We start from the raw sequence: 141,411 nt of genomic DNA, 5'->3' as shown, positions 1-141,411 counted from the left end.
ACAGCCGTAACTTGTGGAAATCACTATTCACATCTCCACATTGCGCGGTGAAACGAGCCACGTGCTCCAACGAAGACAGGGACGATTCACCAGCAAAAAGACTAAAATCTGGGATCTTGAAGCCCTTCGGGTATCCAAACGTCTCAACGTAAGCTGGGTATGGATGAATAAACTTGGGAAACTTCGGCCCTTTCTTCATAGCGGAGTCGATCATCCGCTGAACTTCGGTCATATCAACAGATGCTGCCTCGACCCTTTGGTCGGTCCCGTCTGACCTACTGTTCGACCCTCCTCCCTTCTCTAAGTTAATTGTTTTGAGCGGGGCAAGAATAGGCCCGGCCGGTACAATCGGTGCCGGATTGTTTTCTGGTAAGCAAGTTTGGCGAAGATCGAAAGGCCTGCTGCCACCAACTTGGCTAACCAGCATTTCGAGCAGTTTGGTTTGCCGATCATTGGCACTGAGTATCGCGTCCTGCAGCTTGTCAATGCCTCGACTGAACGTCTGCTCGACTGACCGAGACTGCTCGTCCAGTCGCTTTCTGAGGAATGACCTCGTTGGTGGGTCTGTTCCTTCACCACCATCCTCATCACATTCCTCTATTATCCCTTCATTGAGAACGCATGTGTTTCTGTTTGGGATCTCTAAACCACGGAGTTGACCGCCGAGATTAAGTTCTCTCTCTCGGCGAGTTGCGCTCGTGGACTCAGGTGTCCCAACGCTAAGGGGATTCTGCGCCTGTGGCACACTCTGTCCTATGTTCTGACTCGGTAAATCGGCTGTCGACTTTCCCATAGCTGTTTTTTTTTTTACCGATCGTGTTTCAATTGGCATGAACTTCGTAGTTTAGCACTGGGTCCCACTGGGCGTGCCAAAATGTTGACCCTAGAAATTACAAAGCCTACGTGGCGCGCAGGCCGAATATATTCTAAGCTAACTACGTCCTTCGGTGATTGCGGGGCGTGCCAACTCGTCGGCCGAGGCTCGGCCGAGGAGTAAATTTGATGATGCTGCGTTGGGTCGCGCTACTGACTTCTGCGTCTTGCGATTGCGGCCGAGAAAGGAACGCGTCTCGGCCTCTTGGGTTCTCGAGCCTGAAGACAAGGCTGCTATTTCTTACAAAGTTCACGAACCGAATTCGGCTTACAATGTGCCGAATGTAATAACTGTAACACCTCACCTCGCCGAGAAGGCTAATGAGATGACCTCGACCAACAAGGATTCGAAAACCCTTCTCGACCGAGACTTGGATAGGCAATCGACCGTTCTCGCCGCAGTGCTGTTGATGCCAACGGAAGATACTGCGAGACCGACCGACTCTACGGTGACAGAGCTATCTATGCCGACTTAAGATATCACCGGTTGCTTCCACAGTGCTGTTGATGCCAACGGAAGATGTGTCAGCGAAAAAAGAAAAGAAAAAGATCTCAAGTTGTGAGAGTTTGCGCAGGGCAATTTTGTATTGATGTTTGTGGGGCCTCTTCCATTGCTGAATGTCTTGTATTTATAGGAGCAGAACACCGAGCCCGAGTTCTAATCCTATTCGAACTAGGTTTCCTTCTCCGGATTAATGTTACCTCAATCAGTCCTACCTCTGCTAGGACTACGAATCTAGTCCTTAACTGAGCCGGATTCGCCTTCTAGTTTTACCGATCTCGTCGAGGGTCCCTATTGTATTAGGACTCGACTTGCACTCTGATTTAACCGATCTAGGCCTAGAAGCCCATGAGCTGAAGCCCCCATGACTTTCTCGCCGTAGTCTTCCCGGGCCGAAAGTGATACCTCCCTCGGCCCAAACTGCTATTTTGGGCCCAAACAGAATAGTAACCTTGTCTTCAGGTTCGAGAGCCCAAGAGGCCGAGACGTGTTCCTTTCTTGGCCGCAATCGCAAGACGCAAAAGTCAGCCGCGCACCCAACGCAACATCAACAAAATTTACTCCTCGGCCGAGCCCGGCCGACGAGTTGGCACGCCCCGCATTCACCGAAGGACGTAGTTAGCTTATTAATTACTCGGCCTGTGCGCCACATAGGCTTGGTAGTTTTTAGGGTCAACAGATGCGTTTCCAAAAATCTCATCTTTGTTTTTTCATCAATGCAGGTACATTAGCCCCGAATCCTTTGGATACCTGGATCTACTACATATGTATTAAAATTTGCATCGATTTTCTTCTTTTCTTATTCTCTGTATCTCTCAATTTTTCTTCCCCTTTTGTCAACCAACTTGTATGTTTTCTTTCTATATTCGTTTTTTTTCTCTCTCGTCCTTCATTATGAAAGACGGTTGCGAGAAGATAACTGATGACTCCTGTATGTTCTCCCCGTAGAAAACACATCATCGCAACCGTTGTCGACCGCCTCTAACTGCTTGGAACAATGCGAGACAATCCCCTCCCCTGTGCACTACACCGGCGAACCAAAATTTGCAACCGGAAATGTACATATCACTTGTCATACATCAATATAGTATAAAAATATAATCTTCTTAGCATTTTTGGCTGCTTTGTCTCCTCAGCTTCCTCTTTCGTGTACGGGTTATATAGTGTGGAGGATGGACGGGATTGGCTACTTTTTTTAGCTGACTTTACGGAGAGTGATTCTCCAAGAAGCAGTTGGATTATAATAAATACTTTAACAGGTTTTCGACACAATTGTGTAAAACCGCTTCTTACAAACAAAAACATTCTCAAACAAGCCCACACTTATGGTATAATAGTATTGATATGCAACCGCAACCGCAACCACAACCACAACCACAGTTGAATTCGTTAAGCGCTAAGCAGCATGCCACAAAAACTGTAAACATGATGAATAGAAGTGTTAGAAAACCCCTTTTTATTTTTAAAATTTTACTTCTTTATTTATTTATATATATATATATTTTTTTTTTTTGCGGAAGATAGAGAGTTCGAAGCTATTACAATAATTTATAGGAGGGGAAGTTTCGTACCTGAGACGCATGGGTAGAAACCCAACCCTTTCTACAAGTATATTAGACCATATGCAAACAGAAAACAAAATAATATGCATATCCAGAATTTTGTGGTGCGAAAGTGCTTTCAGATTAAACAAACCAATATATATTTTCATGCCAAATTATTTAGTAGACAGGATTTGTTCGTTGCGGTCTCTGCTTCTGTGCTCCTCCATGTCTAAGTTCGGATCTTAAAATGAGATAAGGCAGAGGTTCCATCTAGGCCTTTGTCATAGAAATGGGTGTCGTAGTCCCTCACAGTAGTCTCCCTGTACTTTGGAGGGTTGTCTTCTGATACCAACTCCTTAATAGGTCCATAGAGATTTGTAAATGGTAGCAAACCTGTGCTAAAGAAGCTGGCAATGGATATCCTTGGACCTTCACGGACGGTTCGCCATTACCCTGTGTTCTACGCTTTTGAATCTATCATTTGATATGAGCTGATAATCGAAGAATTCTAAGACATATTCTAAGAGAACGCTAACATGCGACCAAAGCTTGTCTCGAGTATTAGTCATTAACAAACTAGCTTAGTTTACGATACTATTCTCTTAATTTAATAGTAGTTTTTAGGGAGAAAAAAAAAGGGCAATTGTATACGTGTGCTTACTTGTAAAAGATCTCCAATGTTCACCACTAAAGCCCCAGGCACAGGGGGTACATCAATCCACTTATTTTGACGACCAACAACTTGCAGACCACCAATATGATCTTGCAGAAGGACCGTAAGGAAGGAATCATCAGCGTGCTTGCTTGTGCCCAAAGTTAACTCTGGCTGTGGACAAGCAGGATAGTAATGGCCTAAAACCTGTAGCCCCTTACTACAATCTATGTTATTCAAGTGGCTTGGCTTTAGCCCAAGGGCCTCCGACAACAACTCAAACAACAATTTCCCCAACTCCATTACTCGCTTTGAATACTCGATCAGTACGTCTCTGCAAGTTGAAAACCAGGAAAGCACATTAAACTTGTCAAAAGTATGGAGTTTAATGATCTAATCCATCAAGGAAGGAATCTGCACCAGGTTACTGTCACCAATTAAACCAGAGAATTGGGTTGTCAAATACCTGCATACTTCTGGCAAGTCTTCTGGCTTAGGAGGATTTGGAGCCATGTAACACTTAAAAGTATCCCTCCAATTCGTTGCCGGTGAACTATAAAGATCAAAGTTGCTATTGTAAAACAAAGGTTTAGAGTGATCACGAGTGTAAAACTCTTTCTTGACTCGAGTGTCCTGCTCATAAAACCCACGTACCCCATCCTTTATCCCCTCCAGAAGACTTACAGGTATCCCATGATTCGCTATTTGAAAGAAGCCCAAGTCTCTGATGCCTCTCCAACTTTTGCAACAATCTCATTGCGCTTAGTTGGATTACCATGGTCTTCAAGGTCTATTAGCGGAATGCTAAACTGGGTGGCTTCTGAGTCAGTGCTTGTATTGTTGATGGAGTACTGATCGTCCAATTGTGGTGGTTGATGAAAAATTCTAGGAACCTCGGCTACCCCGGCATCAACAAGACCCTTAACGCCTTCCCTTGTCTCATCAAAAGCTTTCACTTCGCTTTTTCGATCGTAATTGTTTGGAACCTCATTGGTGTTGGGAGCTACCATCTTCGCTTGTGACAAATTGGTAAAGCTTGAAGTTTTAGTGGATATGAGGGTAATACTAGGTGTGGTTCAGACAATAATGAGTGGGCAGGAGTTGGAAGAAAAGAACCCAATCAACATTAGAAGAAGAAAAAAAACCCCACACGAAACTATAACAAGGCAAAAAAGACAACTTATGGTGATATGTCAAAGTAGCACAAGGAAATCAAGAATCTCACCAATGAACCCCAGCCAGATCAACATCATAGTTAGCAAAGCAATCCGCAACTTGTAAACCCATATCTATCTATCTACTTGTAAACCCAGAGTTTTTTTGTTTCATTCTCACGATACAAAATAAATTAGTTTTTTCTTGTTTCTAAATCATTAAGTTTTAAGTGTTTGTGTAAGTATAATTTTATCGATGTCTTACATGTGAAAACAAATAATTTTCTTATATAAAGTGAGGGCATATTTTTTTACGTTGCTCCGGGCCTCAAAAATCTATAGATCGGCCCTGCCGGAAACACCAAGCTCGAGAAACAGGACGTGAAATAAGAACAAAACAGCAGGAGCCATGTCAAGAGACTCGCTACGTTGTAAGAAATCAATAGTTGTCTTTTTATTTCCTTCTCTACAGTGCTAATTAGTGTTGCAGCTGTGATGGAACCCAACCCATATTCTATGCCCGGAACCGTGCCGTGCCGTTAGGGTAAATGTGATTGTTTCGTCAAGAAATTGAACAAATGTTGGAACTTGTCATGTCAGGGTCCTCGGACGCCAGAATATCAAACCATGAACGAAAGGCATAAGAGAAAAGCATATTGGGTTTAGTGATTTGTGAGGCCCAAATTTTTTACTGAAGTTTGGTGAAAATTGCCTCTTCACTCTTTGCATAATTAAAGTCATACATAATCTTTCAACTTATTCACTTATTGTCAATTAATTTTGGATAAAATTCTCACAATGTAACACAATAGTAGAGTATGCTATTCACGTGTCGGGCTTGACAGCCACGTATAAGCTTCGTGGCCATAACAATGGCCTTTGGTATTGGCCTATCGGGCCAAGGTCAGTACCGGATCATTACGAAGGTACTATTGCGAGAGAGACAATTGTCAATGTTGTCAATTACAACTGTGGCGAAATTCAGCAGCAACCCAGATTCGAAGCGCAGCTCAGGAGTTTTTTACCTCAAATAACTTCAGCATTTGGTGCAAATAAGTCGGTTCTTGTGACAATTGATGAACTTAAAAAGCAGCAGCAGAGTTCAGATGCTACTGGTAAGTTTGTCAATGCCATTTGTTTATCGATGATGAAATGAAATCTGTCTTACTCTTCTATTGAGAGGCTTGTACGTGGCTGTCAAGTATTTTCTATCAAATTGTTTCTGTTGTATTGGTGGAGTGGGCAAATGAAGCTCTTCAAGGTTGCATCCTTTTGATAGATTTTGTGTTGTAGTATTTCACATTTTCTGAGTGAGTTGTCATGTGCTTTACTTGATCCATACCAGCTAACTGGTAGTGATGAAAACTGAATATCGCGTTGCTAGAAGATCGTCTTTGCAGAATGATTTTGCTGAAGGTATGCGGGCAGTTTTGGTGGACAAGGATCAGGTTCGTTAATTATGCTCAAGATTCCTTACTTGAAAATCACTTGCTGACGGAGTTGCTGCAACATAAATCATTACAGCCTGTACTAGACCTACAATTATATAATCATCTTACTTTCCTTGTATCAGAACAGATCGTTATCTTTGATGAAATTGAGGTTCCATCATAAAACCAATTGGCAATATAGGAAGTAGCCCAAGATCATATAAGCACATAACAAACCTTGTCCCTCACCAATGTGGGACAACTCTCAACAATCTTTTGCTTCTGTTTTTTGTCAATGCAGAATCCGAAGTGGAACCCGTCAAAGTAAGAGGGAGGTGAATCAGAGTGAAGTGGAAGCTCTCTTCGAGCCATTGAGCCCGAACTTTGAGGAGTTGAGCATGTGACTGACTGGCATGTGAAAACCAAGCCATTGAAATATATTCACCGTTGTGAAAAATAAGTTAGATGAAACTACATGAGATTTGTGTAAGTTCTAAATGAGAGCAAACACTTGGTGATGTGGAATGATAAGGAGATAAGGATTGACACTTGTGGTAGGCTTACCAGGAGTTGTATTTCTTTACAATTTCAAGTCAGATACATTTTCGATAAAACTAGAACTCTTTTAGTTGATATAATGCATTAGTGTTTCACAGTGATAAGGCTACTCTTTGATAAGGATCAATTAATGAGAGGGATCCTTATTAAATTCCATGTATAAAATTGAGGTCCCTGATCTCTCCCCTAAATACGCAAGTTTACAGAAAACTCAAACCCCATTGAGCGAGCTTTCAATTGTGTAGAGTTGCAGGAGAACTTCAGTTCTTAATCTTAGTTTTCAAAGACGATGTCTTCCACAAGTACATGGTTAAATTGATAATTGTGAATAAGTTTTTACGTTGCACATTTAACTTACAACTTGGACCATTGAAATTTATTATAATGGATCGATAGGGTCTGCAGTTTCGTACTAGTTTCTTTCCTCTTCCCCCATACCCGCAAGAAAGTCATTTCATCCTTTGAAAAAATTGTTTATATTGCATATATGGCATCCATTTGGGTGTATTATATGGTTCATTTGACTAATTAATTACGACCTGACTACTAAACTAAACAAAAATAGTTAACCACTTGCTAAGGAATCCAACTGTCTAATAAATACATTAGTTAATTAGCTCCAATAAGATTTATGGTTGTTGCTTACATTATATAAAAAGACAGTGTTAGGTACCTTGTCCTTTCAAAACATTGTTTATATATGGCATGATGGCATCCATTTGGGTGTATCATATGGTTCATTTGACTAGGAAAGCTAGCTAATACAAGTTTATGTTAGACGGAGTCAAGTTTCCTCTTCAAACAGAAACTCTTCAGTTGGTTTACTCAGTCAACAACACTTATCAAGTAGAGCTTCTGTTAAAATCATTTGAATTTTTAAATATTTGTTTTGTCAGAATTAGTTATAGTATTTGAATTTCAAAATGTAAGCTTGTAAATAGGGTTTTTGAAACCCTGATGTAATCTGAAAAGTGATTATAAAAAGGTTGCTCCCTACAACGTTGAGGGTATTTAATCACAGTGAAAACCATGTGTAGTCTTGTAGCTTTCCTGCGTGTTTTGTCTTCCCTGCAATCCTAGTTCTTATAGTTTAATCCTAATGCCCGTTTTGCATTAGTTTTTAGCAGTGGAGCCTAAAAATGGTCCATTTGGGTGTATTATATGGTTCGTCTCCATTTGGATATATTATATTAGAGCACCACTTAATAGTTAATACAACGATCCAATAGATTGTTGTTCTAAGTTCATATCTTGTAAATGGTTGAACCATTTATCGCTTATCTTGAATAATTTTTTTTAATTATTCCTTCACATTTGGGTTTTTTTCTAATCACTTTTGTTTATTAAGTGGTTGATGTCATGTTACTTCTCAAATGCTTCCAAATTCCAAACTAAAATAATGCATTATTGATGGTTGAATAGCTGTAATCACCCCAAGAAGTCATTGTTTGAAATCTATTGGATAGTCTTTGTCCTTTCATGCATGTTTGTTTCTTTCTTCCTTTCCTCTCTTTCACTGCACATTCCTGGCCAGCCGGCAGTATGTCGTTTCTCAAGTTCATATGCGAACGTTATTATATTATAAACTTTTCAATTCTAGCAATGTGAGACAATGAGATAACCAAAAAAATTCTGCTCAAACGCTAACGTGTATAACATCCATCTTGGTGTATTATATGGTTCATTTGCCTAGTAAGGAAAGGCGCTTCTAATAGAAGTATAATCCTAATGCGCATTTTGCAATAGCTTTAGCAGTGGAGGAGCTTAAAACGATCCGTTGGGGTGTATTATATGGTCCACCCCAATTTGGATGTATTATATCAGAGCACCGCCTAAAAGTCTATTGGGACATCAATCATAATCTGAGTACATGTGGGATCTGTTTTGTCTGAGGTCACACAGTATATGGCTCAGACCAGTAATGTTTGGCCAAACTGTTGTTTGTGTTAGTTATGAATAACTATCATACATTTGATACAAGCTTTCTTAGAATTAGCCAGGACAAGTCGTCTTTATGCTGGGATATGTTTATCTTTATTTATCCTATTTGAGAACTTACAGATTTTGCGTAAACAGAACATAATACTTTGTGTTTGCTCAGATTTTATTTGTGATCTGTATTGTAGGTATCCATCATACTGTGGTTCAAATATATGGCCCAATAGTGAATTGCCAGAACTAGAAGTTGGTAGGTTTTCCTTTAATTTATGACTGTATTTTTTCATGATTATGTCATCACTGCATGTAACTTTTGATTTGTAGCCTTCAAAGCTCTTGGAAAGGTGATCCTTGGAGTTGGGCTTATGGTCGCATATCACTGTGACAGATACGGTATAGTCTTTGTTGTTAAGGTTTACACGAAGAAAGCATAGCTATCATGTTTAGTGTTTTTCCGGTCGCATTTTACGCTTAAGTTGTCATGACGATTTCCTGCATGATTTTGTTTCTGTCCTGGCCAGAAAACAAGCGTCATATTAGTGTATTACGAGCACTCATAAGACCTAAGATATAGGTTGAGATGACACAACCTATGATCTTGAGAAAGGGTTAAATCAAGATTTCTGAATGTTTTACATGGTTTCATCACAAGAACTTTAAATTTATTGTCTCTCGTACAGAAAGGATAAAGAATGCTTTGAGCCCAAACGTTGAGGAGTTGAGTGTGTGACGGACTGGCATGTGAAACTAAGTTAAATGAAACTACATGAGGAGAAAGCACTTTCACTTGGACGCTTTTAGTGCTTTTGTACTGAGTTCTATATGACCAGTTATGAACTAACATTTTGATTGTGGTTATTTGCGTGGACTTGTTAGAGGAATATGAATTGTGCTTTTGGTTTTTGATATCCATAGTTTGATGCACTAATCTCTGATTATCCAATTAAACCCAAACTTAAAACCATTCGTAAATATACATAACAGTATTAGCCAAAATGGCGTTAAGACCTCCTTTAGTCTCAATAATTTTGGTAAACAAGAAGGTGCTTGTAGAAGCTTTGTAAAAGCGTTTACCTCTCAATTCAAGGTCTTGTGTTCGAATCTCCTATCTAATGGTGACACAAATTCCTTGTAAAGGGGAGAAGGATAACACTTTGGTAGGGAAGTGCTCCCATCTAGCTCCACTCTTGAGAGCGTGATAACTTCTTATTGAACAACCCTACAAGTCTGATCACTTGTCACCCGTACTGAATATTCATTACATGTAATGTAGCATATGCACTCAACTAATATGGTTACAATTTGCAATTAGATGGATCAGTTTTGACAAAACGCGGCAACTTCTTATTAAAGACAGCCTTATAGGTCTGGCTCATGACATTCGCTAATTCAAGACCTCAAAATTCTAGTTTAGCACGTTCACTCTAGTCAATATAGACCGACAAATAGTCATCAGGTGGGATGGGGCCTAAGTAAGTAATTGGCCCAATCCAATCCAAAAGCCCAAAGCCCAAAGCCCAAGAGAGCAAGTGAAAAAACCGCTTCCTTCTCGCTCTGAAAATTTCCCCCTTTCCATTGGAACCCGAGCTTATCCTCTCATTTTATTAGTTTCAATTATAATTTTCTTTCTCATTTTCTAAATTATATTTTCCATTCTTCTTCATTCAAAACCATCTTCAGTTTCCCCCTGTAGAGAACTTTAACAATGCTGCTTACGAAACATTTAATGACGGAGAGATGAAGAGCTTCTGTTCGTCGCAGGAATCTCCTGGCGGACGAGCACACAGCTCCCCTGGGAGAATGGCGTCGGTTGAGGGTATCTGTCGTACTTCTGCTTTCTTCTCGGGCTCGCTCGGGCAAGCCTTTGTCGGGCAGATCTTGGTCGGGCAAGACACACTTCGGGCAAGGCTCGTCGGGCAGTTCTGAAAGAGAAGGACAGAGTTAATTTGAAAGGGTGCCTTTGTGGGGCCTTAGATGTAGGCCTTAAGGCTCACAATCAAGATTAACTTTGTCGTGCTCAGGCGTGCCACTGCCATCTTCAGTATGGCAGATGTTGAATGGGTGTTAAGCTTTGATTGAATATGTATACGCCCGAGAAACCAAGTTAGATATAACAGGTGCCTTTGTGAGGCCTTAGGTATAGGCCTTGAGGCTTCCTGTCAAACTAAACCAGCGCTTGGATGTATCATATTTGGTCTTTTATGGTTGCCAGAGTCTTATCACTATTATACTTTTGATTATCTGAATCCAAGAGGTAGGACGAACCCAAATGAGTGCCTTTGTAGGGCCTTAGGTATAGGCCTTGAGGCTTCCCATCAGAGTTAATCCTTATACTCGGACCAACTAGACCACAACATGAAATGAAGCTAAATAGATGCCTTCGTGGGGCCTTAGGTGTAGGCCTTGAGGCTTTCTATCAGAATTCACTCCCTGCTTAAGCCTTTTCTATGAATCAAGATATAATAGCAACAAAACGGAGAAATAGGTTGATTACTTGCGCCCCAAGTAACTTCGGACTTCTCGCTTATCAAGGATTGTCGTGGATGGGTTGAGTCCACATAGAGTTCTTTTTTATGCCTTGAGGCCAAGGACTTTTAAACTGATCTTTAAATTACATGCCCGCGGGCTTAAGACTTAGATCTGATTTGAACTCTGACGCGATTCAGATCGGATTCAAGTGCTGAAGACTTACTTTCATTATGACTTTGCTAGAAATAACTTGTATATAACTGGGAATATATAACATGTTATTGTGCTTTTAAAAGAAAGAAAAGACAAAGACAGAGCAAAGATAGTCGGGTAAGTTTGAACCTTATTGGCCAAGGCTGAACTTCTTACAAAATCTATCCTTGTGGCTCTGTCAAAGGTCTGAAAGCTTTTAGAGGGGTTGACGGGGGAGAAGAGGATACAAAATGAATCGATACCACCATGAACAAGGTAGCAGAGCTATTACAGGGGTTTGGGAAGGTTTATCCCGAATGGGATGAAGGCTTGTGCTGACTACAGCTTCGTTGAAGGCAAATCTAGCTTGAGCAGAGTTTTGGCTTTTGTTTGTTTGATTGAGTGTCTTTAATTCTGTCTTCTCTTCCTCCTTTTATAGACGACTTCAGCTTGGGTTCCTGTAGCAATAGCGGTTGCCCGAATGCGGTTTGGTGATGACTCACTAGCTTTTTTACATGAATGCCACCAATAAAGTACTTTATTGGGCTGTGTAGTGACTGAATAACCTACCCCCTGTGGTCTTTGAGCAGGTAAGCAGGTGGCCTTTGTAACTTGTGCCCAGCCGAAAGCCTCTTTCCTGCCTCCTAAGTTTTCCTCTGGGCCTTGGGTTTGGGCCGACTTTCTCTCTGGCCCAAAGTTCAGATTTTATCCCAAACAGCTTCAAGTTGATACTCCGATAACACATGTTGCAAACTTTGTACATTTTTCAAGCCAAACCTCTCTTGTCATCATCGACTTCCTTTCCCGACATTGGTATTTAACTTTCACTATTGATATTCTTACAATAAGTGATCCGATACGAGAGAAACTCACACCTAGGATGCCACTATAGCGGTATCTCAAACCCTTCATTTACGGCCAGGTGTTTTAACTGCTATGTGATGCGTTTCCAAAAATCTGATCTGGATCTACTACATATATATTAAAACTTGTATGTTTTCTTTCTACATTCATTTTTTTTTCTTTCTTGTCCTTCATAATCGAAAACGATTGCAAAAAGATAACTGCTGACTCCTGTATGTTCTCCCTGTAGAAAAACACATCATCGCAACCGTTGTCAACCGCCTCTAACTGCTTGGAACAATGCGAGACAATCCCCTCCCCTGTGCACTACACCGGCGAACCAAAATTTGCAACCAGAAACACCAAGCTCGAGAAACAGGACTGGAAATAAGAACAAAACAGCAAGATGTTAGTGTTTTATAAGGTTTATGTTTTATATGATTGTTTTGAAAGGTTTGTGTTATGGAGAATGGTAATGTTCTTCATAGAAATATGGAAGGGGAATTTCGGCTATATGTAGTCTTTCATTGCAGCAGCACATAGCACTCATATATATATGGTGTCAGTAGGGTTTTGGTGTGTACAGTCAGCCCTTATCTCCATTGGAGCTAGCTGACAAAAACCACAACAACCTGATAGTACAAAGCTAATCTAAGCCCTTCATTGGAGCTTTTAATCTAAGCTTTACACTTGTCAAAAACTATCACTAAAAAACTAACTAGCCGTTACAAATTAAAAAAACTAGCCGTTAGCTTCATTTGATGTTGCTGCTGCATCCCTTCTCGATCCACCTGGAAGTGTTTAGCATCCAACACTCCCCTCTAAACTCTTCCTGGTGTTGACTCCAAGTAGGCTTCTGAGGTAAGTGAACCTTTCTTTTGGTAGTGCTTTTGTAAAGATGTCTGCTACCTGATCTTCAGTTTTGCAGTACATTAGTTCAATGACATTCTCTTGTATTGCATCTCTGATAAAATGATACTTCCTTTTGATGTGTCGTGTTTTCTGATGAAATACTGGATTCCTTGTCATTGCTATTGCTGAGGTATTATCACACATTAGCTTAGTTGGTTCAACCTGCAGTTCCCCAAAATCTTTGAGAACAAATCTTAGCCAGATTGCTTGAAATGTTGCTTCTGCAGCACTCACATATTCAGCTTCGGTTGTTGATAGTGCAACACTTTGTTGCTTAACTGAGGCCCACGAGAATACACTAGAGCCAAATGTAAATGCATACCCCGATGTGCTCCTCATGTCATCTTCATTGCCTCCCCAGTCACTATCACAGAAACCGACTAATATAGTTGTCTGTCCTTTCTCATACTTGATTCCAAAATCGATTGTCCCTTGCACATACCTAAGAACCCTTTTAACGGTTCCCAAATGTGTTTTGGTAGGATTGTGCATGAATCTTGATAGTAGGCTTGCAGCATACATGATGTCCGATCTTGTTGCTGTGAGATATAACAGGCTGCCAACAATTTTCCTGTAGAGATTTGCATCTACTGGTTCACTTCTATCTTCACTTTTGAGTTTTTCATTTGCAATTAAGGGAGTGCTTACTGGTTTGCATCCCTTAAGACCAAATCTATCTAGAAGTGTTTGTGCATATTTCATCTGATGAATGAAAATGCAATCCGACTTTTGAATCACCCCCATTCCAAGAAAGTGATGAAGTAGCCCCAAATCTGTCATCTCATATTTTCCCATCATTTCATTTCTGAATTCATCCATCATTTTCTTACTGTTTCCAGTGAAGACCACATCATCCACATAGATAGATACTATGAGAATTTCTGACTTGTTTTCAACCTTGATGTAAAGTGTTGCTTCACTGAGGCTTTTCTTGAACCCACACTTAGTTAAATGTGCATCAATCTCACTGTACCAGGTTCTTGGTGCCTGTTTCAGGCCATAGAGTGCCTTCTTTAGTCTATACACCTTGCTCTCGGACCTTTTGACTTCAAAACCTTGTGGCTGGTCCACATAGACCTCTTCCTCTAGCACACCATTTAGGAATGCAAACTTAACATCTAACTGATATAGCTGCCAACCTTTCTGTGCAGCTAATGCAATTAGAGTTCTAATTGTATCTAGTCTAGCCACAGGTGCAAATGTCTCATTAAAATCAATTCCAGGCTTTTGGGAGTATCCTTTAGCCACCAATCTAGCCTTGTTCTTTTGCACAAATCCATCCAAGTTCAACTTGGTTTTATAAACCCATCTCACACCAATCACAGGTTTATCACTTGGTCTATCAACTAGAGTCCAAGTTCCATTTTTCTTTATCATTGAGATTTCATCTTCCATTGCTATCTGCCATGCCTTGTCACTTTCAGCTTCTTCAAAAGTTTCTGGTTCAGTAACACAAAAATTGCAAGCAGCATAGATTTCATCCAAGCTTCTCATCTTAATTGGTGTTGATCCCGAGCTAGAGCTTGAGCTTTGTTGCTCTTCCTGTTGAGACATTGAACTTGCACTTGAGTTCTGTGAACTTTGAGAAGTTTGAAATGGTGAAATCTGAGAGCTTTGTATGCTTCCTTCTTCAAATTCATGAGTTGCACCACTTCCATTTTGTGCAATTCTTTGTTCAGTAACACCAATTTGCAGTAATACTTTGTCTTCTTCCACTGCTTTTGTTTCCCAATTCCACAATGTTTCTTCATCAAAAATCACATCTCTTAAGAGATTGATTTTCTGAGTTTTCAAGTTGTACAATCTATAGCCTTTCTCATTTGTACCATATCCAACAAAGATGCACTTGTTGCTGGATTCTTGTAATTTACGTCTGAGTTGTGATGGCACAAGTGCATAACACACAGAGCCAAAAACTTTCAAATGCTTGACTCCAGGCTTTCTTCCACTGAACACTTGAAATGGTGTTCATTTCTCCAAAGCCTTGGTGGGACATCTATTCAAGATATACACAGCAGTGTTCACAACTTCTCCCCAAAATGAATAGGGCATTTTCTTTTCATGCAGCATGGACTTTGCCATCTCCACTATAGTTCTGTTATTTCTCTCTGCAGTGCCATTTTGTTGAGGAGTGTATGCTACTGTGAGTTGCCTTTCTAGACCCAATTCCTCACAGAAAGCATTGAATTCCAGTGAGGTATACTCACATCCCCTATCACTCATTATCTTCTTGATTTGATACCCACTTTGCAGCTCCACCATTGCTTTAAACTTCTTGAAAATATTAAAGACTTCTGATTTGAATCTCATAAAATATACCCAACACATTCTTGAGTAGTCATCTATGAAAGTCAAAAAATACTTGTTCCCACTGATGGATGCATTCTTCATTGGACCACACACATCAGTGTGAATTAGTTCTAGTGGTTTTGCAGCTCTCTAACCCTTTCCAATTTCGAAATTGTCCCTGTGTTGTTTTCCAAATGCACAGCCTTCACAAACTTCATTCATTTCATCCAGTTGGGGCAAACCTTGCACCATTTCATGTTTCTGCAGGTTTTTCAAACTTTGCACATTCAAGTGTCCAAATCTTTTGTGCCATAATCTCTCTGAGTCAATTGTGCTTGCCTTTCTTGCCACTTCTTCCAAGCACTTTAGCAATAATGGGAAGCTTCTGTTTTTCATTTGAACTTTCACAACCAGATTCGACAGAGTTCTATCATCATATATTTCAACCATAGTATCTCCAAACAGTAAGAAATAACCATGTTCCATCATCTGTCCAACACTTAAAAGGTTTTCCTCCAGACCAGGTACCAACATGACTTCCTTAATGTGTCTTCTTCCTCTCTTGGTTTCTATGATGAGAGTGCCCCTGCCAGTTGCTTCCACAATATTGCCATTTCCCATTTTTACTTTTCCAGTATATGTAGTGTCAGTGTCTGTCAATAGAGACTCGTGGGCAGTCATATGATTATTGCACCCACTGTCTATATACCAAACTTCACTATCTTTTACAACACTGGCACTAAAAGCACAAAAAAACATTTGTTTCATCTTGTACTCGATTTGCAATGTTCACTTGCTGAGTAGTATTTGATCTGCAATCTTTCTGTAGGTGACCAAATCTATTGCATTTGTGACATTTTGGTTTTCCCTTGAACCAACATTCACCAAAGTGTGCTTTATCACAGTATTTGCACAATGGTTTAATTTTACCACCACTGTTGTTTCCACTGTTGTGTCTATTCTCCCCACTTGGTCTTCCTTCCCATTTCTTATTTTTTTCCTTTCCAATCTTTCCTCGGTCTATTTTGATGTTGATTAGAATGACTAGAAGCCCCTATGTTAAGTGACTGGAAAGCCTTCTCAGTTGTCCCATCAGCATGTCTTTCGAGCCTTTGGTCAAAAGCTCTCAAGGAAGCCATCACATCTTGCACACTGAGTGTATCAGTATCCTTAGTTTCTTCTATTACACTCACAATAGAGTCATAAGGCTTAGTCAAACTAATTAGAAGCTTTTGCACTATTCTTTCATTAGGCAGTTCTTCTCCATAAGTTTTCATTTGAGTCACAACATCAAACAGCCTAGAAAAATAGTCTTTAAGTGGCTCATCTTCTCTCATGCGTGTATATTCAAAATCACGTCTAAGAGACTGGAGTTTTACTTTCCGTACCTTCACATCTCCTCTGTATTCTTGTTGCAGAGTATCCCAAGCAGCTTTAGCAGTTTCTTCATTTGCTATCCTGGGAAATATGAAGTCTGAGACAGCCCCTTGAATGATTCCCAACGCTCTAGCATCATTCATCCTATTCTCCTTCAGTGTAGCTATCTGCTTCTCTGTAAGATCCTCTTCTAGAGCATCAATCTCCATTTCTGGTAGTTCATATCCATGTTGAACCATTTCCCAGAGATCATACGACTTGAAGATGGTTGTCATCCGGATCCTCCAATAGTCATAGTTTTCTCCATCAAAGATTAGAGCTTTAAGATCGCCACTCACAGATCCTTTCATCTTCGACTTGTATTGACACCTAGGGTTTCAGCCTCTACCTGAACAACCCCAAATACAGATTCCACAACGCCCAGATTTCTGAGATCAGGAACTAAGCTCTGAGGCCATGTTAGTGTTTTATAAGGTTTATATTTTGTATGATTGTTTTGAAAGGTTTGTGTTATGGAGAATGGTAATGTTCTTCACAGAAATATGGAAGGGGAATTTCGGCTATATGCAGTCTTTCATTGCAGCAGCACATAACACTCATATATATATGGTGTCAGTAGGGTTTTGGTGTGTACAGTCAGCCCTTATCTCCATTGGAGCTAGCTGACAAAAACCACAACAACCTGATAGTACAAAGCTAATCTAAGCCCTTCATTGGAGCTTTTAATCTAAGCTTTACACTTGTCAAAAACTATTACTAAAAACTTACTAGCCGTTACAAATTAAAAAAACTAGCCGTTAGCTTCATTTGATGTTGCTGCTGCATCCCTTCTCGATCCACCTGGAAGTGTTTAGCATCCAACACAGGAGCCATGTCGAGAGACTCACTACGTTGTAAGAAATCCAAACTTGTCTTTTTATTTCCCTCTCTACGGTGCTAATTAGTGGAGCTGTAACGGAACCCAACCCATATTCTATGCCCGGAACCGTGCCGTGCCGTAAGGGTAAATGTGATTGTTTCGTCAAGAAATTGAACAAAAGTTGGAACTTTTCATGTCGGGGTCCTAGGACACCAGAATATCGAACCATGAACGGAAGGCATGAGAGAAAAGCATATTGGGTAGTGATTTGTGAGGCCCAAATTCTTGACTGGAGGTTGGTGAAAATTGCCTCTTCACTCTTTGCATAATTAAAGTCGCACATAATCTTTCATGTGTCGGGCTTGACAGCCACTTATAAGCTTCATGGGCATAAAAATTGCCTTTGGTATTGGCCTATCGGGTCACGGTCAGTACCGGATCATTACGAAGGTACTATTGCCTTGTCAGAGAGACAATTGTCAATGTTGTCAATTACAACTGTGGCGAAATTCAGCAGCAACCCAGATTTGAAGCGCAGCTCAGGAGTCTTTTACCTCAAATAACTTCAGCATTTGGTGCAAATAAGTCGGTTCTTGTGACGATTGATGAACTTAAAAAGCAGCAACAGAGTTCAGATGCTACTGGTAAGTTTGTCAATGCCATTTGTTTATCGATGACGAAATGAAGTCTGTCTTACTCTTCTATAGAGAGGCTTGTACGTCGCTGTCAAGTATTTTCTATCAAATTGTTTCTGTTGTAGTGGTGGAGTGGGCTAATGAAGCTCTTCAAGGTCTTGGAAAGGGTGCTCCTCTTTCACTGTATTTGACGCAAAATTACTTCTCCAAAGTTGCATCTGCGCTTGGGAAAAATGACAATCAATTATCCAGTGAGTCTTACTTTCTACCTTTTCGTTTCATTCATCGCGTAGTTGCATCCTTTTTGATGGATTTTGTGTTGTAGTATTTCACATTTTCTGAGTGAGTAACATGTGCTTTACTTAATCCATACCAGCTAACTGGTGTGACGAAAACGGAATATCGCGTTGCCATAAGATCGTCTTTGCGGAATGATTTTGCTGAAGGTGTACGGGCAGTTTTGGTGGACAAGGATCAGGTTCGTTAATTATGCTCAAGATTCCTTACTATAAAATCACTTGCTGACGGAGTTGCTGCAACATAAACCATTACAGCCTCTACTAGACCTACAGTTATACAATCATCTTACTTTCCTTGTATCAGAACAGATCGTTATCTTTTGCTTCTGTTTTTTGTCAATGCAGAATCCGAAGTGGAACCCGTCAAAGTAAGAGGGATGTGAACCAGAGTGAAGTGGAAGCTCTCTTCGAGCCACTAAGCCCGAACGTTGAGGAGTTGAGCGTGTGACTGACTGGCATGTGAAAACCGGAGCCATTAAAATATATTTACCGTTGTAGAAAATAAGTTAGATGAAATTACATGAGACTTGTGTAAGTTCTATATGAGAGCAAACACTTGGTGCTTTGATACATGTGGAATGATAAGGAGATAAGGATTGACACTTGTGGTAGACTTATCAGGGGTTGTATTTCTTTACAGTTTCAAGTCAGATACATTCTCGGTAAAACTAAAACTCTTCTAGCTGATATAATGCATAAGTGTTTTACATTGATAATGCTACTCTTTGATAAGGATCACTTAATGGGAGGGATCCTTATTGAATTCCATGTATAAAAATGAGGTCCCTGCTCTCTCCACTAAATACGCAAGTTCATAGAAAACTCAAGCCCCATTGAGCAAGCCTTGCTTTCAGTTGTGTAGAGTTGCAGGAGAACTTTAGTTCTTAATCCTAGTTTTCTGAGACGATGTCTTCCATAGGTACGTGGTTAAGTTGATAATTGTAAATAAGTTTTTACCTTGCACAATTAACTTACAACTTGGACCATTGAAATTTATTATAATGGATCGATATGGTCTGCAATTTCGTGCTAGTTTCTTTCCTCTTCCCCCATACCGGCAAGAAAGTCATTTCATCCTTTGAAAACATTGTTTATATATGCATATATGGTATCCATTTGGGTGTATTATATGGTTCATTTGACTAATTAATTACGACCTGACTACTAAACTAAACAAAAATAGTTAACTACTTGTTAAGGAATCCAACTGTCTAATAAATACATTAGTTAATTAGTTCCAATAAGATTTAGGGTTGTTGCTTACATATATAAAAAGGCAGCGTTAGCAACCTTGTCCCTTCAAAACATTGTTTATATATGGCATGATGGCATCCATTTGGGTGTATTGTATGGTTCATTTGACTAGTAAGGAAAGATAGCTAATACAAGTTTAATCCTAATGCCTATTTTGCTTTAGTTTTTAGCAGTGGAGCCTAAAAACTAATAGATTGTTGTTCATTTGGGTGTTTTATACGGTCCGTCCCCATTTGGATCTATTATATTAGAGCACCACTTAATAATTAATACAACGATCTAATAGATTGTTGTTCTAAATTCATATCTTGTAAATGGTTGAATCATTTATCACTAATCTTGAATAGTTGTTTTTAATTATTATTTCACATTTTCGGTCTTTTTTCCAATCACTTTTGTTTATTATGTGGTTGTTGTCATGTTACTTCTCAAATGCTTCCAAATTCCAAACTAAAATAATGCATTATTGATAATTAAATAACTGTAATCACCCCAATAAATCATTGTTTATAATCTATTGGATAGTCCTTGTCCTTTCGTGTTCGTTTCTTTCTTCCTTTCCTCTCTTTCACTTCACACTTTCCCACCCAACCGGTAGTATGTCGTTTCTCAAGTTCATACGTGAACATTGTTATATTATAAACTTTTCAATTCTAGCAATGTGAGACAATGAGATAACAAAAAGAATTCTGCTCAAACTCCAACGTGTATAACATCCATCTTGGTGTACTATAAGGTTTTTTTTTTTTTTTGGAAACTATTATATGGTTCATTTGCCTCGTAAGGAAAGGCGCAGCTAATACAAGTATAATCCTAATGCGCAATTTGCAATAGTTTTAGCAGTGGAGTAGCTTAAAACGGTCCATTGGGGTGTATTATGCGGTCCACCCCCATTTGGATGTATTATATTTAGAGCATGGCCTAATAGTTAAGACAACCATTCAGTAGATTGTGATCCTACGTTTTGAATCTTGTAAATGGCTGAATCATTTACCGTCCATCTTGAATAATTGTTTATAGTTGTCTTTTCACATTTGGGTCTTTTCTCCTATTCATATTTGGGTCTTTTCTCCTATGTTTTAATACTTTATAATATATATTATTTTATTTTGTAATTTATATATCCTAATACAATTATTTATCATTTTAAGTTTATATAATATATAATAAATTTACTTAAATCTGCCTAGACACTAGACCTCGCCTATCCGTTAAACCCTAACTCACCGCACGACGAGCGTCTATCATCTATTAGAACATTGTATAATATATGGACCTAGCTCTTGTTATGGAATATTATTGATTAATGGGTAAAAGACTGTTTACTACCCTAATGTTTCGTGGTTTTCAACATTTAGTACATCAAGTTTTTTTCGTCTCAGAGTCATACCTAAAGTGTAAATTTTGGGACAGTCTCATACATCCATTAGTCAAACTGTTAAGTTTTTCGTTAACTGTGACGTGGCGCACTGACTGGGCGCCACGTGTCATCCATGTTTTTTTTTTTTTCTTTTTTTTTTTTCTTTCTTTTCTTTTCTTATTCCTTCTTCTTCTTCTTCTTCCTCCGACTGCAACTTTTTTTTTTTTTTTCTTCTTCCTTCTCCTTCTTCCTTCCTTCCTCCTTCTTTTCCCTTTCTTCCCCTTCTGCTTCTTCCTTCTCATTCTCCTTCTTCTTCCTCCGAAATCTAGGGAAGTTTGTTTTTTTTTTTTTTTTTTTTGTTCTTTCTTCTTCTTCCTTTTTCTTCCTTCCCCTTCTTCCTTCTCCTTCTTCTTCTTCTTCTTCTTCCTCCGAAATCTGGGGAAGTTTGGTTTTTTTTTTTTTTCTTTCTTTCTTCTTCTTCCTCCTTCTTCCTTCTTCTTCCTTCTTCTTCTTCTTCTTCCTCCGACTGCAATTTTTTCTTCCTCCTTCTCCTTCTTCCTTCCCCTTCTTCTTCTTCTTCTTCTTCCTCAAAAAAAAAAAAAAAACACTTTCATCTTCCCCCAAATTCGGAGGAAGAAGAAGAAGAACGAAGAAGGGGAAGGAAGAAGGAGAAGAAGGAGGAAGAAAAAAAAAAAACTGAATCTGGGCAGATTCGGAGGAAGAAGAAGAAGAAGAAGAAGAAGAAGAAGGAAGGAGGAAAGAGAAAGAAGAAGAAGAAGAGAAAAAAAAAAAAAAAAAAAAAAAAGCTTCCCCAGATTCGGGAAGAAGAAGGAGAATGAGAAGGAAGAAGAAGGAAGAAGGGGAAGAAAGGGAAGGAAGTAGGAAGGAAGGAAGAAGGCGAAGGAAGAAGAAAAAAAAAAAAGTTACAGTCGGAGGAGGAAGAAGAAGAAGAAGAGGAAGAAGAAGAAGAAGAAGAAGAAGAAAACGTGGATGACACGTGGCGCCCAGCCAGTGCGCCACGTCACAGTTAACGAAAAACTTAACAGTTTGACTAACGGATGTATGAGACTGTCCCAAAATTTACACTTTAGGTATGACTCTGAGACCCAGATTCGGGAAGAAGAAGGAGAATGAGAAGGAAGAAGAAGGAAGAAGGGGAAGAAAGGGAAGGAAGTAGGAAGGAAGGAAGAAGGCGAAGGAAGAAGAAAAAAAAAAAAGTTACAGTCGGAGGAGGAAGAAGAAGAAGAAGAGGAAGAAGAAGAAGAAAGAAGAAAACGTGGATGACACGTGGCGCCCAGCCAGTGCGCCACGTCACAGTTAACGAAAAACTTAACAGTTTGACTAACGGATGTATGAGACTGTCCCAAAATTTACACTTTAGGTATGACTCTGAGACCCAGATTCGGGAAGAAGAAGGAGAATGAGAAGGAAGAAGAAGGAAGAAGGGGAAGAAAGGGAAGGAAGTAGGAAGGAAGGAAGAAGGCGAAGGAAGAAGAAAAAAAAAAGTTACAGTCGGAGGAGGAAGAAGAAGAAGAAGAAGAGGAAGAAGAAGAAGAAGAAGAAGAAGAAGAAGAAGAAGGAAGAAGAAGAAGAAGGAGGAAGAAGAAGAAGAAGAGGAAGAAGAAGAAGAAGAAGAAGAAGAAGAAGGCGAAGGAAGAAGAAAAAAAAAAAAAGTTACAGTCGGAGGAGGAAGAAGAAGAAGAAGAGGAAGAAGAAGAAGAAGAAGGAGGAAGAAGAGGAAGAAGAAGAAGAAGAGGAAGAAGAAGAAGAAGAAGAAGAAGAAGAAGAAGAAGAAGAAGAAGAAGAAGAAGAAGAAGAAGAAGAAGAAGAAGAAGAAGAAGAAGAAGAAGAAGAAGAAGAAGAAGAAGAAGAAGAAGAAGAAGAAGAAGAAGAAGAAGAAGAAGAAGAAGAAGAAGAAGAAGAGGAAGAAGAAGAAGAAGAGGAAGAAGAAGAAGAAGAAGAAGAAGAAGAAGAGGAAGAAGAAGAAGAAGAGGAAGAAGAAGAAGAAGAAGAAGAAGAAGAAGAAGAAGAAGAAGAAGAAGAAGAAGAAGAAGAAGAAGAAGAAGAAGAAGAAAACGTGGATGACACGTGGCGCCCAGCCAGTGCGCCACGTCACAGTTAACGAAAAACTTAACAGTTTGACTAACGGATGTATGAGACTGTCCCAAAATTTACACTTTAGGTATGACTCTGAGACGAAAAAAACATGATGTACTAAATGTTGAAAACCACGAAGGATGTACTAAATGTTGAAAACCACAAAACATGAGGGTAGTAAACAGTCTTTTACCCTTGATTAATTATATAAACCAAGCCAAGTCTTGACTTTTGGGTTCACAGCAAAATGGCAAATTTGCCCTCAATTCCCACGCGTCCGTCATCGCTTAAAATGGTTCCTCCCCTTCCCGATTCTCTTCATTCCGCTTTCTCTCATATAAAGAATCAGAACGCTGCTTCTCAAATTCTGTCTCCCTCAGCCAGCTCCCCATTCCCCGTTCATATTCGTACTTGGCACACTGGAATAACCTCTGAACTAGTAGAACTTTCCTCCGTTCTTCAATTCGATCGGAATAATTTTGTTACCCAGAAAGGCTAGCGTTTCCTGGTGAGTTATACAGCTTTCTCAGTGTGGGTGTTTCAATTTCGTTTTTGTGATTTTGGATTTTCAAATTTGTTTTCTGTTCAAATTTCCTTTTGTGATTTTGGGGGGTTTTGTTTATCGATTCTCTCACTCATCTCTCACCTCTCTCTCTCACTTTTGAGGTACATCCCGTTGGATTCCGTTTGCTGCTGCTGATCTGCAGGTAAAGCTTCAGTTTCCATATAAAGTTTCCATTTTTCATGATTTCTGGAATTTGGGTTTTAAACAATGGAAATACTGCTAGATTCTTATCATTATGTTCTACTAAATTTTTCAGGCTGAAGAGGATGACGAGAATATTAGTGGTGAATTGTATTTCAGTTTAATTAGGGGAAGAACAGGTAAACTTATTCTACATTTTCTTTCGTTTTTAGTTGAGCATTTATTGGTATTTTCCACAAATGTTTGGATTGTTTGTGTTTGACTTTCATGATTGTGGCCTTTTTGTTTGGTTTTGTCTTCCTTTTTCGCTTCTCTTATTTTGATTTTCCGTTTATATATTCTGCGTTTTCTCATGGCAGTTTTGGACCTTTTCTTTTCTGAATTTTTGTATGCTTTATGGGTCCTCATTTAATCTGCTTAATTATCATCATGATCAACTAAGATATCACTATTTCATACACTATAGACTTTGGGTTACTGGTTGAATTATGAATTGAGAAGTGGATAATGCCATAAAAAATTTGCTAGGAGTAGGAGGATGTTCTTGGCACACTATAAGAAGTTTTCTTTTTCTTTTTGGCAAGTTCTTCATATTCATGATTCTGTTATCAGTGCATTTGCTTTCCCATGATTTCTCATAAATTGGACGTGAATGTATTTATAGAATTTTATTTTTTCTAGCCAGACAAAGGATTTGATTGAGCAACAGGTGCATCAACCATATATTAGTACTACAACTGTACGAGGCCTCAGCGTTACAAGGTCTTGAAATTACCTCTCTCTTTTTTGGTTTTTGATAGATTATATGAGATTTTATTGCTGTTAGTTTGATGAAGTTCTCGATTCATGACCATATATTTTTTCAACTTGTACCATTTGGTTTCTGTTGACTTTAACTCTGAGGTGTAGTGGTGTTTGTGTTTTCCAAATTTCTTCCAATAGCTTAGTTTTAGGTTGATTTTGTTTGTATATATATCTTCGGAGCAATTCTTAGAGTTGCAATCTTACCAGCTACGAAAAGGAAAGTTATTGAGAAAATCTGGAGAGAAGGGCCTCCTAAATTATTATGGCCAGCTAAAGCAGTAAGTCCTGTTTTAGATCATTCAACAGGGAGATGGTATTCTCCATGACAACTGCTCCAACACCAATAACTCCTTTTCCCCAGGATTGACCAAAATATCAACGTGTAATGACATTTGTAGGGCAACAAACATTTAACTAATCAGATTTAATTTAGGTCAATTTTGGATTTGCATTAATTTGTTTCGATTTCTAATTTTATAAGCAATTTTGAGTTTGTGTGAAAAATAATATTGTTTTTTATTCTCTTTCCTCACACACACTCTCTCTCTTTCTCATGTTTTTGAGGAGTTTGAATCCCAAGTGTGTTTCTAGTTTCTGGGTTTTGAGTGTTTTGTTGTTTTCTTCTGGTAAAGTATTGTTCTTACTCTAAAAGTGGCAATCAGTGCTGTGTATTTTGTGCATGATAAAACTTATAAGTGTAGTATTGTGGTGCTTATTTTTTGGTTAAAAGTTAAAAGAGTCTCTTATAGATTTTGGTCGATTTGTATCCAACTTAGACCAAACTTCAGCTATACTATCAAGAAGCATGTTATCACATGACTGAAATCATCTTTTTACATCGATAAACATTCAATTACGACTTGATTGATATGGATATATAGACCCAATAGCTTTAGCTATATGTTATAGTTTTACACATGAAAATTGAATGTATCAATTTTAAATCTTTCAACCATGTTATTCAACAGATGCCATAAACTGCCATATATTTTTGAACTCTGTAGAAAAGGAATTTATATGCAACATGATCAGAATGACTACATAAACTGCTTATAAAATATCTTTTCAAATACATAAGGAGAAAGAGTGATGGTTCTCAACGCATCTTTATTGTTGCCCAAGTTTTTGCTAATTTGGAAAGCTATGAATTGCTAATGGATTTACCTTTTTTTTGTGTGGAATTTTCAGAGTTTTGGGTCGTCGGAGGAAGAACTTAGTTGCTTGACATTTTGAGGTATGTACTTTGCTTACTTTTGTTTTAGTTTCTTCAATTAGATACAGTTAATTCACACCAATGCTTTTGTTTCTGTTGGTGTTTTGAGTTTAAACTTTATCCGGAATCATTTGGTGGGTGTTTGGAACTTTGGAATCAGATTTTCAATTGGTTTTGTGAAGTCCTAACTTTTAATTTCATTTGGGTCTGACCTTGAGTTTAAAACTTTATCTGGAATCATTTGGTGGGTGTTTGTAACTTTGGAATTAGATTTTTAATTGGTTTTGTGAAGTCCAAAGTTTTATTTTCATTTGGATCTGACCTTTTAGCTGTCATTGAAAATAATCATAAAAGTAAAGTTGTGCATTCCTTAATTCAATCTTTGGCAAGCCATCTTGCATGATAACCAAGTAAATGGTTTTTAGTAAATGTTGATTTTAGGACCTAAACCAAGTGAGGTGCATCAAGGATGAGGATGGAAAGGTTCTTGCTACAGAGAACGCGGTTAAAGACAGATGAAAAGGTTATTTTCATAATCTTTTCAATGAAGGACATGAAAGGAGTGCTTCTTTAGGGGAGTTGAGTAACTCAGAAGAGTGTAGAAACTACTCTTTTTATCGTAGAATCCGGAAGGAAGAAGTGGGTGTAGCTTTGAAGAAGATGAAGCATAGAAAAGCAGTAGGCCCAGACGATATACCAATCGAAGTGTGGAAAATTTTGGGAGAGACAGGTATAACATGGCTCACTGACCTTTTCAATAGGATTTTGAAAACGAAGAAGATGCCGAATGAGTGGCGAATGAGCACTTTGGTGCCTATCTACAAGAATAAGGGCGATGTACAAAATTGCATGAACTATAGGGGAATTAAGCTAATGAGTCATACAATGAAGCTCTGGGAGAGAGTCATTGAGCATAGATTGAGGCAAGAGACACGGGTTTCGGACAACCAATTCGGGTTCATGCCAGGGCGCTCAACCATGGAGGCAATCTATCTCTTACGAAGATTGATGGAAAGATATAGAGATGGGAAAAAGGATTTACACATGGTCTTTATAGATTTGGAAAAAGCGTATGATAGGGTCCCAAGAGACATTCTTTGGAGGATTTTAGAGAAGAAAGGAGTACGAGTAGCATATATCCAAGCTATACAGGATATGTATGAAGGAGCAAAGACTGCCGTAAGAACTCATGAAGGACAAACCGAAAGCTTTCCCATAACTGTAGGATTACATCAAGGCTCATCCTTAAGTCCTTACCTTTTTGCGTTGGTAATGGATGAGTTAACAGGACATATTCAAGGTGATATTCCTTGGTGTATGCTTTTCGCAGACGATATAGTGTTGATAGATGAAACTCAGGAAGGGGTAAATGCAAAGCTTAACCTTTGGAGAGAAGTGTTGGAATCTAAAGGTCTTCGCCTAAGCCGATCAAAGACAGAATATATGGAGTGCAAGTTCAGTGCAAATGGAGGCCAAAACGAGTTAGGGGTGAGGATCGGAGATCAAGAAATACCAAAGAGCGACCGTTTTCGTTACCTAGGATCTATCTTGCAAAAGAACGGAGAATTAGATGGAGATCTCAACCATAGAATACAAGCTGGATGGATGAAGTGGAAGAGTGCATCCGGCGTGTTGTGTGACCGCCGTATGCCACTGAAGCTCAAGGGAAAATTTTATAGGACGGCAATAAGGCCGGCGATGCTGTATGGCACAGAATGTTGGGCGGTGAAGCATCAACACGTACACAAAATGGGTGTAGCGGAGATGAGGATGCTTCGTTGGATGTGTGGGCACACGAGAAAGGATAAGATTAGGAATGAGGATATCCGGGGTAAAGTAGGAGTAGACGAAATTGAAGGAAATATGAGAGAAAATCGGTTACGGTGGTTTGGACATGTGCAAAGAAGGCCTACTGACGCTCCGATTAGAAGATGCGACTATGGGACAGAGGTTCAGGGCCGAAGGGGCAGAGGAAGACCTAGGAAAACTTTGGAAGAGACCCTAAGAAAAGACTTAGAGTACTTGGATCTAACGGAGGACATGACACAGGACAGAACACAATGGCGTTCTAAGATTCATATAGCCGATCCCACTCAGTGACTTGGATTTTCCAAGTCTCCAACCGAGAAGTTTTCCTCACTCGGGAAATTAAGGGAACACTACCTCAACCTATATGCTCCACTCACAAAGCTTCAACATACAAGCTTCAACAAAAGAAAATTCAAAGAACTTAGCGAAGAAGGCTTTGGTGTATTTAACACAATACGTTGAAATGAAGGAAAACTTATTTATTGATATCCCCGATAAGTTACAAATATGTACATATACTTGAGTCAAAATAAACAAACAAGAGGGAGCCTTCACAAAGGTTGCTTAGGAGAAGTCTCAGCAGTCGGTAGAGCCCCAGAAAGAGAAGGCACCGGAGGGGGATCATTCGGAGCCTCAGTATTGGACAAAACCCTAGAAGGAGGAGGCATCAGAGATTGATCATTTGGAGCTTCATTACGCGGTACAGCCCCAGAAGACGAAGGCAATAAATGCCTTTGGAACAAACCCACAAATCTCTGATGATCAAGTAAAACCTGACCATCAGATTCCTTCATCTGGTCAAGCTTCCTCTTCATGTTTGTAGCATAGTCATGTGCGAGCCGGTGCAACTGTTTATTCTCATGCTTGAGCCCTCTAATCTCCTGTTTGAGACTCATCACTTCAGCCGCCAATGATTCAACTTGGCGGGTTCGAGCAAATAGGCGTTGGGCCATATTAGACACAGAACCTGCACACTGAACACTGAGAGCCAGAGAATCCTTAACAGACAACTCATCAGACCGTTTGGAAAATAGTCTGTTATCTTTGGGAGTGAGAAGGTTCCTGGCCACTACCGCAGCGGTCATATCATTCTTCATCACGGAATCCCCAACGGTAAGAGGACCAGTAGGGGAGACGAAGGATGGGCGCCATATGTTGTCTGGAGAAGGCGGGGCTGCCTCTTCAACAAGGTTCAAGTCAAAACGACGGTCGGAGGGGCCAGACATTTTCAAAGGTGTTGAAGAGAGAAGAGGTCGGACAAATCAAGATCTTAGAAGTGCAAGAATGGAGCTTCTACTGGTGGATATTCAAGTGTGCTTTGGAACTTAATGTCAGCCCCTATAAAAATCTGCACTCGACGAAGCTTCAGAAATCGAAGAGGCGCCTGCTCAGAAATCGAAGAGGCGTTTGCTTTCTCAAAAGCTGGGCTGCTCAGAGATTCTCAAAAGCTGGGCTGCTCAAAGACCACAAAGGCCGATCTCAGAAATCGAAGAGGCTTGCTTTCTCAAAAGCTGGGCTGCTCAGAGACCACGAGGGCCGATTTCAGAAATCGAAGAGGCACCTACTTTTCCAGCCTTGTCAGCACCTGTCACACGCACACTCAGCTTTGCGGAAATTATGGGCATTCTGTCGAAGATTTCTGGCGAAGTAGAAAGCACATGAATCGTACTGTTCAATCACTCACTTCCCACACGCAACAGTAGCTCATGGGTACCACAGATAACTTTGCCAAAGTTCTCTGACAAAGTTGAGACACGTGAAGCTTGCAGCTCCCACTACATCGCTCTGACCAAGAAGGGTAAAAGAATTGCAAAGAAACAACACTAACAAAGTTTAGACACATAAATTTTGAAGGTCTAGCTACCATATTATTACCCACAAGGGTAAAGGAACAGTACCACTGCTGGATAATTGGAAAGTCCCGGTGTGTCAACCTCTATGCTTCGTGGTAAGGTAGACTAGCAAACATGCCCAACCTTTACTCACATTCGAGAAAACACTCCTAACAAGATTGCTTGCTCCAAAATCGAAGAGGCACCGCCCTCCGAATCTCGAGAGCCAGACTCCCAACATGATTACTTTCTCAAAAATCGAAGAAAGGGTAAAGGAACAGTACCACTGCTGGATAATTGGAAAGTCCCTGTGTGTCAACCTCTGTGCTTCGTGGCAAGGTAGACTAGCAAACATGTCCAACCTTTACTCTCATTCGAGAAAACACTCCCAACAAGATTGCTTGCTCCAAAATCGAAGAGGCACCACCCTCCGAATCTCGAGAGCCAGACTCCCAACATGATTACTTTCTCAAAAATCGAAGAGACACCGCTCTCCGAATCTCGAGAGCCAGACCCCCAGCAGGATTGCTTTCTCAAAAATCGAAGAGGCATCGTTCTCCGAATCTCGAGAGCCAGACCCCCGACAGGTCTGTAATCTTCACACGCAACATCAGCTTTCCAGATACCACAAACCACTTTTTCAAAGTGCTCTGACAGAGTTAAAACATGTGAAGCTGGCAGCTCCCACTACCGTGCTATAACCAAGCAGGGTAAAGGAATAGCATTATTACTTGATGTTAGGGAGACTCCTATATATGTCGACTTCCATCCCTAACGGACAGGCAGACCTGCAAAAATGCTCAACCCTTTCTCTTATCTGAGAGGGCACTCCCAACAAAGCCTTTCGAAATATTTAGCTTTTTTTCCCCCCGATAATACCTCTGTAAACAAGCTATACTAGAGCAAGAATATCTCATATCATCAGGGTTAAAAGCAAGAGTATCCCATATCATGCTTTTTCCCTGTCTTTTCCTTTGGCCTTGTTCTTACCTGCAAGACAAGGAGAAAGAGAGCAATCAGTCAGCACTTGGAATCAAGCTTCCAGCCAGGAACTGACTGCCTGGAACCCCTTACCTGATTACTTACCTGGCATTGCTCTCGAGTACTCATCTTCAACATCTTATGCTTCCAGGGAAGATACCGCATCTGCCTGAGGAACAGATAGGGCAAGTGAGAAGGATACAAGGAAGCATGTGGAGACAAGCGTAACAGCACACGTGCCGATACATCCACTACTCTATCAAAAGCAAAAGTATCCCATATCAGCAGGGTCGAACGTACTCTAGATTTGATGGACTTGTTTTGACCCTCAAATTCTTCAGTCGGCCTTATACTCTGGAGGAAACCAGAAAACCCTCCAGCCCAGTTCAAGAATAAGCCTGTGGAAAGTTACTTCTTCAAAAGCAAAAGTATCCCATATCATCTCTCCTCATTTTTCTTCTCTTTATCCTTCATGCTGCCTGCAAGATAGGGAGAATGTGAACAATCAGCCGGAGCTCTGATTGCTTACCTTGTCTGTCACCTCTTTCAGCAGATCCCCCAGCTCGGCGACTTGGGGGACTCCTACTACATGGTTTGTATCTCGCTTGACCAAGCATGAAACTACAAGTAAGCTTCAAGTGAAATTGATACATTACCTTGTGCATCTCCACCAGTTACAGATACCACCCCTGGATGGAGGAAGAGTACTTCCAGAGAAGATGCCACATCTACCTATGAGACAGATAAGGCAAGTCAAGACGATACCACACTCCGGTACTTAGAAGTTTCGTGGCTACGAGATCATTCTCCCACAATTTTTCCTAATGTCATTTGTACTAAATCATTCACTTGTACTCACTAAAGGAGAGCTTGAACCTATGTACTTGTGTAAACCCTTCACAATTAATGAGAACTCCTCTATTCCGTGGACGTAGCCAATCTGGGTGAACCACGTACATCTTGTGTTTGCTTTCCTATCTCTATCCATTTATATACTTATCCACACTAATGACCGGAGCAATCTAGCGAAGATCACAAAAAATGACCGTTTTCGCTACCTAGGATCTATCTTGCAAGAGAACGGAGAATTAGATGGAGATCTCAACCATAGAATACAAGCTGGATGGATGAAGTGTAAGAGTGCATCCGGCGTGTTGTGTGACCGTCGTAGGCCACTGAAGCTCAAGGGAAAATTTTATAGGACGGCAATAAGGCCAGCGATGTTGTATGGCACAGAATGTTGGGCGGTGAAGCATCAACGTACACAAAATGGGTGTAGCGGAGATGAGGATGCTTCGTGGGATGTATGGGCACACGAGAAAGGATAAGATTGAGAATTAGGATATCCGAGGTAAAGTAGGAGTAGCCAAAATTGAAGGAAATATGAGAGAAAATCGGTCCCGGTGGTTTGGACATGTGCAAAGAAGGCCTACTGACGCTCCGGTTCGAAAATGTGACTACGGGACAGAGGTTCGGGGCCGAAGGAGTAGAGGAAGACCTAGGAAAACTTTGGAAGAGACCCTAAGAAAAGACTTGAGTACTTGGATCTAACGGAGGACATGACACAAATGAGCGCAATGGCGTTCTAGGATTCATATAGCCGACCCCACTTAGTGGGAAAAGGCTTTGTTGTTGTTGTTGTTGTTGTTGATTTTGGAAAATTCTTTGTTTAAATTTCTAGGTTCTGATGAATTCTTCATTTAGAGTTGGTGACCAACAATCGACCCACCACCAATTTTAGATCAAGATTCGGGCATGCCTTAAAAATGTAAGTCATTTTTCCATTCTATTTTGTTGATTTTGTCATCTGGGTTTCTTAGAAAGCTCGCACCTCGGTTCATTTTTTACTAGAGTGTTACCTTGTTATCTGTATTGTTTGGAAGATTAAAGCTTGCATTCAAGTTTTGCTCTTTGAGTAGGACTTCAGGATTGGAGACTGAATTATTGTAAGTCTGTTTTCTTTTTCTTTTGTTTTTGCAACCGAAATTTGAATTATGTTCCACTATGGTTTATAGTTATTTTGTTGATGTTGTTACACTACTCATGATTGCTAATCTTAATACATTTTGCAGAATGACATTTGTGGAATAATTTCTCAAAACTCATTTGTTATTTGTCCTTTATGTTTCCACGACTTCACAACGTTATAGGCGACGCTGCTATCCCACAGTTGAATCTGATTAATTTGTCTAAAGATTTCCAAGTTATGAAGTTACGTATTCTGGCACTTAGTTATATATATATATATATATATATATATATATATATATATATATATATATATCATTCCATAACATAATGCATATAGATAGAAAAAAATTTCCCATCTTTTGTATGTGGATTGTATCGTAAAATCTTTTGTATGTAAAACTTTTCCAACATTTTCAATGTAAATAGTATTAATCTTCAATCACTCAATCTATTATATATTTCAAAGATAATCTTTCATACAATTTCAAATACCGCAGCAACGCGCGGGTAAAAATTTCTAGTACAAACTAAAGTTGTTTCTCCTATTAAAATGTCCATTGAAATGTATTATATATGAAGATGGGCAGGTTGTTTCTCCTATGAAAATATGTCTGTTGTTTCTCATATGAATAGCTGTAATCACAGCCAAGAATCTTTTGGATAGTCTTTGTCCTTTCGTTCCTCTTTTCCTCTCTCTTTCTCTGCACCTTCCGGCAACATTATGTCGTTTCTCAAGTCCATATGCCAACATTATTATATTTTAAACTTTGTTCTTGATGACTGAAGGAGCTTGACTTGGGTTTAGGTAATTCAGGATCATCTGTTCGACAGCACGAACACAACTACTGCCATTTTTGCAGTCGTGATCTGAACCACTGCAGTGCCATAACGGTGGATATCGCCATGATAACCCACGAAGCCTCCTCTTCATCCTCCTCCAAGTCAAAACTTTGGAATTACGACGTGTTCTTGAGCTTCAGCGGTGTAGACACACGCAATGGTTTCACGGGCCACCTCCACGCGGCATTAACAGACAGGGGATACCAGGCTTATATCGATGAGGATGATCTAGAAAGAGGGGAAGAAATAAAAGAGGAACTGTTCCGGGCAATCAAAGAGGCGAGGATCTCTATCATTGTCTTCTCAAAGAGTTATGCGGACTCGAGTTGGTGTCTTGATGAGCTGGTGAAGATCATGGAGTGCAGATACAAACCGGGGCGACATGTTTTACCAATATTCTATCATGTTGATCCTTCACATGTTAGGAAGCAGAATGAAGATTTAGCTCAAGCATTTCAGAAGCACGAAGAGGGCATCCGTGAAGAAAAAGATGACAAGGAACGTGAAACTAGACAAGAAAGGGTAAAGCAGTGGAGAAAGGCTCTTACAGAAGCTGCAAATTTGTCTGGCCAACATCTTCAAATCACTGACAAAGGGTAATCATTCACCTGCTTTTCAAGATTTGAAACATTTTAGTGAATGACTTAATCTCTCATATAATTAACATGCTTAATTAACATTTTACAGAAGCTAATTAAACATTGGCTAACATGCTTAATTAAATTAATACATCTTAACCTCTCATATAAATCCTAAACCGTAATTGGAGTTTAATTAAGTTCTTTCTTTTATCAGGTTGGTCAAAAAATCATATACTAGCTAGTAGCTAGTTAGAATATATATGGGGCCATGGGGGAAAGAAAATTGTCTATATACTGATAGCTCCTAGTGTTCATCGAGTCCCACTAATGCTCACAAATTTAATTTTCAGGCGCGAAGCAAAGCTTATTAGAGAAATTGTTGACAAGATTATCCCGAAATGGCTTCCGATCGCAGAAGAATTACAAATGGCCAAGCACCCAGTTGGAATATATACTCGCATTCAAGATATCATCACTTATCTTTCAAATGCTGGATCAGATGTTGTTTGCATGGTTGGAATTTGGGGGATGGGTGGATTGGGTAAAACAACAGCTGCCAAAGCCATTTATAACAAAATTCATCATGAGTTCCAATTCAAAAGTTTCCTTGACAACGTTAGTGAAAAAGATCTGGTTGTTTCGTAAAAAAAACTTGTTTCTGACATCTTGAAACAGACCAAGCCTGAGATAACCAGTGTTGATGAAGGTATCAGTCCGATAAAAAATCATCTCCATCGTAGAAGTGTACTTGTCATTATTGACAATGTAGACAGAGTGGAACAACTAAATGCAATAGCTGGAAATCGTGATTGGTTTGGCCCAGGAAGTAGAATTATCATAACGACACAAGATGAACGTTTACTAAAGCAAGTGAACATGAAAGTGGACAAGACATATCCACTTAAGGAAATGAATGACGAAGAAGCTCTGAAGCTCTTTAGTTGGCATGCCTTTGGAAATAGTTGGCCTAATGAAGGATATCTTGAACTCTCAAAGGAGGTTGTTTCTTACTGTGGTGGTTTGCCACTAGCCCTTGAAGTTTTAGGTGGTTCTATGATTGAAAGAACCCCAACGGAGTGGAAAAATCAGTTGGAGAAATTGAAAAAATTTCCCGAGGAAGGAATAATGAAACCGCTAAGAGTAAGCTTTGAAAGGCTAGATCCTACACAGAAGGATATATTCCTTGACATATCTTGTTTCTTTATTGGATGGGATAAGGACCGTGTCGCAAAAATATTAGATGGATGTGAGTTTTTTGCAACAGTAGGAATCAGTGACCTTCGTGAACGATGCCTTGTAACTGTTGAACATAACAGGTTGAATATGCATGATTTGCTTCGAGAAATGGCCAAATTAATCATTTCTGAAAAATTCCCTCGTCACCCTGGAAAATGGAGTAGGTTGTGGAACCATCAAGAGGTCACTAAAGTATTAGGAGATAACTCTGTAAGTACATTCCTAATAAAATTTTGAATTTAATGCATCGTACATGAAAAGCACATATAACTCACGGATGTGTATTACACATTAAGTAACATTCATCTCAATTAGCGAACAATAGTACTTGCATGTATTCATACATGTAAACGTATGCAAATAATTCGTTTCTTACACATGAATATCACCTTTTCTTAACAGGGAACTGAAGAAGTTGAAGGACTTGCTCTATATGGCCCTCCTCCTCGGGTACAAAGCTCTAACAAGTCTAGTTCTTTCAGTACAGAAGCATTTGCAAATAATCCGTTTCTTACTCATGAATATAACCTTTTGTTAACAGGAAACTGAAGAAGTTGAACTTGCTCCAGATTCAGTACAGAAGCATTCTTCTAAGTTTAGTTGTTTCAGTACAGAAGGATTTGCCAATATGAAGAAACTGAGACTGCTCCAGCTCTGCAAAGTGCAGCTCAATGGAGAATACAAACATCTTTCCAAAGAGTTAATATGGTTGAGTTGGTCTGGATGCCCTTTAAAGTCCATACCAGATGACTTCTTTGATCAACCAAGACTAGTTAGTTTAGAGATAACGTCTGGCAAACTTGTACAAGTTTGGGAGGGTTCCAAGGTACAGTCGATTACACATGATGATGTTATGATTCTATTTGCTTTTGGATTTCCTTCTCTTTTTTTAATGAGATATTCCTTTTGGATATTAATTTTAATTTTCCTTTGATTTTGTGCAACAGTCGCTTGAAAACTTGAAATTCCTTGATCTCAGAAGTTGCCTTGACTTAAAAAAATCACCAGACTTTTCAAATCTCCCAAATCTTGAAGAGTTGATGTTGGAATGGTGTGTGAGTTTGTCCGAGATTCACCCCTCCATTGGTCATCTTAAAAAACTTTCTTTGGTGAACCTCACAGGCTGCAAGAATCTTATTTCTCTTCCTGGAGATTTCTACAAGTCAAAATCCGTTCAGACTCTTGTTCTTGATGAATGTTGCCAATTCAGTGAACTGCCCGAGGATATAGGGAAGATGCTATCATTGAGAGTACTTAAAGCATCTTTCACAGCCATAAGACAAGTACCACGTTCCACAGTAAGGTTGATGAATCTCACTCATTTATCTCTAGCAGGTGTGGGATCAGAGTTTCCCTTGCGATTTCCTGATTCGTTACACGGCTTAGACTCTTTAAGAAATTTAGATCTCTCAAACAATGATTTTGATACCCTACCCAGCCTTAGTGGTCTTTCAAAGCTTGAAAGTTTGCGGTTAAGTGACTGCCATCACCTTCATACCCTACCCAGCCTCAGTGGTCTTTCAAAGCTTGAAAGTTTGCAGTTAAGTAACTGCCATCACCTTCATACCCTACCCAGCCTTAGTGGTCTTTCAAAGCTCGAAAGTTTGCAGTTAAGTAAATGCTATCACCTTCATACCCTACCCAGCCTCAATGGTCTTTCAAAGCTTGAAAGTTTGCAGTTAAGTGACTGCCATCACCTTCATACCCTACCCAGCCTCAGTGGTCTTTCAAAGCTCGAAAGTTTGCAGTTAAGTAAATGCTATCACCTTCATACACTACCCAGCCTCAGTGGTCTTTCAAAGCTTGAAAGTTTGCAGTTAAGTGACTGCCATCACCTTCATACCCTACCCAGCCTCAGTGGTCTTTCAAAGCTTGAAAGTTTGCAGTTAAGTCAATGTTATCACCTTCATACCCTACCCAGCCTCAGTGGTCTTTCAAAGCTTGAAAGTTTGCAGTTAAGTGACTGCCATCACCTTCATACCCTACCCAGCCTCAGTGGTCTTTCAAAGCTTGAAAGTTTGCAGTTAAGTGACTGCCATCACCTTCATACCCTACCCAGCCTCAGTGGTCTTTCAAAGCTCAAAAGTTTGCAGTTAAGTAAATGCTATCACCTTCATACCCTAGCCAGCCTCAATGGTCTTTCAAAGCTTGAAAGTTTGCAGTTAAGTGACTGCCATCACCTTCATACCCTACCTAGCCTCAGTGGTCTTTCAAAGCTTGAAAGTTTGCAGTTAAGTAAATGCTATCTCCTTCATACCCTACCCAGCCTCAGTGGTCTTTCAAAGCTTGAAAGTTTGCAGTTAAGTGACTGCCATCACCTTGATACCCTACCCAGCCTCAGTGGTCTTTCAAAGCTTGAAAGTTTGCAGTTAAGTCAATGCTATCACCTTCATACCCTACCCAGCCTCAGTGGTCTTTCAAAGCTTGAAAATTTGCAGTTAAGTGACTGCCATCACCTTCATACCCTACCCAGCCTCAGTGGTCTTTCAAAGCTTGAAAGTTTGCAGTTAAGTAAATGCTATCTCCTTCATACCCTACCCAGCCTCAGTGGTCTTTCAAAGCTTGAAAGTTTGCAGTTAAGTGACTGCCATCACCTTGAAACCCTACCCAGCCTCAGTGGTCTTTCAAAGCTTGAAAGTTTGCAGTTAAGTAAATGTTATCACCTTCATATCCTACCCAGCCTCAGTGGTCTTTCAAAGCTTGAAAGTTTGCAGTTAAGTGACTGCCATCACCTTCGTACCCTACCCAGCCTCAGTGATCTTTCAAAGCTTGAAAGTTTGCAGTTAAGTGACTGCCATCACCTTCGTACCCTACCTAGCCTCAGTGGTATTTCAAAGCTTGAAAGTTTGCAATTAAGTAAATGCTATCACCTTCGTACCCTACCCAGCCTCAGTGGTCTTTCAAAGCTTGAAAGTTTGCAGTTAAGTGACTGCCATCACCTTCATACCCTATCCAGCCTCAGTGGTCTTTCAAAGCTTAAAAGTTTGCAGTTAAGTAACTGCTATCACCTTCGTACCCTACCCAGCCTCAGTGATCTTTCAAAGCTTAAAAGTTTGCAGTTAAGTAACTGCCATCACCTTCCTACCCTACCCAGCCTTAGTGGTCTTTCAAAGCTTGAAAGTTTGCAGTTAAGTAACTGCTATCACCTTCATACCCTACCCAGCCTCAGTGGTCTTTCAAAGCTTGAATGTTTGCAGTTAAGTGACTGCCATCACCTTCATACCCTACCCAGCCTCAGTGGTCTTTCAAAGCTTGAAAGTTTGCAGTTAAGTAACTGCCATCACCTTCATACCCTACCCAGCCTCAGTGGTCTTTCAAAGCTTGAAAGTTTGCGGTTAAGGAACTTCCATCACCTTCATACCCTACCCAGCCTAAGTGATCTTTCAAAGCTTGAAAGTCTCTGGTTACATGATTGCTTGGAGCTTCGTACAATTTATGATTTGCCAACGAATTTAAAATTTCTGGGTGCGCCTAATTGCCTTCATTTGGTAACAATGCCCAATTTTTCGAAAATGTCGAATATGAGAGAACTGATTGTATGTAATTCATACGCACTCACTGAGGTTCCAGACTTGGATAAGTCATTATACTCCTTGACATGGATTGACATGAGGGATTGCCCCAAACTCACAGCTGATTTTAGGAGGAACGTCCTAAAGGTATCTCTCTTTAATTGCCTTCCTATTGCGCACATGCACACACACAACGCACATGTATATATATGACATTTGCACTGTATGTATAGGGATGGACTTCTTGTGGATATGGTGGCATTTTTCTCAATGGGAATTATGTTCCTGATTGGTTCGAGTTTGTCAACAATGGTGATAAAGTCAGTTTTGATATCCCCCCGAGTGATGGTCGTAATTTTGAAGGGCTGACTCTGTTATGCTTTTACTCCTCAGATCTTCATCAGTCAAGCTCTCATATCAGATGTAAAGTTGCTCATCCTCATGCCAGTATTGATATAAATAATACCAAGCGTAATGAGTTGCGGACCTGCATTGGCAAGGAAGATTGGGTTATAAAAATGCGCGATGTTGTATATAAAGAATGTTTTCTTTGGCAGGGACAAATATCGAATGATAAGCTCAATTTGCAAAGCGGGGATAAAGTTGATATAACTTTTGAAATGCCAGAGATGGACTATAAAAATTATTATGCGACAATTCAAGGAACAGGGGTTAATCTAGTATGGGACAAACCTATGAAGGAAAATATCCACGATTTTGATCGTGATGGTTGGTTTTTGATCCAGAGGCACAACCAAGGTGGTGATGCATAGTCATCATCACATGTTTTCGATTTCTCAGTTCGTCAAACGCCTCTTTCAGTTTTCGATTTCTCAGTTCAATAAATGAAGGCAAGTCCATACTTACTGCTTTCAAATTCCAACTTTCCCTCCATAGCCACTGCGGCGGTTCCTTTTCCCGGTAATTTGACCGAAACATCAAGGGTAGTCCGGTCCAGAAGCACCAAAAATATCTGTCTCTCTCGACACTGACAGTTACTCTCAAACGGAAGTAATGGGAAGCTTATTGACGAGCGACCCAAATTCTGAGCAAATAGTCGTCCGCTTTCTTCTTCCTCATTCCAAATTTGAAGCTCTCTCTTTACAAACCCTCCAAATCCCCTCGCCTTCTCCGCACATTCGGGATCATGGCCTCCGCCGAGGCGTTCGTCAAGGGCAGCGTCCACCCAAATGGCGTCGCCGACATCACCCTCGGTCGCCCCCCGAGCTCTCAACGCCATGAACCTAGGTATGTAGATAAACACACACACACGTATATGTATATATGTATGTATCTGTAAATGCTTTTGATTTGGAGCTGATTTGAAATTTTGAGCTTGAACTTTATGGCATCTTATTGAGTACAAATCTATGTTCTTGCATTTGTTATAAGACGAAATGTTGGATTCAAATTTCGAAGAAGCTAGCTTCTTTTTTTTTTAAGAATTTTGTGTTTCTGTTTAAGTGCTATCTGGATGAATGGGAATCTGACCCAAATGTGAAGTGTGTTTCTTGGCAATTTTACACTTCCATTTTAGCATGCAGTTAAATAAGCATTTGATTGTGATAGTAGGTTTTTACACTTCCATTTTATAAGGCGAAACGTTGGATTCAAATTTCGAAGAAGCTAGCTTCTTTTTTTTTAAGAAATTTGTGATTCTGTTTAAGTGGGAATTGTTGGAAAATGCAGATATGGATGTGGAATACAAGAGCTATCTGGATGAATGGGAATCTGACCCAAATGTGAAGTGTGTTCTTGTTGATAGCCGCTCCGCTCGTGCCTTTTGTGGCGGTAACGCCCAGAATTCGTATCTGATTAGTTTCTTATCTTTCTTGGCAATTTTACACTTCCATTTTAGCATTCAGTTAAATAAGTTTTTCTAGATATGTATGTTTAGCTCTTTCGGCGGTTATTTTTGTTTTTGGGTCTCTTAGGTAAGGTTTTAAGAGTGACCAATCATGGTAAATGCAGGAAAGGATATTAAAGTGGTTGTTTCAAAAGGACAAAAACACCCCTGTTCTGCCGAAGGTTTCTACATTACGCTTTGCTTTGAACCAAAGTTGTTTCTTGTTTAGGTGCTTATGTGATATATTGTTAGTCTTTGATGTTCGTGCTGTTTCACATCATGTTGTTTATTGTTTCACTTCATTGTTCATTTTTGTGTTGTTTTTTTGCCATATAGAGATAGATGGTGTCCATTAAGTTGGCACGTTGATTCATTGATAAGTAATAACCCAGATTTAGTTTACCTGCAGGCGGTGATGTGAAGCAGATCACGGCCAAAAACCAACCACCGAATATGATTGAGGTCTAATTGTGTCCTTTTAACTATATAGAATAACAGACTTATAACCTTACACCGTTTTCTAAAATCCAGATAATATAAGATGACTTCCTTCACTACCATATAAGATGTATTTTGGTCATTTTCATAGTGAATAGATTTACAACTAGCAAGATGATTGACCCTTGCAAAATCATTGATGATTAAGCCTTAATATAAGCAAGCAAGCCCCCTTTAACAAAATTCATGCATTAGAATCGTAATGATGTATTTGTTGATAAGCCTAAAAGTTCAAAGTGAAAATCACTTATGTGAGTTCTGCTACTTCTTTAATTGCTTTTTCTATTCGATCTCGTATAAATGTCATAAATTGCGGCTAAGATTGTGCTTTCAGCATGTATTTATTAATGTTCAATACATACGATTATTTTTTTTCTTTTGTAATTTCATGTTTGACATTCTCGGGCAACCTACAACATCTGATCATTTGTTTAGTCTTGATTTTGCTTGAACTTGGGTAATATGATTTGTATTGGTTGGATAGGATTCATATCTTTTCTAAGCTACCATTTCTTAAGATTGAGAGGCTACCGGTATGATACTTGTGCTGCACGTTTTTCAGGTATTCACTGCTGAGTATTCTCTAATATGCAAAATCTCAGAGTACAAGAAGCCCTATATAAGCTTCATGGATGGCATAAGAATGGGCTTTGGTGTTGGCCTATCAGGTCACGGTCGCTACTGGATCATTACAGAGGTATTATTGCCTTGTCAGACAGAGATTGTCAATGTTGTGAATTACATTGCCTTTTTGAATTTTTTGTGTCTTAACTTTGTATGGATACATTTCAGAGGACTGTTCTTGCTAATGCCAGAGAATGTAATTTGTTTGTTCCCAGATGTTGGGTTTTCACGTATAGCGGCAAAGAGTCCAGGAGGAGGATCTGTAGGTATGTATTTTCTATACTCGGGCGCAATTTCCCTCCTATGACTGAAGCAAGCTGTTTTTCCAACGTTGATAAGGAGAAACTGTTTAGATTATAAGAATATAAAGAGAATGGCCTGTACCATTACTCTGTTTGCTTCATGCATCAATTCTTAGTTCTGTATTTGTTTTAACACTGTCATGTCTTTCTTGGTGCTTATCTTTGACTTACTGGGAAAAGGATTTCAACACCATCGGATGCACTGTATGTGGGTCTTGGGACCCATTTTGTCCCATCTCAAAACTTAGCTATTTGTGCCAAAGAATCAAGGTGAGACCTTTAGAGCTTAGCTTTTACAAATACTAGTTGTAAACTATGCCTTCAGCATGAATTTTTGCCTTTCTTCATTCAAAACTATCTGCAATATCGCCCCAACCAGAGAGAACTTTAACAATGCTGCTTATGAAACATTTAACAGATGGAGAGGTGGAGAGCTTCAAGTTGATTCGGTGATGCATGTTGCAAGCATCATACGGAGGACACAATTTTTCAATACCGACGCTGGTATTTCACTTTCACTACTGATATTCTTACAATAAGTGATCCGATACGAAAGAAACTCACACCTGGAGGATGCCTCTATGGTGGTATCTCAAACCATTCGCGCATGGCCGAGTATTTTAACTACTATGCGACTCCCTTACACAAATCTGATCTTTGTTTTTTGTTAATGCAGGTACATTAGCCCCGAGTCTTTCGGATACCTGGATCTACTACAAAGTTTGAGAAGTGGTGATTGTTCGTAACTGTACATTTTTCTTCTTTGGTACTGCCTGATTGTGTTTTTTTTACTCCTGTTTCTTCCCCGGATTTACATAAAGCTAATGTTACAAACTAGGCAACTAAAGCGGCTATCTCCAAATGCAGCTGTTTCTTCTTCTCTGTATCGCTCGTTAATGAAAAATAACTAATCTAGCTTAAAATTTGCATCGAGTTTCTTCTTATCTTCCTCTTCTCTGTATCTCTCAACTTTTCGGCCCCCTTTGTCAATCAACTTCGATATTTCTTCTTTTCTACATTCGTTTGTCCTTGATAATTTCTTGAGGTGCCTCCAAATACTGAAGACGGTTGTGAAAAGGTAACTGCTGACTGCTGTATGTTCTCCCAGTAGAAAAACACATTATCGCAATCGTTGTCAACCGCCTCTGTCTGCTTGGAACAATGTGAGACAGTCCCCTCCCCTGAGCACTACACCGGCGAACCAAAATTTGCAACCGGAAACACCAAGCTCGAGAAACAGGACGTGAGATAAGAACAACACAGCAAGAGCCATGAAGAGAGACTCAATACGTTGTAAGAAATCCAAAGTTGTCTTTTTATTTCCTTCTCTACAGTGCTAAGTAGCGTCGGAACTGTAACGGAACCCAACACATACTCTATGCCCGGAATCGTAAGGGTAAATGTGATTGTTTCGTCAAGAAAATGTACAAAAAGTGGAACTTGTCGTGTCAGGGTTGGCGAAAATTGCCTCTTCACTTGTTACATAATGAAAGTCGTGCATAATCTTTCAACTTGTTCACTCATCGTCGATTTTGGATAAAATCCTTAGAGAGTAATTCAAGTTGAGCATGCTATTTGCGTGTCAGACTTGACAGCCACGCATATTCTCATAACGCCTTATATGTATTTTTCATTGTCTAACTTAGTAACGTAATACATGGGGAAATATACATGAATTGATAATTAATAACAATCTTAATTATATTTTTCACTGATTAACTTTGGATCGAGACGGAACCTCACATTAGAGAATTAAAGCGTTTTCATAATCTTCATATGAACCATCCACCTAAAACAATTAATAAAAACCTTAACTAGAATATCCTTATTTCCCATTTTTTTATTTTTTTCCAATTGAATTCTTTCTTTTTTGCCGAAAACAACGTAAATATTATTGAATGAGGAAATACCCAATACATATTACATCCGCCCAATTCAAATTTTTTGAATTTGATACAAATTAGGGCTTGTTTTGAAGTCTTTTAAAAATAACTAAACACATTACTTAGTACTATGATTTAGGGTATTCCTCCTTATTTGTAAGTGAGAAGTCTTAGATTCGATTCTCACCAAAAGCGAATTTGAATCACATTATTTATGTGCTAGGCCATTGTGAGGTTAAGCCTATTTTCTCACCTTAAAGATAGATGATATCGTTTGTTCAAAAAAAAAAAAAAAAAGATTAAACCCACTTTTATTAAATTGATTTTGGGTTCCAAAAACACTTCAAGTGCTCCAGACATGTATTTTTTTGTAGAAAGCACCTCAAGTTCTTTTTTAAGATCCACTTAGTTATACTAAAGATTGATTTAAAAAACATGTTAATCAAAAACACTTTTAATTATTTGAAAAATACTTTCAAACAAATCCTTAAAGTATGTAATTAATTTTAAATTGAACTAATACAGTAATAGTTATATGTATTTAATATATTCGTCTCCACCTTCAAGTTTTGCCACACATCGTGATCGTGCATATATTCTTAAGGAAACTAATGAAAATGGCTTGAAAACTTTGAGTTTTAACGATAAGAACAAAATAAAGAGTAAAGTGAATAGTATCAAGATTGACATTTTAGTGTAAAAATGAACCGTACCGAAAACTTTTCGTTAAAGTTGCGTGTATTCTTTGGTTCGGAGGGAAAGGGAATTGATGCTCAACCTCCCTTCTTTCTTTATTCCTTCAAAAATATTTGAAATTGACAATCACGCCTTTCGCTCTCAACCTCTCTCCCTCCCTTCTATATAAAAGCCGTCCTTCCGCACCAAAATTCCTCTTCGTTCCCACGGATTCTTCCCCACCGTCACAGTCCAACCGCCGTCTTTCCCGCCAAATTTCTTGTCGAACTATGCCTCCGTCCTCCGACCTCGCCGTCCCCACCGTCACACCAGTCACCATATCCTACTCCGAGCTCCAAGTAACTCTGTCTCTCCCTCTAAGTTCTGTTTGTGGTTGCGAGAAAATTGAGCATGAGAGTTTGGTTTGATTGGCTTTAATTTTTTTTCTGTTTGGGTGCTCAGAAACTCAAGAGAATTCGTTGAAATTAGAGCAAAATTCTATTTCAGTTGACTTTTTGGTTGTTATTCTCTTCATTTTCTCAGCAACCAAACAGAATCTAATTGTTTTATTCATAGTTTTGTTTAATTGCTATGTTTTAACTCAGTCAATCATGTCGAGAATTCGATTTTTCTAATTATCGTTTTTTTATTTTGGATTGATTGATACAAGACAAGGACAAAGACTTGTCAGTGAAGATTGAAGAAGGATTTGGACCCAATGGGTTGGGAATCCTATCAATCACTCAAGTATGATTTTGTTATGCGATTACCCTAGTTAATTACTGATTATCTCTTCCATTACCAGTTTTGGTAAGTTAAAATGCTTAATTCTGAATCACATCAGTATCAGTATGGTGATATGTTGTTTTTTTACTTAATTCTGCTATTATGCATATTTGTTTGACTATGGAATTTTAGGTTTCGGGTTGAAACTATACGTGCAGAAAGAATTTGTTAACGAATCGGTTAAAAAGATAAACCACATGCTTACATGTGAACCCATGAACTTGCATATGTAATGCCGGGGTACTTTCTCCGTCATGTAGATCGTAGATTGTGCTGTTTGGGCTACGATATTTTGCTCCATTATTCCATTCATAGCTCATAAATTATGATGTCTCATGTTATTGTTTTGATGCTTCATACCTAATCGATTCTTGTGAGAGCTAGCATTCTGTTGTAAACTGATAAGTATTTTCTTTCTAGCATCTTTGTAATTGTTTCATTGAGTTTCCAATTGCAGGTTCCGGGATATTCTTCCTTGCGCAGGAATCTTCTACGCTTTTAACCTAGGTATATCCCTTCTACATAGGATTTTCATGTTCATTTTAAGTTTTAACTGCAACTCATAATGAATTTAGGAAGATAGTTTGTTATAGCACTGCTCATGGGAGTTTTCTTTTCGTTTATTAGATTAGCCAATCTGCCTGAAGAGGTGAAGAAGGAACTGGAAGATCCTCATAGTAGGTAAGTCATTTTAGTCCCATTGTTATACTTTGATTTCTCTTAAGCCGTTGGCATAATTTTCGTGTAAACACAAACATCAATCTATCTCCTTACAATAGAGAAAATTTCCAAAAATTCCTGCCAGAAAGATAGTCTCATCTCAACTCTTGGATTTGTCACAGACTATGGTCTTGACATTATTAACTAATATTTACGTAGTTTTATTGCTTTTCTTGGGAATCTTTACAAAGTTTTATTGCTTATCTTCTTTTTACCTGCCATCCATGTTTAGGTACAATTTTGGATGGAGTCATGGAAAAGAGAAGCTGGAATTTGGAAAGCCGGGTATCACTTTATGTTCTTTGTTTTAAATTTTGTCTCTTTGGAAACTCTAAGAACTTAGGATCATTCATTTTCCGTTTGTGTTCTGGTTTTGCAGATACGTTAAAAGGCTCGTTTTATGCAAATCCAATATTGGATAGCCCTACAACAGATGAATCTCTAATTCAAAGGTAAAAGTCAATAGGGACATCAATCATAATCCGAGTACATGTGGGATCTGTTTTGTCTCAGGTCACACAGTATATGGCTCATACCAGTAATGTTTGGCCAAACAGTTGTTTGTGTTAGTTATGAATAACTATCATACATTTGATACAAGGTTTCTTAGAATTAACCAGGACAAATCGTCTTTATGCTGGGATATGTTTATCTTTATTTATCCTATTTGAGAACTTACAGATTTTGCGTAAACAGAACATAATACTTTGTGTCTGCTCAGATTTTATTTGTGATCTGTATTGTAGGTATCCATCATACTGTGGTTCAAATATATGGCCCAATAGTGAATTGCCAGAACTAGAAGTCAGTATGTTTTCCTTTAATTTATGATTGTATTTTTTCATGATTATGTCATCACTGCATGTAACTTTTGATCTGTAGCCTTCAAAGCTCTTGGAAAGCTGATCCTTGGAGTTGGGCTTATGGTCGCATATCACTGTGACAGATACGGTATAGTCTTTGTTGTTAAGGTTTACACTGTGAGAGCATAACTATCCTGTTTAGTGCTTTTCCGGTCGCATTTTACACTTAAGTTGTCGTGACAATTTCCTGCATGATTTTGTTTCTGTCCTGGCCAGAAAACAAGTGTCATATTAGTGTATTACGAGCACTCATAAGACCTAAGATATAAGTTGAGATGACACAACCTATGATCTTGAGAAAGGGTTAAATCAAGATTTCTGAATGTTTTGCATGATTTCATCACAAGAACTATAAATTTATTGTCTCTCGTACAGAAAGGATAAAGAATGCTTTGAGCCCGAACGTTGAGGAGTTGAGTGTGTGACGGACTGGCATGTGAAACTAAGTTAAATGAAACTACATGAGGAGAAAGCACTTTCACTTGGATGCTTTTAGTGCTTTTGTATTGCGTTCTATATGGCCAGCTATGAACTAACATTCTGATTGTGGTCATTTGCGTGGACTTGTTAGAGGAATATGAATTATGCTTTCGGTTTCTGAATATCCATAGTTTGATGCACTACTCTCCGATTATCCAATTAAACCCAAACTTAAAACCATTCGTAAATATACAGAATAGTATTAGCCAAAATGGCGGTAACTCAGACCTTTCATTCACGGCCGGGTGTTTTAACTACTATGTGATGCGTTTCCAAAAATCTGATATTTGTTTTTTATCAATGCAGGTACATTAGCCCCGAATCCTTTGGATACCTGGATCTACTACATTTATATTAAAATTTGCATCGATTTTCTTCTTTCTTATTCTCTGTATCTCTCAATTTTTCTTCCCCTTTTGTCAACCAACTTGTATGTTTTCTTTCTACATTCGTTTTTTTTCTTTTCTTTCCTTTCCTTCATAATCAAAGACGGTTGCGAAAAGATAACTGCTGACTCCTGTATGTTCTCCCCGTAGAAAACACATCATCGCAAACGTTGTAAGAAATCCAAACTTGTCTTTTTATTTCCTTCTCTACAGTGCTAATTAGTGATGGAGCTGTAACGGAACCCAACCCATATTCTATGCCCGGAGCCGTGCCGTTCCGTAAGGGTAAATGTGATTGTTCCGTCGAGAAATTGAACAAAAGTTGGAACTTGTCATGTCAGGGTCCTAGGACACCAGAATATCGATCCATGAATGAAGGGCATGAGAGAAAAGCATATTGGGTAGTGATTTGTGAGGTCCAAATTCTTGATTGGAGGTTGGTGAAAATTGTCTCCAGTCTTTGCATAATTAAAGTCAGTACATAATCTTTCAGCTTATTCACTCATTGTCAATTAATTTTGGATAAAATCCTCACAATGTACTACAGCACTAGAGTATGCTATTCACTTGTCGGGCTTGACGGCCACGTATAAGCTTCATGGGCATAACAATGGCCTTCGGTATTGGCCTATCGGGCCACAGTTGGTACCGGGATCATTACGAAGGTACTATTGCCTTGTCAGAGAGGCAATTGTCAATGTTGTCAATTACAACTGTGGCGAAATTCAGCAGCAACCCAGATTCGAAGCGCAGCTCAGGAGTCTTTTACCTCAAATAACTTCAGCATTTGGTGCAAATAAGTCGGTTCTTGTGACAATTGATGAACTTAAAAAGCAGCAGCAGAGTTCAGATGCTACTGGTAAGTTTGTCAATGCCATTTATTTATCTATGATGAAATGAAATCTGTCTTACTCTTCTATTGAGAGGCTTGTACGTGGCTGTCAAGTATTTTCTATCAAATTGTTTCTGTTGCAGCGGTGGAGTGGGCTAAAGAACCTCTTCAAGGTCTTGGAAATGGTGCTCCCCTTTCACTTTATTTGACGCAAAATTACTTCTCCAAAGTTGCATCTGCGCTTGCGAAAAATGACAATCAATTATCCAGTGAGTCTTACTTTCTACCTTTTCGTTTCATTCATCGCATGGTTGCATCCTTTTGATAGATTTTGTGTTGTAGTATTTCACATTTTCTGAGTGAGTAACATGTGCTTTACTTGATCCATACCAGCTAACTGGTGTGATGAGTTGCAGGAGAACTTCAGTTGTGTAGAGTTGCAGGAGAACTTCAGTTCTTAATCCTAGTTTTCTGAGACGATGCCTTCCACAGGTACGTGGTTAAGTTGATAACTGTAAATAAGTTTTTACCTTGCACAATTGACTTACAACTTGGACTATTGAAATTTATTAGAATAGATTGATAGGGTTTGCAGTTTCGTGCTAGTTTCTTTCCGAGAGATTTTTCAGTGTGACCGTCACATGGGGTGGTGTACCACGTATCACTATATAAATGGTGAGATATGTGTGTTAAAAAGTTAATAACTTTAAAAAGAAAATTTCCCCCCACTTACATAAAAACACATGGTGTACCACCCATATTTCCGTTACAACTAAAAATTTCTCCTTCCCCCGGCAAGATAGTCATTTCATCCTTCGGAAACATTGTTTATATATGCATATATGGCATCCATTTGGGTGTATTATATGGTTTATTTGACTAATTAATTACGACCTGACTACTAAACTAAACAAAAATAGTTAACCACTTGCTAAGGAATCCAACCGTCTAATAAATACATTAGTTAATTAGCTCCAATAAGATTTAGGGTTGTTGCTTACATATATAAAAAGACAGCGTTACCTACCTTGTCCTTTCAAAACATTGTTTATATATAGCATGCTGGCATCCATTTGGGTGTATTATATGGTTTATTGACTAATTAATTACGACCTGACTACTAAACTAAACAAAAATAGTTAACCACTTGGTAAGTAATCCAACCGTCTAATAAATACATTAGTTAATTAGCTCCAATAAGATTTAGGGTTGTTGCTTACATATATAAAAAGACCGTGTTAGCTACCTTGTCCTTTCAAAACATTGTTTATATATGGCATGATGGCATCCATTTGGGTTTGTTATATGGTCCGTTACCATTTGGATCTATTACATTAGAGCGCCACTTCATAGTTAATACAACGATCCAATAGGTTATTGTTCTAAGTTCATATCTTGTAAATTGTTGAATCATTTATCGTTTATCTTGAGTAATTGTTTTTAATTATTTTTTCACATTTGGGTCTTTTTTCTAATCACTTTTGTTTATTATGTGGTTGTTGCCATGTTACTTCTCAAATGCTTCCAAATTCCAAACTAAAATAATGCATTATTGATGGTTGAATAGCTGTAATCACCCCAAGAAGTAATTGTTTATAATCTATTGGATAGTCTTTGTCATTTCATGTTCGTTTCTTTCTTCCTCCTCTCTTTCACTGCACCTTCCCGGCCTGCCGGCAGTATGTCGTTTCTCAAGTTCATACGCGAACATTATTATATTATAAACTTTTCAATTCTAGCAATGTGAGACAATGAGATACAACAACAACAACAAAGTCTTTTCCCACTAAGTGTATAACATCCATCTTGGTGTATTATATATGGTTCATTTGCCTAGTAAGGAAAGGCGCAGCTAATAGAAGTATAATCCTAATGCCCATTTTGCAATAGTTTTAGCACCGGAGGAGCTTAAAACGAACCATTAGTGTGTATTATGTGGTCCACCCCCATTTGGGAGAAATTTTTAGTTGTGACGGAAACACAAGTGGTATATCACGTGTTTTAATAGGAGTGGTGGGAAATTTTATGTTTTAAGTTATTAACTTTTTAACACACATATCCCACCATTTGTATAGTGACACGTGGTGTTCCATTCCGTGTACCAGTCACACTGAAAAATCTCTCCCCATTTGGATGTATTATATTAGAGCACCGTCTAATAGTTAATACAACCATCCTGTAGATCGTGGTCCCACGTTTAAATCTTGTAAATGGCTGAATCATTTACCGCCCACCTTGAATAATTGTTTTTAGTTGTCCTTTCACATTTAGGTCTTTTCTCCTATCACTTTTGTTTATTATGGGTTGTTGCCATGCTGCTTCTTAGATGCTTACACATTTCAACCCAAAATAAAACATTATTGATGGTGGAATACCTGTAATCACCGCCAAGAAGTCATTGTTACAATCTATTTGATAGCCTTTGTCCTTTTGTGTTCGTTTCTTTCCTCTTTTTCTCTCTCTTACTCTTCTCTGCATCTTCCCAACCGGTATTTTGTCGTTTCTCAAGTCCATACGCCAACATTATTATATTATTAACTTTTTTCTTGTTGATAGAATGAGCTTGACTTGAGTTTAGGTATTTCAATATCATCCGTTCGGCAACTCAAACACAAACACTGCCATTTTTCAGTCGTGATTTGAACCACTGCAATGCCATAACGGTGGATGCCGCCATGACAGCCCACGAAGCCTCCTCTTCATCCTCCTCCAAGTCAAAACTTTGGAATTACGACTTTTGAGCTTCAGCGGTGTAGACACACGCAATGGCTTCACGGGCCACCTCTACTCGGCATTAACAGACAGGGGATACTAGGCTTATATCGATGAGGACGATCTAAAAAGAGGGGAAGAAATACAAAAAGAACTGTTCCAGGCAATCAAAGAATCGAAGATCTCTATCACTGTCTTCTCAAATAGGTATGCGGATTCGAGTTGGTGTCTTAACGAGCTGGTGAAGATCATGGAGTGCAGAGACAAACTGGGGCAACATGTTTTGCCAATATCCTATCACGTTGATCCTTCACATGTCAGGAAGCAGAACGGAGTTTTAGCCCAAGCATTTCAGAAGCACAAAAATGACATCCATAAAGAAAAACATGACAAGAAACGTGAAGAAAAATGAGAAAGGGTAAAGCAGTGGAGAAAGGCTCTTAGAGAAGCTCAAGATTCCTCTACTAGACCTACAGTTATATAATCATTTTACTTTCTGTATATCAGAACGGATCTTTATCTTTGCCTTCGGTTTCTTGTCAATGCAGAATGTGAAGTGGAATCCCTCAAAGTTAGAGGAGGTGAATCAGAGTGAAATGGAAGCTCTCTTCGAGCCATTGGTCCCTAACATTGAGGTGTTCAGTGTGTGACTGACTGGCATGTGAAAAATAAGTTAAATGAAACTACATGAGAAGAAAACACTTTCACTTGGACGCTTTTAGTGCTTTTGCACCGTGTTTTCCTCAGCATGTGATGTGATCAACTAACATTGTGATTCTCCTTGTATTGAATGGCTCAAGTACTAATTGCATGAGGTCGTTTTTTTCCTACACTTATTAATGGTTCAGTTGAAGACAATATCGATGTTTATTCCTCCTCTTGGATTTTAAATTATATTTTTGCGTAACAGTTGCTTGGGAAGTCGAAAATCAATTATCTCAGTCACTCACACGACCTAACAAAATCACCTGACTTTTCAAAGCTTCAATGGTTTTTCAAGGTTTGAAACGTTGTATTTAGATTAGTGCAAAAATCTTCATGCAATCCCCAATTTACCAACAAATTTGAAAGACAAGACGATTATCTTTGGTAAAGACATATATCAGAACTATAATCGTATCATTTTTTATACGTGACTATTATTTTTAATTATATATTACAATAAATCGAGCATCTGCAGTTTTGTGCTATTTTCTTTTTTCTCCCCTAAACCGCCAAGAAAGTTCACAATGGTCACCAATAATGTGAAAGGGAACCATTTTTTTTAGTGAAGAATGTGAAAGGGAGCTTAACCAAATAGATAGACACGTAATCAACAGCACAATATTTAATTATGGAGTGATCTTTTTCCACCGTTCATATTCATTAGAAAGACGTAAGAAGACTTTCTTAAAGTGAAACTGTCTATAGACAATTTGCCACTTAATGTATTTGGCATAATATTTTATAATATTTACACAAAAATGGGTTAATTACACTAACACACCCATTTAGCGTAATGTCTCAAACGTAAAAGGGTTTTGTGAAAACTCGATAAACCTAAGAGGGTGTTAGTGTAATTAACCCAAAAAATATGAGATACTAAGATCCGACTTTAAGAGTCTTTTTAGCATTTCTCCTTCATATAATAGTTTATTATGGACTCAACAGAAGTTGTGTTGAAAAAGAATGCCAATCTCACCAAACCGAAAAATCTACAAAAGTTGAATAGCTGTAATCGCGGCCTCTTGGATTTTAAATTTAATTTTGTGTAACAGTTGCTTGGGAAGTTGAAAATTATTCATGTCAGTCATACACATAACCTAACAAAATCACTAAACTTTTCAAAGCTTCAGTGGTCTTTCAAAGCTTGAAACACTATATTTATAGCTCGTTTGGATGTGTTTTTAAAATGATTGAAAGAGTTTTTGGTGAAAAAATTTTTATAACCAATTTTTGGTAAAGATGCATGTAAATCATGGAAAAGCACTTCAAGTATTTTCTGGAAGAAGCACATAATTGGTGCTTCTTGTAGAAAACACTTTGAATGCTTTTGGAACCCCAAAAAAATTTCTCTAAAAGCGTTTTCAATCATTTTAAAAGCATATCCAAACGAGCCCTTAGATTAGTGTGAAAATTTTCCCACAATCCCCAATTTACCAACAAATTTGAAAGATAAGGCGATTATCTTTGACAGGAACATATATCGGACGATAAGTTGATCAGTTTGCTAGCCGGGGTTAAACACTTGCCAAGGAATCCAACTGTCTGATAAGCATGCATTTGTTAATTAGCTCCAATAAGATTTGGGTCGTTACTTACATATAATCATATCATATTTTTTATGTAAATATTATTATTTATTTTACATTATAATGGACAGTTTCTGGTTTCTTTCCTCTTCACCCCATATACCGCCAAGAGATTCAATGCATTGCATCCGATTTGCAACCCGTACTCCAAGTCCAAGTCATATAAAAAGACACTGTTAGCTCCCTTGTCATTTCAAAACATGTTTATATATTGGCATTCATTTGGATGTACTATATGTACGAAGATGTGAAGGTAAAAGAGTCATATATTGGTGAAAGGAGAAATCTTACAAGCGTTTACAAGAAGTTGTTTTTTATGGTGGAATTTTAACTTTTTTCAATAGCGTTTAAACCTATTAGCTATTGCACATTTTGCAGTCCCCCATATGCCTCCTTGAAATCCCTAAGAATTATATTATAGCACCTGTTAATAGTTAATACAATGATCCATCATGATTTTAAGTTCGAATCTTGTAAATAGTTGAATCAGTTACCGCCCATCTTGAATAATTGTTTTTAATTATCCTTTCACATTTGGGTCTACTTTTGTTTATTATGTGGTTGTTGTCACTACTTCTCAAATGCTTCCACATTTCAACCTAAAATAATGCATTATTGATGGTTGATATGTAATGACCGCCAATAAATCATTGTTTTGTAATGTATTCGATATACTTTGTTCTTTCATGTTCGTTGCTTTCCTCTTTTCCTCTCTCTTACTCTTTCTCTGCACCTTCCCGGCGCGTACGTCAACATTATCATATTATAAACTTTTGTTTTTATTGACTAAAGGAGCTTGACTTGTGTTTAGGTATTTCAATATCATCTGTTAGGTAACACAAACACAACCATCGCCATATTTTCAGCCATGATCAATTTACTGCATATATTCATATACACGAAAGTTCAAATCTTTTTCGTAATTTTGAAAAATTTAATTTAGATAAATCCCTTTTGTAAAAATATAAATATTGTAATAATCATAACAAAAGGAGTGTTTCACTATCACACACTCTAAGAATTTTTTTGAAAATTTTAATTTAGACAAATCCCTTTTGTAAAAATATAAATATAAAAATTGTAATAATGTGAAAAGGAACCATTTTTTGTAGAGAAGAATGTGAAAATGAACTTAGTTGATTAGAGAGACGCGTAATCAACAATACAATATTTAATTATGGAGTGATCTTTTTCCACTGTCTATATCCATCAGAAGATGTAAGGAAACTCTCTTAAATATAAATATTGTAATAATGTGAAAAGGAACCATTTTTTTAGAGAAGAATGTGAAAAGGAACTTAGTCATATAGAGAGATGTGTAATCAACAGCACAATATTTAAGTGATATTTTTCCACTGTCCATATCCATTAGAAAGATGTAAGAAGACTTTTTTAAAGTGAAACTGTGTATAGATTATCTGCCACTTAATTTATTTGGCATAATATTTTATAATATTGATACCATTTGTTAATTACACTAATACCCCCCGAAGTTAATCGAGTTTTCTCAAAACCCTCTTACGTTTGAGATATTACACTAACATCCCCTTAGGTTTTAATTCACTTTCAAATAACCCCTTAAGTCAAATATTTGCTTATGAATTTACTAAGTTACCCTTATAATTAAAGAAGTTTTTTATAAATATATAGAAATAAAATATCAAATAAATTTTATAAATGAAAAGACGTGTCACTAATAAGAATGAGCACGTTTATTAATGCTTAAGTAATAATCTAATAAATAACTTCCATGTCATTTAGTTTACAAAATTTTATTCTTCAACATTTTCTTATGCCTGATTATGTTTATCCAGGTGATATAGAGTCCTGTTCTTTTAAGATTACATGATCCAAGAAAATTATTATTACTCACTTAATTTAACAGGAAAGGAGAAATTTTAACAAAATAGTTAAACAACCGCTTATCGGTGCATTAAGATCGAATAACGGGTGATCATAATTTTCTTGGACCCGGATATTTAGTAGAACAAGTAATTATTGTTCTAAAAATCCTTGTCTAGCGGTAGGTGGCTGGCCACCGTCCCAATTACTCCCTAAGCGTTTGAACGCGTAAGCACCCACCTAACTCGCCTAACCCACTTAAACCTGCCTAGGCCGCAACTTTCATTTAGACCGAAAACCGATACCACTCATTTTGTATTTTGTTTTTCCAATAAAATAGAGACTTGTTAAAGACTTGGATAAACGCTCATTATATGTTTGTTCATCATGTTTTCATTATGTTCTAATACTTTATAATCTATATATCATTTTATTTTACAATTTATATATCTCAATACAATTATGTATCATTTTAAGTATAAAAATGCATTTATTTATACAATATATAATAAATTTATCAGCAAATTATATACACCTATACTAAATCTCAAACACAAAGCTACTGTTCACAGCAAAATGACAAAATTTGCCCTCATTTCCCACGCGTCGATCATCGTTTAAAATGATTCCTCCTCTTCTCCATTATCTTCATTCCGCTCTCTCTCTCTCTCTCTCTCTCTCAATTAAAAATCAGAACATTCCTTCTCGAATTCTCTCCCTCAGCCAGCTCTCCATTCCCCGTTCATTTTCGTACTTTGGCATAGCGGAATGCTACCCACGCGTCGATAATCGTGACTTCTTCTCCGCTTTTCGTTTCCTTTCCGTTCTTCTCTCTCGCAATTCTCAGCCTCTGTCGGTCTCCAACCTCGCTTTCTTTGGCTCCCAAATCGGCTTCTCTCGCTCTCCAACCTCTCACGAATTACAAACAAGGCGCTTTCTTGCTGGAAAAACAAGGTGCTTTCAACTTGTACCATTTGGTTTCTATTGACTTTAACTCTGAGTTGTAATGGTGTTTGTGTTTTCTAAATTTCTTCCAATAGCTTAGTTTTAGTTTGATTTTGTTTGTATATATCTCTTCAGAGCAATTCTTAGAGTTGCAATCTTACTTAGAGTTTTAGTTTGGTCCAATAGCTACGAAAGGAAAGTCATTGAGAAAATCTGGAGACAAGGGCCTCCTAAATTATTATGGCCACCAGAAGCTGTAAGTCCTTTTTTAGATCATTCCACAGGGAGATGGTATTCCCCATGACATGACAACTGCTCCAAAACCAATAACTCCTTTTCCCCTGGATTGACCAAAATATCAACTTCAAGGCAAGCTTTGTCAGGTGTAACGACATTTGTAGGGCAACAAACATTTAACTAATCAGATTTAATTTAGGGAAATTTGGGATATGCATTCATTTGTTTTGATTTGTAATTTTATAAGCAATTTCGAGTTTGTGTGAAAAAATACTATTGTTTTTTATTCTCTCTCCTCACACACTCTCTCTCTTTCTCATGTTTTTTAGGAGTTTGAGTCCTAAGTGTGTTTCTGTTTCTAGGTTTTGAGTGTTTTGTTGTTTCTTCTGGTAAGTATTGTTCTTGCTCTAAAAGTGTCAAACAGTGCTGTGTATTTTGTGCATGATAAAACTTATAAGTGTAGTATTGTGGTGCTCATTTTTTGGTTAAAAGTTAAAAGAGTCTCTTGTTAAGATTTTGGTCGATTTTTATCCTACTTAGACCAAACTTCGGCGTACACTATCAAGAAACATGTTATCACGACTGAAATCATCTTTTTACATCGATAAACATTCAATTACGACATGATTGATATGGATATATAGACCCAATAGCTTTAGCTATATGTTATAGTTTTACACATAAAAAGTGAATGTATCAATTTTAAATCTTTCAACCATGTTATTCAACAGATGCTAAACTGCCATATATTTTGAACTCTGTAGAAAAGGAATTTATATGCAACATGATCAGAATGACTACATAAACTGCTTATAAAATATCTTTTCAAATACATAAGGAGAAAGAGTGATGGTTCTCAACACATCTCTATTGTTGCCCAAGTTTTTGCTAATTTTGAAAGCTATGAATTGCTAATGGATTTACCTTTTTTTTTGTTTGGAATTTTCAGAGTTTTGGGTCGTCGGAGGAAGAACTTAGTTGCTTGACATTTTGAGGTATATACTTTTCTTACTTTTGTTTTAGTTTCTTCAATTAGATACAGTTAATTCACACCAATGCTTTTGTTTTTGTTGGGTTTTTGAGTTTAAACTTTTTCCGGAATCATTTGGTGGGTGTTTGGAACTTTGGAATCAGATTTTCAATTGGTTTTGTGAAGTCCTAACTTTTAATTTCATTTGGGTCTGACCTTGAGTTTAAAACTTTATCTGGAATCATTTGGTGGGTGTTTGTAACTTTGGAATCAGATTTTTAATTGGTTTTGTGAAGTCCTAAGTTTTATTTTCATTTGGATCTGACCTTTTAGCTGTCATTGAAAGTAATCATAAAAGTAAAGTTGTGCATTCCTTAATTCAGTCTTTGGCAAGCCATCATGCATGATAACCAAGTAACTGGTCTTTAGCAAATGACTAAATGTTGATTTTGAAAAATTATTTGTTTAAATTTCTAGGTTCTGATGAATTCTTCATTTGGAGTTGGTGACCAACAATCGACCCACCACCAATTTTAGATCAAGATTCGAGCATCCCTTAAAAGTGTAAGTCTTTTTCCATTCTATTTTGTTGTTTTTGTCACCTGGGTTTCTTAGAAAGCTCACACCTCGGTTCATTTCTGACTAGGTGTTACCTTTTTATCTGTATTGTTCGAAGATTTAAGAAAGCTTGCATTCAAGTTTGGCTCTTTGAGTAGGACTTCAGGAGGAATTATTGTAAGTTTGTTTTCTTTTTCTTTTGTTTTTGCAAACGAAATTTGAATCATGTTCAACTATGGTTTATAGTTATTTTGTTGATGTTGTTACACTACTCATGATTTTGCTAATCTTATACCAATCGTCTTTAATACATTTTGCAGAATGACATTTGTGGAATAATTTCTCAAAACTCATTTGTTATTTGTCCTTCATGTTTCCACGACTTCACAACTTTATAGGCGACCTTGCTATCCCACTGTTGAATCTGATTAATTTGTCAATAAATTTCCAAGTTATGATTCTTATGAAGTTTACGTATTCTGGAACTTAGTTATATATATATTCTCATTGCATAACATAATGCATGTGGATGGAAAAAATTTTACCATCTTTTATATGTGGATTGTATCGTAAAATCTTTTGTATGTACAACTTTTTCCAACATTTTCAATGTAAATGGTATTAATCTTCAATCACACAATCTATTATATATTTCAAAGATAATCTTTCCTACAATTTCAAAAAATTTCTAGTACAAACTAAAGTTGTTTCTCCTATTAAAATATGTCCGTTGAAATGTATTATAAATGAAGATGGGCAGGTGGTTTCTCCTATGAAAATATGTCCGTTGTTTCTCCTATGAATAGCTGTAATCACAGCCAAGAATCTTTTGGATAGTCTTTGTCCTTTCGTTCCTCTTTTCCTCTCTCTTTCTCTGCACCTTCCGGCCAACATTATGTCGTTTCTCAAGTCCATACGCCAACATTATTATGTTATAAACTTTGTTATTGTTGACTGAAGGAGCTTGACTTGGGTTTAGGTATTTCAGGATCATCCGTTCGACAGCACGAACAAAACTACTGCCCTTTTTCAGTCGTGATCTGAACCACTGCAGTGCGATAACGGTGGATACCGCCATGACAACCCACGAAGCCTCCTCTTCATCCTCCTCCAAGTCAAAACTTTGGAATTACGACGTGTTCTTGAGCTTCAGCGGTATAGACACACGCAATGGCTTCACGGGCCACCTCCACGCGGCATTAACAGACAGGGGATACCAGGCTTATATCGACGAGGACGATCTAGAAAGAGGGGAAGAAATAAAAGAGGAACTGTTCCGGGCAATCGAAGAGGCGAGGATCTCTATCATTGTCTTCTCAAAGAGTTATGCGGACTCGAGTTGGTGTCTTGACGAGCTGGTGAAGATCATGGAGTGCAGATACAAACTGGGGCGACGTGTTTTGCCAATATTCTATCATGTTGATCCTTCACATGTTAGGAAGCAAAACGGAGATTTAGCTCAGGCATTTCAGAAGCACGAAGAGGGCATCCGTGAAGAAAAGGATGACAAGAAACGTGAAGCTAAACAGGAAAGGGTAAAGCAATGGAGAAAGGCTCTTACAGAAGCTGCAAATTTGTCTGGCCAACATCTTCAAATCACTGACAATGGGTAATCATTCACCTGCTTTTCAAGATTTGAAACATTTTAGTGAATGACTTAATCTCTCATATAATTAACATGTTTAATTAACATTTTACAGAAGCTAATTAAACATTAATTAACATGCTTAATTAATACACCTTAACCTCTCATATAAAACCTAAACCGTAATTGGAGTTTAATTAATGAATGAATTTCTTTCTTTTATCAAGTTGGTCAAAAAATCACATACTAGCTAGTAGCTAGTTAGAATATATATGAAGGAAAGAAAATTGTCTATGTACAGGTAGCTCCTACTGTTCGTTGAGTCCCGCTAATGCTTACGAATTCAATTTTCAGGCACGAAGCAAAGCTTATTAGAGAAATTGTTGGGAAGATCATTACGGAATGGCTTCCGAGCGCAAACGAATTAAATGTGGCCAAGTACCCGGTTGGAATCAATTCTCGCGTTCAAGATATTATCAGTTATCTTTCAAGTGGTGGATCAAATGACGTTGTCATGGTTGGAATTTGGGGGATGGGTGGACTGGGTAAAACAACAGCTGCCAAAGCCATTTATAACCAAATTCATCATAAGTTCCAATTCAAAAGTTTCCTTGCCAATGTTAGTGAATATGATCTGGTTGATTTGCAAGGAAAACTTATTTCTGACATCTTGAAACAGACCGAGTCTAAGGTAACCAGTGTTGATGGAGGTATTAATCTGATAAAAAATCATCTCCAACATAGAAGTGTACTTGTCATTATTGACAATGTAGACAAAGTGGAACAACTAAACACAATAGCTGGAAATCGTGATTGGTTTGGTCCAGGAAGTAGAATTATCATAACGACACGAGATGAACGTTTACTAAAGCAAGTGAAAGTGGACAAAATATATCTGCTTAAAGAAATGAATGAAGAAGAAGCGCTGGAGCTCTTTAGTTGGCACGCCTTTGGAAATAGTTGGCCTGATGAAGGATATCTTGAACTCTCAAAGGAGTTTGTTTCATACTCTGGTGGTTTGCCACTAGCCCTTGAAGTTTTAGGTTCTTATATGGCTAAAAGAACCCCATCAGTGTGGGAAAGTGAGTTGGAGAAATTGAAAAAATTTCCTGATGAAGGAATAATGAACCGCTACAAGTAAGCTCAACGGAGAATGCAAACATCTTTCCAAAGAGTTAATAAGGTTGCATTGGGAAAGAGGCCCCTTAAAGTCCATACCAGATGACTTCTTTAATCAACCAAGACTAGTTATTTAGAGATAAAGTTTAGCAGACTGCTCCAGCCCTTGCATGTCTACAATCGATTACACATGGTGATGCTATGTTTGTATTTGTTTTTGGATTTCCTTCTGTTTTTTATGAGATATTCCTTTTGGATATTAATTTTAATTTTCCTTTGATTTTGTGCAATAGTCGCTTGAAAACTTGAATAAACTTTTCAATTCCCGATCGGCCGGCAGTAAAGTATGTTGTTTCTCAAGTTCATATGCGAACGTTATTATATTATAAACTTTTCAATTCTAGCAATGTGAGACAATGAGATAACAAAAAAATTTCTGCTCAAACTCCAACGTGTATAACATCCATCTTGGCGCATTATATGGTTCATTTGCCTAGTAAGGAAAGGCGCATCTAATAGAAGTATAATCCTAATGCGCAATTTGCAATAGTTTTAGCAGTGTAGGACCTTAAAACGATCCATTGGGGTGTATTATGTGGTCCACCCCCATTTGTATGTATTATATTAGAGCACCTCCTAATAGTTAATACAACCGTCCAGTGAATCATGGTTCTACCTTTGAATATTGTAAATGGCTGAATCATTTATCACCCACGTTGAATAATTGTTTTTAGTTGTCATTTCACATTTGGGTCTTTTCTCCTATCACTTTTGTTTATTATGTAGTTGTTGCCATGCTACTTCTTAGATGTTTACACATTTCAACCTAAAATAAAACATTATTGATGGTTGAATACCTGTAATCACCACCAATAAGTCATTGTTACAATCTATTTGATAGTCTTTGTACTTTTGTGTTCGTTTCTTTTTCTGTCTCTTACTCTTCTCTGCACCATCTCGGCCAGCATTTTGTCATTTCTCAAGTCCATACGCCAACATTATTATATTATAAACTTTGTTCTTGTTGATTGAAGAAGCTTGACTTGGGTTTATGTATTTCAATATCATTCGTTCGGCAACACAAACACAAATACTGCCATTTTTCAGTCGTGATTTGAACCACGGCAGTGCCATAACAATGGATAACTGTAACAACACGTTCTAAAAATAGGTGCAAATTACGATTATGCCCTCGTGTTGGGCTTTGTCATTCCGGCCCAAATCTTTGGGCGTGGGACTCTCAAACCCAAAAACCCGGCCCACAGTTTTTGTTTTTCCCTCACCCGTGACAAATCTCTCCCTTCTTTCCCTTGCTTGGTACCTCTCTCACTCACTCTCTCTCTCTAACTCTCAAATTCTCTCATTCTCTCTCTAAGCTCTGAGAGCTTAACCCTTGCTCTCAATTCGATTCTCTCACAAACCCAGCCCCAAAATCACATATTTGGAATCCCTGAGACTCAAGGAACTCGAATACATCCTTGCATGCATCATCGGAGCACCATTTCAGTGATCCACCCTTGGAGCCGAGAGTTTCAAGCTTTGAAACTCAAAACCCAGGTGAGATTTCTCGTTTAACCTTTATATTCATGGGTTAAATCCTGTCCGGTGATGATTTGAGGTCGATTTTTGGACTATTTATTCATGCACGCTTGTTTTCTTCGAAAACCCAGATTTTCCGGCGAAACCCGACGGCTTGCGAGACAATTGTTTTTAGTTGTCGTTTCACATTTGGGTCCTTTTTTCCTATCACTTTTGTTTATTATGTGGTTGTTGCCATGCTACTTCTTAGATGCTTACACATTTCAACCTAAAATAAAACATTATTGATGGTTGAATAACTGTAATCACCGCCAAAGAAGTCATTGTTACAATCTATTTGATAATCTTTGTCCTTTTGTGTTCGTTTCTTTCATCTTTTTCTCTCTCTTACTCTTCTCTGCACCTTCCCGACCGGCATTTTGTGGTTTCTCAAGTCCATACGCCAACATTATTATATTATAAACTTTGTTCTTGTTGATTGAAGGAGCTTGACTTGGGTTTAGCCTTTTAGGTATTTCAGTATCATCCGTTCGATAATCAGATACAGTTAATCCACACCAATGCTTTTGTTTCTGTTGGGTTTTTTAGTTTAAACTTTATCTGGAATCATTTGGTGGGTGTTTGGAACTTTGGAATCAGATTTTCAATTGGTTTTGTGAAGTCCTAACTTTTAATTTCATTTGGTTTGACCTTGAGTTTAAAACTTTATCTAGAATCATTTGGTCTGACCTTCAGTTTCCCCCCTGACGTAGAGAACTTTAACAATGCTGCTTACGAAACATTTAATGACGGAGAGATGGAGAGCTTAAAGTTGATACTCCGGTGATGCATGTTGCAAACATCATACCTTTTTCAAGCCAAATTTCCCTCTTGTCATCATCGACTTCCTTTCCTGACACTGGTATTTAACTTTCACTACGGATATTCTTACAATAAGTGATTCGATACGAGAGAAACTCACACCTGGGATGCCAGTATGGCGGTATCTCAAACCCTTCATTTACGGCCGGGTGTTTTTGTTGGAGTATGTGGCCAAGTGGCCAAATAAGTCATTCACTTTCGGGCTATTATAAAATTATAAAGGAAAGGAAAAAGGTGGACAACATCCTTCCTTGTTTTGGGGAGGAAAAAAGGGAAAAGGCAACTTTCTCTTCTACACCCGTGGGTTTTGGTCCTTTATGTTTTGGTGGTTGCCTTTGCAGCCTAATTATAGAGAAGAGAAAGAGATAGAAAGCTACGGAGGGTGAGTAGAAAGTGTGGAGCTCATTTTATGTTTTGAGCTGAGTCTCAGAGAGAAGTGAGCAGCAGAAAAAGAGAGTTGCAGCTCCTCTTTGAAGAGAAGAAGAAAGTGCTCTCTTTGGTTAGTAATCATCCACCAAAGTAGTTGTTGTTGTAATAGCTTTGAGCTATATGTGTAGAAAAGAAATTATTCATTATATTTCTTTCTCTATTTGTTTCTTTGGTGTGTGAGAGCTATTGAGTGTATTGGGCTTATGGGTTGTGAGATTGTCAACACTTTGTAAACTCCCATTTGGTTGATAGTGGATTATTGGGTGAGCTCCTACTGCTCTGAGGACGTACTCCAGTTACACTGACTGTAGAGGAACCTCGTTAAAATCTTGGTGTCTTTAATATTTTGTTCTTGCATTTCATTTGATAAATTTCCTGTGAGTTAGCTTGAGTTGGTTCCAACGGGTTTGGTGCTATCCTAGCATAACAATTGGTATCAGAGCACTGGTTGCTCTTGGGTACTGTCTAGTTGCCAAAGATGTCAGACGGGCAAGATGAAAATCCTTTTGGAAGCAGCTCCGGGTTTGCAAGAACTACGGTGCAAAATGCAAAGTTCGAAGTGGAAAAGTTTGATGGCACAAACAACTTCGGGATGTTATAATGTGAGGTCAAAAATGTGTTGGCTCAACAAGATCTACTTGCCGCTTTGGGAGAGAAGCCAGAAGCTATGTCGAAGCCGGAATTGGAGAAATTAAATTTGTGGGCTTGCTCTTCAATTCGGTTGTGCCTTTCAAAAACTCAGAAGTATTTTGTGATGCGGGAGACGGTAGCAAGTGTGTTGTGGCAAAAATTGGAAGACAAGTATATGACGAAGAGTGCAGAGAACCGGCTACACTTGAAGAAAAAGCTCTACCGCTTTCAATACAAAGAAGGTACAAAAATGATTAGACACCTTGATGCTTTTAATAAGTTGATTGCCGACTTGTTAAATTTAGATGAGGATATTAAGGATGAAGATAAAGCCTTAATATTGTTGAATTCCTTGCCGGACTCTTATGAGCATTTTGTTACCACTATTATGCATGGTAAAGAAACTGTGAAATTTGAAGATGTGTCAAATGCCTTGATGAATTATGAAATGAGGCATAGAGATAAAAATCATGATAGTACCTTTGAAGCTTTATTTGTTAGAGGTAGATCATCGGAGAGAAAATCATCTTTTAGTAGGAAAAAATCACAATCTCGACCTAGAGGAAACTCTAAAAGTAAAAAACCTTTGGAAATGGATGAATGTGCCTTTTGTCGTAATAAGGGCCATTGGAAGAAAGATTGTCCTAAATTGAAGACCAAAGGCAAAGAAAGTTCTGAAGCTAATGTTGCTGAGGTTGAATTTTTTTTTCTGATTTTGCTTTAACCACTTCCTCATCATTTGATTGTGTTACTAAGTGGGTGTTGGATACGGGTTGTACTCATCATATGACTCCTCACAAGGATTGGTTTTCAAGCTTGAAAAAGTTTGATGGTGGCGTTGTGTTCATGGGAGATGACAATCCTTGCACAACAAAAGGGATTGGTACAGTTCGTTTGAAGTTGCATGATGGCATGGTTAAAGAGTTGACAGGTGTTCGGTATGTACCGAATTTGAAGAAAAATCTTATTTCTTTGGGTACTTTGGAATCCAAGGGCTTCAGGTTTCATTCAGATGGACAGACATTGAAAGTTACTTATGGTGCACTTGTTGTGATGAAAGCTCCTCGATGTGGCCATTTGTATCTATTGCAAGGAAGCATTGTGACAGGTGAAGCATCTGTAGTCTCAGAAAATATGGGCACATCCGATTCTGATGCTACTAGACTGTGGCATATGAGATTAGGCCATGCCGGTGAGAAAGCTCTACAAGGGCTTGTGAAACAAGGTTTTCTAAAAGGTGCCACGACTTGTAAGCTTGATTTCTGCGAGCATTGTGTCTTGGGGAAGCAAATTAGAGTGAAGTTTGGTACTGCAGTACATCAGACGAAGGGCATTCTTGATTATGTGCATTCGGATGTTTGGGGTCCTACAAAGACTCCCTCTTTGAGTGGTAGACATTGGTTCGTGACCTTTGTTGATGATTATTCAAGAAGGTCTTGGGTCTACACTATGAAGCACAAAAGTGAGGTGTTGAGCATTTTCTTGGGTTGGAAGAAAATGGTTGAGAACCAGACTGGGAGAAAGATTAAGATTTTGAGATCGGATAATGGTGGTGAATACACATCCGACCCTTTCTTTAAAGTTTGCAAAGAGGAAGGAATTGTGAGACATTTCAGTGTTCGGGGAACTCCACAACAAAATGGAGTTGCAGAAAGATTGAATCGAACCTTACTTGAGAAGGTTAGATGTATGTTGTCTCAGTCGGGCTTAAGCAAGTCATTTTGGGCAGAGGCAGTTACTTATGCATGTCACATCATCAACCGGTTACCCTCAGCTGCTATTCAGGGTAAGACACCAATGGAGGTATGGACTGGAAAACCTTCTTCTGATTATGATCATATTCGTATTTTTGGTTCACCTGCTTATTTTCATGTAACTGAAAATAAACTTGATCCTAGAGCCAAAAAGGCTATCTTTCTTGGTTTTAGTAGTGGTGTCAAGGGTTACAGGTTGTGGTGCCCAGAATTGAAGAAACTTGTAATTAGCAGAGATGTGACATTTGATGAAGAAAGTATGTACAAAGACTCTGAGAAGAATGTGAAAGATGTCCAACAGGTGGAGCTTGAGAAAGTTACCTCTGATACTTTAAATCCTATTTCCGCTGATGTCGAAGCCACTACAAGTGAAGAAGTTGGAGACCATGAGGATGTTGAAGAAGTTGAACTTGAAGATTCTATTCAAGTTGAAGAGCAAGTTTCACCTCAAGAGTCTATTGCCAAGAACAGAGGAAAAAGACAAATTACCAAGCCAGCTCGGTATTGTGACTATGTTGCTTTTGCTCTTCCTATTATCACTGATGAGATTCCATCCAATTTCGAGGAAGCCATTGAGAATGAGGAGAAGGAGAGGTGGTGTAATGCCATGGGTGATGAGATGAATTCTCTCTTGAAGAACAAGACTTGGGAGTTAGCTAAATTGCCTAAGGGCAAGAAAGCTATCGGTTGCAAATGGGTGTATGCCAAGAAGGAAGATGTTGATGAGAAAAGCAATGTGAGATTCAAAGCAAGATTAGTTGCTAAAGGGTATGCACAAAAGGAGGGCATTGACTACAATGAAATATTTTCTCCGGTTGTGAAGCACTCCTCAATTCGCATTATGTTAGCTCTTGTTGCACAATATGATCTTGAGCTTGTGCAACTTGATGTGAAGACGGCTTTCCTACATGGTGATTTGAATGAAGAGATTTATATGTGTCAACCGGATGGGTATATAGTGAAAGGGAAGGAAAATTTGTTTTGCAAATTGAAGAAATCACTTTATGGGTTGAAGCAATCTCCAAGGCAATGGTATTTGAGGTTTGATAAATTTATGAGAGGCCAAAATTATTCTAGAAGTCAATATGATCATTGTGTGTACTTCAAGAAGTTGCAAGATGGGTCTTTCATTTATTTGTTGATATATGTTGATGATATGTTGATTGCCTCAAAGAATGTCGAAGAGATTGAGAAATTGAAGAAGCAAATGAAGAATGAGTTTGAGATGAAGGATCTTGGTGAAGCGAAGAAGATCCTTGGCATGGAGATCACTAGAGATAGAGCGAAATGTTTGGTTAGTTTGAATCAAAGACAATACCTTGAGAAGTTGATTCGGAAGTTTGGAGTTCATGATTCAACCAAACCGGTTAGTACCCCTTTGGCTCCTCATTTTAAATTGAGTTCTCTACAGTGTCCTAAAACTGATAAAGAGAAGCTGCAAATGAAAGATATACCATATGCAAATTTGGCTGGTAGTTTGATGTATGCAATGGTATGCTCTAGACCAGATATTGCTCATGCAGTTGGCATGGTGAGTCGATATATGCATAATCCAGGTAAAGAGCATTGGCAAGCAGCTAAGTGGATATTGAGATATCTCCATGGTACTCGAGATGTTGGTTTATGCTTTGAGAGAGAAGACTCTGGTATTGGTCATTTTGCAGTTGGTTATGTTGATTCAGATTATGCAGGTGATCTGGATGGAAGGAAGTCTACTACAGGCTATGTGTTTACTATGGCTAAAGGGCCAGTTTGTTGGATGTCCATTTTGCAGTCGTCTGTTGCCTTGTCTACTACAGAGGCTGAATATATGGCAGTTGCTGAAGCTATAAAGGAGGCCATTTGGATACATGGGCTGATTAGAGATTTGGGGGTTGATCAGAAACAGGTAGAGGTACATTGTGATAGTCAGAGTGCCATTTATTTGGCTAAGTATCAGGTTCATCATGCTAGGACCAAGCACATAGATGTGCGTTATCACTTTGTTCGTGAAATTGTTGGTGAAGGGGAAATCATTCTCCAGAAGATTCCAACTAAAGACAACCCTGCTGATATGTTGACTAAGGTTGTTGGTGTAGCCAAGTTTGTTCATTGCTTGAACTTGGCTCACATTTTGCCTATATAAAGAAGGCGTTGAGCAGTAGGAGTTTTGGAGCATTTTGGCTTGTCATGGCGCTTTTGGAACTTGGCCAAGGTGGAGATTGTTGGAGTATGTGGCCAAGTGGCCAAATAAGTCATTCACTTTCGGCTATTATAAAATTATAAAGGAAAGGGAAAAGGTGGACAACATCCTTCCTTGTTTTGGGGAGGAAAAAAGGGAAAAGGCAACTTTCTCTTCTACACCCATGGGTTTTGGTCCTTTATGTTTTGGTGGTTGCCTTTGCAGCCTAATTATAGAGAAGAGAAAGAGATAGAAAGCTACGGAGGGTGAGTAGAAAGTGTGGAGCTCATTTTATGTTTTGAGCTGAGTCTCAGAGAGAAGTGAGCAGCAGAAAAAGAGAGTTGCAGCTTCTCTTTGAAGAGAAGAAGAAAGTGCTCTCTTTGGTTAGTAATCATCCATCAAAGTAGTTGTTGTTGTAATAACTTTGAGCTATATGTGTAGAAAAGAAATTATTCATTATATTTCTTTCTCTATTTGTTTCTTTGGTGTGTGAGAGCTATTGAGTGTATTGGGCTTATGAGTTGTGAGATTGTCAACACTTTGTAAACTCCCATTTGGTTGATAGTGGATTATTGGGTGAGCTCCTACTGCTCCGAGGACGTACTCCAGTTACACTGACTGTAGAGGAACCTCGTTAAAATCTTGGTGTCTTTAATATTTTGTTCTTGCATTTCATTTGATAAATTTCCTGTGAGTTAGCTTGAGTTTGTTCCAACGGATTTGGTGTTATCCTAGCACAACAGTTTTAACTACTATGTGATGTGTTTCCAAAAATCTGATCTGGATCTACTACGTATATATTAAAACTTGTATGTTTTCTTTCTACATTCATTTTTTTTCTTTCTTGTCAACCGCCTCTAACTGCTTGGAACAATGCGAGACAAACCCCTCCCCTGTGCACTACACCGGCGAACCAAAATTTGCAACCGGAAACACCAAGCTCGAGAAACATGACGTGAAATAAGAACAAAACAGCAGGAGCCATGTCGAGAGACTCACTACGTTGTAAGAAATCCAAAGTTGTCTTTTTATTTCCTTCTCTACAGTGCTAATTAGTGTTGGAGCTGTAACGGAACCCAACCCATATTCTAAGCCCGGAACATTGCCGTGCCGTAAGGCTAAATGTCATTGTTTCGTCAAGAAATTGAGCAAAAGTTAGAACTTGTCATGTCAGGGTCCTAGGACACCAAAATATCGAACCATGAACGAAATGCACGAGGGAAAAGCATATTGGGTAGTTATTTGTGAGTCCCAAATTCTTAACTGGAGGTTGGTGAAAATTGCCTCTTCACTCTTAGCATAATTAAAGTCGTACATAATCTTTCAGCTTATTCACTCACGGTAAATTAATTTTGGATAAAATCCTCACAATGTAATACAGTAGTAGAGTATGCTATTTACGTGTTGGGCATGACAGCCACGTATAAGCTTCATGGGCATAACAATGGCCTTTAGTATTGGCCTATCGGGCCACGGTCGGTACCGGATCATTACGAAGGTACTATTGCCTTGTCCCAGAGACAATTGTCGATGTTGTCAATTACAAATGTGGCAAAATTCAGCAGCAACCCAGATTCGAAGCGCAGCTCAGGAGTCTTTTACCTCAAATAACTTCAGCATTTGGTGCAAATAAGTCGGTTCTTGTGACAATTGATGAACTTAAAAAGCAGCAGAGTTTCGATGCTACTGGTAAGTTTGTCACCGCCATTTGTTTATCGATGATGAAGTGAAATCTGTCTTACTCTTCTATTGAGAGGCTTGTACGTGGCTGTCAAGTATTTTCTACCAAATTGTTTCTGTTGCAGCGGTGGAGTGGGCTAATGAAGCTCTTCAAGGTCTTGGAAAGGGTGCTCCTCTTTCACTTTATTTGACGCAAAATTACTTCTCCAAAGTTGCATCTGCGCTTGGGAAAAATGACAATCAATTATCCAGTGAGTCTTACTTTCTACCTTTTCGTTTCATTCATCGCATGGTTGCATCCTTTTGATAAATTTTGAATTGTAGATTTCACTTTTTCTGAGCGAGTAACATGTGCTTTACTTGATCCATACCAGCTAACTGGTGTGATGAAAACTGAATATCGCGGTGCTATAAGATCGTCTTTGCGGAATGATTTTGCTGAAGGTGTGCAGGCAGTTTTGGTGGACAAGGATCAGGTTCGTTAATCATGCTCAAGATTCCTTACTATAAAATCACTTGCTGACGGAGTTGCTGCAACATAAACCATTACAGCCTCTACTAGACCTACAGTTATACAATCATCTTACTTTCCTTGTATCAGAACAGATCGTTATCTTTTGCTTCTGTTTTTTGTCAATGCAGAATCCGAAGTGGAACCCGTCAAAGTAAGAGGGATGTGAATCAGAGTGAAGTGGAAGCTCTCTTCGAGCCACTAAGCCCGAACGTTGAGGAGTTGAGCGTGTGACTGACTGGCATGTGAAAACCGGAGCCATTAAAATATATTTACTGTTGTAGAAAATAAGTTAGATGAAATTACATGAGACTTGTGTAAGTTCTATATGAGAGCAAACACTTGGTGATTTGATTAAAGACATGTGGAATGATAAGGAGATAAGGATTGACACTTGTGGTAGACTTATCAGGAGTTGTATATCTTTACAGTTTCAACTCAGATACATTCCCAATAAAACTAAAACTCTTTTAACTGATATAATGCATAAGTGTTTTACGGTGATAATGCTACTCTTTGATAAGGATCACTTAATGGGAGGGATCCTTATTGAATTCCATGTATAAAAATGAGGTCCCTGCTCTCTCCACTAAATACGCAAGTTTATAGAAAACTCAAGCCCCATTGAGCAAGCCTTGCTTTCAGTTGTGTAGAGTTGCAGGAGAACTTCAGTTCTTAATCCTAGTTTTCCAAGACGATGTCTTCCATAGGTACGTGGTTAAGTTGATAATTGTAAATAAGTTTTTATCTTGCACAATTAACTTACAACTTGGACCATTGAAATTTATTATAATGGATCGATAGGGTCTGCAATTTTGTGCTAGTTGTTGTGCCTTGGCCCGTTCGTTAGTGCGGAATCGATATTCAAATTACAACCTCACCATAATCACACTCAGTTGAACAGAATAAAATACAAAAAATAAAGACACCGAGAAATTTACGAGGTTCGGCAAAAACCTGCCTACATCCCCGGAGAGATATTGCTCTTCACTATGAGAATAACAGTACAAGTACACATGAGTTAAATCGACATAACCCAATCCCAAATCCCTTGTACATCCACTCATAGAATTTTCCCAAGAACCTCACTCTACCCCAAGAGTTCTTTCACTAGAATACTTTTCACTCTAGCTCTCTTGATTTTCTCTCAACTCATATTCAACCTTTCCCATGGGAGAGCCGAATGCTCTTCCCCTTGTATGCTTCTCACTTTACTCTAGCTCTCTTCGGTTCTTAGCAAATAAATAGCAAAAGCAAAAAGGAATCAACTTTCCCTTTTTTCACAAACACAATCATGATGTATCATGCTCCCTGCTTTGCCTTTTAATCAAACCCCATAGCCACTCACGTGGCATTCAAATGGGAAACAGAAAAAGGCCAAAGAAAAGAATCTCAAGCAAACATCATCATTGTCTTCCACTATCTTCCACTATTAGCCGAAGGTAGATTTGGCCACATTTGGCCACTACTCCGAAAGCATGCACACAAAGTCAAGGTTGCTGCCATTTCCTTGTAGCATTCACATGGTCTTCAATTGTTGTCAACACATGACTCATAATTACACACAAATATATGAGTCAAACACAACACTAGTTTCTTTCCTCTTCCCCCATACCGGCAAGAAAGTCATTTCATCCTTTGAAAACATTGTTTATATATGCATATATGGTATCCATTTGGGTGTATTATATGGTTCATTTGACTAATTAATTACGACCTGACTACTAAACTAAACAAAAATAGTTAACCACTTGCTAAGGAATGCAACTGTCTAATAAATACATTAGTTAATTAGCTCCAATAAGATTTAGGGTTGTTGCTTACAAATATAAAATGACGGCGTTAGCTACCTTGTCATTTCAAAACATTGTTTATATATGGCATGATGGCATCCATTTGGGTGTATTGTATGGTTCATTTGACTAGTAAGGAAAGATAGATAATACAAGTTTAATCCTAATGCCTATTTTGCTTTAGTTTTTAGCAGTGGAGCCTAAAAACTAATAGATTGTTGTTCATTTGGGTGTATTATACGGTCCGTCCCCATTTGGATCTATTATATTAGAGCACCACTTAATAATTAATACAACGATCTAATAGATTGTTGTTCTAAATTCATATCTTGTAAATGGTTGAATCATTTATCACTAATCTTGAATAGTTGTTTTTAATTATTATTTCACATTTCGGTCTTTTTTCCAATCACTTTTGTTTATTACGTGGTTGTTGTCATGTTACTTCTCAAATGCTTCCAAATTCCAAACTAAAATAATGCATTATTGATAATTGAATAACTGTAATCACCCCAATAAATCATTGTTTATAATCTATTGGATAGTCCTTGTCCTTTCGTGTTCGTTTCTTTCTTCCTTTCCTCTCTTTCACTTCACACTTTCCCGCCCAACCGGTAGTATGTCGTTTCTCAAGTTCATACGTGAACATTGTTATATTATAAACTTTTCAATTCTAGCAATGTGAGACAATGAAATAACAAAAAGAATTCTGCTCAAACTCCAACGTGTATAACATCCATCTTGGTGTACTATAAGGTTCTTTTTTTTTTTTTTTTTTTTGGAAACTATTATATGGTTCATTTGCCTAGTGAGGAAGGGCGCAGCTAATAGAAGTATAATCCTAATGCGCATTTTGCAATAGTTTTAGCAGTGGAGTAGCTTAAAACGGTCCATTGGGGTGTATTATGCGGTCCACCCCCATTTGGATGTATTATATTTAGAGCATGGCCTAATAGTTAAGACAATCATCCAGTAGATTGTGATCCTACGTTTTGAATATTGTAAATGACTGAATCATTTACCGTCCATCTTGAATAATTGTTTATAGTTGTCTTTTCATATTTGGGTCTTTTCTCCCATTCATATTTGGGTCTTTTCTCCTATGTTTTAATACTTTATAATATATATTATTTTATTTTGTAATTTATATATCCTAATACAATTATTTATCATTTTAAGTTTATATAATATATAATAAATTTACTTAAATTTGCTTAGACACTAGGCCTCGCCTATCCGTTAAACCCTTAGAACATTGTATAATATATGGACCTAGCTCTTGGTATGGAATATTATTGATTAATTATATAAACCAAGCCAAGTCTTGACACACTGGAATAACCACTGAACCAGTAGAACTTTCCTCCGTTCTTCAATTCGATCCGAATAATTTTTTTACCCAGAAAGGCTAGCGTTTCCTGGTGAGTTATACAGCTTTCTCAGTGTGGGTGTTTCAATTTCGTTTTTGTGATTTTGGATTTTCAAATTTGTTTTCCGTTCAAATTTCCTTTCGTGATTTTGGGGGGGGGGGGGGGGTTTGTTTATCGATTCTCTCACTCATCTCTCAGCTCTCTCTCTCATTTTTGAGGTACATGCCGTTGGATTCCGTTTGCTGCTGCTGATCTGCAGGTAAAGCTTCAGTTTCCATATAAAGTTTCCATTTTTCATGATTTCTGGAATTTGGGGTTTAAACAATGGAAATACTGCTAGATTCTTATCATTATGTTCTACTAAATTTTTCAGGCTGAAGAGGATGACGAGAATATTAGTGGTGAATTGTATTTCAGTTTAATTAGGGGAAGAACAGGTAAACTTATTCTACGTTTTCTTTCGTTTTTAGTTGAGCATTTATTGGTATTTTCCACAAATTTTTGGATTGTTTGTGTTTGACTTTGATGATCCCAGACCTAATAATTTTGTTTGGTTCTCTTCTTTTGATTTCCCGTTTATATATTCTGCGTTTTCTTATGGCAGTTTCGAACCTTTTCTTTTCTTAATTTTTGTATGCTTTATGGGTCGTCATTTAATCTGCTTAATTATCATCGCGATCAACTAAGATATCACATTTTTATACACTATAGAGTTTGAGTTACTGGTTGAATTATGAATTGAGAAGTGGATAATGCCATAAAAAAAATTGCTAGGAGTAGGAGGATGTTCTTTGGCACACTATAAAAAGTTTCTTTTTCTTTTTGGCAAGTTCTTCATATTCATGATTCTGTTATCAGTGCATTTGCTTTCCCATGATTTCTCATAAATTGGACGTGAATGTCTTTATAGATTTTTATTTTTTCAGCCAGAAAGGATTTGATTGAGCAACAGGTGCATCAACCATATATTTTTACTACAACTGTACGAGGCCTCAGCGTTACAAGGTCTTGAAATTACCTCTCTCTCTTTTTTGGTTTTTGACAGATTATATGACATTTTATTGCTGTTAGTTTGATGAAGTTCTCAATTCACGACCTTATATTTTTTCAACTTCTACTATTTGCTTTCTGTTGACTTTAGCTCTGAGTTGTAGTGGTGTTTGTGTTTTCTAAATTTCTTCCAATAGCTTAGTTTTAGTTTGATTTTTTTTTGTATATATCTCTTCAGAGCAATTCTTGGAGTTGCAATCTTACCAGCTACGAAAAGGAAAGTTATTGAGAAAATCTGTAGAGATGGGCCTCCTAAATTATTATGGCCACAGAAGCTGTAAGTCCTTTTTTAGATCATTCAACAGGGAGATGGTATTCTCCATGACAACTGCTCCAAAACCAATCTCTCCTTTTCCCCTGGATTGACCAAAATATCAACTTCAAAGCAAGTTTTGTCGTGTGTAATGACATTTGTAGGGCAACAAACATTTAACTAATCAGATTTAATTTAGGGCAATTTTGGATTTGCCTTCATTTGTTTTGATTTGTAATTTTATAAGCAATTTTGAGTTTGTGTGAAAAATAATATTGTTTTTTATTCTCTCTCCTCTCTCTCACACACACACACTCTCTCTCTCTCTCTCTCTCTCTCATGTTTTTGAGGAGTTTTGAGTCCTAATTGTGTTTCTGTTTTTGGGTTTTGAGTGTTTTATTGTTTTGCCAGTCAGTGCTGTGTATTTTGTGCATGATAAAACTTATAAGTGTAGTATTGTGGTGCTCATTTTTTGGATGCGATCATACCAACTCACATGCACCGGATCCCATCAGAACTCCGAAGTTAAGCGAGTTTGGGCGAGAGTAGTACTAGGATGGGTGACCTCCTGGGAAGTCCTCGTGTTGCATCCCCCCCACCTTTGTTCGCCAAAAAAAAAAAAAAGTTAAAAGAGTCTATTGCTAAGATTTTGGTTGATTTTTATCCAACTGAGACCAAACTTCAGCATATACTATCAAGAAACATGTTATCACATGACTGAAATCATCTATTTACATTGATAAGCATACAATTACGACATGATTGATATGGATGTATAGACCCAATAGCTTTAGCTATATGTTATAGTTTTACACATAAAAATTGAATGTATCAATTTTAAATCTTTCAACCATGTTATTCAACAGATGCCGTAAACTGCCATATATTTTTGAACTCCGTAGAAAAGGAATTTATATGCAACATGATTAGAATGACTACATAAACTGCTTATAAAATATCTTTTCAAATACATAAGGAGAAAGAGTGATATTTATCAATGCATCTTTATTGTTGCCCAAGTTTTTGCTAATTTTGAAGGCTATGAATTGCTAATGGATTTACCTTTTTTTTGTGTGGAATTTTCAGAGTTTTGGGTCGTCGGAGGAAGAACTTAGTTGCTTGACATTTTGAGGTATATACTTTGCTTTACTTTTGTTTTAGTTTCTTCAATTAGATACAGTTAATTCACACCAATGCTTTTGTTTCTATTGGGTTTTTTAGTTTAAACTTCATCCGGAATCATTTGGTGGGTGTTTGGAACTTTGGAATCAGATTTTCAATTGGTTTTGCGAAGTCCTAACTTTTAATTTCATTTGGGTCTGACCTTGAGTATAAAACTTTATCTGGAATCATTTGGTGGGTGTTTGTAACTTTGGAATTGGATTTTTAATTGGTTTTGTGAAGTCCTAACTTTTATTTTCATTTGGATCTGACCTTTTAGCTGTCGTTGAAAATAATCATAAAAGTAAAGTTGTGCATTCCTTAATTCAGTCTTTGGCAAGCCATCATGCTTGATAACCAAGTAACTGGTTTTTAGTAAATGTTGATTTTGGAAAATTCTTTGTTTAAATTTCTAGGTTCTGATGAATTCTTTATTTAGATTTGGTGACCAACAATCGACCCACCACCAATTTTAGATCAAGATTGGACATGCCTTAAAAAGTGCAAGTCATTTTTCCTTTCTATTTTGTTGATTTTGTCATCTGGGTTTCTTAGAAAGCTCGCACCTCGGTTCATTTCTGACTAGGATGTTACCTTTTTTTTTGTGTTGCTTGGAAAATTTCAGAAAGCTTGCATTCAAGTTTGGCTCTTTGAGTAGGACTTCAGGATTGAAGACTGAATTATTGTAAGTCTGTTTTCTTTTTCTTTTGTTTTTGCAAACAAAATTTGAATTATGTTCAACTATGGTTTATGGTTATTTTGTTGATGTTGTTACACTACTCATGATTGCTAATCTTATACCAATCTTCTTTAATACATTATGCAGAATGGCATTTGTGGAATAATTTCTCAAAACTCATTTGTTATTTGTCCTTTATGCTTCCACGACTTCAGAACTTTATAGGAGACTATATGGATTGTATCGTAAAATCTTTTGTATGTAAAACTTTTTCCAACGTTTTCAATGTAAATAGTATTAATCTTCAATCACACAATCTATTATATATTTCAAAGATAATCTTTCATACAATTTCAAATCCTGTAGCAACGCCCGGGTAAAAATTTCTAGTACAAACTAAAGTTGTTTCTCCTATTAACATATGTCTGTTGAAATGTATTATATATGAAGACGGGCAGGTTGTTTCTCCTATGAATAGCTGTAATCACAGCCAATAATCTTTTGGATAGTCTTTGTCCTTTCGTTCCTTTCTTTCCTCTTTTCCTCTCTTTCTTTGCACCTTCTGGCCAACATTATGTCGTTTCTCAAGTCCATACACCAACATTATTATATTATAAACTTTGTTCTTGTTGACTGAAGGAGCTTGACTTGGGTTTAGGTATTTCAGGATCATCTGTTCGACAGCATGAACACAACTACTGCCATTTTTTAGTCGTTATCTAAACCACCGCAGTGCCATAACGGTGGATACCGCCATGACAACCCACGAAGCCTCCTCTTCATCCTCCTCCAAGTCAACACTTTGGAATTACGACGTGTTCTTGAGCTTCAGTGGTGTAGACACACGCAATGGTTTCACGGGCCACCTCCACGCGGCATTAACAGACAGGGGATACCAGGCTTATATTGATGAGGACAATCTAGAAAGAGGGGAAGAAATAAAAGAGGAACTGTTCCGGGCAATCGAAGAGGCGAGGATCTCTATCATTGTCTTCTCAAAGAGTTATGCGGACTCTCGTTGGTGTCTTGATGAGCTGGTGAAGATCATGGAGTGCAGATACAAACTGGGGCGACGTGTTTTGCCAATATTCTATCATGTTGATCCTACACATGTTAGGAAGCAGAACGGAGATTTAGCTCAAGCATTTCAGAAGCACGAAGAGGGCATCCGTGAAGAAAAAGATGACAAGGAACGTGAAACTAAACAAGAAAGGGTAAAGCAATGGAGAAAGGCTCTTACAGAAGCAGCAAATTTGTCTGGCCAACATCTCCAAATCACTGACAATGCGTAATCATTCACCTGTTTTTCAAGATTTGAAACATTTTAGTGAATGACTTAGTCTCTCATATAATTAACATTTTACAGAAGCTAATTAAACATTAATTAACATGCTTAATTAATACACCTTAACCACTCATATAAAACCTAAACCGTAATTGGAGTTTAATTAATGAATGAACTTCTTTCTTTTATCAAGTTGGTCAAAAAATCACATACCAGCTAGTAGCTAGTTAGAATATATATGAAGGAAAGAAAATTGTCTATGTACTGATAGCTCCTACTGTTCATTGAGTCCTGCTAATGCTTACGAATTCAATTTTCAGGCCCGAAGCAAAGCTTATTAGAGAAATTGTTGGCAAGATCATTCCGGAATGGCTTCCAAGCGCAAACGAATTAAATGTGGCCAAGCACCCGGTTGGAATCAATTCTCGCATTCAAGATATTATCAATCATCTTTCAAGTGGTGGATCAAATGACGTTGTCATGGTTGGAATTTGGGGGATGGGTGGATTGGGTAAAACAACAGCTGCCAAAGCCATTTATAACCAAATTCATCATAAGTTCCAATTCAAAAGTTTCCTTGCCAACGTTAGTGAATATGATCTGGTTGATTTGCAAGGAAAACTTGTTTCTGACATCTTGAAACAGACTGAGTCTAAGATAACCAGTGTTGATCGAGGTATGAGTCTGATAAAAAATCATCTCCAACGTAGAAGCGTACTTGTCATTATTGACAATGTAGACAAAGTGGAACAACTAAATGCAATAGCTGGAAATCGTGATTGGTTTGGCCCAGGAAGTAGAATTATCATAACGACACGAGATGAACGTTTACTAAAGCAAGTGAACATGACAGTGGACAAGACATATCCGCTTAAGGAAATGATTGAAGAAGAAGCTCTGAAGCTCTTTAGTTGGCATGCCTTTGGAAATAGTTGGCCTAATGAAGGATATCTTGAACTCTCAAAAGAGGTTGTTTCTTACTGTGGTGGTTTGCCACTAGCCCTTGAAGTTTTAGGTTCTTCTATGATTGAAAGAACCCCAACAGAGTGGAAAAGTCAGTTGGAGAAATTGAAAAAAATTCCTGATGAGGGAATAATGAAAGCGCTAAGAGTAAGCTTTGAAAGGCTAGATCCTACACAGAAGGATATATTCCTTGACATATCTTGTTTCTTTATTGGATGGGATAAGGACCATGTCGCAAAAATATTAGATGGGTGTAAATTTTATGCAACAGCAGGAATTTGTGATCTCCGTGAACGATGCCTTATAACTGTTGAAGACAACAAGTTGAATATGCATGATTTGCTTCGAGAAATGGCCAAAGTAATCATATCTGGAAATTCCCGTCGTCCCCCTGGAGAATGGAGCAGGTTGTGGATCCCTGGAGATGTCTATGATGTACTAACAAATAAATCTGTAAGTAGATTCCCAAAAAAAAATTGTATTAATGCATCGTACAAGAAAAACATATATGTAACCCACGTATGCCTATTATACATTAAAAACATTCATGTGTAAATATATGTATTTGCATTAAGAAGCTCAATTAGCAAAATCACGTAAAATAGATGCACATAATCCTTTTCTTACCCAGTATAATGTGTTGTTAACAGGGAACCAAAGAAGTTGAAGGACTTGTTGTAGGTTTCCCTGATCTTCTGTCTCCAAGTATCAGTACAGAAGCATTTGCCGATACGTGGCAACTGATACTGTTCCAGCGCATTAAAGTGCAGCTCCATGGAGAATTCCCTTTAAAGTCTAGTTGTATCAGTACAGAAGCATTTGCTAATATGAAGAAACTGAGACTGCTCATGCTCAAGAACGTGCAGCTCAATGGAGAATACAAACATCTCCCCAAAGAGTTAATATGGTTGTGTTGGGAAGGATGCCCTTTAAAGTCCATACCAGATGACTTCTTTGATCAACCAAGAGCACTAGTTATTTTAGAGATAACGCACAGCAGACTGGTACAAGTTTGGGAGGGCTCCAAGGTACTATCGATTACACATGATGATGTTATGTTTCTATTTGTTTTTATATTTCCTTCTCTCTATATTTATTTATTTATTTTATGAGATATTCCTTTTGGATATTAATTTTAATTTTTCTTGGATTTTGTGCAACAGTTGCTTGAAAACTTGAAAATCCTTAATCTCAGTGTTTGCCTTGACTTAAAAAAATCACCAGACTTATCAAATCTCCCAAGTCTTGAAGAGTTGATATTGGAATGGTGTGAGAGTTTGTCCGAGATTCACCCCTCCATTGGTCATCTTAAAAAACTTTCTTTGGTGAACCTCACAGGCTGCAAGAATCTTATTTCTCTTCCTGGGGATTTCTACAGGTCCAAATCCGTTCAGACTCTTGTTCTTGATTTTTGTGGGCAATTCAGTGAACTGTCCGAGGATTTAGGGAATATAATATCATTGAGAGTACTTAAAGCATCTGAGACAGCCATAATACAAGTACCGCGTTCCACAGTAAGATTGAAGAATCTCACTCATTTATCTCTAATTGGGGGTCTTCCTTCCAGAAGAGCCAAATTTGCATTGCAAATTCGCGATTTGTTACAGGGCTTTGACTCTTTAAGAAATTTAGATCTCTTATTCCAGAGGTTAAGCGATGATCCATTATCAAAGGGTTTTGGGAGTCTAATTTCTTTACAAGATTTAGATCTCTCATCTAATGATTTTCATACCCTACCCAGCCTCAGTGATCTTTCAAAGCTTGAAAGTTTGCGGTTAGATTACTGCCTTAACCTTCATACAATCTATGGTTTACCAACAAATTTGAAATTTCTGTATGCGTCTTGTTGCCATCGTTTGTTAACAATGCCCAATTTTTCGAAAATGTCCAATATGAGGGAACTGAATGTACGTGATTCACGCGCACTCACTGAGATTCCAGACTTGGATAAGTCATTAAACTCCATGACATGGATTGATATGACGGATTGCGCCGAACTCACCGCTGATTTTATGAGGAAAGTCCTAAAGGTATCTCTCTCTTTAATTGTCTTCCTATTGCGCACATGCACACACACACATGTACATTGTGTTTGTGTGTGTATATATATATATGACACTCGCACTGTATATATAGGGATGGACTTCTTGCGGATATGGTGGCATTTTTTTCAAAGGGAATTATGTTCCTGATTGGTTCGAGTTTGTCAACGATGGTAATAAAGTCAGTTTTGATATCCTCCCGAGTGATGGTCGTAATTTTGAAGGGCTGACTCTGTTATGCTTTTACTGCTTTATTCCTAAATATTCAATTCATAGCAAACCTTATTTCACATGCAAAGATGGTCATCCTCGTGCCAGTATTGATATAAATAATACCAAGCGTACTGAGTTGCAGACCTGCATAGGCAAGGAAGATTGGGTTATAAAAATGCACAATGTATCTGGAAAATGTTTTCTTTGGCAGGGACAAATATCGAACGATAAGCTCAATTTGCAAAGCGGGGATAAAGTTGATATAACTTTTGAAACAGTACATCTGATAATGTGACAATTAAGGGAACAGGGGTTAATCTAGTATGGGACAAGCCTATGAAGGAAAATGTGCACGATTTTGATGGTGATGGTAGGTTTTTGATCCAGAGGCACAACCAAGGTGGTGATGCATCGTCATCATCACATGTTTGAGTCAGATCACAATCAATAAATTTCAACTTTTTCGATTTTTGAGTCACTCCCATAAGAGGGACGAGCGACCCAAATTCTGAGCAAATCCCCTCTTTACAAAACCCTCCAAATCCCCTCGCCTTCTCCGCACCTTTGGCGTCGCCGTCATCACCCTCGGTCACCCCCCGAGCTCTCAACGCCATAAACCTAGGTATGTAGATAAACACACAAACGTATATGTATATATGTATATATCTGTAATTGCATTTGATTTGGAGATGATTTGAATTTTTGAGCTTGAACTTTATGGCATCGTATTGATTACAAATCTATGTTATTGCATTTGTTATAAGACGAAACGTTGGATTCAAATTTCGAAGAAGTTAGCTTTTTTTGGAAGAATTTTGTGTTTCTGTTTAAGTGGGAATTGTTGGAAAATGCAGATTTGGATGTGAAATACAAGAGCTATCTGGATGAATGGGAATCTCACCCAAATGTGAAGTGTGTTCTTGTTGATAGCCGCTCGGCTCGTGCCTTTTGTGGCGGTAACGCCCAGAACTCGTATTTGAATAGTTTCTTATCTTTCCTGGCAATTTTACACTTCCATTTTAGCATGTAGTTGAATAAGTTTTTTCTAGATATGTATGTTCAGCTCTTTTGGCAGTTATTTTGGTTTTGGGGTCTCTTAGGTAAGGTTTTGAGAGTGAGCAATCATGGTAAGTGCAGGTAAGGATATTAAAGTTGTTGTTGCCGAAATTCAAAAGGACAAAAACACGCCTCTTGTGCCGAAGGTTTCTACATTACGCTTTGCTTTGAACTAAAGTTGTTTCTTGTTTAGGTGCTTATGTGATAGATTGTTGGTCTTTGATGTTCGTGCTGTTTCATGTCATGTTGTTTATTGTTTCACTTCATTGTTCCTTTTTGTGTTATTTTTTTTGCCATATAGAGATAGATGGTGTCCGATAAGTTGGCACTTTGATTCATTGATAAGTAATAACCCAGATTTAGATTACCTGCGGGCGGTGATGTGAAGCAGATCACGGCCAAAAACCAACCACCAAATATGATTGTTGTCTAATTGTGTCCTTTAAACTATATAGAATAACAGACTTATAACCTTACACCGTTTTCTAAAATCCAGATAATATAAGATGACTTCCTTCTCTACCATATAAGATGTAATTTTGGTAATTTTCATAGTGCATAGATTTACAACTATCAAGACGATTGACCCTTGCAAAATCATTGATGATTAAGCCTTAATACAAGCAAGCAAGCCCCTTTTAACAAAATTCATGCGTTAGAATCGTAATGATGTATTTGCTGATAAGCCTAAAAGTTCAAAGTGAAAATCACTTATATGAGTTCTGCTACTTCTTTAATTGCTTTGGCTATTCAATCTCGTATAAATGTCATAAATGGCAGCTAAGATTGTGCTTTCAGCAAGTATTTATTAATGTTCAATACATACGATTGTTTTTTTTCTTTTGTAATTTCATGTTTGACATTCTCGGGCAACCTACAACATCTGATCATTTGTTTAGTCGTGATTTTGCTTGAACTTGGGTAATATGATTTGTAGTGGTTGGATAGGATTCATATCTTTTCTAAGCTACCATTTCTTAAGATTGAGAGGCTACCGGTATGATACTTGTGCTGCATGTTTTTCAGGTATTCACTGCTGAGTATTCTCTAATATGCAAAATCTCTGAGTACAAGAAGCCCTATCTTCATGGATGGCATAACAATGGGCTTTGGTGTTGGCCTATCAGGTCACGGTCGCTACCGGATCATTACAGAGGTATTATTGCCTTGTCAGACAGAGATTGTCAATGTTGTGAATTACATTGCCTTTTTGAGTTTTTTGTGTCTTAACTTTGTATGGATACATTTCAGAGGACTGTTCTTGCCATGCCAGAGAATGTAATTTGGTTGTTCCCAGATGTTGGGTTTTCACGTATAGCGGCAAAGAGTCCAGGAGGAGGATCTGTAGGTATGTCTTTTCTATACTCTAGGCGCAATTTATTTCCTATGACTGAAGCAAGCTGTTTTTCCAGTGTTGATAAGGAGAAATGTTTAGATTATAAGAATATAAAGAGAATGGCCTGTACCATTTCTCTGTTTGATTCATGCATCAATTCTTAGTTCTGTATTTGTTTTAAGTTTAACACTGTCATGTCTTTCTTGGTGCTTATCTTTGACTTACTGGGAAAAGGATTTCAACACCATCGGATGCGCTGTATGTGGACCCATTTTGTCCCATCTCAAAACTTTAGCTATTTGTGCCAAAGAATCAAGGCTCACTTTAGAGCTTAGCTTTTACAAATACTAGTTGTAAACTATGCCTTCAGCATGAATTTTTGCCTTTCTTCATTCAAAACCATCTGCAATATCCCCCCAAATAAAGAGAACTTTAACAATGCTGCTTATGAAACATTTAACAGATGGAGAGGTGGAGAGCTTCAAGTGGATTCGGTGATGCATGTTGCAAGCATCATACCGAGGACACAATATTTCAAACCAAATTGCTCTTTTGTCATCATTGACTTCCTTTCCCGACACGGGTATTTCACTTTCACTACTGATATTCTTACAATAAGTGATCAGATACGAGAGAAACTCACACCTGGAGGATGCCTCTATGATGGTATCTCAAACCATTCATGCACGGCCAAGTATTTTAACTACTATGCGACTCCCTTCCACAAATCTGATCTTTGTTTCTTGTTAATGCAGGTACATTAGCCCCGAGTCCTTCGGAAACCTGGATCTACTACAAAGTTTGAGAAGTGACGATTGTTCCTAATTGTATATTTTTCTTTTTTGGTACTGCCTGACTCTGTTTTTTTTACTCCTGTTTCTTCCCCGGAATTGCAGAAAGCTAATGTTACAAACAAGGCAACTAAAGCAGCTGTCTCCAAATGCAGCTGTTTCTTCTCTGTATCGCTCGTTAAAATTTGCATCGAGTATCGTCTTATCTTCTTATCTGTATCTCACAATTTTTCGTCCCCTTTTGTCAACTAACTTTGATATTTCTTCTTTTCTACATTCGTTTGTCCTTGATAATTTCTTGAGGTGCCTCCAAATACTGAAGACGGTTGTGAAAAGATAACTGTTGACTGCTGTATGTTCTCCCAGTAGAAAAACACATTGTCGCAATCGTTGTCAACCGCCTCTGTCTGCTTGGAACAACGTGAGACAGTCCCCTCTCCTGAGCACTACACTGCCGAACCAAAATTTGCAACCGGAAACACCAAACTCGAGAAACAGGACGTGAAATAAGAACAACACAGCAAGAGCCATGACGAGAGACTCAATACGTTGTAAGAAATCCAAAGTTGTCTTTGTATTTCCTTCTCTACAGTGCTATGTAGTGTCGGGACTGCAACGGAACCCAATCCATACTCCATGCCCGGAACCGTGCCGTGCCGTAAGGGTAAATGTGATGGTTTCGTCAAGAAAATGAACAAAAAGTGGAACTTGCCGTGTCAGGGTCATAGGACACCAGAACCAGAATATTGAACTATGAACTTGCCGTGTCAGGGTAAATGTGAGAAAAAAGCATATTGGCTAGTGATTGTGAGCCCAAATTCTTGACTGGAGGTTGGTGTAAATTGCCTCTTCACTCGTTGCATAATCAAAGTTGCGCATAATCTTTCAGTTTATTCGCTCATCGTCAATTAATTTTGGATAAAATCTTCACGGTGTAATAAAGCAGTAGAGAGCATGTTATTCACGTGTAGGGCTTGACAGCCACACATGTTCTCATAACATCCGATATATATTTTTCACTGCCTAACTTAATAATGTGGCACATGCGGAAATATACATGAATTGATATTAATAACAACCTTAATTGTTTTTACCAAAAAAAATTAACAACCTTAATTGTATTTGTCACTGTTTAACTTTGGATCGAAATGGAATCGCACATTAGAGAATTAAAGCGTTTCATAATCTTCACATGAACCATCCGCCTTAAATAATTAATAAAAACCTTAATTAGAATATCCTTATTTCATATTTTGTTATTTTTCCCAATTGAATCCCTTATTTTTTGCCGAAAACAACTTAAATATTATTAAAGACCCAATGCATATTACATCCCAATTCAAAGGTTTTAGAATTTAATACAAATTAGTGCTGGTTTTTAAGTCTTTTAAAAATGAATAAACACGTCTCTTAAAAATAAAAAAACATGTCGCTTAGTATTACGATGTAAAGGTATTCCTCTTCAGTTGTGAGTAAGATGTTTTAGATTTGATTTTGGATAAAGGTGGATTTGAACAACATTATTAATATGATAGTCCATTGTGAGGTTAAGCTCATCTCCTCCCTTAAAATAAATAATATTGTTTGTTCAAAAATTAAAAAGACTAGACACACCTTTGTTAAATTAATTTTGGATTCCAAAAGTGCTTCAAGTGCTCAAGATATGTGGTTTTTGTAGAAAGTAATCCAAATGACTTTTTAGAATCCACTTGGTTTTACTAAGGATTGATTTAAAAAACATTTTAATCAAAAATGCTTTCAGTCATTTTAAAAACATTTTCAAACAAATTTTTAATAGTACACAATTAATTTTAAATTTAACTAATACTTATACCTATTTAATATAAGGAAAAATAGTAAAAAATGCTTCAATTGTTTTAGTTTTAACGATAATGACAAAATAAAATGTAAAGTAAATAGTATCAAAATTGACTTTTTAGTATAAAAATATAATTTTTCATTAAAATAAATCGTACCATGAACTTTTCGTGAAAATTCTCTTTAATTTATTTGTCTCCACCTTTAATTTTTGCCACACATCATGATCGTGAATGTATTCTTTGGTTTGGAGGGAAAGGGAATTGATACTCAACCTCTTTCTTTCTTTATTCCTAAAAAAAAAAAATTTGAAATTGACAATCACGCCTTTCGCTCTCAACCTCTCTCCCTCCCTCCCTCCCTCCGATATAAAGACCCTCCTTCCGCACCAAAATTCCTCTTCGTTCCCACGGATTCTTCCCCATCGTCACACTCCAACCGCCGTCTTTCCCGCCAAATTTATTGTCGAACTATGCCTCCGTCCTCCGACCCCGTCGTCCCCACCGTCACACCAGTCACCATATCCTACTCCGAGCTCCAAGTAACTCTCTCTCTCCCCCTCCTCTAAGTTCTTTTTGTGGTTGCCGAGAAAATTGAGCATGAGAGTTTGGTTTGATTGCCTATAATTTTTTTTTTTCTGTTTGGGTGCTCAGAAACTCAAGAGAATTCGTTGAAGTTAGAGCAAAATTTTATTTCAGTTGACTTTGTGGTTGTTATTCTCTTCATTCTCAGCAACCAAACAGAATCTAATTGTTTTATTCATAGTTTTGTTTAATTGCTATGTTTTAACTCGTCGATCATGTCGAGAATTCGATTTTTCTAATTATCGTTTTTTGATTTTGGATTGATACAGGACAGGGACAAAGATTTGTCAGTGAAGATTGAAGAAGGATTTGGACCAAATGGGTTGGGAATCCTATCAATCACTCAAGTATGATTTCGTTATGCGATTACCGTTGTTAATTACTGATTATCTCTTCCATTACCAGTTTTGGTAAGTTAAAACTATATGTGCAGAAAGAATTTGTTAACGAATCGGTTAAAAAGATAAACCACATGAACTTGCATATGTAATGTCGGGGTACTTTCTCCGTCATGTAGATTGTAGATTGTGCTGTTTGGGCAACGATATTTTGCTCCATTATTCCATTCATAGCTCATAAATTATGATGTCTCATGCTGTTGTTTTGATGCTTCATACCTAATCGATTCTTGTGAGAGCTAGCGTTTTGTTGTAAACTGATACGTATTTTCTTTCTAGCATCTTTGTAATTGTTTCTTTGAGTTTTCAATTGCAGGTTCCGGGATATTCTTCCTTGCGCGGGAATCTTCTAGGCTTGTCACCTAGGTATATCCCTTCTACGTAGGATTTTCATGTTCATTTTAAGTTTTAACTGCAATTCATAATGAATTTAGGAAGATAGTTTGTTATAGCACTGCTCATGGGAGTTTTCTTTTTGTTTATTAGATTAGCCAATCTGCCCGAAGAGGTGAAGAAGGAACTTGAAGATCCTCATAGTAGGTAAGTCATTTTAGTCCCATTGTTATACTTTGATTTCTCTTAAGCCGTTGGCATAATTTTCGTGTAAACACAAACATCAATCTATGTTTTACTTACAATAGAGAAAAATTCCAAAAATCCCTGCCGCATCTCAACTCTTGGATTTTCAGAGACTATGGTCTTGACATTATTAACTAATAATTTACGTAGTTTTATTGCTTTTCTTGGGAATCTTTACAAAGTTTTATTGCTTATCTTCTTTTTACCTGCCATCCATGTTTAGGTACAATTTTGGATGGAGTCATGGAAAAGAGAAGCTGGAATCTGGAAAGCCTGGTATCACTTTATGTTCTTTGTTTTAAATTTTGTTTCTTTGGAAACTCTAAGAACTTAGGATCATTCATTTTCCGTTTGTGTTCTGGTTTTGCAGATACGTTAAAAGGCTCGTTTTATGCAAATCCAATATTGGATAGCCCTACAACAGATGAATCTCTAATTCAAAGGTAAAAGTCAATAGGGACATCAATCATAATCTGAGTACATGTGGGATCTATTTTGTCTGAGGTCACACAGTATATGGCTCATACCAGTAATGTCTGGCCAAACAGTTGTTTGTGTTAGTTATGAATAACTATCATACATTTGATAAAGGTTTCCTAGAATTAACCAGGACAAATCGTCTTTATGCTGGGATATGTTTATCTTTATTTATCCTATTTGAGAACTTACAGATTTTGCGTAAACAGAACATAATACTTTGTGTCTGCTCAGATTTTATTTGTGATATGTATTGTAGGTATCCATCATACTGTGGTTCAAATATATGGCCCGATAGTGAATTGCCAGAACTAGAAGTCAGTATGTTTTCCTTTAATTTATGATTGTATTTTTTCATGATTATGTCATCACTGCATGTAACTTTTGATCTGTAGCCTTCAAAGCTCTTGGAAAGGTGTTCCTTGGAGTTGGGCTTATGGTCGCATATCACTGTGACAGATACGGTATGGTCTTTGTTGTTAAGGTTTACACTAAGAGAGCATAGCTATCCTGTTTAGTGTTTTTCCGGTCGCATTTTACACTTAAGTTTTCATGACACTTAAGTTTTCATGACGCATGTTGCAAACATCATACATTTTTCAAGCCAAATTTCTCTCTTGTCAGTTGTCATCATCGACTTCCTTTCCCGACACGGGTATTTAACTTTCACTATTGATATTCTTACAATAAGTGATCCGATACGAGAGAAACTCACACCTGAGGGATGCCACTATGGCGTTATCTCAAACCGTTCATTTACCGCCAGGTATTTTAACTACTATGTGATGCGTTTCAAAAAATCTCATCTTTGTTTTTTCATCAATGCAGGTACATTAGCCCCGAATCCTTTGGATACCTGGATCTACTACATATATATTAAAATTTGCATCGATTTTCTTCTTTTCTTATTCTCTGTATCTCTCAATTTTTCTTCCCCTTTTGTCAACCAACTTGTATGTTTTCTTTCTACATATATATATTTTAACTACTGTGTAAAACCGCTTCTTACAAACAAAAACATTCTCAAACAAGCCCACACTTATGGTATAATAGTATTGATATGCAACCGCAACCGCAACCACAACCACAGTTGAATTCGTTAAGCGCATGCCACAAAAACTGTAAACATGATGAATAGAAGTGTTAGAAAACCCCCCTTTTTTTTTTTTTTTTTTGCGGAAGATAGAGAGTTCGAAGCTATTACAATAATTTATAGGAGGGGAAGTTTCGTACCTGAGACGCAAGGGTAGAAACCCAACCCTTTCTACAAGTATATTAGACCATATGCAAACAGAAAACAAAATAATATGCATATCCAGAATTTTGTGGTGCGAAAGTGCTTTCAGATTAAACAAACCAATATATATTTTCATGCCAAATTATTTAGTAGACAGGATTTGTTCGTTGCGGTCTCTGCTTCTGTGCTCCTCCATGTCTAAGTTGGGATCTTAAAATGAGATAAGGCAGAGGTTCCATCTAGGCCTTTGTCATAGAAATGGGTGTCGTAGTCCCTCACAGTAGTCTCCCTGTACTTTGGAGGGTTGTCTTCTGATACCAACTCCTTAATAGGTCCATAGAGATTTGTAAATGGTAGCAAACCTGTGCTAAAGAAGCTGGCAATGGATATCCTTGGACCTTCACGGTTCGCCAATACCCTGTGTTCTACGCTTTTGAATCTATCATTTGATATGAGCTGAAAATCCCAAAAAGAATTGAACATAAAAGACCTAATTATGATAATCGAAGAATTCTAAGACATATTCTAAGAGAACGCTAACATGCGACCAAAGCTTGTCTCGAGTATTAGTCATTAACAAACTAGCTTAGTTTACGATACTATTCTCTTAATTTAATAGTAGTTTTTAGGGAGAAAAAAAAAGGGCAATTGTATACGTGTGCTTACTTGTAAAAGATCTCCAATGTTCACCACTAAAGCCCCAGGCACAGGGGGTACATCAATCCACTTATTTTGACGATCAACAACTTGCAGACCACCAATATGATCTTGCAGAAGGACCGTAAGGAAGGAATCATCAGCGTGCTTGCTTGTGCCCAAAGTTAACTCTGGCTGTGGACAAGCAGGATAGTAATGGCCTAAAACCTGTAGCCCCTTACTACAATCTATGCTATTCAAGTGGCTTGGCTTTAGCCCAAGGGCCTCCGACAACAACTCAAACAACAATTTCCCCAACTCCATTACTCGCTTTGAATACTCGATCAGTACGTCTCTGCAAGTTGAAAACCAGGAAAGCACATTAAACTTGTCAAAAGTATGGAGTTTAATGATCTAATCCATCAAGGAAGGAATCTGCACCAGGTTACTGTCACCAATTAAACCAGAGAATTGGGTTGTCAAATACCTGCATACTTCTGGCAAGTCTTCTGGCTTAGGAGGATATGGAGCCATGTAACACTTAAAAGTATCCCTCCAATTCGTTGCCAGTGAACTATAAAGATCAAAGTTGCTATTGTAAAACAAAGGTTTAGAGTGATCACGAGTGTAAAACTCTTTCTTGACTCGAGTGTCCTGCTCATAAAACCCACGTACCCCATCCTTTATCGCCTCCAGAACACCTACAGGTATCCCATGATTCACTATTTGAAAGAAGCCCCAAGTCTCTGATGCCTCTCCAACTTTTGCAACAATCTCATTGCGCTTAGTTGGATTACCATGGTCTTCAAGGTCTATTAGCGGAATGCTAAACTGGGTGGCTTCTGAGTCAGTGCTTGTATTGTTGATGGAGTACTGATCGTCCAATTGTGGTGGTTGATGAAAAATTCTAGGAACCTCGGCTACCCCGGCATCAACAAGACCCTTAACGCCTTCCCTTGTCTCATCAAAAGCTTTCACTTCGCGTTTTCGATCGTAATTGTTTGGAACCTCATTGGTGTTGGGAGCTACCATCTTCGCTTGTGACAAATTGGTAAAGCTTGAAGTTTTAGTGGATATGAGGGTAATACTAGGTGTGGTTCAGACAATAATGAGTGGGCAGGAGTTGGAAGAAAAGAACCCAATCAGCATTAGAAGAAGAAAAAAAACCCCACACGAAACTATAACAAGGCAAAAAAGACAACTTATGGTGATATGTCAAAGTAGCACAAGGAAATCAAGAATCTCACCAATGAACCCCAGCCAGATCAACATCATAGTTAGCAAAGCAATCCGCAACTTGTAAACCCATATCTATCTACTTGTAAACCCAGAGTTTTTTTGGATCATTCTCACGATACAAAATAAATTAGTTTTTCCTTGTTTCTAAATTATTAAGTTTTAAGTGTTTTTGTAAGTATAATTTTATCGATGTCTTACATGTGAAAACAAATAATTTTCTTATATAAAGTGAGGGCATATTTTTTTACGTCGCTCCGGGCCTCAAAAATCTTTAGACCGGCCCTGCCGGAAACACCAAGCTCGAGAAACAGGACGTGAAATAAGAACAAAACAGCAGGAGTCATGTCAAGAGACTCGCTACGTTGTAAGAAATCAATAGTTGTCTTTACTTCCTTCTCTACAGTGCTAATTAGTGTTGGATCTGTGGCGGAACCCAACCCATATTCTATGCCCGGAACCGTGCCGTGCCGTAAGGGTAAATGTGATTGTTTCGTCAAGAAATTGAACAAAAAGGTTGGAACTTGTCATGTCAGGGTCCTCGGACGCCAGAATATCAAACCATGAACGAAAGGCATAAGAGAAAAGCATATTGGGTTTAGTGATTTGTGAGGCCCAAATTTTTTACTGGGGTTTGGTGAAAATTGCCTCTTCACTCTTTGCATAATTAAAGTCATACATAATCTTTCAACTTATTCACTTATTGTCAATTAATTTTGGATAAAATTCTCACAATGTAACACAGTAGTAGAGTATGCTATTCACGTGTCGGGCTTGACAGCCACGTATAAGCTTCGTGGCCATAACAATGGCCTTTGGTATTGGCCTATCGGGCCAAGGTCAGTAGCGGATCATTACGAAGGTACTATTGCGAGAGAGACAATTGTCAATGTTGTCAATTACAACTGTGGCAAAATTCAGCAGCAACCCAGATTCGAAGCGCAGCTCAGGAGTCTTTTACCTCAAATAACTTCAGCATTTGGTGCAAATAAGTCGGTTCTTGTGACAATTGATGAACTTAAAAAGCAGCAGCAGAGTTCAGATGCTACTGGTAAGTTTGTCAATGCCATTTGTTTATCGATGATGAAATGAAATCTGTCTTACTCTTCTATTGAGAGGCTTGTACGTGGCTGTCAAGTATTTTCTATCAAATTGTTTCTGTTGTAGTGGTGGAGTGGGCAAATGAAGCTCTTCAAGGTTGCATCCTTTTGATAGATTTTGTGTTGTAGTATTTCACATTTTCTGAGTGAGTAACATGTGCTTTACTTGATCCATACCAGCTAACTGGTGTGATGAAAACTGAATATCGCGTTGCTAGAAGATCGTCTTTGCGGAATGATTTTGCTGAAGGTGTGCGGGCAGTTTTGGTGGACAAGGATCAGGTTCGTTAATTATGCTCAAGATTCCTTACTTGAAAATCACTTGCTGACGGAGTTGCTGCAACATAAACCATTACAGCCTGTACTAGACCTACAGTTATATAATCATCTTACTTTCCTTGTATGAGAACAGGTCGTTATCTTTGATGAAATTGAGGTTCATCATAAAATCAATTGGTAATATGGGAAGTTGCCCAATATCATATAAGCACATAGCTAAACTTTGTCCCTCACCAATGTAGGATAACTCTCAACACGTCCCCGCACGTGTGACGGATTTTCAAGCCTACACGTGGACAACAGCTAGGTGACGTGAAGTGCGTGTGGCCATTGGGCTTCACACGTCAACAACTTGGCTCTGATACCATGATGAAATTGAGGTTCCACCATAAAACCAATTGACAATATTGAAAGTAGCCCAAATTCATATAAGTACATAGCAAGCCTTGTCCCTCACCAACGTGGGACAACTCTCAACAATCTTTTGCTTCTGTTTTTTGTCAATGCAGAATCCGAAGTGGAACCCGTCAAAGTAAGAGGGAGGTGAATCAGAGTGAAGTGGAAGCTCTCTTCGAGCCATTGAGCCCGAACTTTGAGGAGTTGAGCATGTGACTGACTGGCATGTGAAAACCAAGCCATTGAAATATATTCACCGTTGTGAAAAATAAGTTAGATGAAACTAAATGAGATTTTTGTAAGTTCTATACGAGAGCAAACACTTGGTGATGTGGAATGATAAGGAGATAAGGATTGACACTTGTGGTAGACTTACCAGGATTTGTGTAAGATTTATGGTTGTTGCTTACATTATATAAAAAGACAGTGTTAAGGTACCTTGTCCTTTCAAAACATTGGTTATATATGGCATGATGGCATCCATTTGGGTGTATCATATGGTTCATTTGACTAGGAAAGCTAGCTAATACAAGTTTATGTTAGACGGAGTCAAGTTTCCTGTTCAAACAGAAACTCTTCAGTTGGTTTACTCAGTCAACAACACTTATCAAGTAGAGCTTCTGTTAAAATCATTTGAATTTTTAAATATTTGTTTTGTCAGAATTAGTTATAGTATTTGAATTTCAAAATGTAAGCTTGTTAATAGGGTTTTTGAAACCCTGATGTAATCTGAAAAGTGATTATAAAAAGGTTGCTCCCTACAACGTTGAGGGTATGCAATCACAGTGAAAACCTTGTGTAGTCTTATAGCTTTCCTGCGTGTTTTGTCTTCCCTGCAATCCTAGTTCTTATAGTTTAATCCTAATGCCCGTTTTGCATTAGTTTTTAGCAGTGGAGCCTAAAAATGGTCCATTTGGGTGTATTATATGGTTCGTCTCCATTTGGATATATTATATTAGAGCACCACTTAATAGTTAATACAACGATCCAATAGATTGTTGTTCTAAGTTCATATCTTATAAATAGTTGAATCATTTATCGCTTATCTTGAATAATTTTTTTTAATTATTCCTTCACATTTGGGTTTTTTTGTAATCACTTTTGTTTATTATGTGATTGATGTCATGTTACTTCTCAAATGCTTCCAAATTCCAAACTAAAATAGTGCATTATTGATGGTTGAATAGCTGTAATCATCCCAAGAAGTCATTGTTTATAATCTATTGGATAGTCTTTGTCCTTTCATGCATGTTTGTTTCTTTCTTCCTTTTCGCTCTTTCACTGCACCTTTACGGCCAACCGGCAGTATGTCGTTTCTCAAGTTCATATTCGAACGTTATTATATTATAAACTTTTCAATTCTAGTAATGTGAGACAATGAGATAACCAAAAAAATTCTGCCCAAACGCTAACGTGTATAACATCCATCTTGGTGTATTATATGGTTCATTTGCCTAGTAAGGAAAGGCGCTTCTAATAGAAATATAATCCTAATGCGCATTTTGCAATAGCTTTAGCAGTGTAGGAGCTTAAAACGATCCATTGGGGTGTATTATATGGTCCACCCCAATTTGGATGTATTATATCAGAGCACCGCCTAAAAGTCTATTGGGACATCAATCATAATCTGAGTACATGTGGGATCTGTTTTGTCTGAGGTCACACAGTATATGGCTCAGACCAGTAATGTTTGGCCAAACTGTTGTTTGTGTTAGTTATGAATAACTATCATACATTTGATACAAGCTTTCTTAGAATTAGCCAGGACAAGTCGTCTTTATGCTGGGATATGTTTATCTTTATTTATCCTACTTGAGAACTTACAGATTTTGCGTAAACAAAACATAATACTTTGTGTCTGCTCAGATTTTATTTGTGATCTGTATTGTAGGTATCCATCATATTGTGGTTCAAATATATGGGCCAATAGTGAATTGCCAGAACTAGAAGTCGGTATGTTTTCCTTTAATTTATGATTGTATTTTTTCATGATTATGTCATCACTGCATGTAACTTTTGATTTGTAGCCTTCAAAGTTCTTGGAAAGCTGATCCTTGGAGTTGGGCTTATGGTCGCATATCACTGTGACAGACAGGGACGAAGCCAGACATTTGGGTGAATGGGGGCATCCTCGAACATATTTTTTCAAACATATACGAAACGACACCGTTTCGTTTACATTTTTTAAATTTTTTTTTACCAGGACCAAAACGATGTCGTTTTGGCTTGGTTTTGAAAAAAAATAAAATAAGACCCAGCTCTGCTTCTACAGAACCAGATCGGAGAGTAGAACCAGAAAAATCGCAGTGTGGGCTTTGCTGCTGTAGAACCATATCAATTTGAGCAGCACGAGATTATCTTGAAAGTTTTGACTGCTTCAGAAAAATTACACTAAAAGTTCATGATGCTATGGTATATAAATATAACATGTATCTATATATGCATGCTTGATGGGTTTGATCACTGTCGAATTTTTGTATTTGCTGTTCTCAAATTTTTGTTTGTGTGCTTGGTTTAGGATCTCTTCTTTCCAAAGAAATTTAGAAAGATCTGCTCTCCACCATTGCCGAATCTCAAGCATCTGAAGGTCATCATGCCAGCATCAGAAAAATCTCAGTGGGGGCATCCGCCCCCCTAGGCCTATGGTGGCTCCGCCCTTGGTGACAGATACGGTATAGTCTTTGTTGTTAAGGTTTACGCTAAGAGAGCATAGTCATCCTGTTTAGTGTTTTTCCGGTCTCATTTTACACTTACATTGTCATGACAATTTCCTACATGACAATTTCCTTTATTGTCATGCTTAAAGCGGGAGCCTTGTGCACTGGGTACGACCTTTATTGTCATGACAATTTCCTACATGATTTTGTTTCTGTCCTGGCCAGAAAACAAGTGCCGTATTAGTGTATTACGAGCACTCATAAGACCTAAGATATAAGTTGAGATGACACAACCTATGATCTTGAGAAAGGATTAAATCAAGATTTCTGAATGTTTTACATGATTTCATCACAAGAACTTTAAATTTATTGTCTCTCGTACAGAAAGGATAAAGAATGCTTTGAACCCGAACGTTGAGGAGTTGAGTGTGTGACGGACTGGCATGTGAAACTAAGTTAAATGAAACTGCATGAGGAGAAAGCACTTTCACTTGGACGCTTTTAGTGCTTTTGTACTGCGTTCTATATGGCCAGTTATGAACTAACATTCTGATTGTGGTTATTTGCGTGGACTTGTTGGAGGAATATGAATTATGCTTTCGGTTTCTGAATATCCATAGTTTGATGCACTACTCTCTGATTATCCAATTAAACCCAAACTTAAAACCATTCGTAAATATATAGAATAGTATTAGCCAAAATGGCGTTAAGACCTCCTTTAGTCTCAATGAGTTTGGTAAACAAGAAGGTGCTCGTAGAAGCTTTGTAAAAGTGTGCCTCTCAATTCAAGGTCTTGTATTCGAATCTCCTATCTAATAGTGACACAAATCCCTTGTAAAGGGGAGAAGGAAAACACTTTGGTAGGGAAGTGCTCCCCTCTAGCTCCACTCTTGAGAACGTGGTAACTTCTTAATGAACAACCTACAAGTCTGACCATGTGTCACCCGTACTGAATATTCACTAATGTGATGTAGCATATATATACTCAACTAATATGGTTACAATTTGTAATTAGATGGACCGGTTTTGACAAAACGCAACAAAGACAGTCTTACAAGTCTGATCATGACGCTCTTACTTAACATTCATTTGCTAATTCAAAATCTCAAATTTCTAGTTTAGCACGTTCACCTCAGTCAATACCGACCGACAAAAAGTCATAAGTTGGGATGGGGCCCAAGTAAGTAATTGGCCCAATCCAATCCAAAAGCCCAAAGTCCAAGAGAGCAAGTAATTGGCCCAATTCATTCGCTTATCCTCTCTTACTGTCACGGCCAACTCCAAGACCTCATAGAAAATAGTAAATCTCTCTTTTTATTTCTTATTTTTTTAGTTTCAATTATAATTTTCTTTCTCATTTTCTAAATTATATTTTCCATTCTTCTTCATTTAAAACCATCTTCAGTTTCCCCTTGACATAGAGAACTTCAACAACGCTGCTTACGAAACATTTAACGACGGAGAGATGGAAAGCTTCAAGTTGATACTCCGGTGACGCATGTTGCAAGTATCATACATTTTTCAAGCCAAATTTCTCTCTTGTCATCATCGACTTCCTTTCCCAACACGGGTATTTAACTTTCACTACTAATATTCTTACAATAAGTGATTTGATACGTGAGAAACTCACATCTGAGGGATATCACTATGGTGGTATCTCAAACCCTTTATTTACGGCCGGATGTTTTAACTACTATTTGATGCGTTTCCAAAAATACGCAAGTTTACAAAAAACTCAAGCCCCATTGAGCGAGCCTTAAGTTGTGTAGAGTTCCAGGAGAACTTTGGTTCTTAATCCTAGTTTTCTGAGATAATGTCTTTCACAGGTACGTGGTTAAGTTGATAACTGTAAATAAGTTTTTATGTTGCACAATTAACTTACAAATTGGACCATTGAAATTTATTATAATGGATCGATAGGGTCTGCAGTTTCGTGCTAGTTTCTTTCCTCTTCCCCCATACCGGCAAGAAAGTCATTTCATCCTTTGAGAACATTGTTTATATATGCATATATGGCATCCATTTGGGCGTGTTATATGCAGGTTCATTTGACTAATTAATTACGACCTGACTACTAAACTAAACAAAAATAGTATGCATATATGGCATCCATTTGGGTGTGTTATATGCATTTTCATTTGACTAATTAATTACGACCTGACTACTAAACTAAACAAAACTAGTTAACCACTTGCTAAGGAATCCAACTGTCTAATAAATACATTAGTTAATTAGTTCCAGTAAGATTTAGGGTTGTTGCTTACATATATAAAAAGGCAGCTTTAGCTACCTTGTCCTTTCAAAACATTGTTTATATATGGCATGATTGCATCCATTTGGGTGTATTATATGGTCCGTCCCCATTTGGATCTATTATCTTAGAGCATCACTTAATCATTAATACAACAATCTAATAGATTGTTGTTCTAAGTTCATATCTTGTAAATGGTTGAATCATTTATCACTAATCTTGAGTAATTGTTTTTAATTATTCTTTCACATTTGGGTCTTTTTTCTAATCACCTTTGTTTATTATGTAGTTGTTGTCATTTTACTTCTCAAATGCTTCCAAATTCCAAACTAAAATAATGCATTATTGATGATTTAATAGCCGTAATCATCCCCAATAAGTCATTGTTTATAATCTATTGGATAGTCCTTGTCCTTTCGTGTTTGTTTCTTTCTTCCTTTCCTCTCTTTCACTGCACCTTCCAGGCCAACCAGTAGTATGTTGTTTCTCAAGTTCATACGCGAATGTTATTATATTATGAACTTTTCAATTCTAGCAATGTGAGACAAGATAACAAAAAGAATTCTGCTCAAACTCCAATGTGTATAACATCTGATACAGTCCTCTTAGGGATGTAGAGAATTGGAAAAGGTAGAACAAAATGCAAGCTTGGAATAAAGAGAAGCTTGACAGCTAACTCAATAGTAGTAATTTCATTCAAATCAAACTTGTTCTGCAACATCCCAAGTACAAGTTATTTATACAATAAAAGGAACATAAACTAGTACATGAAATAAACAGAGAAACCCAATAGACATAGCAGTTTTAACATTATTATGTGGTCCACCCCCATTTGCCTAGTAAGGAAAGGCGCAGCTAATAGAAGTATAATCCTAACGCGCATTTTGCAATAGTTTTAGCAGTGGAGTAGCTTAAAAACGATCCATTGGGTGTATTATGTGGTCCACCCCCATTTGGATGTATTATATTAGGGCACCGCTTAATAGTTAATGCAATCATTCAGTAGATCGTGATCTCATGTTTTGAATCTTGTAAATGGTTGAATCATTTATCGTTCATCTTGAATAATTGTTTATAGTTGTCGTTTCACATTTAGGTCTTTTCTCTCATGTTCCAATACTTTATAATATATATGTTATTTTATTTTACAATTTATATATCTCAATACAATTATGTGTCATTTTAAGTATAAAAAAACATTTATTTATATAATATAGAATAAATTTACTTAAATCCGTCTAGTCAATAAGCCTCGTCTAGCCACAACATCTATTAGATTTAGAACCTTGTATAAGAACAATACTTGGCGGCTGAAAATTCAACAGCCATTCCTATTTTCACCCAATCATATTTGGACACGTGTTCAATTTGTATTTATAATTTCATTATTTGGACACGTGTCAAAATTTGATTGGTTGAAAGTAGGAATTCAGCAGCTAAGTATTGTTCGTATAATATATGGACCTAGCTCTTGTTAGGAATATTATTGATTAATTATATAAACCAAGCCAAGTCTTGACTTTTGTGTATTCTGATGCTTCATGGGTTCACAGCAAAATGGCAAATTTGCCCTCAAGTCCCACGCGTCGATCATCGCTTAAAAATTGAAATGGTTCATCCTCTTCTCGATTCTCTTCATTCCGCTTTCCCTCTCTCATAAAAAAAAAAAAAAAAAATTAATCAGAACGCTGCTTCTCGAATTCTGTCTCCCTCGGCCAAGCTCCCCATTCCCCGTTCATTTTCGAACTTGGCACAGTGGAATGCAACCCACGCGTCGATAATCGTGACTTCTTCTCCGCTTTTCCTTTCCTTTACGTTTTTCTCTCTCGCTGTCCAACCTCTCACGAATTACAAACAAGGTGCTTTCTTGCTGGAAAAACCACTGAACCAGTAGAATTTTCCTCGGTTCTTCAATTCGATTCGAACAATTTTTTTACCCAGAAAAGCTAGCTTCCTGGTGAGTATTGCAGCTTTCTCAGTGTGGGTGTTTCAATTTCGTTCTTGTGATTTTGGATTTGCAAATTTGTTTTCTGTTCAATTTTCCTTTTGTGATTTTGGGGGGTTTTGTTTATCGATTCTCTCACTCATCTCTCAACTCTCTCTCTCACTTTTGAGGTACATGCCGTTGGATTCCGTTTGCTGCTGCTGATCTGCAGGTAAAGCTTCAATTTCCAAATAAAGTTTCCATTTTTCATGATTTCTTGAATTTGGGTTTTTAAACAATGGAAATACTGCTAGATTCTTATCATTATGTGCAAATTACTGGTGATTTGGATTGGTGCCTGAGATTTAGAGAATGGCTTGCAGCTTTAATTTCTTTTTCCTTCATTATTACTGTTTTCAAATTTTTTATTGCTGGGTATTGATAATTAGTAGTCTGTGAGGGCTTCAATCTGTTGGATTTTGAATGGTTATTGCTTCATTGGAATTTGGGTGGTCCAAATTTTGAATTAGAAGAAACCCATTTGATTAATATTTGGTGGATTGGCTCTCTGTGTTTTCTCTGTTATTTCTTCCCCAGTTGGAAAGTGGAAGCCCCAACTTCGAGCTCAGAACTTGAATTTCTCAATCATTCTTTTCTCTGCACTCTCATCAGTCACTCTTGATCCTCTCTCTGAGGAACTGGGTAATTTTCCAGCTCTATCAAGTAATACTCCATTTAATTACTTAATTGAGGTTTTTTGTTTCTCTGTTTTGCTCTTTCATCAGTTCATTGGCTTTGTTGTTGGCTTAAGTAAATGGGAAATCATTAATTGGCATTGTTCAAGATATAATTATGTGTTTTTGGATTTGTGAAACGATTTGGCTATTGAAGAGAGTGGTTTTTTGTATATAGATTACACACATGTGGGCTGATTTATCTTTCCTAATAAATTTTCCATCTGTTTCAGGAATAAGTTTTTCTCATCTATTTGCAAACAAGTTTCGGTATGTTCTTACTTCTCCTCATGGCAAAATGTTTTGTTTTTAGTAATTGGCAGGCTTAATGTATATGACATTATTTTTTTTTTTGGCAGCCAATCACCGTACAAAGGTAAGGTAATTATTCTCACGGTCTTCGTTTTTATAATTTATTTTCTTAGTGAAGGTGTAATTATTGTGTAATTATCTTTTTTCTTGATTTGATTTCTGTAATTTCTGTGGGAGGCTGTTGCATACCTTGGATGCAACAAGTATAAAATTTGATGTCTTTTTCTGTGCCTTAACAAGGTGGCCACATGAACCATTCTGTATTCATCTTTGCATTCTCTCCTTCTTTTAAGAAATTACATTTCCTTTCACAACTTCAACCCAAACCTTTAAGCTAACAAACATATTCGTGGTTCAAATACCAATTTCAGGCATTGATACTCCAACTATGTATCAACATTTTTTGGATTGCACAGTTTTTTTTTTTTTTTTTTTTGGGAGTTGATAGTAATGAAAAATTTCTTTAGTTTCATATGTGCTTATCTATTATTGTTACTGGGTAATTTCTTTAGTGCCCTACATATTTTGGCTTATTAGATTGGCCTTCATTCGGTGCTTATCTGTGATTGTTAATAATTTCTGGCGGACTTTCTGGGTTGCAAATTCTCGAACAGAATTTCTGACTTGCAAAATCCATTACAAAAATGAAGACATTCCTAATGTTTTTAACTTTTTACCTCTCCATTGTTGGTTGTGTCAAAAGTATCAATTTTGTTGATTTACATGAACTTCACAAGACATGCAACAACAAAAAAAAAAGAAAAAAAAACAAGAACAAGGCACTGCCTAAAGATGAGACATCTAGCAGACGAGTTTCTGTTTTGAACCTAAATAGTCATTTGGTCTTGCAGTTTTGGTTATCAATTCAATTCCTCCATTGCTAATATTACTGTCTACATTAAGCGTCTTCATTGAGTATTTCTACTAAATTTTTCAGGCTGAAGAGGATGACGACGAGAATATTAGTGGTGAATGTTATTCCAGTTTAATTAGGGGGAGAACAGGTAAACTTATTCTACATTTTCTTTCGTTTTTAGTTGAGCATTTACTGGTATTTTCCACAAATTTTTGGATTGTTTATGTTTGACTTTGATGATTGTGGCGTTTCAGATAAAGGTATATCCCAAACCTAATAATTTTGTTTGGTTTTTTTTTTCTTCCTTTTTCGCTTCTCTTCTTTTGATTTCCGGTTTATATATTCTGCGTTTTCTTATGGCAGTTTCGTACCTTTTCTTTTCTGAATTTGTATGCTTTATGGGTCGTCATTTAATCTACTTAATTATCATCGTGATCAACTAAGATATCACCTTTTCATACACTATAGACTTTGAGTTGCTGGTTGAATTATGAATTGAAAAGTGGATAATGCCATAAAAAATTGCTAGGAGTAGGAGGATGTTCTTGGCACACTATAAAAAGTTTTCTTTTTCTTTTTGGCAAGTTCTACATATTCATGATTCCGTTCTCAGTGCATTTGCTTTCCCATGATTTCTCATAAATTGGACGTGAATGTATTTATAGATTTTATTTTTTTAGCCAGACAAAGGATTTGATTGAGCAACAGGTGCATCAACCATATATTATTACTACAACTGTACGAGGCCTCGGCGTTACAAGGTCTTGAAATTACCTCTTTCTCTTTTTTGGTTTTTGACATATTATATGAGATTTTATTGCTATTAGTTTGATGAAGTTCTCGATTCATGACCATATATTTTTTTCAACTTCTACCATTTGGTTTCTGTTTCAATTGGTTTTGTGAAGTCCTAACTTTTAATTTCATTTGGGCCGGACCTTGAGTTTAAAACTTTATCTGGAATCATTTGGTGGGTATTTGTAACTTGGGAATTATATTTTTTTATTGGTTTTGTGAAGTCCTAACTTTTATTTTCATTTGGATCTGACCTTTAGCTGTCATTGAAAATAATCATAAAAGTAAAGTTGTGCATTCCTTAATTCAGTCGTGATCTGAACCACTGCAGTGCCATAACGGTGGATACCCCCATGACAACCCACGAAGCCTCCTCGTCATCCTCCTCCAAGTCAAAACTTTGGAATTACGACGTGTTCTTGAGCTTCAGCGGTGTGGACACACGCAATGGCTTCACGGGCCACCTCCATGCGGCATTAACAGAGAGGGGATACCAGGCTTATATCGATGAGGACGATCTAGAAAGAGGGGAAGAAATAAAAGAGGAACTGTTCCGGGCAATTGAAGAGGCGAGGATCTCTATCATTGTCTTCTCAAAGAGTTATGCGAACTCGAGTTGGTGTCTTGACGAGCTGGTGAAGATCATGAAGTGCAGATACAAACTGGGGCGACGTGTTTTGCCAATATTCTATCATGTTGATCCTTCACATGTTAGGAAGCAGAACGGAGATTTAGCTCAAGCATTTCAGAAGCACGAAGAGGGCATTCGTGAAGAAAAAGATGACAAGGAACGTGAAGCTAAACAAGAAAGGGTAAAGCAATGGAGAAAGGCTCTTACAGAAGCTGCAAATTTGTCTGGCCAACATCTTCAAATCATTGACAATGGGTAATCATTCACCTGCTTTTAAAGATTTGACACATTTTAGTGAATGACTTAATCTCTCATATAATTAACATGCTTAATTAATACACCTTAACCTCTCATATAAAACCTAAACCGTAATTGGAGTTTAATTAATGAATGAATTTCTTTCTTTTATCAAGTTGGTAAAAAAATCACATGCTAGCTAGTAGCTAGTTAGAATATGTATGAAGGAAAGAAAATTGTCTATGTACTAATAGCTCCTACTGTTCATTGAGTCCCGCTAATGCTTACAAATTCAACATCTAGGCGCGAAGCAAAGCTTATTAGAGAAATTGTTGGCAAGATCATTACGGAATGGCTTCCGGGTGCAAACGAATTAAATGTGGCCAAGCACCCGGTTGGAATCAATTCTCGCGTTCAAGATATTATCAATCATCTTTCAGGTGGTGGATCAAATGACGTTGTCATGGTTGGAATTTGGGGGATGGGTGGATTAGGTAAAACAACAGCTGCCAAAGCCATTTATAACCAAATTCATCATAAGTTCCAATTCAAAAGTTTCCTTGCCAACGTTAGTGAATATGATTTGGTTGATTTGCAAGGAAAGCTTGTTTCTGACATCTTGAAACAGACTGAGTCTAAGATAACCAGTGTTGATGGAGGTATCAGTTTGCTAAAAAATCATCTCCAACGTAGAAGCGTACTTGTCATTATTGACAATGTAGACAAAGTGGAACAACTAAATGCCATAGCTGGAAATCGTGATTGGTTTGGTCCAGGAAGTAGAATTATCATAACGACACGAGATGAATGTTTACTAAAGCAAGTGAACATGAAAGTGGACAAGACATATCCGCTTAAGGAAATGAATGAAGAAGAAGCTCTGAAGCTCTTTAGTTGGCATGCCTTTGGAAAGAGTTGGCCTAATGAAGGATATCTTGAACTCTCAAAAGAGGTTGTTTCTTACTGTGGTGGTTTGCCAATAGCCCTTGAAGTTTTAGGTTCTTCTATGATTGAAAGAACCCCAATAGAGTGGAAAAGTCAGTTGGAGAAATTGAAAAAATTTCCTGATAAAGGAATAATGAAACCGCTAAGAGTAAGCTTTGAAAGGCTAGATCCTACACAAAAGGATATATTCCTTGACATTTCTTGTTTCTTTATTGGATGGGATAAGGACTATGTCGCAAAAATATTAGATGGATGTAACTTTTTTGCAACAATAGGAATCAGTGACCTCCGTGAACGATGCCTTATAACTGTTGAAGACAACGTGTTGAATATGCATGATTTGCTTCGAGAAATGGCCAAATTAATCATTTCTGAAAAATCCCCTCGTCAGCCTGGAGAGTGGAGTAGGTTGTGGAACCGGCAAGAGGTCATTAAAGTATTGAGAGATAAATCTGTAAGTACATTCCCAATAAAATTCTGAATTAATGCATTGTACATGAAAAGCACATATAACTCACGGATGTGTATTATACATTAACATTCATCTCAATTAGCCAACAATAGTACTTGCTTGTATTCATACATGTAAACGTATGCAAATAATCCGTTTCTTACACATGAATATAACCTTTTGTTAACAGGGAACTGAAGAAGTTGAAGGACTTGCTCTAGGTATCCCTCCTCCTTGGCCTCCAAGGTCTAACATGCCTGGGTTCAGTACAGAAGCATTTGCCAATATGAAGAAACTGAGACTGCTCAAGCTCTACAACGTGCAGCTCAATGGAGAATACAAACATCTCCCCAAGGAGTTAATATGGTTGTGTTGGGAAAGATGCCCTTTAAAGTCCATACCAGATGACTTCTTTGATCAACCAAGACTAGTTATTTTAGAGATAACATCTAGCGACCTGGTACAAGTTTGGGAGGGCTCCAAGGTACAATCGATTACACATGATGATGTTATGTTTGTATTTGTTTTTTGGATTTCCTTCTTTTTTTCTGAGATAGTCCTTTTGGATATTAATTTTAATTTTTCTTTGATTTTGTGCAACAGTCACTTGAAAACTTGAAGGTCCTTAATCTTGGAAGTTGCTCTGACTTAAAAAAATCACCAGACTTTTCAAATCTCCCAAATCTTGAAGAGTTGATATTGGAAAGGTGTAGGAGTTTGTCCGATATTCACCCCTCCATTGGTCATCTTAAAAAACTTTCTTTGGTGAACCTCACACGCTGCAAGAATCTTATTTCTCTTCCTGGGGATTTCTACAGGTCCAAATCCGTTCAGACTCTTGTTCTTGATTTTTGTTGGCAATTCAGTGAATTGCCCGAGGGTTTAGGGAAGATGATATCATTGAGAGTACTTAAAGCATCTACTACAGCCATAAGACAAGTACCGCGTTCCACAGTAAGATTGAAGAATCTCACTCATTTATCTCTCAATAATTTTGTGGGATCGAAGTTTCCTTTGCAATTTCCCGATTCGTTACACGGCTTAGACTCTTTAAGAAATTTAGATCTCTCAGTCAATTATTTTCATACCCTACCCAGCCTCAGTGGTCTTTCAAAACTTGAAAGTTTGTGGTTAAGTTATTGCTCCCAGCTTCATACAATCTATGATTTACCAACAAATTTGAAATTTCTGGATGCATCTAGTTGCTATCGTTTGGTAACAATGCCCAATTTTTCGAAAATGTCAAATATGAGGGAACTGAATGTATGTGATTCACACGAACTCACTGAGGTTCCAGACTTGGATAAGTCATTAAACTCCATGACATGGATTGATATGAGTAAGTGCACCAAACTCACGGCTGATTTAAGGAGGAACGTCCTAAAGGTATCTCTCTCTCTTTAATTGTCTTCCTATTGCGCACATGCACACACACAACACACATGTACATGTATGTATATAGTTATGACACTTGCAATATATATATAGGGATGGACTTCTTGCGGATATGGTGGCATTTTTCTCAATGGGAATTATGTTCCTGATTGGTTCGAGTTTGTCAATGATGGTAATGAAGTTAGCTTTGATATTCCCCCGGGTGATGGTCGTAGTTTTGAAGGGCTAACTCTGTTATGCTTTTACCGCTCTTATCTTGATCGGCCAAGACCTTATATGAGAGGTAAAGATGGTCATCCTCGTGCTAGTATTGATATAAATAATACCAAGCGTACTGAGTTACAGACTTGCATAGGCAAGGAAGATTGGGTTACAAAAATGCGCGATATTGTATTTGAAAGCTGTTATCTTTGGCAAGGTCAAATATCAAACGATAAGCTCAATTTGCAAAGCGGGGATAAAGTTGATATAACTTTTGAAATACCAATGAAAGGCGGTGCATTTAATTATGCGAAAACTAATGCATTTAATTATGCGAAAGCTAAGGGAATAGGGGTTAATCTAGTATGGGACAAACCTATGAAGGAAAATATGCACGATTTTGATCTTGATGGTAGGTTTTTCATCCAGAGACACAATCAAGGTGGTGATGCATCGTCATCATCACATGTTTGAGTCAGATCACAATCAGTTCGTCAAACGCCTCTTTCAAATTTCCCTGCGGCAGTTGTTTTTCCCGGTTATTTAACCGAAACATCAAGGGTAGTCCGGCCCAGAAGCACCAAAAATATCTTTATCTCTCTACACTGATGCAGTCACTCCCGACCGGAAGTAATGGGAAGCTTATTGGGAGGAGCGACCTAAATTCTGAGCAAATCGTCGTCCGCTTTCTTCTTCCTCAATCCAAATTCGAAGCTTTCTCTTTTCCAACCATCCAAATCCCCTCGCCTCCTCCGCCCCTTCGGGATCATGGCCTCCGCCGACGCGTTCGTCAAGGGCAGCGTCCACCCAAATGGCGTCGCCGTCATCACCCTCGGTCGGCCCCCAAGCTCTCAACGCCATGAACCTAGGTATGTAGATAAACACACACACACACACACACACACATGTATATATGTATATATCTGTAAATGCTTTTGATTTGGAGCTGATTTGAATTTTGGAGCTTGAACTTTATGGCATCGTATTGATTACAAATCTATGTTATTGCATTTGTTATAAGACGAAACGTTGGATTCGCATTTCGAAGAAGTTAGCTTTTTTTCAAAGAATTTTGTATTTCTGTTTAAGTGGGAATTGTTGGAAAATGCAGATATGGATGTGAAATACAAGAGCTATCTGGATGAATGGGAATCTCACCCAAATGTGAAGTGTGTTCTTTTTGGTAGCCGCTAGGCTCGTGCCTTTTGTGCGGTAAGCCCAGAATCTGTATTTGAATAGTTTCTTATCTTTCTTGGCAATATTACACTTCCATTTTAGCATGTAGTTAAATAAATTTTTCGGCGGTTATTTTTGTTTTTGGGTCTCTTAGGTAAGGTTTTGAGAGTGACCAATCATGGTAATTGCAGGAAAGGACATTAAAATGGTTGTTGCCGAAATTCAAAAGGACAAAAACACACCTCTTGTGCCGAAGGTTTCTACATTACGCTTTGCTTTGAACTAAAGTTGTTTCTTGTTTAGGTACTTACGTGATAGATTGTTGGTCTTTGATGTTCGTGTTGTTTCATGTCATTTGTTTATTGTTTCTCTTAGTGTTCATTTTTGTTTGCAGGGGGTGATGTGAAGCAGATCATGGCCAAAAACCAACCACCAAATATGATTGAGGTCTAATTGTGTCCCTTTTAACTATATATAATAACAGACTTATAACCTTACACAGTTTTCTAAAATCCAGATAATATAAGATGACTTCCTTCACTACCGTTTAGATGTAATTTTGGTAATTAGTGAATAGATTTACAACTAGCAAATCGATTGCTTCTTGCAAATTCATTGATGATTAAGCCTTAATACAAGCAAGCAAGCCCCTTTTAACAAAATTCATGCATTAGAATCGTAATGATGTATTTGTTGATAAGCCTAAAAATTCAAAGTGAAAATCACTTATATGAGCTCTGCAATTTCTTCAATTGCTTTAGCGATTCAATCTCGTATAAATGTCATAAATTGCGGCTGAGATTGTGCTTTCAGCATGTATTTATTAATGTTCAATACATACAGTTATTTTTTTCTTTTGTAATTTCATGGTTGACATTCTCGGGCAACCTACAACATCTAATCATTTGTTTAGTCTTGATTTTGCTTGAACTTGGGGTAATATGATTTGTATTTGGTTGGAGAGGATTCATTTCTTTTCTAAGCTACCATTTGTAGTTTTCTTAATATTGAGAGGCTAACGATATGATATTTGTGCTGCGTTCAGGTATCCACTGCTGAGTATTCTCTAATATGCAAAATCTCTGAGTACAAGAAGCCCTTTATAAGCTTCATTGATCGCATAACAATGGTCTTTGGTGTTGACCTATCAGGTCACGGTCACTACCGGATCATTACAAAGGTATTTTGCCCTGTCAGACAGAGATTGTCAATGTTGTCAATTACATTGCAATGGCTTTTCAAATTTTGTGCGTCTAACTTTGTATGGATACATTTCAGAGGACTGTTCTTGCTATGCCAGATGGGTTTTCACATGTAGCGGCAAGGAGTACGGGAGGAGGATCTGCAGGTATGCCTTTTCTATCCTCAGACGCAATTTCTGATGCTCCATTGTCCAATGCGTTTCTTGAGATAAAAGATACTCCATTGTTGATACGGTTCTTAGGATCCCCATGGGGACATTGAAACAACTGCGGCGAAATTCACCAGCAACCCAGATTCTGAAGCGCAACTCAAGTCTTTTACATCAAATAACTTCAGCGTTTGGTGCAAATAAGTCGGTTCTTGAGACAATTGATGAACTTAAAAAGCAGCAGCAGGTTCAGATGCTACTGGTATGTTTGTCAATGTCATTTGTCTATTGAGCGGCTTGTATGGTTGCTGTCAAGTATTTTGTATCAAATTGTTTCTATTGCAGTGGTGAGTGGGCTAATGAAGCTCTTTAATGTCTTGGAAAGGGAGCTCCGTTCTCACTTTCTTTGGGACAAAATTAATTCGCTAAAATTGCATCTGCGCTTGGGAAAAATGACAATCAATTATCCACAGTGAGTCTGGACTTTCTACCTTTTCGTTTCTTGCATCACATGGTTGCATCTTTTTGATAGGTTTTGCGTTGTAGTATTTCAAATTTTCAGAAAGTAACATGTGCTTTACTTGACCAATACTAACTGGTGTGATGAAACTGAATATCGCATTGCTATAAGATTGTATTTGCGGAATGATTTTGCTGAAGGTGTACGGCAGTTTTGGTGGACAAGGATCAGGTTCGTTAATTATGCTCAAGATTCCTTACTATAAAGTGACAGAACAATTACAGCCTCTACTAGACCTACAGTTGATAATCATCTTACTTTCTGTATATCAGAACGGATCTTTATCTTTGGCTTCGGTTTCCTGTCAATGCAGAATCCGAAGTGGAACCCGTCAAAGTCAGAGGAGATGAATCAGAGAAGCTTTTTTAAAGCGTTTGCCTCTAAATTCAAGGTCTTGTGTTTGAATCTCCTATCTAATGGTGACACAAATCCCTTGAAAAGGGGAAAAAGAAAACACTTTGGTAGGAAAGTGCTCACCTTTGGCCCTACGCTTGACAACATGACAACTTCTTATTGGACAACCCTTCAAGTTTGATCATGTGTCACACATAATATGGTTACAATTATAATCAGATAGACCAGTTTTGACAAACGTGACTACTTATTAAGGGTAGCCTTACAAGTCCGACTACATGACATTCTTACTGGACATTCATTCGCTAATTCAAGACCTTAATTCAAGTTCTCAAATTTCTATTTTAGTACGTTCACTTTAGCCAATATAGACCGATAAAAAGTCGTAAGTTGGGATGGGGTAATTGGAATTGTCCCAATCCAATCCAAAAGCCCAAAGACCAAGAGAGCAAGTGAAAAAACCCCTACCTTCTCGCTTTGAAAAATTTCCTCCTTTCCAGTGGAACCCGAGATTCTCCTCTCTTACTGTCATTGCCAACTCCCAAGACAACCTAGAAAATATTAAATCTCTCTTTTTAAGTCTCCTTTTTTAAATTTCAACTAGTATATGTCCACACACAAAGCGTATGAATTTTTTTACTTTGGTTGTTAAATTTGAAGGAGAGGAAGAGAGTGAGAGAGAACGTGGAAGAGAGGTTTTTTTATATTTTTTAAATTAAAGATGATAAACTTACATATATGTGAGATTTAAAAAAAAAGTAAAATTTTATCTTGTAAAATTACGTTACTGTCCTTAACTTTTTTGTTGTGATAGAAGACAAAGATATATTTTCATCTTTTTTTGTTGATAAAGAAATTTCATTAATGAAGTTTTATAATTTTCTTTCTCATTTTCTAAAAATTATATTTTCCATTCTTCTTCATCAAACCCATCTGCAGTTTCCCTGACAGAGAGAACTTAAACAATGCTGCTTACAAAACATTTGACGACGGAGATGTGGAGAGCTTCAAGTTGATACTCTGGCGACACATGTTGCAAACATCATACGGAGGACGCAATATTTTTAAGGAAACTTTAACGAAAAACCATATTTTTACACTAAAAAATCAATCATAGTACTATTCACTTTATCCTTTTATTTTGTCCTTATCATTAAACGCAAAGTTTTCAAACTCTTTTCATTAGTTTTCCTTATTTTTAAAGCTAAATTGCTCTCTTTTCATCATTGACTTCCTTTCCCGACACGGTATTACACTTTTCTACTGGTAAGTGATCCGATATGAGAAAAACTTACACTGAAAGATGCTACTATGATGGTATCTCAAACCATTCATTTACGTCCGGATGTTTTAACTACTATGTGGTGCATTTTTACAAATCTGATCTTTGTTTTTTGTGTAAATTATGTTTTATCTCTCGTATTTGGGGTCAATTGCAACTTCATACAATTTCTTTAAAACATTTTAATTTCATACATTTACTTATATTATTTTTTAATTTCATACATCCGTTAAAAATTCTGTTAAATTAACCGTTACTACATTTCACTATCAACTTCATCATCAACAAGTCAATATTTCATACTTCTTTCAAACTCTTATGAAGAAGAAGGCACAATGTAGGAGGGATAACAACTTGTAAATTGTGTAAATCCTATATTAGATTTGATTCTAGTTATTCTTTCCTATTACAACTTATATTACTTGGAGAAGAAGGAATATCTTCTCTCCTTTTACTACTATAAATAAAGGCACAATGTATGAGAGATAACAACACACATTCCCCTACAATTCTACAAACACACATCTCTCTTTTCTCTCTCCCCCTGCCGCCGGCCCTATTGCTTTATCAGATAAAAATAGACCACAACAACCCCGTTGTCTTATCTTCCCACCCCACTAGTTTATAATTTTTTTACTTCCATTTTTACCCTTTTGTAAAATTACATCAAAGGACCTGGAAAATTCTCCCCACCCACGCTCGCGTCGTCATCATGGCTCTCAAGCACGTCCCCATTGACATCCGATCCCAAGGCGGCTGTCACCCGAATGTCCAACCCCAAGAAAAGGAAAGAGAGAGATTGCAAACCACCACCACCACCACCACCATCGTCAAACCCATATACTCTCGGTCACCAACAACCCCAACCCCTCGTCAGGTCCCTTCGTCAATCTCAAACTGCTCCAAGAAAATCGAGTTCTCGGACCCACCATCTACCTCTACAATATTGACGACGGCGGCTGATGGTCTAGTTATTCCTGGTTGAGTCTCACGCGCAGTGGTCGCGTCTCAAGATCGTTCCATGGTTGTTTATTGGTCCGTTCAGATTTGTCATAAAGTTGGTATTAGGGCTTCGATAAACCTATCATCATTCGATTTGCATGCTGTAGATGTAGAAGGAATTTTGAGGAGAAAGCCTCTCATGTCCAATGGTGACTGCATAACCCATACCAACATCACCTATCACCTCCTTCACCAAGTAATGTTCTCTCTTTCAAATTTGATTCATATCTTCACCATCCTTTTATAATTATAATATGTTTATTGGAAATTCAAACAATTTGGCATTTGGGCCAACGTCAACTAGCTTCAAATCGAGGCCTGATCATGCAATTGGGGTGAAATAAAAATGGATTTAGATATTTGAGGTTATTTTAGAAATAATTGGGGTGGATTAATAGGATTTTAATTTTTTACGATGGGTGATATTATAATATAAAGTTTAGAAATGGAACAATAGGATGGATCTAGTAGCATAAAATTGTAATAAGGAAACACTCTTAAAAGAATGCAATCCTCTCACAGTGGAATCCTACCCACGCGTCGATAATCGTGACTTCTTCTCCGCTTTTCCTTTCCTTTTCGTTTTTCTCTCTCGCAATTCGCAGCCTCTTTCGGTCTCCAACCTCGCTTTCTTTGGTTCCCAAATCGGCTTCTCTCGCTCTCCAACCTCTCACGACTTACAAACAAGGTGCTTTCTTGCTGGAAAAACCACTGAACCTGTAGAATTTTCCTCGGTTCTTCAATTCGATTCGAACAATTTTTTTTACCCAGAAAAGCTAGCGTTTCCTTGTGAGTTTTACAGCTTTCTCAGTGTGGGTGTTTCAATTTCGTTTTTGTGATTTTGGATTTGCAAATTTATTTTCTGTTCAATTTTCCTTTTTGTGATTTTGGGGGTTCAATTTCCATATAAAGTTTCCATTTTTCATGATTTCTGGAATTTGGGTTTTGAACAATGGAAATACTGCTAGATTCTTACCATTATTTTCTACTAAATTTTTCAGGCTGAAGAGGATGACGAGAATATCAGTGGTGAATTGTATTGCAGTTTAATTAGGGGAGGAACAGGTAAACTTATTCTACTTTTTCTTTCGTTTTTAGTTGAGCATTTATTGGTATTTTCCACAAATTTTTGGATTGTTTGTGTTTCACTTTGATGATTGTGGTGTTTCAGATAAAGGTATATCCCAGACCTAATAATTTTGTTTGGTTGTTTCTTCCTTTTTGATTATCATCGTGATCAACTAAGATATCACTTTTTCATACACTATAGACTTTGAGTTACTGGTTGAATTATGAATTGAGAAGTGGATAATGCCATAAAAAATTTGCTAGGAGTAGGAGGATGTTCTTAGCACACTATAAGAAGTTTTCTTTTTCTTTTTGTTAAGTTCTTCATATTCACATTTTCTTTCCCATGATTTCTCATAAATTGGACGTGAATGTATTTATAGATTTTTATTTTTTTAGCCAGACGAAGGATTTGATTGAGCAACAGGTGCATCAACCATAAATTATTACTACAACTGTACGAGGCCTCGACGTTACAAGGTCTTGAATCTCTTTTTTGGTTTTTGACGGATTATATGAGATTTTATTGCTGTTAGTTTGATGAAGTTCTCGATTCATGACCATATATTTTTTCAACTTGTACCATTTGGTTTCTGTTGACTTTTAACTCTGAGTTGTAATGGTGCTTGTGTTTTCTAAATTTCTTCCAATAGCTTAGTTTTGGTATTTTGTTTGTGTATATCTCTTCAAAGCAATTCTCGGAGTTGCAATCTTACCAGCTACGAAAAGGAAAGTTATTGAGAAAATTTGGAGAGAAGGGCCTCCTAAATTATTATGGCCACCATAAGCTGTAAGTCCTTTTTTAGATCATTCTACAGGGAGATGGTATTCTCCATGACAACTGCTCCAAAACCAATAACTCCTTTTCCCCTGGATTGACCAAAATATCAACTTCAAAGCAAGTTTTGTGAGGTGTAACGAAATTTCTGGGGCAACAAACATTTAACTAATCAGATTTAATTTAGGGCAATTTTGGATTTGCATTCATTTGTAATTTTATAAGCAATTTTGAGTTTGTGTGAAAAATAATTTTTTTTTTTATTCTTTCTCCTCACACACTCTCTCTCTTTCTCATGTTTTTGAGGAGTTTGAGTCCTAAGTGTGTTTATGTTTCTGGGTTTTGGGTGTTTTGTTGTTTTCTTTTGGTAAAGTATTGTTCTTGCTCTAAAAGTGGCAATCAGTGCTGTGTATTTTGTGCATGATAAAACTTATAAGTGTAGTATTGTGGTGCTCATTTTTTGGTTAAAAGTTAAAAAAGTCTCTTATTAAGATTTTGGTCGATTTATATCCAACTTAGACCAAACTTCAGCGTATACTATCAAGAAACATGTTATCCCATGACTGAAATCATCTATTTACATCGATAAACATTCAATTACGACATGACTGATATGGACCCAATAGCTTTAGCTATATGTTATAGTTTTACACATAAAAATTGAATGTATCAATTTTAAATCTTTCAACTATGTCATTCAACAGATTCCATAAACTGCCATATTTTTTTGAACCCTGTAGAAAAGGAATTTATATGCAACATGTTCAGAATGACTACATAAACTGCTTATAACATATCTTTTCAAATGCATAAGGAGAAAGATTGATGGTTCTAGACACATCTTTATTGTTGCCCAAGTTTTTGCTAATTTTGAAAGCTATGAATTGCTAATGGATTTGCCTTTTTTTTTGTGTGGAATTTTCAGAGTTTTGGGTCGTCGGAGGAAGAACTTAGTTGCTTGACATTTTGAGGTATATACTTTGCTTTACTTTTGTTTTAGTTTCTTCAATTAGATACAGTTAATTTATACCAGTGCTTTTGTTTCTATTGGGTTTTTGAGTTTAAACTTTATCTGGAATCATTTGGTGGGTGTTTGGAACTTTGGAATCAGATTTTCAATTGGTTTTGTGAAGTCCTAACTTTTAATTTCATTTGGGTTTGACCTTGAGTGTAAAACTTTATCTGGAATCATTTTGTGGGTGCTTATAACTTTAGAATTAGATTTTTAATTGGTTTTGTGAAGTCCTAACTTTTATTTTCATTTGGATCTGACCTTTTAGCTGTCATTAAAAATAATCATGAAAGTAAAGTTTGCATTCCTTAATTCAGTCTTTGTCAAGCCATCATGCATGATAACCAAGCAACTGGTTTTTAGTAAATGTTGATTTTGGAAAATTCTTTGTTTTAAATTTCTAGGTTCTGATGAATTCTTCATTTAGAGTTGGTGACCAACAATCGACCCACCACCAATTTTAGATCAAGGTTCGAGCATGCCTTCAAAGTGTAAGTCATTTTTCCATTCTATTTTGTTGATTTTGTCATCTGGGTTTCTTAGAAAGCTCGCACCTTGGTTCATTTCTGACTAGGGTGTTACCGTTTTATCTGTATTGTTTGGGAAATTTCAGAAAGCTTGCATTTAGGTTTGGCTCTTTGAGCTGGACTTCAAGATTGAAGGTTGAATTATTGTAAGTCTCTTTTCTTTTTCTTTTGTTTTTGCAAACAAAATTTGAATTATGTTATGGTTTATGGTTATTTTGTTGATGTTGTTACACTACTCATGATTGCTAATCTTATACCAATCGTCTTTAATACATTTTGCAGAATGACATTTGTGGAATAATTTCTCAAAACTCATTTGTTATTTGTCCTTTATGCTTCTACGACTTCAAACTTTATAGGCGACCTTGCTAACCCACAGTTGAATCTGATTAATTTGTCAAAAAATTTCCAAGTTATGAAGTTTACATATTCTGGAACTTAGTTATATATATATATATATCATTCCATAACATAATGCATGTAGATAGAACAAAATTTACCATCTTTTATACGTGGATTGTATCATAAAATCTTTTATATGTAAAACTTTTTCCAACGTTTTCAATGTAAATAGTATTAATCTTCAATCACACAATCTATTATATATTTCAAAGATAATCTTTCATACAATTTCAAATGCCGCATCAACGTGCGGGTAAAAATTTCTAGTACAAACTAAAGTTGTTTCTCCTATTAAAATATGTCCGTTGAAATGCATTATATATGAAGATGGGAAGGTTGTTTCTCCTATGAAAATATGTCCGTTGTTTCTCCTATGAATAGCTGTAATCACAGCCAAGAATCTTTTGGATGGTCTTTGTCCTTTCGTTCCTTTCTTTTCTTTTTTCCTCTCTCTTTTTCTGCACCTTCCGGCCAACACTATGTCGTTTCTCAAGTCCATACGCCAAAATTATTATATTATAAACTTTGTTCTTGTTGACTGAAGGAGCTTGACTTGCGTTTAGGTATTTCAGGATCATCCGTTTGAATGCACGAACACAACTACTACCATTCTTCAGTCGTGATCTGAACCACTGCAGTGCCATAACGGTGGATACCGCCATGACAACCCACGAAGCCTCCTCTTCATCCTCCTCCAAGTCAAAACTTTGGAATTACGACGTGTTCTTGAGCTTTAGCGGTGTAGACACACGCAATGGCTTCACGGGCCACCTCCACGCGGCATTAACAGACAGGGGATACCAGGCTTATATTGATGAGGACGATCTCAAAAGAGGGGAAGAAATACCAAAAGAACTGCTCCAGGCAATCGAAGAATCGAAGACCTCTATCATTGTCTTCTCAGAGAGGTATGCGGATTCGAGTTGGTGTCTTAACGAGCTGGTGAAGATCATGGAGTGCAGAGACAAACTGGGGCGACATGTTTTGCCAATATTCTATCACATTGATCCTTCACATGTCAGGAAGCAGAACGGAGTTTTAGCCCAAGCATTTCAGAAGCACAAAAATGACATCAGTGAAGAAAAAGATGACAAGAAACGTGAAGAAAAACGAGAAAGGGTAGAGCAGTGGATAAAGGCTCTTACAGAAGCTGCAAAGTCAGCCGAAGAATTTCAAAAGCACGAAGAAGGCGTCGGTGAAGAAAAGGATGACAAGAAACGTGAAGCTAAACAAGAAGAGGTAAAGCAGTGGGGAGAGGTTCTTACAAAAGCTGCAAATTTGTCTGGCTACCATCTTCAAATCACTGATAATAGGTAATCATTCATGTGCTTTTCAGTATTTAAGTTGTATTACTCTAATTATCATGCTTAATTAATACGCCTTAATCTCTCATATAAAATCTAGAGGAAAATTGTAGCTGTGGTTCCTAAACTAAAAATTCATTACATTTTGCCCTTGAACTTGATAAAATATGGAGCGTTAGTCCTTCGTAACCAATTCCTTTAAATTTTAGTTAAAAGGGTTTACAACTTTACATGTTAGTTTCACCTACCTCATCCCACCAACACTCGCAGCCACCCCTTCACCTTCAATCTTTGATTCACACCCCGTCAACCTCCCACTTCCAACCCCCAATCCCTAATCCCACTCTCCAGCCGACTCCAAACTGTAGCCCACGGACCACAGCCTTCACCCGAACCCCGAACCCGCATCCCACAAATTTCTTGAATCTTACCTGTCGAGACAGCGTGAATGGATGTCATTGTGAATTCGTTTGCAAACGGAGACGTGTTCCAAAATTGGATTAGAAACTTTCTTTTGTTTTGGCTGTTGGGAAAGTGCTACAATGGTGTGGTTGGGGTTTGGAGGAGGTGAGGCGGAAGGGAGGATGGGAGAGAGAGTTAACTTTTATAATTTAAAGTTTTTTTTTCTCTCTCTTTCTTTCTCTATGTTTGTATTTATTTTCTTTTATTTTGACTTTTCAAGCCACGTGCCATCTAGTAAACAATAATATGGAGCCCACAAAGACGACATAATCAAATTAACAGAAAATCATACGGTGTTAACATTTAGGGACCAATGCTTCATATTTTGTTAAGTTCAGGGAGGAGATTTATTGAATTTTTAGTTTTAAGAACCAAGGCCACAATTTGATCATAGTTCAAGGACCATTTCTCTAATTTCCTCTAAAATCTAAACCATAATTGGAGTTTAATTGATGCACCAAACTTTAATATATCAATGAATGAACTTGTTTCTTTTATTGAAGTTGGTCACAAAATCACGTACTAGCTAGTAGCTAGTTTGTGTACATATATGTACACACACACACACACACACGAAGGAAAGAAGGAAAGAAAATTGTTTATATTAGTACTAATAGCTCCTACTGAGCCTACTTACTAAGCTTACCAATTCAATTTTTCAGGCGCGAAGCAAAGCTTATTAGAGAAATTGTTGACAAGATTATCCCAAAATGGCTTCCGAGCGCAGAAAATTTACATTTGGCCAAGCACCCAGTTGGAATATATACTCGCATTCAAGATATCATCACTTATCTTTCAAATGGTGGATCATATGTTGTTCGCATGGTTGGAATTTGGGGGATTGGTGGATTGGGTAAAACAACAGCTGCCAAAGCCATTTATAACCAACTTCATCATAAGTTCCAATTCAAAAGTTTCCTTGCCAACGTTAGTGAATGTGATCTGGTTGATTTGCAAGGAAGACTTGTTTCTGACATCTTGAAACATACCGAGTCTAAGATAACCAGTGTTGATAGAGGTATCAGTCTGATAAAAAATCATCTCCAACGTAGAAGCGTGCTTGTCATTATTGACAATGTAGACAAAGTGGAACAACTAGATGCAATAGCTGGAAATCGTGATTGGTTTGGCCCAGGAAGTAGAATTATCATAACGACACGAGATGAACGTTTTCTAAAGCAAGTGAACATGAAAGTGGACAAGACATATTCACTTAAGGAAATGAATGAAGAAGAAGCTCTGAAGCTCTTTAGTTGGCATGCCTTTGGAAAGAGTTGGCCTAATGAAGGATATCTTGAACTCTCAAAAGAGGTTGTTTCTTACTGTGGTGGTTTGCCACTAGCCCTTGCAGTTTTAGGTTCTTCTTTTATGATTGAAAGAACACCAACAGAGTAGAAAAGTCAGTTGGAGAAATTGAAAAAATTTCCTGATGAAGGAATAATGAAACCACTAAGAGTAAGCTTTGAAAGGCTAGATCCTACACAAAAGGATATATTCCTTGACATATCTTGTTTCTTTATTGGATGGGATAAGGACTATGTCGCAAAAATATTAGATGGATGTAAGTTTTTTGCAACAATAGGAATCAATGTCCTCTGTGAACGATGCCTTATCACTATTGAACACAAGAAGTTGAATATGCATGATTTGCTTCAAGAAATGGCCAAATTAATCATTTCTGAAAAATCCCCTCGTCACCCTGGAGAATGGAGTAGGTTGTGGAACCAGCAAGAGGTCATTGATGTATTGAGAGATAAATTTGTAAGTATAGTCCCAATAAAATTCTGAATTGATGCATCGTACATGAAAAGCACATATAACTCACGGATGTGTATTATACATTAAGTAACATCATCTCAATTAGCCAACAATAGTACTTGCATGTATTCATACATGTAAACATATGCAAATATTCCGTTTCTTACACATGAATATAACCTTTTGTTAACAGGGAACTGAAGAAGTTAAAGGACTTGCTCTTAATTTTTCTGGAGATCATTGGCTGCAAAGGCTTCGAAGCTTCAGTACAGAAGCATTTGCCAATATGAAGAAACTGAGACTGCTGCAGCTCTACAACGTGCAGCTCAATGGAGAATACAAACATCTTTCCAAAGAGTTAATATGGTTGCGTTGGTTTGGATGCCCTTTAAAGTCCATACCAGATCACTTCTTTGATCAACCAAGAGCACTGGTTATTTTAGAGATAGCGTATAGCAGACTTGTACAAGTTTGGGAGGGCTCCAAGGTACAATCGATTACACATGATGATGTTATGTTTCCATTTGTTTTTGGATATTAATTTTAATTTTCCTTTGATTTTGTGCAACAGTCGCTTGGAAACTTGAAAATCCTTAATCTCAGTTATTGCCTTGACTTAAAAAAATCACCAGACTTTTCAAATCTCCTAAATCTTGAAGAGTTGATATTGGAATGGTGTAACAGTTTGTCCGAGATTCACCCCTCCATTTGTCATCTTAAAAAACTTTCTTTGGTGAACCTCACAGGCTGCCAGAATCTTATTTCTCTTCCTGGGGATTTCTACAAGTCCAAATCCGTTCAGACTCTTGTTCTTAATGGATGTCAGCAATTCAGTGAACTGCCCGAGGATTTAGGGAAGATGACATCATTGAGAGTACTTATAGCATCTTCCACAGCCATAAGACAAGTACCCTGTTCCATAGTAAGATTGAAGAATCTCACTCATTTATCTCTAGCGTCTGTGGAATCGAAGTTTACTTTGCAGTTTCCCAATTCGTTAGACGGAAATTTAGATCTCTCAAAACATTATTTTCATACCCTACCCAGCCTATGTGGTCTTTCAAAACTTGAAAATTTGCAGTTAAGTAACTGCTGTAACCTTCATACCCTACCCGGCCTGAGTGGTCTTTCACAACTTAAAACTCTGGAGTTAAATCACTGCAGTAACTTATACACCTTACCCAGCCTCAATGGTCTTTCAAATCTTAAAACTCTGGGGTTAAGTCATTGCAGTAACTTACACACCCTACCCAGCCTCAATGGTCTTTCAAAGCTTAAAACTCTGGGGTTAAGTCGCTGCAGTAACTTACACTCCCTACCCAGCCTCAATGGTCTTTCAAAGCTTAAAACTCTGGAGTTAAGTCACTGCAGTAACTTACACACCCTACCCAGCCTCAATGGTCTTTCAAAGCTTAAAACTTTGGAGTTAAGTCACTGCAGTAACTTACACATCCTACCCAGCCTCAATGGTCTTTCAAATCTTAAAATTCTGGGGTTAAGTCAATGCAGTAACTTACACACCCTACCCAGCCTCAATGGTCTTTCAAATCTTAAAACTCTGTGGTTAAGTCACTGCAGTAACTTACACACCTTACCCAGCCTCAATGGTCTTTCAAAGCTTAAAACCCTGGAGTTAAGTCACTGCAGTAACTTACACACCCTACCCAGCCTTAATGGTCTTTCAAATCTTGAAACTCTGGAGTTAAGTCACTGCAGTAACTTACACACCCTACCCAGCCTCAATGGTCTTTCAAAGCTTGAAGGTATGGAGTTAAGTCACTGCAGTAACTTACACACCCTACCCAGCCTCAATGGTCTTTCAAATCTTAAAACTCTGGGGTTAAGTCAATGCAGTAACTTACACACCCTACCCAGCCTTAATTGTCTTTCAAATCTTAAAACTCTATGGTTAAGTCACTGCAGTAACTTACACACCCTACCTAGCCTCAATGGTCTTTCAAATCTTAAAACCCTGGAGTTAAGTCACTGCAGTAACTTACACATCCTACCCAGCCTCAATGGTCTTTCAAATCTTAAAACTCTAGGGTTAAGTCACTGCAGTAACTTACACATCCTACCCAGCCTCAATGATCTTTCAAATCTTAAAACTCTGTGGTTAAGTCACTGCAGTAACTTACACACCCTACCCAGCCTCAATGGTCTTTCAAATCTTAAAACTATGTGGTTAAATCACTGTGGTAACTTACACACCCTTCCCTGCCTCAATGGTCTTTCAAATCTTGAAACTCTGGAATTAAGTCACAGCAGTAACTTACACACCCTACCCAGCCTCAATGGTCTTTCAAATCTTAAAACTCTGGAGTTAAGTCACTGCAGTATCTTACACACCCTACCCAGCCTCAATGGTCTTTCAAAGCTTGAAGGTATGTGGTTAAGTTATTGTTCCCAGCTTCATACAATCTATGATTTACCAACAAATTTGAAATTTCTGGATGCTTATGGTTGCTGTTGTTTGGTAAAAATGCCCAATTTTTCGAAAATGTCAAATATGAGAGAACTGAATGTAACTGGTTCACACGCACTCACAGAGATTCCGGACTTGGATAAGTCATTAAACTCCATGAAATGGATTGTAATGCAAAAGTGCACCAATCTCACAGCTGATTTTAGGAGGAAGGTCCTAAAGGTATCTCTCTCTTTAATTGTCTTCCTATTGCGCACATGCACACACAATGCACATTTACATATATGTATGTATGTATGTATGTATGTATGTATATGACACTTGCACTGTATATATAGGGATGGACTTCTTACGGATATGCTGGCATTTTTCTCGATGCGAATTATGTTCCTGATTGGTTCGAGTTTGTCAACGATGGTGATAAAGTCAGTTTTGATACCCCCCAAGTGATGGTCGTAATTTTGAAGGGTTGACTCTGTTATGCTTTTATCACTTAACTTGTCCCTCAAGCCCTTCTATGAGCTTTAAATATTGTCATCCTCGTGGCAGTATTGATATAAATAATACCAAGCGTACTGAGTTGCAAACCTGCATAGGCAAGGAAGATTGGGTTATAAAAATGCACGATGGTTTACCTGAAAAATGTTTTCTTTGGCAGGGACAAATGTCCAACGATAAGTTCAATTTGCAAAGCGGGGATAAAGTTGATATAGCCGTTGGAATGCCAGAGACATGCTATAATTCTTATTATGCAATAATTAAGGGAATAGGGGTTAATCTAGTATGGGACAAACCTATGAAGGAAAATATGCACGATTTTGATGGTGATGGTATGTTTTTGATCCAGAGGCACAACCAAGGTGGTGATGCATCGTCATCATCACATGTTTGAGTCAGATCACAATCACTTCGTCAAACGCCTCTTTCAGATTTCGATTTCTCAGTTCAATAAATGAAGGCAAGTCCATACTTCATACTTCTTTCAAATTTCAAGTTTCCCTGCGTAGCCACCGCGGCAGTTCTTTTTCCCGGTAATATAACCGAAACATCAAGTGTAGTCCGGTCCAGAAGCACAAAAAAAAAATCCCTCTCTCTACACTGACAGTCACTCTCAAACGGAAGTAATGGGAAGCTTATTGCGAGGAGCGACCCAATTCGAAGGGCAGCGTCCACCCAATTGGCGTCGCCGTCATCACCCTCCGTCGCCTGCCGAGCTCTCAACGCCATGAACCTGGGTATGTAGATAAACACACACACGCATATGTATATATGTATGTATCTGTAAATGCTTTTGATTTGGAGCTGATTTGAAATTTTGAGCTTGAACTTTATGGCATCGAATTGATTACAAATCTATGTTATTGCATTTGTTATAAGACGAAACGTTGGATTCAAATTTCGAAGAAGTTAGCATTTTTTCGATGAATTTTGTGTTTCTGTTTAAGTGGGAATTGTTGGAAAATGCAGATATGGATGTGAAATACAAGGGCTATCTGGATGAATGGGAAGTGTGTTCTTGTTGATAGCTGTTCGGCTCATGCCTTTTGTGGCGGTAATGCCCAGAATTCGTATTTAAATAGTTTCTTATCTTTCTTGGCAATTTTACACTTCCATTTTAGCATGCAGTTAATTAAGTTTTTCTATATATGTATGTTTAGCTCTTTCGGCGGTTATTTTTGTTTTTGGGTCTCTTAGGTAAGGTTTTAAGAGTGACCACAACAACAACAACAACAACAAAGCCTTTTCCCACTAAGTGGGGTCGGCTATATGAATCCTAGAACGCCATTGCGCTCGGTTTTGTGTCATGTCCTCCGTTAGATCCAAGTACTCAAGTCTTTTCTTAGGGTCTCTTCCAAAGTTTTCCTAGGTCTTCCTCTACCCCTTCGGCCCTGAACCTCTGTCCCGTAGTCACATTTTCGAACCGGAGCGTCAGTAGGCCTTCTTTGCACATGTCCAAACCACTGGAACCGATTTTCTCTCATATTTCCTTCAATTTTGGCTACTCCTACTTTACCTCGGATATCCTCATTCCCAATCTTATCCTTTCTCGTGTGCCCATACATCCCACGAAGCATCCTTATCTCCGCTACACCCATTTTGTGTACGTGTTGATGCTTCACCGCCCAACATTCTGTGCCATACAACATCGCTGGCCTTATTGCCGTCCTATAAAATAAAATTTTCCCTTGAGCTTCAGTGGCCTACGACGATCACACAACACGCCGGATGCACTCTTACACTTCATCCATCCAGCTTGTATTCTATGGTTGAGATCTCCATCTAATTCTCCGTTCTCTTGCAGGATAGATCCTAGGTAGCGAAAACGGTCACTTTTTGTGATCTTCGCTAGATTGCTCCGGTCATTAGTGAGGATAAGTATATAAATGGATAGAGATAGGAAAGCAAACACAAGATGTACGTGGTTCACCCAGATTGGCTACGTCCACGGAATAGAGGAGTTCTCATTAATTGTGAAGGGTTTACACAAGTACATAGGTTCAAGCTCTCCTTTAGTGAGTACAAGTGAATGATTTAGTACAAATGACATTAGGAAATATTGTGGGAGAATGATCTCGTAACCACGAAACTTCTAAGTACCGGAGTGTGGTATCGTCTTGACTTTCCTTATCTGTCTCATAGGTAGATGTGGCATCTTCTCTGGAAGTACTCTTCCTCCATCCAGGGGTGGTATCTGTAACTGGTGGAGATGCACAAGGTAATGTATCAATGTCACTTGAAGCTTACTTGTAGTTTCAGGCTTGGTCAAGCGCGATACAAACCATGTAGTAGGAGTCCCCTAAGTCGCCGAGCTAGGGGATCTGCTGAAAGAGATGACAGACAAGGTAAGCAATCAGAGCTCCGGCTGATTGTTCACATTCTCCCTATCTTGCATGCAGCATGAAGGATAAAGAGAAGAAAAATGAGAAGAGATGATATGGGATACTTTTGCTTTTGAAGAAGTAACTTTCCACAGGCTTATTCTTGAACTGGGCTGGAGGGTTTTCTGGTTTCCTCCAGAGTATAAGGCCGACTGAAGAATTTGAGGGTCAAAACAAGTCCATCAAATCTAGAGTACGTTCGACCCTGCTGATATGAGATACTTTTGCTTTTGACAGAGTAGTGGATGTATCGGCACGTGTGCTGTTACGCTTGTCTCCACATGCTTCCTTGTATCCTTCTCACTTGCCCTATCTGTTCTTCAGGCGATTGCGGTATCTTCCCTGGAAGCATAAGATGTTGAAGATGAGTACTCGAGAGCAATGCCAGGTAAGTAATCAGGTAAGGGGTTCCAGGCAGTCAGTTCCTGGCTGGAAGCTTGATTCCAAGTGCTGACTGATTGCTCTCTTTCTCCTTGTCTTGCAGGTAAGAACAAGGCCAAAGGAAAAGACGGGAAAAAAGCATGATATGGGATACTCTTGCTTTTAACCCTGATGATATGAGATATTCTTGCTCTAGTATAGCTTGTTTACAGAGGTATTATCGGGGGGAAAGAAAGCTGAATATTTCGAAAGGCTTCGTTGGGAGTGCCCTCTCAGATAAGAGGAAGGGTTGAGCATTTTTGCAGGTCTGCCTGTCCGTTGGGGATGGAGGTCGACATATATAGGAGTCTCCCTAACATCAAGTAATAATGCTATTCCTTTACCCTGCTTGGTCATAGCACGGTAGTGGGAGCTGCCAGCTTCACAAGTTTTAACTCTGTCAGAGCACTTTGAAAAAGTGGTTTGTGGTATCTGAAAAGTTGATGTTGCGTGTGAAGATTACAGACAAGCTTTATCCAAGGAGATCCAGCTCTTGAAGTTGGGAAAGTGGTGCCTCTTTGGTTTTCGAACAAGCAATCCTGTCAGGGATCCAGCTCTTGAGATTCGGAGAACGATGCCTTTTCGATTTTTGAGAAAGCAATCCTGCTGGAGGTCTGGCTCTCGAGATTCGGAGAGCGATGTCTTCGATTTTTGAGAAAGTAATCATGTTGGGAGTCTGGCTCTCGAGATTCGGAGAGCGGTGCCTCTTCGATTTTGGAGCAAGCAATCTTGTTGGGAGTGTTTTCTCGAATGTGAGTAAAGGTTGGGCATGTTTGCTAGTCTACCTTGCCACGAAGCACAGAGGTTGACACACCGGGACTTTCCAATTATCCAGCAGTAGTACTGTTCCTTTACCCTTGTGGGTAATAATATGGTAGCTAGACCTTCAAAATTTATGTGTCTAAACTTTGTTAGTGTTGTTTCTTTGCTATTCTTTTACCCTTCTTGGTCAGAGCGATGTAGTGGGAGCTGCAAGCTTCACGTGTCTCAACTTTGTCAGAGAACTTTGGCAAAGTTATATGTGGTACCCATGAGCTACTGTTGCGTGTGGGAAGTGGGTGATTGAACAGTACGATTCATGTGTTTTCTACTTCACCAGAAATCTTCGACAGAATGCCCATAATTTCCGCAAAGCTGAGTGTGCGTGTGACAGGTGCTGACAAGGCTGGAAAAGTAGGTGCCTCTTCGATTTCTAAGATCGGCCCTCGTAGTCTCTGAGCAGCCCAGCTTTTGAGAAAGCAAGCCTCTTCGATTTCTGAGATCGGCCTTCGTGGTCTTTGAGCAGCCCAGCTTTTGAGAAAGCAAACGCCTCTTCGATTTCTGAGATCAACCCTCGTGGTCTCTGAGCAGCCCAGCTTTTGAGAAAGCAAACGCCTCTTCGATTTCTGAGCAGGCGCCTCTTCGATTTCTGAAGCTTCGTCGAGTGCAGATTTTTATAGGGGCTGACATTAAGTTCCAAAGCACACTTGAATATCCACCAGTAGAAGCTCCATTCTTGCACTTCTAAGATCTTGATTTGTCCGACCTCTTCTCTCTTCAACACCTTTGAAAATGTCTGGCCCCTCCGACCGTCGTTTTGACTTGAACCTTGTTGAAGAGGCAGCCCCGCCTTCTTCAGACAACATATGGCGCCCATCCTTCGTCTCCCCTACTGGTCCTCTTACCGTTGGGGATACCGTGATGAAGAATGATATGACCGCTGCGGTAGTGGCTAGGAACCTTCTCACTCCCAAAGATAACAGACTACTTTCCAAACGGTCTGATGAGTTGGCTGTTAAGGATTCTCTGGCTCTTAGTGTTCAGTGTGCAGGTTCTGTGTCTAATATGGCCCAACGCCTATTTGCTCAAACCCGCCAAGTTGAATCATTGGCGGCTGAAGTGATGAGTCTCAAACAGGAGATTAGAGGGCTCAAGCATGAGAATAAACAGTTGCACCGGCTCGCACATGACTATGCTACAAACATGAAGAGGAAGCTTGACCAGATGAAGGAATCTGATGGTCAGGTTTTACTTGATCATCAGAGATTTGTGGGTTTGTTCCAAAGGCATTTATTGCCTTCGTCTTCTGGGGCTGTACCGCGTAATGAAGCTCCAAATGATCAACCTCTGATGCCTCCTCCTTCTAGGGTTCTGTCCAGTACTGAGGCTCCGAATGATCCCCCTCCGGTGCCTTCTCTTTCTGGGGCTCTACCGACTTCTGAGACTTCTCCTAAGCAACCTTTATGAAGGCTCCCTCTTGTTTGTTTATTTTGACTCAAGTATATGTACATATTTGTAACTTATCGGGGATATCAATAAATAAGCTTTCCTTCATTTCAACGTATTGTGTTAAATACACCAAAACCTTCTTCGCTAAGTTCTTTGAATTTTCTTTTGTTGAAGCTTTGTGAGTGGAGCATGTAGGTTGAGGTAGTGTTCCCTTAATTTCCCGAGTGAGGAAAACTTCTCGGTTGGAGACTTGGAAAATCCAAGTCACTGAGTGGGATCGGCTATATGAATCTTAGAACGCCATTGTGTTCTGTCCTGTATCATGTCCTCCGTTAGATCCAAGTACTCTAAGTCTTTTCTTAGGGTCTCTTCCAAAGTTTTCCTAGGTCTTCCTCTACCCCTTCGGCCCTGAACCTCTGTCCCATAGTCGCATCTTCTAATCGGAGCGTCAGTAGGCCTTCTTTGCACATGTCCAAACCACCGTAACCGATTTTCTCTCATCTTTCCTTCAATTTCGGCTACTCCTACTTTACCCCGGATATCCTCATTCATAATCTTATCCTTTCTTGTGTGCCCACACATCCAACGAAGCATCCTCATCTCCGCTACACCCATTTTGTGTACGTGTTGATGCTTCACCGCCCAACATTCTGTGCCATACAGCATCGTCGGCCTTATTGCCGTTCTATAAAATTTTCCCTTGAGCTTCAGTGGCATGGCGGTCACACAATACGCCGGATGCACTCTTCCACTTCATCCATCCAGCTTGTATTCTATGGTTGAGATCTCCATCTAATTCTCCGTTCTTTTGCAAGATAGATCCTAGGTAACGAAAACGGTCGCTCTTTGGTATTTCTTGATCTCCGATCCTCACCCCTAACTCGTTTTGGCCTCCATTTGCACTGAACTTGCACTCCATATATTCTGTCTTTGATCGGCTTAGGCGAAGACCTTTAGATTCCAACACTTCTTTCCAAAGGTTAAGCTTTGCATTTACCCCTTCCTGAGTTTCATCTATCAACACTATATCGTCTGCGAAAAGCATACACCAAGGAATATCATCTTGAATATGTCCTGCTAACTCATCCATTACCAACGCAAAAAGGTAAGGACTTAAGGATGAGCCTTGATGTAATCCTACAGTTATGGGAAAGCTTTCGGTTTGTCCTTCATGAGTTCTTACGGCAGTCTTTGCTCCTTCATACATATCCTGTATAGCTTGGATATATGCTACTCGTACTCCTTTCTTCTCTAAAATCCTCCAAAGAATGTCTCTTGGGACCCTATCATACGCTTTTTCCAAATCTATAAAGACCATGTGTAAATCCTTTTTCCCATCTCTATATCTTTCCATCAATCTTCGTAAGAGATAGATTGCCTCCATGGTTGAGCGCCCTGGCATGAACCCGAATTGGTTGTCCGAAACCCGTGTCTCTTGCCTCAATCTATGCTCAATGACTCTCTCCCAGAGCTTCATTGTATGACTCATTAGCTTAATACCCCTATAGTTCATGCAATTTTGTACATCACCCTTATTCTTGTAGATAGGCACCAAAGTGCTCGTTCGCCACTCATTTGGCATCTTCTTCGTTTTCAAAATCCTATTGAAAAGGTCAGTGAGCCATGTTATACCTGTCTCTCCCAAAACTTTCCACACTTCAATTGGTATATCGTCTAGGTCTACTGCTTTTCTATGCTTCATCTTCTTCAAAGCTACAACCACTTCTTCCTTCCGAATTCTACGATAAAAAGAGTAGTTTCTACACTCTTCTGAGTTACTCAACTCCCCTAAAGAAGCACTCCTTTCATGTCCTTCATTGAAAAGATTATGAAAATAACCTTTCCATCTGTCTTTAACCGCGTTCTCTGTAGCAAGAACCTTTCCATCCTCATCCTTGATGCACCTCACTTGGTTTAGGTCCCTTGTCTTCTTTTCCCTTGCTCTAGCTAGTTTATAGATATCCAACTCTCCTTCTTTGGTATCTAGTTGCTTATACATATCGTCATAAGCCGCTAACTTAGCTTCTCTCACAGCTTTCTTCGCCTCTTGCTTCGCTTTTCTATACCTTTCACCATTTTCATCGGTCCTATCCTTGTATAAGGCTTTACAACATTCCTTCTTAGCCTTCACCTTTGTTTGTACCTCCTCATTCCACCACCAAGATTCCTTTTGGTGTGGGGCAAAGCCCTTGGACTCTCCTAATACCTCTTTTGCTACTTTTCGGATACAACTAGCCATGGAATCCCACATTTGGTTAGCTTCCCCCTCTCTATCCCACACACACTGGGTGATTACTTTCTCTTTGAAAATGGCTTGTTTTTCTTCTTTTAGATTCCACCATCTAGTCCTTGGGCACTTCCAAGTCTTGTTCTTTTTTCTCACTCTTTTGATATTTACATCCATCACCAACAAGCGATGTTGATTAGCCACGCTCTCTCCTGGTATAACTTTGCAATCCTTACAAGTTATACGATCCCCTTTCCTCATTAGGAGAAAATCTATTTGTGTTTTTGACGACCCACTCTTGTAGGTGATCACATGTTCTTCTCTCTTCTTAAAGAAGGTGTTGGCTAAGAAGAGATCATATGCCATTGCAAAATTCAAGATAGCTTCCCCATCCTCATTTCTCTCCCCAAAACCATGGCCACCATAAAAACCTCCATAGTTGTCTGTCTCCCTGCCCACGTGTCCATTTAAATCTCCTCCTATAAATAACTTCTCCGTCTGAGCAATTCCTTGCACCAAGTCTCCAAGGTCTTCCCAAAATTTCTCCTTCGAACTCGTATCCAACCCTACTTGAGGTGCGTACGCACTAATCACATTGATAAGTTCTTGTCCTATTACAATCTTGATTGACATGATTCTATCTCCTACCCTCTTAACATCTACAACATCTTGTGTCAAGGTCTTGTCCACGATGATGCCAACACCGTTTCTCGTTCTATTTGTGCCCGAATACCATAGTTTAAACCCTGAGTTTTCTAGATCCTTTGCCTTACGCCCAACCCACTTAGTTTCTTGTAGGCACATAATATTTATCCTTCTCCTCACCATAACTGCTACTACTTCCATAGATTTTCCCGTCAAGGTTCCTATATTCCACGTTCCTAAACGCATTTTGCTCTCTTGAACTCTACCCTTCTGTCCTAGCTTCTTCACCCTTCCCCGTCTAATAGGATCAAAGTACTTCTTTTGTGTGTCCCGTGTAAAGTTGATAGGAGCATATGCTCCCAAACAACTTTGAGTGGAGTCGTTCGAAAAGAAGTTTCTATAGCCCCCTTGCTCATTTAACACTGCATCCGGGTGCCGATGGAGATATAGCGACCCTTGCTCACTTATCACTGTGCTCGGGCCACACAGCGCGCCACTTACGGGTGACGCCCTAGCTTTAGCGCGATTTCGTTCTGGATTCATTTTCGTAAGGATTCGACGTAATCATGGAGTGCCGGCTGTCGACTACCTGACGCCCTCCCCCTCCTCCTTTATCCGGGCTTGGGACCGGCAATGTAAGATAAACTTACACGGCGGAGTTAAGGTTTTAAGAGTGACCAATCATGGTAAATGCAGGAAAGGATATTAAAGTGGTTGTTGCCGAAACTCGAAAGGACAAAAACACACCTGTTGTGCCGAAGGTTTCTACATTACGCTTTGCTTTGAACTAAAGTTGTTTCTTGTTTAGGTGCTTACGTGATAGATTGTTGGTCTTTGATGTTCGTGCTGTTTCATGTCATGTTGTTTATTGTTTCACTTCATGTTCCTTTTTGTGTTGTTTTTTTTGCCATATAGAGATAGATGGTGTCCGTTAAGTTGGCACGTTGATTCATTGATATGTAGTAACCCAGATTTAGTTTACCTGCAGGCGGTGATGTGAAGCAGATCACGGCCAAAAACCAACCACCGAATATGATTGAGGTCTAATTGTGTCCTTGTAACCATATATTATAACCTTACACAGTTTTCTAAATTCCAGATAATGTAAGATGACTTCCTTCACTACCATATTAGATGTAATTTTGGTAATTTTCATAGTGAATAGATTTACAACTAGCAATACGATTGACCCTTGCAAAATCATTGATGATTAAGCCTTAATACAAGCAAGCAAGCCCCCTTTAACAAAATTCATGCATTAGAATCGTTATGGTGTATTTGTTGATAAGCCTAAAAGTTCATAGTGAACATCACTTATATGAGCTCTGCAATTTCTTTAATTTCTTTGGCGATTTAATCTTGTATAAATGTCATAAATTGCGGCTAAGATTGTGCTTTCAGCATGTATTTATTAATGTTCAATACATACGATTATTTTTTTCTTTTGTAATTTCATGTTTGACATTCTCTGGCAACCTACAACATCTGGTCATTTGTTTAGTCTTGATTTTGCTTGAACTTGGGTAATATGATTTGTATTGGTTGGAGAGGATTCATTTCTTTTCTAAGCTACCATTTGTAGTTTTCTTAAGATTTGAGAGGCTACCGATATGATATTTGTGCTGCACGTTTTTCAGGTATTCACTGCTGAGTATTCTCTAATATGCAATATCTCCGAGTACAAGAAGCCCATATAAGCTTCATGGATGGCATAACAGTGGGCTTTGGTATTGGCCTATCAGGTCACAGTCGCTACCGGATCATTACAGAGGCATTATTGCCCGGTCAGACAGAGATTGTCAATGTTGTCAATTACATTGCAATGGCTTTTTTAATTTTGTGTGTCAAACTTTGTATGGATACATTTCTGAGGACTGTTCTTGCTATGCCAGAGAATGGAATTGGTTTGTTCCCAGATGGGTTTTCACATATAGAGGCAAAGAGTCTGGGAGGAGTATCTGCAGGTATGCCTTTTCTATCCTCAGACGCAATTTCCAATGCTTCAGTGGGTTTAACTTTAGTTGCCATCATCACATTGTCCAATGCGTTTCTTGAGATAAAAGCAACTCCATTGTTGAATCAGTTCCCAGGATCCCCATCAGGACATTGAAACAATTGTGGTGAAATTCACCAGCTACCCAGATTCTGAAGCGCAACTCAAGACTCTTTTACCTCAAATAACTTCAGCATTTGGTGCAGATAAGTTGGTTCTTGAGACAATTGATGAACTTAAAAAGCAGCATCAGAGTTCAGATGCTACTGGTAAGTTTTTTAATGCCATTTGTCTATTGAGCAGCTTGTATGTCGCTGTCAAGTATTTTGTATAAATTGTTTGTATTGCAGTGGTGAGTGGGCTAACGAAGCTCTTTAAGGTCTTGGAAAGGGTGCTCTGTTTTCACTTTTTTGACACAAAATTATTTCGCTAAAGTTGCATCCGTGCTTGGGAAAAATGACAATCAATTATCCAGAGTGAGTCTGGACTTTGTACCTTTTCGTTTCTTGCATCACATGGTTGCATCCTTTTGATAGGTTTTGCGTTGTAGTATTTCAAATTTTCAGAAAGTAACATGTGCTTTACTTGACCAATACCAGTTAACTGGTGTGATGAAACTGAATATCACGTTGCTATAAGATCGTCTTTACGGAATGATTTTGCTGAAGGTGTACGGCAGTTTTGGTGGACAAGGATCAGGTTCGTTAATTATGCTCAAGATTCCTTGCTATAAAATCACTTGCTGACGCAGTTGCTGCAACATAAACCATTACAGCCTCTACTAGACCTACGGTTGTATAATCATCTTACTTTCCGTATATCAACGAATCTTTATCTCTGGCTTCTGTTTCTTGTCAATGCAGAATCCGAAGTGGAATCCGTCAAAGTTAGAGGAGGTGAATCAGAGTGAAGTGGAAGCTCTCTTCGAGCCATTGAGCCCGAACATTAAGGAGTTGAGTATGTGACTGACCGACTGGCATGTGAAAACAGAACCATTGAAACATAATTACCATTGTGGAAAATTAAGTTAAATGAAACTACATGAGAAGAAAGCACTTTCACTTTCACTTGGACGCTTTTAGTGCTTTTGTACTGTGATGTGGTTAACTAACATTGTGATTCTCCTTACATTAAATGGCTCAACTACAAAAGCATGAGGTCTTTTGTGCCTTAAAACTTATTCATGATTAAGTTGAAGACAATATCGATGTTGATTATTAGTGGATTGCATTTCTTTCTTCTCTGATCATATCCTCCTCTTGGATTTTAAATTTAGTTGTGTAACAGTTGCTTGGGAAGTTGAAAATCATTAACGTTAGTCATACACATGACCTAACAAAACCATCAGACTTTTCAAAGCTTCAGTGGTCATTCAAAGCTCGAAACAATATATTTGGATTAGTGCGAAAATCTTCTCGCAATCCCCAATTTACCAACAAATTTGAAAGACAAGGTGATTATCTTTGCAGTGACATATATCGGACGATAAGCTGATCAGTTTACTAGCCGGGGATTAAGTTTTTATTGGTGTGAGGCCGATTGACTTTGCAAATGGTGATTCTGTGAGCGTGAAGAAAGTAGGGGTTAAACACTTGCCAAGGAATCCAGCTGCCTGATGAGCATACATTAGTTAATTAGCTCCAATAAGATTTGGGTCGTTACTTTCATATAATCATATCATATTTTATACGTAAATATTATTATTTATTTTATATTATAATGGATCGAAAGCCTCTGCAGTTTCGTGCTAGTTTCGTGCTAATTACATTCATTGCATATAACACTTGAAAAAGCTAATGATGTTTTTCAACATTGTTTAGCCTGTAGCAAGCTTAGTTTGACTGGTATACTCTTAATATTGCATTTGTAATTTATGCAGTTATCATTGGTCCAACTTTTTTAATAAACAATTATCTCTTCGCACTTTGAAAAAATAGATTTTTAATTTTTCTTTTAGTATCTAAATTTGTTCCGTTCATGATAAGGTTACATATAAATTGCATTACCATTCGTAATTTTTTGTTTTTCACTCGCACATTATTTATGAAAATTAAAGTTATAAAATATTTCATAAGATTTTCAGTCCCACAACGGTGTACTGGTACAAATTTCTAGTTAAGAATTAATTATAGAAAAATGATTTTCGACTCAAAAAACTTTAATCAAAAGGACAATTACCACCGCCCATCTTCATGTATAATAGTTTATTCTGGAATCTACCAAAGTTGTCTGAAAAAGAATGCGGTCATCTCACTTTCGGTCTTTTTCGAATCACTTTTGATTATTAAGTGGTTGTTGTCATGCAACTGCCCAATTTAGTTTTATGTCACTTACTTGGGAAGTAAAATCAACAGAGTTTTCAAAGCTTCAGTGGTCTTTAAAAGCTTGAAACACTGTATTCAGATTAGTGCGAAAATCTTCGTGCAATCCCCAATTTACCAACAAATTTGAAGGACAAGGCAATTATCTTTGGCTCTCGTTGCAATTGCATGCAATTTGCAGCCCGTACTCCAAGTCCAAGTCATATAAAAAGACACTGTTAGCTCCCTTGTCCTTTCAAAACAATGTTTATATATTGGCATCCATTTGGGTGTATTATATGTTCGAGGATGTGAAAGTAAAAGAGTCTTGTATAGGTCAAAAGAGAAATCTTGCAAACGCTTATAAGAGGTTGAGCTACTTTTTATATCGTCAATTAATTTTATGGTTAAACCTCAACTTTTTTCAATATGGTTCATTTGCCTAGTAACAAAAAAAGTTTAATCCTATTGCACATTATGTAGTCCCCCATATGCCTCCTTGAAATCCCTAAGAACTATATTATAGCACCTGTTAATAGTTAATACAATAATGATTCTAGGTTTGAATCTTCTAAATGGCTGAATCAACTACCGCCCATCTTGAATAATTGTTTTTAATTATCCTTTCACATTTGCGTCCACTTTTGTTTATTATGTGGTTGTTGTCATGCTACTTCTCAAATACTTCTACATTTCAACCAAAATTAATGCATTATTGATGGTTGAGATGTAATGACTACCAAGAAGTCATTGTTTTATAATGTATTCGATAGTCTTTGTTCTTTCATGTTCGTTTCTTTCCTCTTTACCTCTCTCTTACTCTTTTTGTGCACATTCCCGGCCTATGTTGTTTCTCAAGTCCGTGCGCCAACATTATCATATTATAAACTTCTGTTTTTGTTAACTGAAGGAGCTTGACTTGTGTTTAGGTATTTCAATATCATCCGTTAGGCAACACAAACACAACCACTGCCATATTTTCAGCCATGATCAATTTACTCCATATATTCATATACACGAAAGTTCAAATCTTGTTCGGAATTTTGAAAATTTTAATTTAGATAAATCCCTTTTGTAAAAATATAAATATTGTCATAATCATAACAAAGGGAGTGTTTCACTTTCACTCACTATACGAAATTTTTCGAAAAATTTAATTTAGACGAATCCCTTTTGTAAAAATATAAATATAAATATTGTAATAATGTGAAAATGAACCATTTTATTTAGGGAAGAATGTGAAAAGGAACTTAGTCAAATGGAGAGACGCGTAATCAACAGCACAATATTTAATTATGGAATGATCTTTTTCCACCGTCCGTATCCATTAGAAAGATGTAAGAAATCTCTCTTAAAGACTATCTGTTATTTAATGTATTTAACATAATATTTTATAATATTTACATAAAAATATACTAATACTGTCGAAGTTAATCAAATTTTACAAGGTCCCATTACGTTTGAGACATTACACTAAAGTGTTGTTAGCGTAATATCTCATACGTAAGGGAATTTTGTGAAAACTTAATAAATCTCAGATAATGTTAGTTATTAATCTCAAAAACATGAGATGCTAAAAAGTTCGCAAAAAGTTTCGATTTTGAGAGAGTCTTTTTAGTATTCTTTCTTCATATAATAGTTTATTATGGACTCAACAAAAGTTGTGTTGAAAAAGAAGGAAATTGATATTCTTCGGATCCCTTCCACCTAATCCACCTAATTCACTAATTCGAATCTTTAAAATTTGATTTAACGACTACAAATAGGGGCTTCATTAAAAGTTATAATAATTTTAGTTGTTTAAATAAATTTCAAGAACTCAAATGGTTGACTCAGGTGAATTAGATGGAAGGGATCGGAAAAAAAATCCCTTTACAAAAAAGAATGCCAATCTCACTCTCCATCTTTTCTTGGATCTCGGTCCATGAAAATTTACAAAAGTTAAATAGTTGTAATCACGGTCAAGAATCTTTTGGATAAACTTTCCATTCATTTTTTCCTCTCTTTTACCACGGCACATCTTCATATATAATAATAGTTTATTATGGAATCTTCAGAAGTTGCTTTAAAAAAGAATGCAATCATATCACTCTCCATCTTTTCTTCTCTCAAAGTAGCTATTTGTATTATGAGTTTGGGTAATGCTTTAGATTTATAAATAAAATTTACAAATTAAATAACGTGTCTTTAGTGATAATGAGTACATTTATTAACGTTTAAGTAATAATTCAACGATCAACTTCCATGTCATTTAGTTTACAAAATTTTATTTACAAATTTAGTATCCCTATAATTACTCTATGAATGTGTTTGTTGCACCGGATTGTCTTGGACTAGACTAACTTCAGGAACTAAGCTGGATTGACTTAGACTAGACTAAGTTGGATTAGCTTAGTAAAGCGTTTGGTGCAGTGTCGGACCAAGAAGTAGGATAATAATAAATTCTAATATGATATTATTTAATCTAATATATATTAATATTTTATTATTTAGTCTATTTTTCTTTTTCTAAATTTTCTTCCTCTTTCCCCAAAATTTATTCCACACATTCAAACAATTACAGAGCAAATCAAATGCCAATACCAGATCACATCAAACCCAATTCGAAATCAAAACCTAATTTAAATCAAAACCAAATGAAAACAAGAATCCCAAGCCGCTGCCCTTGATGTGGAACACGTCGCTGTCATCCCAATCCAGCCAACGTCTTCATTGCCGTCGTAGGCTTTGGCGTTCTTGGCCTCCCATATTCCTTCAAGTGCACTGGGTGGCTCACCCATCATCAAGTTCACAAGATCTCGTCAATTGCGTAAAGTCGACAAATACGAGGTCGAGTTCAAAGCGAATCAGACGAGTCCAAGGTCGAGTTTGAAGTGCAGCGAAGCGAAGCAGACAGCTAGAGCTGGACGAATTACTGTAAGAACGGGATCTTCCTCAGTTCGAAATTTTGGGTTCATGTGAAGAGAGAGGGAGAAAGTGGTGGTGGGTTGGTGGTGTGATCTCACTGGAGTTGGTGAGTTGTGGTGTGATGGTGCTCAAGATAATAGAGAGCATAGAGAGGATGAGACATAGCATACAAAGATGGAGTATACGAGGTCTTAGCAATCCCATGGGCATTGGGGGATCTCGCTAAGAACTCCTAGTGAAGGAGTTTGTCCGTGTGACTCCCCTTTAGTCTCATGAAACATAATCCCTCTACAGAAGAAACACGGGACTGGACTAATAGTTAGTCCAGTGATACTTAGTGAGGGCAAACAAACGCCCCCTATATGACTTATGAATTCTTCAACCTTTTTCTTATGCCTGATTATGTTTATCCATGTGACATAAGAGTTTTGTTCTTCTAGATTTCAGGATCCAGGAAAATTACTCAATATAAAAAATGGTTAAATAACCGCTTACCGACGGTATTAAGATCGAACAATAGGTGATCATAATTTTCTTGAACCCAGAGATCTATGAGAACAAGTAATTACTGTTCTAAAAACCCATGTCTAGCGCTAGGCAGTTGTCCACCACCCTAATTAGTCCCTAATCATTTAAAAATTAAGAAAGTGCTCTAGACTTGCTTAGGCGTCCGCCTAACCCACTTAAACCTGCCTAGCCCGCAACTTTCATTTAGACAGAAAATCGATAACACTCATTTTGTTTTTTGTTTTTCCAATAAATATTTGGATAAACCCTCATTATATGATTGTTCATTATGTTCTAGTAATTTATAATCTATATGTCATTTTATTTTGCAATTTATATATTTCGATACAATTGTGTGTCATTTTAAGTATAAAAAGGCATTTATTTATACAATATATAATAAATTTACTTAAATCTGCTTAGGCCCCGCCCGCCTCTCGACTAGCACCTAGCATATTTTATAACCTCGTAATATATGGACCTAGCTCTTGTTATGGAATATTATTGATTAATTATATAAGGATAATGCTAGGGAGACCAAATTTTTAAACCAAATGATATGTCACCAATAAGAAATAAACATATTAATCGACACTTAGTAATAACCCAATCATCTATAACTACATCATTTAATTTACAAATTTAGTTTAAAAAATTTGATCTCCCTAACATTATTCATTATATAAACCAAGCCCAGTCTTGACTCTTGTGTATTATGATGCTTCTTTCTTCAATGGATGGGTTCACAATCATGCGTTAACAATCATGTTGCCTGCCAAAATTGAGGGCTCAAATCACGCTATTTGTATTCTTAGTGTCTCCTTTCTTTTGTTTCTGTTTTTCTGTCCTGCTCTTTTTATTTTGCGCTTTTTTTGTCTTTTTTGTATAATTCGAAATTGTAAATTTTGTATTTTTTCATGTTTAATTTCTAAAAATAATTTTCTTACTGGACCCTATTACCAGTATGCTTTTGGGTTAGACAGAAAGAGTCAGAAAAGAAAAATCACTCGTTCTTAAAAACAACATTTTTAAGAGCAAATTGTGTTCTTTCACCTACTCTCTTTATCACCCAATTATATATTATACTAGCAATATTGCCCGCGCGATGCTGCGGGCGTGAAATTCAACATGTTCAAATGCATTCTTAAGCAGTATCAATTTGAATGCAATTAATCAAAGCACATGTTGCAGCATACCTTGTAATTTGTCCAAGGTGGAATTATTTTGTGATAAGGTATTGGAAAAACAAAGTTTAAACCTGTTATAGAACAATATTTCAATCAAACAGATATGGGATCACATTGACCATAAACTATTACAATATTCCATAGTTCATTACATTAGCATATCTAGCCATTAGAACCTCGAAGACATAACTAATCAGTGTTATAGAAACTTACCACGAAATTAACAAAAGAGAATAGAAGACAGTAAGCTTCATTCGGTTTCATAGCATATCATATTCGTTTAAGAAAACCTCCTTGCAGTTTGTCGTTCAACAAATCCTACTCAGAGTAAACATAACAGTAATAACTCATAGGAGCATAAAATATAACCATTAAATTAAATTCAACAGAACATAAAATATAATGCCTACTATGCGTATAACTCCATAAACTCCTTACCACGCAAACCTTGAGAGGTCCAATAGGTCTAAAAGTCTCAAAACCCTCTCCATATTTAGCTTCAATGCCTGAAAACACTGAAAAACGGAGGAAAAAACATAAATTCATCAAAATTCCTATCTTATTTACACATATTTACAACTATGTTTACCTTGTTCTTAATTGCTAAAAGAACTGAGTTTCTTCAATCGATTCTCAAATGCATTTAATAAGATATGTTAAAAACAAACATATGTTGAACTACCAATGTAAGTGTACCATGAGAAGAAAAACTAAATTTTCAATTGCTCATCAATAATTAAAACTGACATATGTTAAAGGATGCATATGAGAAGAAAATAGACTTTTCAATTTGTCCATCTCACATTTTTTATTAAGTTGACTCACCAAGGTATCAGCCAACATCACATAAGAATATGCATATTCCAAGAGGAATGTGACTAACCAGAGAGATTGGTGATGGCATTTGAGATAGCAAGGGCAGTGGAGACACCTTTCCCTCATCTAGACATGTCTCCTCCGAGTAACAGCTTTGCGAAACTCTCCATCATTTAAACATCTGCAATCACAAAATAAATACGAAATAATTAAAAGTTTAAAAAACAAATAAATCATGTTATTTAGAACAGAATCAGATAACAAAATTTTCAGCTGCACATAAATTGGTATCTATTTTCACTGAGTTTTCAGGATGTGAATATTACTGGACATCCCCTAAATTTTCTCGGAATCCAAACAGTGAGCAAGAATTTCCCAGAAGCCCAAATTTAGAAAGAACAAAAAACATTTAAACATAAAAAGGAAACAAATAAACAAAACAAAATGAAATACCAGATAAAACACTCGATTAAAAAAAACTAAGCAGAACAAAAAGCCAATGACAAAAAATATGACCATATGTAGCAAATCCAAAGCACACCCCAGAATCTTAATAGAGACAGAAATAAGAAGCAGCTTTCAAATAAAAAAAAAGACATAAAACTAATTTAATGGTACCTAATTTAGCATGTGGGGGATTCAAATTGGATGTTCATAACTAATAATATTTCACAGAGTGTTTACAATTAGGTAAACTGTGTCCTAAATCATGTTTGCATACTGTCTTCTACTCTACTCTGTTCAAGTGTATATCGTGTTGGACTCAAACCCAACATTAACCTGCAAAAATAACGTTAAAATGTTTTTGTTTCGAATGATCTGATACCTGAGAATAGAGAAACATATATGATAATAGAGAAAGGCCAAAAATAAGAAGCACCCATTCACTAAACCACCCCTTCAAATCAACACACAGTCAGCATGCAGAGAAAGATTGCTTTGGACATAAAGCTTAACATTTTACCTGCAAGCCCGCTGTTTGAGATAAACAACACCAAATCATTATATCCCTTAAAACACGAAAATCAGGAACTTTCTCCTGAATATTTTGTGAAATAAAGAACGGAATATTTGAGAGGAATGGAGGATTTGAGAAAAAACAGAGGGCGAGACGAAGAGACGAAATCAGAGAATCACCAGTGCAAAGAAAAGGCTAAACCTAAAAGAAGACTCTTGAAGTGAAGAGCTCAACGATGACTGACGCGTGGAAAGAACGGGCAAAACTGTCATTTTACTGTTAAGATCGAAAAATAAAAGGGCAAACAAACAGCAAAACAGGGGCTAAAACGTAAAATCACTGTTAATGAACAGTGTTCATCAATTGAGTTTTAGTGTATAT

The 141,411-nt window shown here is 37.8% G+C and overlaps 9 protein-coding genes, 4 long non-coding RNA genes, 1 other non-coding gene and 1 pseudogene across 42 annotated transcripts; 12 read left to right on the top strand and 3 right to left on the bottom strand.

Moving 5' to 3' along the window:
• Positions 1-2,953: 2,953 nt before the first annotated feature.
• Positions 2,954-4,710, bottom strand: LOC103438820 (1-aminocyclopropane-1-carboxylate oxidase homolog 3-like; annotated as a pseudogene).
• A 726-nt stretch (positions 4,711-5,436) lies between these two features.
• Positions 5,437-19,218, top strand: LOC139188747 (uncharacterized). The gene is made up of 4 exons (XR_011571992.1): positions 5,437-5,840; positions 18,353-18,478; positions 18,604-18,705; positions 18,872-19,218. It is a non-coding gene; the product is annotated as an uncharacterized lncRNA (long non-coding RNA).
• LOC139188749 (uncharacterized) lies at positions 8,930-9,557 on the top strand. The gene is made up of 2 exons (XR_011571994.1): positions 8,930-9,044; positions 9,332-9,557. It is a non-coding gene; the product is annotated as an uncharacterized lncRNA (long non-coding RNA).
• A 4,333-nt stretch (positions 19,219-23,551) lies between the features above and the next one.
• On the top strand, positions 23,552-39,313 carry LOC103418029 (disease resistance protein RPV1-like). Its single transcript, XM_070806213.1, has 15 exons — positions 23,552-23,745; positions 23,904-23,944; positions 24,059-24,122; positions 24,625-24,705; positions 25,936-25,981; positions 32,264-32,350; positions 32,466-32,528; positions 32,655-32,793; positions 33,359-33,989; positions 34,325-35,420; positions 35,613-35,660; positions 35,752-36,036; positions 36,158-38,869; positions 38,956-39,145; positions 39,280-39,313. The coding sequence occupies exons 10-15, from the start codon at positions 34,851-34,853 to the stop codon at positions 39,294-39,296; spliced, it is 3,822 nt and encodes a 1,273-aa protein (XP_070662314.1). The 5' UTR covers positions 23,552-23,745; positions 23,904-23,944; positions 24,059-24,122; positions 24,625-24,705; positions 25,936-25,981; positions 32,264-32,350; positions 32,466-32,528; positions 32,655-32,793; positions 33,359-33,989; positions 34,325-34,850; the 3' UTR covers positions 39,297-39,313.
• Positions 33,457-34,619, top strand: LOC139190201 (disease resistance protein RUN1-like). Its single transcript, XM_070810134.1, has 2 exons — positions 33,457-33,989; positions 34,325-34,619. Exons 1-2 carry the CDS (start codon positions 33,457-33,459, stop codon positions 34,617-34,619), a joined length of 828 nt encoding a protein of 275 aa, XP_070666235.1.
• Positions 39,314-39,427: 114 nt separating the features above from the next.
• On the top strand, positions 39,428-42,925 carry LOC103418030 (3-hydroxyisobutyryl-CoA hydrolase-like protein 3, mitochondrial). Of its 5 annotated transcripts, none has more exons than XM_029110032.2 (9): positions 39,428-39,970; positions 40,412-40,513; positions 40,694-40,750; positions 40,978-41,030; positions 41,629-41,763; positions 41,859-41,956; positions 42,173-42,262; positions 42,411-42,496; positions 42,669-42,925. In XM_029110032.2, the coding sequence occupies exons 1-9, from the start codon at positions 39,913-39,915 to the stop codon at positions 42,716-42,718; spliced, it is 729 nt and encodes a 242-aa protein (XP_028965865.1). In that variant the 5' UTR covers positions 39,428-39,912; the 3' UTR covers positions 42,719-42,925. The 5 variants fall into 5 exon arrangements, with proteins under 5 accessions (XP_028965865.1, XP_028965871.1, XP_028965872.1 ...); XM_029110039.2 differs by having other exon boundaries at positions 39,525-39,970; positions 40,390-40,513; XM_029110038.2 differs by lacking the exon at positions 40,694-40,750.
• Positions 42,926-56,112: 13,187 nt separating this feature from the next.
• Positions 56,113-61,220, top strand: LOC139188670 (disease resistance protein RPV1-like). 13 transcript variants are annotated; one of them, XM_070806344.1, is made up of 6 exons: positions 56,113-56,416; positions 57,594-57,639; positions 58,092-58,178; positions 58,298-58,349; positions 59,161-59,781; positions 60,112-61,220. In XM_070806344.1, exons 5-6 carry the CDS (start codon positions 59,249-59,251, stop codon positions 60,896-60,898), a joined length of 1,320 nt encoding a protein of 439 aa, XP_070662445.1. In that variant the 5' UTR covers positions 56,113-56,416; positions 57,594-57,639; positions 58,092-58,178; positions 58,298-58,349; positions 59,161-59,248; the 3' UTR covers positions 60,899-61,220. The 13 variants fall into 13 exon arrangements, with proteins under 13 accessions (XP_070662445.1, XP_070662443.1, XP_070662431.1 ...); XM_070806342.1 differs by having other exon boundaries at positions 59,152-59,781; XM_070806330.1 differs by having other exon boundaries at positions 58,291-58,349.
• A 7,858-nt stretch (positions 61,221-69,078) lies between these two features.
• On the top strand, positions 69,079-70,849 carry LOC139188748 (uncharacterized). Its single transcript, XR_011571993.1, has 4 exons — positions 69,079-69,939; positions 70,056-70,181; positions 70,305-70,406; positions 70,573-70,849. It is a non-coding gene; the product is annotated as an uncharacterized lncRNA (long non-coding RNA).
• A 2,708-nt stretch (positions 70,850-73,557) lies between these two features.
• Positions 73,558-84,617, top strand: LOC108169230 (disease resistance protein RPV1-like). The gene is made up of 16 exons (XM_070806300.1): positions 73,558-73,655; positions 73,803-73,863; positions 73,978-74,041; positions 74,531-74,609; positions 75,994-76,039; positions 76,694-76,753; positions 77,415-78,035; positions 78,353-79,448; positions 79,646-80,023; positions 80,159-81,025; positions 81,132-81,872; positions 82,105-82,206; positions 83,333-83,462; positions 83,604-83,654; positions 84,106-84,225; positions 84,398-84,617. Exons 7-11 carry the CDS (start codon positions 77,503-77,505, stop codon positions 81,543-81,545), a joined length of 3,288 nt encoding a protein of 1,095 aa, XP_070662401.1. The 5' UTR covers positions 73,558-73,655; positions 73,803-73,863; positions 73,978-74,041; positions 74,531-74,609; positions 75,994-76,039; positions 76,694-76,753; positions 77,415-77,502; the 3' UTR covers positions 81,546-81,872; positions 82,105-82,206; positions 83,333-83,462; positions 83,604-83,654; positions 84,106-84,225; positions 84,398-84,617.
• Positions 75,382-75,500, top strand: LOC114823793 (5S ribosomal RNA). Its single transcript, XR_003771740.1, has one exon. It is a non-coding gene; the product is annotated as a 5S ribosomal RNA (ribosomal RNA).
• Positions 84,618-86,564: 1,947 nt separating the features above from the next.
• On the top strand, positions 86,565-96,531 carry LOC103418031 (uncharacterized). 5 transcript variants are annotated; one of them, XR_011571981.1, is made up of 9 exons: positions 86,565-86,792; positions 87,105-87,182; positions 87,550-87,599; positions 87,720-87,773; positions 88,036-88,088; positions 88,183-88,255; positions 88,549-88,606; positions 88,685-88,944; positions 89,118-89,287. XR_011571981.1 is itself a non-coding variant. In XM_070806408.1 (9 exons), the coding sequence occupies exons 1-9, from the start codon at positions 86,724-86,726 to the stop codon at positions 96,221-96,223; spliced, it is 513 nt and encodes a 170-aa protein (XP_070662509.1). In that variant the 5' UTR covers positions 86,565-86,723; the 3' UTR covers positions 96,224-96,531. The 5 variants fall into 5 exon arrangements, 3 of the variants coding, with proteins under 3 accessions (XP_070662509.1, XP_028954879.1, XP_070662513.1); XM_070806408.1 differs by lacking the exon at positions 89,118-89,287 and adding an exon at positions 96,215-96,531 and having other exon boundaries at positions 88,685-88,753; XM_029099046.2 differs by having other exon boundaries at positions 88,685-89,287.
• On the bottom strand, positions 89,530-91,322 carry LOC114827697 (1-aminocyclopropane-1-carboxylate oxidase homolog 1-like). The gene is made up of 3 exons (XM_070806367.1): positions 90,650-91,322; positions 90,193-90,517; positions 89,530-89,982 (listed from the first exon to the last, which is right to left on the bottom strand). Exons 1-3 carry the CDS (start codon positions 91,192-91,194, stop codon positions 89,725-89,727), a joined length of 1,128 nt encoding a protein of 375 aa, XP_070662468.1. The 5' UTR covers positions 91,195-91,322; the 3' UTR covers positions 89,530-89,724.
• Positions 96,532-99,636: 3,105 nt separating the features above from the next.
• LOC103449279 (disease resistance protein RUN1) lies at positions 99,637-133,604 on the top strand. 9 transcript variants are annotated; one of them, XM_070806266.1, is made up of 21 exons: positions 99,637-100,038; positions 100,197-100,237; positions 100,603-100,707; positions 100,973-101,009; positions 101,099-101,120; positions 101,989-102,055; positions 102,592-102,788; positions 103,013-103,588; positions 103,874-104,969; positions 105,157-105,450; positions 105,570-106,352; positions 106,455-107,431; positions 107,674-107,789; positions 107,848-108,041; positions 108,114-108,185; positions 108,784-108,918; positions 109,017-109,086; positions 109,183-109,351; positions 109,475-109,561; positions 132,955-133,054; positions 133,219-133,604. In XM_070806266.1, exons 7-12 carry the CDS (start codon positions 102,739-102,741, stop codon positions 107,034-107,036), a joined length of 3,381 nt encoding a protein of 1,126 aa, XP_070662367.1. In that variant the 5' UTR covers positions 99,637-100,038; positions 100,197-100,237; positions 100,603-100,707; positions 100,973-101,009; positions 101,099-101,120; positions 101,989-102,055; positions 102,592-102,738; the 3' UTR covers positions 107,037-107,431; positions 107,674-107,789; positions 107,848-108,041; positions 108,114-108,185; positions 108,784-108,918; positions 109,017-109,086; positions 109,183-109,351; positions 109,475-109,561; positions 132,955-133,054; positions 133,219-133,604. The 9 variants fall into 9 exon arrangements, with proteins under 9 accessions (XP_070662367.1, XP_070662386.1, XP_070662384.1 ...); XM_070806274.1 differs by having other exon boundaries at positions 99,642-100,038; positions 101,099-101,115; positions 102,588-102,668; ... (2 more) ...; positions 107,930-107,994; positions 108,133-108,185; XM_070806279.1 differs by having other exon boundaries at positions 99,642-100,038; positions 102,592-102,668; positions 103,034-103,588; ... (1 more) ...; positions 107,930-107,994; positions 108,133-108,185.
• Positions 112,750-119,891, top strand: LOC139188664 (disease resistance protein RPV1-like). The gene is made up of 4 exons (XM_070806325.1): positions 112,750-113,128; positions 116,607-117,347; positions 118,463-119,561; positions 119,752-119,891. The coding sequence occupies exons 2-3, from the start codon at positions 116,695-116,697 to the stop codon at positions 119,193-119,195; spliced, it is 1,386 nt and encodes a 461-aa protein (XP_070662426.1). The 5' UTR covers positions 112,750-113,128; positions 116,607-116,694; the 3' UTR covers positions 119,196-119,561; positions 119,752-119,891.
• A 5,587-nt stretch (positions 133,605-139,191) lies between the features above and the next one.
• LOC108171583 (uncharacterized) lies at positions 139,192-141,037 on the bottom strand. The gene is made up of 4 exons (XR_001788084.3): positions 140,140-141,037; positions 139,695-139,771; positions 139,470-139,574; positions 139,192-139,327 (listed from the first exon to the last, which is right to left on the bottom strand). It is a non-coding gene; the product is annotated as an uncharacterized lncRNA (long non-coding RNA).
• Positions 141,038-141,411: the final 374 nt, after the last annotated feature.

Source organism: Malus domestica, chromosome 02 (assembly GCF_042453785.1).
Source record: "Malus domestica chromosome 02, GDT2T_hap1".
Classification (NCBI taxonomy): domain Eukaryota; kingdom Viridiplantae; phylum Streptophyta; class Magnoliopsida; order Rosales; family Rosaceae; genus Malus; species Malus domestica.
Note: the sequence above shows the minus strand (reverse complement) of the source record. Positions and strands in the feature narration are given on the sequence as shown.

Coding starts and splice junctions, on each gene's coding strand:
- LOC103418029 (XM_070806213.1), top strand. CDS start 34,851: ATGAAAGTGGACAAGACATATCCACTTAAGGAAATGAATGACGAAGAA. Junction 35,421..35,612: donor AAGTATTAGGAGATAACTCT/GTAAGTACATTC, acceptor TTTTCTTAACAG/GGAACTGAAGAAGTTGAAGG. Junction 36,037..36,157: donor AAGTTTGGGAGGGTTCCAAG/GTACAGTCGATT, acceptor TTTGTGCAACAG/TCGCTTGAAAACTTGAAATT.
- LOC103418031 (XM_029099046.2), top strand. CDS start 86,724: ATGCCTCCGTCCTCCGACCCCGTCGTCCCCACCGTCACACCAGTCACC. Junction 86,793..87,104: donor TATCCTACTCCGAGCTCCAA/GTAACTCTCTCT, acceptor GGATTGATACAG/GACAGGGACAAAGATTTGTC. Junction 87,600..87,719: donor CTTCTAGGCTTGTCACCTAG/GTATATCCCTTC, acceptor TTTGTTTATTAG/ATTAGCCAATCTGCCCGAAG.
- LOC103449279 (XM_070806266.1), top strand. CDS start 102,739: ATGAAGTTCTCGATTCATGACCATATATTTTTTTCAACTTCTACCATT. Junction 103,589..103,873: donor CTTCAAATCATTGACAATGG/GTAATCATTCAC, acceptor TTCAACATCTAG/GCGCGAAGCAAAGCTTATTA. Junction 104,970..105,156: donor AAGTATTGAGAGATAAATCT/GTAAGTACATTC, acceptor TTTTGTTAACAG/GGAACTGAAGAAGTTGAAGG.
- LOC108169230 (XM_070806300.1), top strand. CDS start 77,503: ATGACAACCCACGAAGCCTCCTCTTCATCCTCCTCCAAGTCAACACTT. Junction 78,036..78,352: donor CTCCAAATCACTGACAATGC/GTAATCATTCAC, acceptor TTCAATTTTCAG/GCCCGAAGCAAAGCTTATTA. Junction 80,024..80,158: donor AAGTTTGGGAGGGCTCCAAG/GTACTATCGATT, acceptor TTTGTGCAACAG/TTGCTTGAAAACTTGAAAAT.
- LOC114827697 (XM_070806367.1), bottom strand. CDS start 91,194: ATGGTAGCTCCCAACACCAATGAGGTTCCAAACAATTACGATCGAAAA. Junction 90,518..90,649: donor GACTTGCCAGAAGTATGCAG/GTATTTGACAAC, acceptor TTCAACTTGCAG/AGACGTACTGATCGAGTATT. Junction 89,983..90,192: donor ACATTGGAGATCTTTTACAA/GTAAGCACACGT, acceptor TGGGATTTTCAG/CTCATATCAAATGATAGATT.
- LOC103418030 (XM_029110032.2), top strand. CDS start 39,913: ATGGCGTCGCCGACATCACCCTCGGTCGCCCCCCGAGCTCTCAACGCC. Junction 41,031..41,628: donor AACCACCGAATATGATTGAG/GTCTAATTGTGT, acceptor CACGTTTTTCAG/GTATTCACTGCTGAGTATTC. Junction 41,764..41,858: donor GCTACTGGATCATTACAGAG/GTATTATTGCCT, acceptor GATACATTTCAG/AGGACTGTTCTTGCTAATGC.
- LOC139190201 (XM_070810134.1), top strand. CDS start 33,457: ATGATAACCCACGAAGCCTCCTCTTCATCCTCCTCCAAGTCAAAACTT. Junction 33,990..34,324: donor CTTCAAATCACTGACAAAGG/GTAATCATTCAC, acceptor TTTAATTTTCAG/GCGCGAAGCAAAGCTTATTA.
- LOC139188664 (XM_070806325.1), top strand. CDS start 116,695: ATGACAACCCACGAAGCCTCCTCTTCATCCTCCTCCAAGTCAAAACTT. Junction 117,348..118,462: donor CTTCAAATCACTGATAATAG/GTAATCATTCAT, acceptor TCAATTTTTCAG/GCGCGAAGCAAAGCTTATTA.
- LOC139188670 (XM_070806356.1), top strand. CDS start 59,249: ATGACAACCCACGAAGCCTCCTCTTCATCCTCCTCCAAGTCAAAACTT. Junction 59,782..60,111: donor CTTCAAATCACTGACAATGG/GTAATCATTCAC, acceptor TTCAATTTTCAG/GCACGAAGCAAAGCTTATTA.